Source organism: Eleutherodactylus coqui, chromosome 12, assembly GCF_035609145.1.
Source record: "Eleutherodactylus coqui strain aEleCoq1 chromosome 12, aEleCoq1.hap1, whole genome shotgun sequence".
Taxonomy (NCBI): Eukaryota; Metazoa; Chordata; class Amphibia; order Anura; family Eleutherodactylidae; genus Eleutherodactylus; species Eleutherodactylus coqui.
This window is the reverse complement of record NC_089848.1, coordinates 121,739,655-121,861,550: the sequence shown is the minus strand read 5'-3', so window position 1 is coordinate 121,861,550 and position 121,896 is coordinate 121,739,655. Positions and strand designations below refer to the sequence as shown.

At 47.7% G+C, this 121,896-nt stretch overlaps 2 protein-coding genes across 3 annotated transcripts; both read left to right on the top strand.

The window, feature by feature from the left end:
* Positions 1 to 467: 467 nt before the first annotated feature.
* Positions 468 to 68,735, top strand: HACD1 (3-hydroxyacyl-CoA dehydratase 1). The gene is made up of 7 exons (XM_066585778.1): positions 468 to 635; positions 32,652 to 32,769; positions 47,828 to 47,846; positions 49,730 to 49,818; positions 56,808 to 56,929; positions 63,294 to 63,472; positions 67,642 to 68,735. Exons 1-7 carry the CDS (start codon positions 520 to 522, stop codon positions 67,722 to 67,724), a joined length of 726 nt encoding a protein of 241 aa, XP_066441875.1. The 5' UTR covers positions 468 to 519; the 3' UTR covers positions 67,725 to 68,735.
* On the top strand, positions 32,793 to 39,028 carry LOC136587221 (armadillo repeat-containing X-linked protein 2-like). 2 transcript variants are annotated; one of them, XM_066585777.1, is made up of 3 exons: positions 32,793 to 34,076; positions 36,747 to 36,821; positions 37,800 to 39,028. In XM_066585777.1, the coding sequence occupies exons 1-3, from the start codon at positions 33,317 to 33,319 to the stop codon at positions 38,453 to 38,455; spliced, it is 1,491 nt and encodes a 496-aa protein (XP_066441874.1). In that variant the 5' UTR covers positions 32,793 to 33,316; the 3' UTR covers positions 38,456 to 39,028. The 2 variants fall into 2 exon arrangements, with proteins under 2 accessions (XP_066441874.1, XP_066441873.1); XM_066585776.1 differs by lacking the exon at positions 32,793 to 34,076 and having other exon boundaries at positions 34,535 to 36,821.
* Positions 68,736 to 121,896: the final 53,161 nt, after the last annotated feature.

Sequence of the window (121,896 nt, the reverse complement as noted above, 5' to 3'; positions counted from 1 at the left end):
TAGTACCATGGGGGTGGGGTGGGGGGGACTAATCCAGCAAAGAAGAAGCCCTCAGACAGCTGAATTGATGGAAAAAATGAAAAAGTTACGATTTTTTGAAAATTAAATGAAATGAAAAAACAAAACTTGTCCCGTCCTTAAGAAGTTAAGAAAAAAACTAAATAAAAAACTTTTTTTTTCTGTTCTCTGATTTTTTTCCTACGTTCCAAAGACCTACTGGCAGTTAGTTGGCTTCCTAAGAAATTACTCCAGAGTCTGCTAGGAATATTAGATCATGAGCCCCGTAGCGGACAGCGACTGGTGTGCCTGGTGACAGTCTTTGTACAGCGCTGCGCAATATGTTGCTGCTATATAATTTTAAAAGTGGTTTACTGCTAGGAAGAGAAACTTGGTGCCCCGCTCCTCCCTTGTGCTCTATTATTGGAGGGTCCGTGTGCCACTGAATATGAGATTTGTCAGCCCCAGCTGTCAGCCGTGCTCCAAACTGCAGCCTGACCTGCAGCCTGTGCTTGTGAAGCCATGGCATCAAGTGAGGACGAGGGATCTGTAGAAGAGAAGGAAAACTCCCGGAAAAAGCCCATCGGACCCGTGGCGACCGCATGGCTCACCTTTTACAACATTGCCATGACCGCCGGGTACGTACCACCCCCTATTAATGGTCACCTTATTCCTGCCGGTGTGGCATTAGTCACAAGCTATAGCTCATATGGACAATGAGTGGATTGCAACAATGTTGCGAAAATCAATTTGTTACAAGTTGTATAAAGTTTTCCAGTAACTCTTTGAACTTTGCTGACATAACTTCTGGGGTCTGCAGGGAAGGACAAGAGGTGTTCTGTGCATAGATATTTCTGGAACATATGGTACATGATTGCATGGATGATATATGGGACAAATGGAAGCATGTTTTTCAAAAAGTTTGTTTTCAATTCCTAAAACTTTATTTACAAAGTCACATTCTGAAAACTGAAGGAAAAGAAAGTAATGGTGAATGGACAGCAGTTTGTTTGCTGCTCACCCGAGTTGCATTTCCTAATACGGTTCATGCTAGCAGCTGCGTCAACCTACTGCCGGTCTCTGAGGTTAAGTATAGCCTGAGAAGTCAGTAGGCGGGGAAAGTGCTTCCCTCGGCACATTTTACTGTAATAGAAGCATGTATCCCTCAACTTAACATAGTTGTACGTTCACAGTGTATTAATGCTAAAATAAGAGGCGGCTTTATATTCTGCTCGCTGCGGTAACGTCTGGTGGGATGATCCCTTTTTGCTTTGTCACAAGGGTTAATAATCATATGCAGAATTTATCTACAGCCTAGAACTGGCATAGGGAGATATCAGTACCCGGTGTAAGAATCTGGTCTGTGCTGGCTTTCATGTCAAGCAGATTGGCAGTATATACTTATGTGCCAAAAGTCATGGGATAGGAAGTAATATCGTGTAGAATCTCGTCTAGCTCAGTTAAGTGCAGCGGCTTGACGTAGCATCACTTCCACGAGTGGACAGAAGACATCTGGAGGGACATTGAGCCGTCTGGTTGCCCCCTACAGCTTCATGAAATTTGTAGGTGCAAGATCTTGGGTGCGAATGGACCTCTCAACCACATCCCATAACTGCTTGGTTGGGATCATATCGGGTGAACCTGCAGCCGCACCATTCATAGGAACTCTCCAGAATGCTCCTCTAACCAATTCTGGACAATTTGGGCCTGATAACTTGGTGCATTATCCTGCTGGAATGTCCCATCATTGTGGGGGTACATGAAGGGCTGCGAATGGTTACCAAGCACTGAAATGTGTCTGGTGTTGGTCAATGACATGTTTAGGTGGACCAATGGAGCCAAGCCTTGCCATGAGAACACCCCGCACCAGTATGGAGCCACCACCAGCCTGCACAGTTGACAACTGGGGTCCATGACTTCATGGGGTCTGCACCATACAGGAACCCTACCATTAGCCCGAAACAATTGGTTTGGTGACTCCTCAGCTAATCCACATGTTGCCAGTCTTCTAGGGTCCAGTTAGCAACGTCATAAACCCACTTCTGTCTTCTCCTCCGGGTCCTCGGCTGTATCTGGCAGTCGAGAACCTGACCTGCTAGTAAATATACTGTATATTTACTATCGGCCAGGATTTAAGCCCAGGACCAAGTTGCGTATATTTATGGCACATGGCCCTTAACGGGTTAAAAAAACTATATAAATTTGGTATAGAATAAAAAAACAATTACTGCATTGTGAACATTGTAAAAAAACGTTCGCCACAAATTACTGCAGTTGCATTTTTTTCCCATTTTTCCCCACTTAGAAATTTGTAAGGTTTTCCAGCACATTTTATGGAGGTATCAATGAAAAATACAACTTGTCCTGCACAAAGCCCCCATGTAGTTGTGCAACCGGAGAAATACAAGTTATGATTCTTCTTAAAAAGTGAGAAAACAATAAAGGGCCGCAGTGGGGGAGGGGTTAAAAGTGGATGTGTAAATGTTCTGTATGGTTGGGGTCCTGACAGAACTCAAAGAACCCAAAATGAGCAGGAAATCTCATCCTTTATTATCCTGAGTTTAACATTGTCTGACGGTTGGATAAGTAGTTATAGCATACCTATTCTCTCATGAAAGGTGACTGCTGAGGTCTGGAGTCCGTGGCTACTGTAAACCTGGATGGCCATTGTCTTACGTCTGCTTTATGTGTTTTAGATCTTGTGGACAGAGATTTACTAATTAAAACCAGACAGTGAAACATTTTCCATTTTTCTAATCTGCATTTATTTTCTAATTGAAGATTTTTTTAGGCCATCTTGACTGCATTGCAATTTACAGCATTTAAAGATGCGCTTTATGGCAGCCGCATAAACACAATGAATGGGGGAGATACATAGACTTCTATGGGAGATTGTTGTGGGCATGCTCTGTGACCTGTGCAGGGAGGGGAAGGAGGTGAACTGTGATCTCACCTATTGTGAATAGTGGATCCTGTGCAGAGGTGTAACTTGAAGCTTCTGGGCTCCAATGCAAAATCTGCAACAGGGCCCCCAACTATAATTCTTTATACATAGTACTGGGCTCCCTATATGGGGAAGAGAGGCCTTATGGGCCCCCTAAGGCTCCTGGGCCCGGGTGCAACTGCATCCCTTGCATCCTCTATAGTTACCACTTTGATCCTGTGTTATCTATATATAGGTGTTACCTCTCAGTGTAATCCTGCCTGTGATGATAATGAGATGACAGCTGAGACGTTTTCTCTACAGAGCAGGAAGTTTCAGACTATTAGTCATAGTGTTTAGTGTGCAGGGAGGGAAGGAGGTGTGCTGTGACCATCACCTATTGTGAATCCTGTGTTATCTATATATAGCTGTCACCTCTCAGTGTAATCCTCTCTGTGATGATAATGAGATGACGGCTAAGAAGTTCTCTCTACAGAACATTAAGTATTAGACTATTAGTCTCAGTGTGAGAACTGCAAGATTTCAGGATTTTTTAAATACAGACTGTGACACTGAAAAATACAAAATACATTTATCCCCACTGGAAGCTGCACCAATATCTAGAATGGGTGTACATGTTCCCTGTTCCTCCTAGTTTGTATAGAGCAGCTCCAATGAAAGTCTATGGGACTGCTGCAGAGCTCGGGCCCTGTGATGGTGATGGCTAGGGGTCCCACCAATCATCTTTCATCTACCCTATGGTTTGATGATAAATTCGCCTTATGGGAACCCCCTTAATTAGAGCCATTTTTATAAGGGGTTATACTCTTTTGGTCTAAAGTTTACAACTTCAAGAAGGACCAACGCTCTTATATATAATAACTGCGTTCACTTTGTGTTTTTTGGTAGAAGAGGTCTGTGAATACCCAGGACAAAGGGTAGGAGCGCGGAATGCAGGAGCGCAGAGGAAAGGTATATTATATGCTGGCCATTAGGATGAATGGGCAAACAGTGAATACATTGACAACCGGGCCGAGCGAGAAAAACCTTCTGTTAGTGGCTCTTCATTATGGCTAACAGAGGGGATGGCTATCTATTACATCCATTTGCCAAAGGGCTCATGTCCACCACCTTGTTTTCACCACGTATCACGCATGTGTTGCACGTATGATATGCGGTGAATGGAGACAAAGAAAGTCACTGGTCTTTCATTGCTCCATGCACACCGGCGTGTGGACACTGCGTATCCGTACGCAAGAGAAATAAATTGCAGCATGCGTGGCAGCGGCGCATCAGCGGTGACGTTTCTATGAGACTCGCACAGAAATAGGACATGTTACCGCGCAGATTTTCAACAATCAAAATCGCAGCTGTCTGCATAGGATTTGTGCACGCATGCGATCCTATGGCAGCTTGCAACGGTGTAAATTCCACATGCTGTGAAATGTCCTTCTGTTGGCATTGGGCCTAAGGGCTCATGCCCGCAAGTGATGCTGAATACGCCCACGGATTTCCGCCCCAGTAGTTCCGCAATTTAAAACAAAAAAGTGCCAGCGAGTGATCAGGTTTTTGCACGGTCTCCATTCCTTGCTATCAATGGAGCCCTCCCGCGGCGTAAATCCATGATAAAATAGAACATGCCACAATTTTTTTCCCACTCGCAGAAGTCCGAATGTGTGCGTTGGTAGGCAGAAAGCTATTAGCTTCAATAGAACCTTGTCACTGCAGAATTCATGCGAGGATTTCTGCTGCGGGAAGCGCGGTGCCAATCCATCCGTGGGCGTTCACCCTTAGTGGTGGCTGAGGTTCAGTAGCAGAAATGGTAGAGCAGATTTGTCCCGGCGTCACAACATCACATTGTGAAGACTCAATGGAATTCACTCACCCGCATCCAATACCTAGAACTATGATTACACATATATCATGTACTGTATGTGCAGGCAAAGTGTGAAATACGTCATTGTATAGGATGGCTGGAGAATCTATAGAATCCCCAAAATGGGATGAAATGATGAATACTGCACGCATTTCCTAGGTATTCTATACAATGCCAATAGGCAAACCAGCAAAGCCTACAATGCTCCCTCCAGCAGTGGACTGAGTCTCCTCCTCCCCCCCAGGGAACCCATTTTTATCCCTTCACCTAAGGATATGGTTCCATCCTTCACACCATCCACCCCATCATCTTCTTCCAATGCAGCATCTGAAGAGCGGGCCCACAACCGAGGAGACAGCAGGGTAGGGAAAGGCCTTGTCACGGGGCTCTACCACCTCCCCCGTGGGGTAGCTCGGGATCCATCCAAGGTGCTGCTGGGGGAGATCCCACCTGTAGCCCAATTGTCACTCGTGACGCCACCGTCCCGTCCTCTGAGGCGGATCTCCCAGATGTAATAAAGTAGTCCACACACACAGTCGATTCTGTTTGTTTACTTCAACACTTTAACTTACATTCAGACAAAACAGTCTTTGTACAGAAGCCAATTATGGTGGTGCAGCAGGGAGGCTTCCCGGGGCATTCGTGTAATCCACAGTCCAAGTTATCTGTAAGATTGCTCTCCCGCAAACTCTCTCTCTCCTGTCATACACTCACGTTCCTCTCACTTAGTACGGTTTTCCGTTCCTCCGGATGCATGCGGTATCGGTGCTGTACACTCACGCGTTTCCATCATGTCCAGGCTTTCACTCTCTCTACACATGGAAGCCATTAGTAGTCTCTTTGTAGGGCCAGGCCCTGGCGGAAACAGCAGACCACCTCTCTGACTCTTCCATGTCTCCAGGCATTCACTGACTCTCACAGACTCTTCTTGACTCTCGCCGACTCCCATTGACTCTTGCATTGCATTCAGCAAACACATATATCCAACAACGTCACATGACATACAAAATGATACATTTTCAGACAGGACAGAACGTACCAGACTTTAACCCTCTCAGTCCTGCAGCCATGCAATACACATAAATCAAATGCACTCCTCAAACAAGACACTGACAAGACATTGGCACAAGACAAATATAGAACATTATGGAGGGGCCCTATTACTTCTGGGCCACTACACCAATATCCCACGCTCCAACCCCCATCATCTCGTTCTAATATCTCACAATTTAACTCTCATCTTCTTCCAATGTCCTCTCTGTCAGTCATCATGACATTGCTACTGTTGGGACGCAGGTCCTCTTCGGCTCCTCTCACTATCACCCGTCAACCGATACAGGGACCTGTGTCTTTGACGGCGCCGCTTCTGCTGCCGAGGCTCGTTAAGACAGGAGTTAGGACCCATGCAGCTCCTCACCTCCCCTGACTACCACCGCTTCCAAAATATGACTTACTCCAAAAGAGAGGGACAGAGGAGGGTTCATTTGCGGTGGCGATCTGCTTCCCCCAAATTAGATGAAATTACAGCGTTTTCTTCAGGCGATAAACTCATAATTTATGGGGAAAAAAATGTATTAAAAAATGGTCGCCTGTAGCGATGCAAGCCACTCTACAAATGTTCAATATGTCCTCCTTGGTTTTTAACAAGTCTCTCCATTCGCAAAATCCTGTTTTACACCGCTGAACGCAGTCATCTTTAGTCGCTACAACATGCCAATGACTGCAGTCCTTCAGATCTGACGCTGATGCAGGTCTGTCACGGTAAACCTGGTCTGCTACAGCGCCACCTATGGGTGACTTTTTTGCAAACTGATTTTTTCATAAATGGTGAGCGCATTGTCTGAAATGTCCGTTATCCGAATTTCGTCTCATTTGGAGCAGCGGAACGCCTTGAAGAAGCCTCTGAGTCGGGGAAGTTTAATTTCGCTAACCCTGTAGAACTAAAACACACGTACCGTACTTTGCCCAAAAACCTTGTGCTTCCTCTAGATTGCCTCAATGTCTGTAATGCAGTATATGTGAAGACATGGAGACCTCCCAACAGCCCATTTATCACAGGAATGTCCCATGCAAGAAGGGTCTTTCTGAGGGATGTGGCTTTGGGCTTTCTATGTTGGGAGGGATGATTGTAGCTCACGATGAATGGGATTTACGAAACAGCTGAACTCACAAAATGAACTTCTTCAGTGACTGTTCAGCTCCTGGAATACCATGAAGCACGAGCACCAGGCGGGCACCAGGCGGGCACCGGGTGGGCACTGGGCCCCACAATGACTCCAGCAAATGGGCAGCATGCTGGTGAGAACTCAGTGGTGTAGCTGAGCTGGGAGATCCAGAAATCTCTGAGCTGAATAGTGGGGTGCCGGCGGTCAGAATAGGCAAAAAGTTACTAAGTCAGCTGCCAGTCCATAAATAACCATATGGGCCATGGAGCTGTCCAGCAGGGTGGATGTCAGCAGGCTCAAATGTAGAGGACTTCAAGCTTAGACTGCTAATTCAGCACACCGAATCCACCATACAGAACACAGCTTCTAATGTCTAGGCGTTTTGGGCAGCAGCCTAAGGGTGACTACCCACTACCGGGGACTTATACGGGGGGTGCTGATAAGTCTTTGGCTTTGTGTTCTTTTTTTTGTTTCTATGGTAACGGATGTTACATCCCATGAAAGCCTTATGTGTCTAATATATGTGTTTGTAGCTTATGGCAGCAGTGATCTCGGCACGCGGGAAAACACAATGGCGGTGACTTAAGGCGATATTCACAGCCAATGAGAGCGGAGGAGTGATAAAGTCTGCGCAGGATATTCCTGGTGATATGTGGCAGACATCGGCAGATCAATGCCCTTCATATTCTACAGTTAGGAACGGACGGCCCACTTCAGCCCCAATGATGAGGAACGTCCTGGACGACCGAGAGAGGTTGTTGTTCCGGAGATTGTCACAACCTCATACTGGAGGATCGGCCGGCTGCAGGAATAGCCGCCATCATGGGGGTTTATGGTGAACGTGTTTGTGTCATCATCCATGAAGAAGCCATCTGCACAGTGGGTCCCCAAATGTGGGACAACAGATCAGAAGAGCATCGAGTGAAAACTTCCCGGTCCGTTTGCCAGCGTTTCCGGACTGATAAGACCTTCCTGGACCGACCGCTCACTATGGAGGAGACCTGGATTTATTTGTATGACCCTGAAACCAAGGAGCAGTCAGAGAGTGGGGGCCCAGTGGTTCTCAGCCACTAAGGGGATGGCGTCTGTGTACAGATATATACAGCCACCACTAGGGGGAGCTCACTACATACAGATATATACAGCCACCACTAGGGGGAGCTCACTACATACAGATATATACAGCCACCACTAGGGGGAGCTCACTACATACAGATATATACAGCCACCACTAGGGGGAGCAGTCAGAGAGTGGAGGCCCAGTGGTCCTCAGCCACTAAGGTGATGGCGTCTGTGTACAGATATATACAGCCACCACTAGGGGGAGCTCAATACATACAGATATATACAGCCACCACTAGGGGGAGCGGTCAGAGAGTGGAGTCCCAGTGGTCCTCAGCCACTAAGGTGATGGCGTCTGTGTTCTGGGATAAGGAGGGCCTGCTGCTAGTGGACGACCTTCACAATGGTTCCACCATCAATACAAGGGATTACATTGAACTTTTGGACCAATTGAAGGCAGCTCTGAAGGCCAAAAGGTGCAGCAAGCTGTCCAAAGGGATCTTGTTCCTGCAAGACAACGCCTCCTCTCACACTACACAAGCGACCGCGGTAAAGCTGGTAAAGCTAGGCTTCCAGCTGGTTGACCACCCACCTTAGTCACCAGATCTAGCTCCCTCCGACTATCATCTGTTTTCAAACCTAAAGAAACACCTCAAGGGGACCGAATTTCACCCCATTTCTGATGCCATGGCTGCTACAGATGACTGGTTTGAGGCGCAACCGAAATCCTTCTTTTTGCATGGCTTACAGAACTTGGAATCCCGATGTAAGAAGTGTGTTGGCATCAGAGGAGAGGATGGGGAATAAATGTAAAGTGTCATCCTCCTATCTCGTTTCTTTCTGGGTAAAGCCAAAGACTTATCAGCAGCCCCTCGTAAGGCCATGCGTGCTCCTCTGGGTAATATGCAAATAAGAAAGATGGAGCAATACCTCTGCAGCGCCACCTATTGGATGGCAGCATTCCTGCAAATCAATGCTCGACCCTTTTTACAGGTCTGTAAAACAATGATTGGTTTCCAATTCTTAATCATTGCTCTACAGACCTGTATAAGGGGTCAAGCATTATGGCTGCCATCCATAAGGTGGCGCTGCAGAGGTATTGTTCCAGCTTCCTTATTTGCATCTTTGGATATAACACTTAGGGTTCAAGCAGACAGATGAATCAGCTCTTGCTGCGAGAATTCTTGCAGCGGGATGCGACCCGTGCCCCTGCAGTGTCCCGTGGCTCACCTCCTGCGGTGTCTCCTTCTCTGCCGGTACATGCGCAGAGCCGAGCCGGCGTGTCAGCGGTGATGTTTCTCTGTGGGCCTCTGCGTGGTTTGCACAGAAATAGGACATAAATAGGACATACCTCGATTTATTTACTGCGCGAGTTTTCAGGCGTTAAAATCGCGTCCGTCTGCATAAACTAATGCAATCCAATGGCAGCGGGCACGGGCAGAAATCCCGCTGCAGAATCTCCGCCCGTGTGCATTCACCTTTATGGAGAAAATGATCCGTATTCTTCCTTTTAGGAGAAGTTGTACGGGGGAGTTCAATCCTCCTCGCATCATCCTGCCACACAAGACGTGTGATCAGTATCATTCTGATGGCACTTTGTGAGGCTGCGATGGAATTGTTTGGATTTAACCCCTTAGGGACGCGGCCTTTTTTCATTTGCGTTTATTCCTCTCCATTTTCCAAAAAATCTGAATTCTTCTATTTCCCATCGATGTTGATGCCTGAGGGCTGCTTTTTGCCGGCCGAGTTGTATTTTTGAACGGTACTTTGTGATGTACTGAAAGCTTACAAAACTTTTAAGTGGAGTAAAATAGAAAAAAAAAACTATTTTCTATAGTGCACACAGCAGCCGAATGAACGCGGTCACCTTACTCTACGGATATGAACGCGGTCACCTTACTCTACAGATATGAACGCGGTCACCTTACTCTACGGATATGAACGCGGTCACCTTACTCTACGGATATGAACGCGGTCACCTTACTCTACGGATATGAACGCGGTCACCTTACTCTATGGATATGAACGCGGTCACCTTACTCTACGGATATGAACGCGGTCACCTTACTCTACAGATATGAACGCGGTCACCTTACTCTACGGATATGAACGCGGTCACCTTACTCTACGGATATGAACGCGGTCACCTTACTCTACGGATATGAACGCGGTCACCTTACTCTACAGATATGAACGCGGTCACCTCACACTACGGATATGAACGCGGTCACCTCACACTACGGATATGAACGCGGTCACCTTACTCTACGGATATGAACGCGGTCACCTTACTCTACAGATATGAACGCGGTCACCTCACACTACGGATATGAACGCGGTCACCTCACACTACGGATATGAACGCGGTCACCTTATTCTATGGATATGAACGCGGTCACCTCACTCTACAGATATGAACGCGGTCACCTTACTCTACGGATATGAACGCGGTCACCTTACTCTACGGATATGAACGCGGTCACCTTACTCTACGGATATGAACGCGGTCACCTTACTCTACGGATATGAACGCGGTCACCTTACTCTACGGATATGAACGCGGTCACCTTATTCTACGGATATGAACGCGGTCACCTTACTCTACGGATATGAACGCGGTCACCTTACTCTACGGATATGAACGCGGTCACCTCACACTACGGATATGAACGCGGTCACCTTATTCTACGGATATGAACGCGGTCACCTCACACTACGGATATGAACGCGGTCACCTTACTCTACAGATATGAACGCGGTCACCTCACACTACGGATATGAACGCGGTCACCTCACACTACGGATATGAACGCGGTCACCTCACACTACGGATATGAACGCGGTCACCTTACTCTACGGATATGAACGCCGTCACCTCACACTACGGATATGAACGCGGTCACCTCACACTACGGATATGAACGCGGTCACCTCACACTACGGATATGAACGCGGTCACCTTATTCTACGGATATGAACGTGGTCACCTTACTCTACGGATATGAACGCGGTCACCTTATTCTACGGATATGAACGCGGTCACCTTATTCTACGGATATGAACGCGGTCACCTTACTCTACGGATATGAACGCGGTCACCTTATTCTACGGATATGAACGCGGTCACCTTATTCTATGGATATGAACGCGGTCACCTCACACTACGGATATGAACGCGGTCACCTTATTCTACGGATATGAACGCGGTCACCTTATTCTATGGATATGAACGCGGTCACCTTACTCTACGGATATGAACGCGGTCACCTTACTCTACGGATATGAACGCGGTCACCTTATTCTACGGATATGAACGCGGTCACCTTATTCTACGGATATGAACGCGGTCACCTTATTCTATGGATATGAACGCGGTCACCTCACACTACGGATATGAACGCGGTCACCTTACTCTACGGATATGAACGCGGTCACCTTACTCTACGGATATGAACGCGGTCACCTTATTCTTCGGATATGAACGCGGTCACCTTATTCTGCGGATATGAACGCGGTCACCTTACTCTACGGATATGAACGCGGTCACCTTACTCTACGGATATGAACGCGGTCACCTTATTCTACGGATATGAACGCGGTCACCTTATTCTACGGATATGAACGCGGTCACCTTACTCTACGGATATGAACGCGGTCACCTTATTCTACGGATATGAACGCGGTCACCTTATTCTATGGATATGAACGCGGTCACCTCACACTACGGATATGAACGCGGTCACCTTACTCTACGGATATGAACGCGGTCACCTTACTCTACGGATATGAACGCGGTCACCTTACTCTACGGATATGAACGCGGTCACCTTATTCTACGGATATGAACGCGGTCACCTTATTCTACGGATATGAACGCGGTCACCTTATTCTGCGGATATGAACGCGGTCACCTTACTCTACGGATATGAACGCGGTCACCTTACTCTACGGATATGAACGCGGTCACCTTACTCTACGGATATGAACGCGGTCACCTTATTCTACGGATATGAACGCGGTCACCTTATTCTGCGGATATGAACGCGGTCACCTTACTCTACGGATATGAACGCGGTCACCTTACTCTACGGATATGAACGCGGTCACCTTACTCTACGGATATGAACGCGGTCACCTTATTCTACGGATATGAACGCGGTCACCTCACACTACGGATATGAACGCGGTCACCTTACTCTACGGATATGAACGCCGTCACCTCACACTACGGATATGAACGCGGTCACCTTACTCTACGGATATGAACGCGGTCACCTTATTCTATGGATATGAACGCGGTCACCTTATTCTATGGATATGAACGCGGTCACCTTACTCTACGGATATGAACGCGGTCACCTTACTCTACGGATATGAACGCGGTCACCTTACTCTACGGATATGAACGCGGTCACCTTATTCTACGGATATGAACGCGGTCACCTTATTCTGCGGATATGAACGCGGTCACCTTACTCTACGGATATGAACGCGGTCACCTTACTCTACGGATATGAACGCCGTCACCTCACACTACGGATATGACCGCGGTCACCTCACACTACGGATATGAACGCGGTCACCTTACTCTACGGATATGAACGCGGTCACCTTACTCTACGGATATGAACGCGGTCACCTTACCCTACGGATATGAACGCGGTCACCTTACTCTACGGATATGAACGCGGTCACCTTATTCTACGGATATGAACGCGGTCACCTTATTCTGCGGATATGAACGCGGTCACCTTACTCTACGGATATGAACGCGGTCACCTTACTCTACGGATATGAACGCCGTCACCTCACACTACGGATATGAACGCGGTCACCTCACACTACGGAAATGAACGCGGTCACCTTACTCTACGGATATAACCGCGGTCACCTTACACTACGGATATGAACGCGGTCACCTTACTCTACAGATATGAACGCGGTCACCTTATTCTATGGATATGAACGCGGTCACCTCACACTACGGATATGAACGCGGTCACCTTATTCTATGGATATGAACGCGGTCACCTCACACTACGGATATGAACGCGGTCACCTTACTCTACGGATATAACCGCGGTCACCTTACTCTACAGATATGAACGCGGTCACCTTATTCTATGGATATGAACGCGGTCACCTCACACTACGGATATGAACGCGGTCACCTTACTCTACGGATAAGAACGCGGTCACCTTACACTACGGATATGAACGCGGTCACCTTATTCTATGGATATGAACGCGGTCACCTCACACTACGGATATGAACGCGGTCACCTTACACTACGGATATGAACGCGGTCACCTTATTCTATGGATATGAACGCGGTCACCTTACTCTACGGATATGAACGCGGTCACCTTATTCTATGGATATGAACGCGGTCACCTCACACTACGGATATGAACGCGGTCACCTTACTCTACGGATATAACCGCGGTCACCTTACACTACGGATATGAACGCGGTCACCTTACTCTACAGATATGAACGCGGTCACCTTATTCTATGGATATGAACGCGGTCACCTTACTCTACGGATATGAACGCGGTCACCTTATTCTACGGATATGAACGCGGGCACCTTATTCTATGGATATGAACGCGGTCACCTCACACTACGGATATGAACGCGGTCACCTTACTCTACGGATATGAACGCGGTCACCTTACTCTACGGATATGAACGCGGTCACCTTACTCTACGGATATGAACGCCGTCACCTTACTCTACGGATATGAACGCGGTCACCTCACACTACGGATATGAACGCGGTCACCTTACTCTACGGATATGAACGCGGTCACCTTACTCTACGGATATGAACGCGGTCACCTCACACTACGGATATGAACACGTCACCTCACACTACGGATATGAACGCGGTCACCTTACTCTACGGATATGAACGCGGTCACCTCACACTACGGATATGAACGCGGTCACCTCACACTACGGATATGAACGCGGTCACCTCACACTACGGATATGAACGCGGTCACCTCACACTACGGATATGAACGCGGTCACCTTACTCTACGGATATGAACGCGGTCACCTTATTCTACGGATATGAACGCGGTCACCTCACACTACGGATATGAACGCGGTCACCTCACACTACGGATATGAACGCGGTCACCTTACTCTACGGATATGAACGCGGTCACCTTACTCTACGGATATGAACGCGGTCACCTTACTCTACGGATATGAACGCGGTCACCTCACACTACGGATATGAACGCAGTCACCTTACTCTACGGATATGAACGCGGTCACCTTATTCTACGGATATGAACGCGGTCACCTCACACTACGGATATGAACGCGGTCACCTCACACTACGGATATGAACGCGGTCACCTTACTCTACGGATATGAACGCGGTCACCTCACACTACGGATATGAACGCGGTCACCTCACACTACGGATATGAACGCGGTCACCTTATTCTACGGATATGAACGCGGTCACCTTATTCTACGGATATGAACGCGGTCACCTCACACTACGGATATGAACGCGGTCACCTCACACTACGGATATGAACGCGGTCACCTTACTCTACGGATATGAACGCGGTCACCTTACTCTACGGATATGAACGCGGTCACCTTACTCTACGGATATGAACGCGGTCACCTCACACTACGGATATGAACGCAGTCACCTTACTCTACGGATATGAACGCGGTCACCTTATTCTACGGATATGAACGCGGTCACCTCACACTACGGATATGAACGCGGTCACCTCACACTACGGATATGAACGCGGTCACCTCACACTACGGATATGAACGCGGTCACCTCACACTACGGATATGAACGCGGTCACCTTACTCTACGGATATGAACGCGGTCACCTTATTCTACGGATATGAACGCGGTCACCTCACACTACGGATATGAACGCGGTCACCTCACTCTACGGATATGAACGCGGTCACCTTACTCTACGGATATGAACGCGGTCACCTTACTCTACGGATATGAACGCGGTCACCTTACTCTACGGATATGAACGCGGTCACCTCACACTACGGATATGAACGCAGTCACCTTACTCTACGGATATGAACGCGGTCACCTTATTCTACGGATATGAACGCGGTCACCTCACACTACGGATATGAACGCGGTCACCTCACACTACGGATATGAACGCGGTCACCTTACTCTACGGATATGAACGCGGTCACCTCACACTACGGATATGAACGCGGTCACCTCACACTACGGATATGAACGCGGTCACCTTATTCTACGGATATGAACGCGGTCACCTTATTCTACGGATATGAACGCGGTCACCTCACACTACGGATATGAACGCGGTCACCTCACACTACGGATATGAACGCGGTCACCTTACTCTACGGATATGAACGCGGTCACCTTACTCTACGGATATGAACGCGGTCACCTTACTCTACGGATATGAACGCGGTCACCTCACACTACGGATATGAACGCAGTCACCTTACTCTACGGATATGAACGCGGTCACCTTATTCTACGGATATGAACGCGGTCACCTCACACTACGGATATGAACGCGGTCACCTCACACTACGGATATGAACGCGGTCACCTTACTCTACGGATATGAACACGGTCACCTCACACTACGGATATGAACGCGGTCACCTCACACTACGGATATGAACGCGGTCACCTTATTCTACGGATATGAACGCGGTCACCTTATTCTACGGATATAAACGCGGTCACCTCACACTACGGATATGAACGCGGTCACCTCACACTACGGATATGAACGCGGTCACCTTATTCTATGGATATGAACGCGGTCACCTTATTCTACGGATATGAACGCGGTCACCTTATTCTACAGATATGAACGCGGTCACCTTATTCTATGGATATGAACTCGGTCACTTTACTCTACGGATATGAACGCGGTCACCTTACTCTACAGATATGAACGCGGTCACCTTACTCTACGGATATGAACGCGGTCACCTTACTCTACAGATATGAACGCGGTCACCTTATTCTACGGATATGAACGCGGTCACCTCACACTACGGATATGAACGCGGTCACCTTATTCTACGGATATGAACGCGGTCACCTCACACTACGGATATGAACGCGGTCACCTTATTCTACTGATATGAACGCGGTCACCTCACACTACGGATATGAACGCGGTCACCTTACTCTACGGATATGAACGCGGTCACCTCACACTACGGATATGAACGCGGTCACCTTATTCTACGGATATGAACGCGGTCACCTTATTCTACGGATATAAACGCGGTCACCTTATTCTACGGATATAAACGCGGTCACCTTATTCTACGGATCAGCACGATTGCGATGATACAAAATTTATGCAGTTTTTTTTTTTTACTTTTAAAAAGTAAAATATCTCTGGGAAACAAATCTATATATTTTCTGCCATTTTTGTTTTCGCATTGACGTAGTTGTGTGGGGGCCCATTTTTGGCGGGATGACCTTCTGGTTTCTATTGGTATCATTTTTGAATACATACAACTTTTTGATGTTTTTTTTTATTAAATTTTTTCTTGGAGACCGGCGACCAAAAGTGCAGTTATGATCTGGTATTTGTTTCTGATGACCATGTGGGATAAATAATGCATGGAAGCCGCCAGTGCGGAATCCGCACAAAAATGGAGCATGCTGCAATTCTTCCCCCACGAGCGAAAATTGTAGTTGGTTTTCACTGATGTGCAGGAAGCAGCGGATCTTCGCAGTAAGTAATGGCCAATGTTTGCCGCGATGCTGTTGCCAACCGCGTATTCTGCAGCAAATATCCGCCCGTGAGCAGGAGCCCTTAGTGTGCACTAACCTGTAGACAATATTAGAAAATATTGACCTCTGCTATATCAGGATGAGGTATGAAGTCAGGTGATTGACCCGGGCATTACGATGGCATCCAGAAAAGTGCAGTAGAAAAAGAAGGTTTTGGGCCCCTCCTGCCCCCAACTATGTATTAGCAATGTACTCACCCTGGCGTCACAGAATCTGCACCGTCATTGGGTCTCCTGGCCCGGTGACATCCCATAAACCAGTCATGTAGAAGCCCTATGTCAGGGCTTCCTATTGGCTGCAGCAGTAAACAGCCATGTGACCGCTGCAGCCAAAGTAAACAGACTGATCGGAGGACTGGAGTGACAGTCTGCTCCCGCAGTGTCAGCGGAGAGGTGAGTATTGGTGGCTTTTATTATAAAACTTACCCCCCACTGCCACCAATGCTTTTCATTATTTAAACCCCCCTATGAAGGCAGCCTGCTACCTGCAGCTAATGGCAATGTATGCTTAATACAGATCACAATAGTCACACCTTTCTTACTTTCTTGCGGCTTTTAGTTGAGACAGAATGGACTTTCGACGCTTTCCGGTTGGTATGTAAATCATTGTGGACCCATCCAATGAGCGGCTCTATGGCTGCAGTTGTCTGGGCTCTCTCCCCCTCCATGCTGGCAGGCATGCCTCCTACCCTGATGACTGATGTCTCTGAACATCCGTACTGCAGCGTACCTTCTGCATCAGCACATGCGCAATGGCTTCCAATCATCTCTCTACAGCATCAATGATTGCGTCGACCGCAATCAGGAAGTTGAGTCAGGATGACGTCATGGCCGAGCCTTCGGCAAATCTGCCCTGTCATTTTGTCTTCTTCCTGTTACTGCAGAAGTTCCCTGAGGTGTCGTCTGTTGGGAATTCCTCAGTGGGCTTGGGGTATAATGCGCCCTTTTTCACAATCTGCTACAACATCTTCTGCGGTGTGCGGACTGATTGGCCAACAAGGAGATGTTTTCCCTTGTCTGCCAATCAGCCGTAATGCATGTGTATTTGTTCTAGGCCCGCCTCTACATGAGCGCTGGTTATTGTCCTGCCGGATGTGTTTGGTGAGGCAGCGGACTCTTATCAGCTAAGTACCTGTGGTTATTTATTCTGTGTAGGGCTTACCCACATGGACATACAGCTCAGTCCAACCTGTACGTGGCCATCAGACCGCACCCAGAGCAGACCACGCTGTGACTACTTAAGCCTCCAAGTTCATATGTAGAAATCTAGAGTCTTTGTTTCTGTTGAGTTCCTTATTCCCTGTGTAATATTGCACCATATGGATCCATGACCGGTCTTAGGTACGAATGACCTGTGCTGTCACACAGGGCACTGCCCATTAGCTTGTAGGGAGGGCACCAGGTAGATGTAGGCTGGGGGTGATCTCCCTGCTTAGGCCCACCCCGCAAAATGATGCTTTTCCTCCATGTTGCAGCATCTTGTGGAGCTACATGAATCATTCTCCTGGTTGTTAAGGTTGTACATCTGGGACCTGTGGTTCTACAGGCTTCCTTGTGCACACCTTCACAGGTTGGGGTTTATTGAGCTGGCTGGGTGTGGTATTCTCCACCCACCAATCCACCTTTGTCTGCTGTAGATAAATACTAGCTAACTCTGGTGAGAGATTGCTGGTTATTTTAGTGCTTTACTGTTGTACCCTGTGTTAATCCCACTCAGAGCTGGTGTTTGCATGCTTGTCTGTAGTGTCCTTCTCTCCTCCCCTGAAGACGGTCTGGACACCTGCTGTCCCTCCCCTCCTTGCATTCTGGGGTGCGTGCATTGTGTAGTTTGTGGTAGGGTGGCCATACAGGTGCAGGAGGCCCACAGGTCCCTATCCCTCCAGACGTCTAATGTCCTATGTGTGTGTCAGATGGGTGATGCCTGACACTGTTCCCTATATCAGCACGGTGGCTGACTCTCTATTCCCCTGGTGTGAGGACACTTGGACTGGCTATAGTTTACCATCTGTATGCATGTGAGCTCTGGGTGGGGTTCCTGTTATATGTTGTATGCACAACCTGGTATGTTGGTGTGAACAGCGACATGTGTGGTATGTCTGTGCAAGTGGCCAGACATGAGGTGTGAACTGTCCTGCTCCGTGTTCAGTTGATGTGTAGTATGTCTCCAGGTGGCCAGGCATGTGCTTTATCTGCAGTCCTGTTCTGTGAACAGTGTCATGTCCTGAGTTTTGTGCACTTCTCCAGGTTCCTGATCAGGAATAGTTAGGTCCCAGATAAAGACAGTGGGGCCAACCTTATCAGGACGACTACCCTGCTTTTAGGCAGGGGTTCCCCATTTTCCCTGATTAGTAAGAGACAGGGGTTCTTCCATGTTTGCCTGGAGAGGTGCAAGCTGTGAGTACAAATGGTGAAAGTGTTTGGAGTTTTAATGGACACAATTAGAGATGAGCGAACGTACTCGGATAGGCACTACTCGTCCGAGTAATGTGCTTTATCCGAGTACCTCCCTGCTCGTCCTGAAAGATTCGGGACGCGCTGCGGAGCGGGGAGCTGCAGGGGAGAGCGGGGAGGAACGGAGGGGAGATCTTTCTCTCCTTCTCTCCCGCCCGCTCTGCCCCACTCCCTGCTGCGACTCACCTGTCAGCAGCGGAGCGCCCCGAATCTTTCAAGACGAGTACAGCGGTACTCGGATAAGGCACATTACTCGGACGAGTAGTGCCTATCCGAGTACGTTCGCTCATCTCTAGACACAATCCCGCGTCTGTTCTGAGGTGTAGTGCTTTAGTGCGCCGAACGGACATAACACTGGTTCTGTCAGACCATTCGCATTCCTACAACACAATCATAGTTATACTACTGTATTTATGTTATGATCTTGGTTCTGGTGCTATATTTATGTCATGAGCTTGGTTCTGGGTCTGCATTTATGTATTTAGATTGGTTTGTGCTGTATTTGTTATTAGCTTGGTTCTGGTGCTGTATCTATGTTATGAGCTTGGTGCTGGTACAGTATTCAATGAGCTGTTTTGATGTTGGTAAGCTGCTGTCTTACTGCTCTCTGTACAAGTAGAATACATGCAGACTGCCTATCAGTGCAATATATAGAGAGATTTTTCTTTTCTTATGATGGGGGAGGACAAAAAAGCAATCTGCGCAGGAAGCCATCTAACCTAAGGTCGGCACCATATGGAGATACTCTACAGCTCTGTAGCACCAGGTTGTCAGGAGCCCTTGCGTCGCCGTAAAGCATCTGAGCACATGACCCTCGTCGGTGTATATGCTAGGAGCGTATTCATAGCTTATAATGGATCAGAAGGATGGCAAAAGCGCGTTCTATTGGCAAACATTCAGGAAGTATATGCTGGCGTACGCTACATCTACGATCACCAATACTACAGCAAACGTGTGCCGTGCGGTAGAGCTTTCATTTAGTGTTCAACGTGTGCCAACAGTAGAATGCCGTATATGCCAAGTGTCTGCGCTATACTGTTTCATAGAGAACCTGACCCGAACATATGCTATCACCACCCACGTATCCTACCTGCGCAATATATTCAGCGCGGTCCTCAGGAATATTAGTCCCCGGCCATCCTTACAGCATAGTAAAGACATCGGGCGAAGTAAACAGCACAGATGGAGCGGCCAAAGGGTTATTTTCAGTTTGAGGTCCTGGAAGGTGAAGACGAGGCATTCGAGGCTGGGGCAGGGATTCCTCAGCTAGGCAGCGCACCATGGTGCAGTCATAATGACAGGCATCAGTGGAATCCATGGATGAAAGGCCAGACGGAGATCAGCACTTCAACAAAAACTGTCCAATTACTGGGATCTGTCATATACCAATGTCTTGCCTAAGTGCGGCAGCGATCAAAGGGGATATTTTTAATGTGAGGCGTATTTTGATTTCTGCTTGCTCTGTTCTAGGATAGAGAAGTCGGGTCGTTCTCATAACACTGATATTGACACAATGGTGGCCGTGCTCACGGAATGGTTTGGTTCTTAAAGGGGTTGTAGCAGAATTAACCTATCCTAAGTCTGACCGGAGAGGGTCTCACCGCTGAGTCCCCCTCCGATGCCTAGAACAGAGGACCCGTCCCCCTCTTCTCATCACTGCAGGGATGCTTCTCCCACCCACTGTAAGAGGTCACATTGAATGGTGCGATAGCCAAGCACGGACGGTCACCGCTCCATTCATTTCTATGGGGCAGACTGGAATGGCTGAATGCTTATACTCGGCAGTCCCATTAAGAATGAATGGAGCAGCACCATGCATGCACAGTCACCACTCCAATCACCCTCCTCCCCATTGTGGGGGGTGCAATAAACTTGCAGTGATGAGGATAGCGGGAATGGGATACCTGTTCTTGGGCTCGGTGCGGGATTAGTAATGAATGCACTTTCAAAAAGTTCAGTTCAATCTGAATTAGTTCAAACTGAACCAGAAGTTCACCGGAACCCTGAAAACTAGTGTATAGCACTGTCTAAGAGCCATAAAGCTGCATATAACACCCTTGGACAGCGCTATACGCCAGAGTTCAGGACTAGTGATGAACAAACCGAACCAGTGAAACTTGTTTCAAAACTTTACTAAAGTTCTTCTGGTTCAAGTAACACTAGTGGGGATCTCAGCGCCCCACAGTTAGACGTTTATCACCTATCATATGGATAAAGTCATAAAAGTTAATTCTGTAACCCTTTAAAGGGTCGCTATACTTTCATAATACTTTTCAATCAACAATAGGCAGCGCTCCAGGGATCGAAACAGAGGACACAATTCAGTGCAGTGGACTAGACTGTGGGACATGACTCGCCTGGCGTGATTAGGCTGCCCCTGGACAATGCGGTCCGCCCGGCTCAGTCGGCATTGTTTCTCTATATAATAAAATCAGAATAATACTTTATATAAGAGTGCTGCCAAGAAGGTGGAGTCATCAGTGTGATTTGACTGCTCACTTGGATTTAGGGATGTTCTCATCCGAGACCCCCCTGCGAAGTAAGTCCTCCATTTACACCTCTGCATGTTGGTTTATCTACTGGAGCACTGGGGTTTTTTGGAGTTTGACGATTGTCCACTTTCTTTCATTATACTTTTGATACTTCAGAAGTCTTGTTCCTTGAGACCCCCACCAATTACTAAAACGGAGGGGGTGAAGTTGTCTGGTTGTGATTAGCAAGCTGTGTATAGACTCATAGACTTTCTATTAAGCCTGTAGACCATTCCAAGGAGAGCAATTGGTGGAGATCTCAGAACCCCAACCCCACCTATCAAAACTTCTAACAGATCAAAAGTTTTTTAAAGTTTATCTACCCTTTAAAGGAGCACCTGTACTGTACGGGGCTGGAATAACGCATGGACACAGATCTTATTCTCCATTCTACCTAACCAATCTTCATGTTTTAAAATAGTCATTTAAATGTATTAACCCCTTGAGTGGCACGCCCGGAAAATTTCCGGGAGGAGCTCCACTGCTCATAGTGACATAGCCCGGAAGATTTCCGGGCTATGTATCACTATGGGAGCTGCAGAGCACAATGCCACAAGCTGTGACAGTGTGCTCTGCCTGCACAGACCCACAGAGAACAAAGCAAGGGCATTGAAAAACCAGCAGAAGATATTGCCGATATGTCGGCAATGTCCTGCACTGGTTTGTTTACAGGTTGCCATAGAGACCATCGGCTTGTCAGAAGCAAGCCGATGGTCTCTGTGGCAGGGAGAGCTGGTTGTTAGCTGTCAGAGGACAGCTAGGTACTAGCTCTTACAGCAGAGATCAGAGAAAACCTCCGATCTCTGCTGTGTTAACCCTTTACATGCTGCAGTCTATGTGACTGCAGCATGTAAAGGGCTGTCACTGCAGCATGTAAAGGGCTGTCACCATCGGACCCCCGGAATGTGATCAGGGGTCCTGATGGGTCCCTGTGGAAGTCCCCTAAAGGGACAAAAAAAAAAAAATTTAAAAAAAAATTAAAAAAAAAAAAGTAAAAAAAATTATTAAAAAAATAAAAAAAACACTTGTCTCCCTTTACTTTGTAAAAAAATCAAAAATACAATCACACATGTGGTATCCATGTGTCGTAATGACCCAGAGAAGGAAGTTAATACATTATTTAACCCCTTAATGACATGGCCCCTTTTTTTCTTTTTTCCCCATTTCTTTTTTTCCTCCCCCCTGTTTAAAAAATCACATCTTGTCCCGCAAAAAACAAGCCCTCATATGGCCGTGTCAATGGAAAAATGAAAAAGTTATGGCTCTTGAGACGCAACTGCAAAATTAGTTGAAATTCAATGATTAGACCATTTTAAAAAACCTGCCCTGGTGGGCACGACAGGGTGGTAGGAAACCTGCCACTCAAGGGGTTAATCGGCTGGTTTTAGGGGACGGTCCTTTGGGTGATGACCCAGTGGCCCCATTTTCATATGGGCACGTGGAGGAGAATCAAAAGTACACATTGATACTGCTGGTTATTCTTCAGTGGTGTATGGTGGTATTATTTGTGATTTGTGCTGCAGCATTATATAGGTGCTACATGGCAATACTGCATTGTCATATTATCTTGGCACCATAGGGCGATATTATGTAACTGAAATTAAGAGAAAAGCTGCTTACAAATTATTTTTTTGCTATTCTCAATCACTTAGGTGATAAAAGTCTGATCCGTTGGGGTATCACCACTGAGCCCGAGAATAGCTCATAAATACAGTAGAAGAACTAAGTGATTGTGTTGCGGGGTGCTGATCGACTAACAGTAGAGCCTCGGGACATTGGAGAGGAGGAGACAGAGCCAGGAGGAGGATGATTCATGTAGCTCCACAAGATGTTGCTGTACGGAGGAAGAAGATCATCTGTCCACTTAGACCTAAAGGGGGCAATCACCCCCATCTTACACCAGGCGGGTGTAAGCTGGGGGTGACCAGGCTGTTAAAGCATAAAGGAGATAATCACCTCATGCAATCCCCCCCGTTGTTCCCGTTCTGCTGTTGCTTGGTTCGCTGCTTATCTCTACTTTCTGATGCAAAGGTGACATCCCCAACAACAAGGACAAGTAGCTGCTGCAGCCAATCATAGGCTCACTTCAGTCCATGATAAACTGCAGTGACCACATGTCCCTGCGTCAGGATGTCCCTGCAGGAAGCCCGGCGCCTGTTGGAGGGGAGCGCTGGTGATTGGGTGAGCTGAGAATTACTTCTTCTATACTTTTACAAGATACTGAGCAGCTTTCACAGATAACCCCTTTATACTCAATAATAACTCAACATACAAATAATGGACTTTCCATCAGGCATTTGCAGTTTCCATACAGTATATTCAGGCTTATCATGTGTTAAGCCCATTGACTGCTAACTTGACTGTGCAACAGGTGTCGGCTATCAGGTTATCAGGCGACTTGCATTACAGTGTTGGTTTATCTGCCAAATCTAGTTTCGAAGTTGTCCGGGAGTCTACAGTGCTGCGATTTTGTGAATGCAGTGATACTTTATGGCAAATGAAAAAGAAATAGCCTGTGTTCCTGAAGTCCATGGACAGCCACGGTTCCTGTACAGCGGTCCGAGGCAGAGATTATACCATAAACTTCCTCTATCTGAAATCTGCACCTTTTAACTCAATGTCATCTCTTGGTCCATCATTCTTTGCTGATACTTGGTAAGGGATATTCTCAGTCTATTATGGCTCAGAAGGGAATCACCGTCCGAAGAGCTACTTTATATTCGTAACGCTTTCTTATGGCCGTCACCCATGGTAGACCATGCATCTCCTCACCTCTCCCACCAGTCATGGCCATCAGGATCCTCAATAATCCTTCGTTGCTCTGGCTGTAAGTTCTGCCTGTAGAGTGTATACATGCAATCAGCCAACGCTCCAAGAGGTCAGCACACAGACCTAGCTTTCCCAGCTCCATCCATTCCTGATGCTTCCTGCATTATATCAGATACCCTCCCCCATTTGAACATGTCTGAGCAATAGGTTCTGTTTGGTTCCGTGAAAGTGTTCTAGTTTCGGGTTTGACCCTTGGCTTTGCCTGTTTAACAGGTTCAGGGCTTTCCGTTACCTGCCTTCCTTAGGCATAAACTGGAGAGGTCCAAGGCCTTGGTGGCATACCTGCGGCTCTGAGGCGGCCAGCTCATGTCCATCCGAGTCCAAGGGTGATGAATAGCTGGAGGTGACTGAAGAACTTTGTGTGTTTGGCCTTGACTTTAGCTGCTAAACAATCTCGCCTGCTTCACAAAGCTGCAGCAACTGCAATGGGTTTTATTGAATCAAGCAACTCCGACACAACTGAAATAATTTTGCTTAGTCTGTTTAAACACAGCTGGCCTCCCCCTTTCACAGCACGGCTAGACTTGGCCTGGAAGGTTGAGAACTGAGAAACCGGTGGCTAAGGCTGCCGTCCTCTTACTACGTTCTGGTGGCTGAATTTATCCGAACCATCGGTCACTCTTTTTCAACAGCTCTCACAATGCACCTTCCAACTCTGCCTTTTCTGCACCCCGATGTGAGCGCTCTCTCCCACACCTCGTTACTTTAGTGTATTCCAGCTAACTGCGCCACAACAATGGTACCGCTTACCCTTCCGTTTCTGGTTTCAGAGCATTCCCACACTCCCATCTTAAAGTAATGGTAGCATAATATTCTAGTACAGTAAACGTACAGGAACATGAAAGTAGAAGGAGTACACCCTGTTACAACTGCGTCCCCAGCTTTCCTGGATTCTGCCTGTCCTGACCTTGGCCTGTTCTTTGACTACAGTTGGCTGGATTGCCTCCAGCTCTGACCTTCTACTTGTCTCACCGTATTGCCTAAACTCTGCCTGTCCTGACCTCGACCTATTATACTGAGCATCTCTGCCTGGTCCTCTTGTACCTCACTTTCATGCCTCTGACCTGTCCCTGTCAGCTGTTACGGCACTGAAACTCCTAGGAAAGCAACCTGAAGCTCCTGCAGTAAGGACCACATCCCTCAAAAAGGTATTAAAGCGTGAAAAAAAGTGAAAACTCTAATGTAGCCCTTAGGGGTAACACAAAGTCAAATTGTTCACAGTGGGTTCAAACTCACTGCACGGCACTCGCCTTTACCTCTATGGGCTTTACAGAACTAGAGCGGATCATCCAGCTCAGCTGTTCCCATAATCCTGGCCTTTGGTAGGCCCTGCATTCAGAAGGCTATTCCAATCTCCGCTACAATGGACTGAGATGGGAATACCCTGTTAATATCCACCATAAAGAATTGTGCTACTACTTCACAACTAGCTTCTTTCTTACTCCGGAGTCTGAGGTTTGTAGCTTTGGCGGTGCTCAGCAAAAGCAGCAGATCCGTAAACTTCCGGAACTTCAGAGAAATCCCTTGCGGCCCTGAGGATATATAATTGTGGTTACTGTAATCCATATAATCTATACCGGTGTTGAGGCGGACGAGTGCAGCAGATGACAGCCGTTTCGTATAGATTCACGTTTCTTCACACTTCACACTTGGTTCCTACATCATAATGTCAGTTTTATACAAAAACCTGGCGGTGTTGCCATGGTGATCTATATACAATGCCTCCGAACTATACACAACACTACAATAAAATAATACACGCCGTATGTAAAAATACACCCGCGCCCAATTCTGACTTCTGGATCCATCTGTCCAGGTGATGTTTACAAGTTTTGCGCTCTTTTGCCCGCCGGAGTCTCATCTTCCCCTTAGACACAATGGCGCCGATCGTCTGTTATAGCCCATCTGTGCAGAGGAATGACGAGTTGTGCATTCAGACATGTTAGTTGGAGCTCCAGCGTTGTATTCGGATGCTCCTGATTGTGCAGCCCCTGTTCAGAATCATTCCTGACATCCTCCTCCGACCCCTTTCATCGATGGGTTGTGTCCATCCACAGGACCCCCATTTCCTGTATATTTTTCCTCGCTCACACCATTCTCACACAGTTACACGAGAAAACCTCACGTGGTTGTAGTGACATCCCGGCCCGGCTAGTCCAGCACCGATGACCGGCCTTGTTGGGAGTCACTCAGATCGCTGGATTTTATCCATCTAATGTGGATTCCCAGAGAAAACGTGTCACGTGGTTTTATGCTGCACCCCGGGGTCACGGAGAATTACCATACAGGGAAGCACCAACCGTGAGAGGGGCAGGGGCCCTAAAAACGAGGGGCCATTCAGTGTTTTGAAAGAGACTAGCATTGTCAATCCGCTTCTCCCGACTCCTCAGTGACCGGTCTACTTAGTACTTTATCGCCTCAGTCTATATTACCAAATACTGCATATTATCACTCTCCAGAAAAGCTGCGTGTAAGGGCTCATTTACACGTATGTATGTGATTTTGGTCTGTGATTCACAGACAGATGTCACCGATGTGTGATGCAAGTGTTTTTGTTGCGTATGTGCGTGTTTCTTTTATGTTCGTGTTTCATCTGTTTTTGTCATGCGCAAAAAAAATAAACCCAAAAAACACAAGAAGACCCAACTGATGTCACTTCTTTCATTGTCTCCAGGCAACTGCCTAGTAAATGCAGAGAACACGCATGTGACATCAGTGCTCCCTGCATATCTTATGCTCCTGTAGACTGTCATGGGTTATCGCGGTCTGTGAATACGGAACAAAACAGGACATGTTGTGCTTTTAGGTTTCACACAACAGCGGTCCACATAAGGCTGGGGTCACACAGGGCTGATTGCCGACGGAAATCCTGCGGTTTGGCCACAGCGAAAAACCGAGAGATTTCCGCCGGAGAAGCCCGCGGCGGCTTTGAAGCGGCCCGGCCGCTCGCTCTTCTGCTGTGGCCAGCGCTCCCATAGAGGAGAGCGCAGCCGCAGCGGAAAGAAAAAAAGAATGGACATGCTGCGGTCGGCAAAGCCGCACCGCAGCCGCGGTTTCTGCCGGATTAACCGCAGCGGATTGGCCGTCCCGTGTGGATGAGATTTCTGAGAAATCTCGTCCACTTGGCTGGCTAATCCCGGGATTAGCGGCCGCAGGCGGATTTGCCACAGCGAAATTCCGCACGGAATGTCCTCGGCAAATCTGCCCTGTGTGAACCCAGCCTAAAGAGAAAGACGCACGTCTGAATTAACTAATTTACTTGAATGGATCCGCATGTTGTCTGGATTCGGTCAGTAAACAGATATGGACAGAAAATACGTGTGATTGGGCCCTATTAGTGCAAAGGGTAAGGCTGAGCGGTGATTCTTGGTGACCCTCGTTGCAGTAGACCGCTGTAGTTCTGCAAAGCACTTTTAAGGGGTTGTGCCAAGATTACAAGTTATCCCCATTATCCTCATCCACATCCAACTATCTTGACAACCGAATTTCTATGTCCCACATTGTCTGTTACTGCGGCGCCGCTTAACCCCCTGCAGTGACGTCACTGTGAATGGAGCACTGGCTGAACATGCGCGGTCAGCACTCCATTCATTTCGATGGGGTTGACATAAATCCTGGAGCGGGTGCCGCTCGGCTATCTCTGCAGTCCCATTTAAAGTGAGTGGAGTGCTAGGGTGCTTGCATGACCAGTGCTTCATTCTGACTCCTCCTCACTGCGAAGCTGCAGTAACCCCACGGTGAGGAGGATGGGGGACACAGGACCCCCCACTCTCCTGATCGGCAGGAGTCTCATCGGGGAGACCCCTACAAGTCAGGTATTACCCTATCCTGGATACCCTGTGGATAAGGGATAACTTGCAAGCCTGGTACAACCCCTTTAATATTTTGCTTTGGGAAGCAAGGATCTTCTGTCCATTCTACATTTTGCCCAGTGTGAGGGTCACAAGGTCTCCAGCTTCTGTAGGGCCACACTGACGTTGGGTTACAGTACTATGAACTGCAGGTGACCAACAGTTAGGGTGGTTTTACACCTGCTCTGCGGGTTCTGCTTTCCTGCTCTGTTCAGGGAGCAGGTATAGAGGAATTCCCACGGTCGAACGGCTCTGGAAGGAACGAACAGCATTGGATGGACCCCATTGACTATAATGGGGTCCGTCTGCTTTCCGTCCAGCTGCCCGGCTTTTGTACAGGAGATAAAGCGAGGCATGGAGCGCTATTTCTTCTGGCATTTTGAGCCGAATTTGCGACAGAACCTCCGGCTGGAGGATCTGATGCAGACGTGAAACCGGCCTTAGGGCTCCTGCACACGGCAGATACGGACTATGCATTTGGAATCCCGCAGCAGAATCCGGCCCCTGGAAGTAGTGGTGTCCACGCTTACCTGCTTAATTTAGTTTTCCCTCTGTACTGCGGATGGTCCTCAGCCGTCTTGCCTGCACAGCACATATCTTTTTTTGAACTTCTGTTTTTCCTGAGATTTTTCCACAATGTCCTTGCAGAAGGGCCGCGGATCAAAAAGCTTCCATTGATCTCAACAGAAGCTGTCCACGCGGAATTCATGGAAAAAATGGAGCATGCTGTGATTTTTCCTCTGCTTGCAAGAAACGCAATTGGTTTCCGCAAGTGTGCAGGAAGAATCATTTTCCCATAGCATACTCTGGGCGGCATTTGCTGCGGATCCGTGGTGCAGACGCTCGCCACGGATTCCGCAGCAAATATTCGTCTGTGGGCAGGAGGCCTTAGGCTGGGTTCAAATCCCGCAGAAATCTTGCGGAATGTCCACAGCAGGAACGCATGGAAATTCAACAGCAGAAAGGCAGCTTCAAAACCCGCGCTATTCGGCTGCGTCCATCTCTCCCCACAGAGAGGAGAGAGCCGGCAGCTGAAACGTCGATACAAGTTACATGTCGCAGCTTTGAATTCCATGCGGCATGTCAGTTTCAGCGCGGTGTGTCCGCAGCGTGTGGATGGGATTTTTGCCAATCTCGTCCACTTTGCTGCTTAGTCCCAGGCTTAAGATTGCTGGTGAAATTTATGTGCAGTTCCGCCCCGTGTGACAGCGGCCCCCAGTTCCGCCCCGTGTGACAGCGGCCTCCAGTTCTGCCTCGTATTACAGCGGCCTCCAGTTCCGCCCCGTGTGACAGCGGCCTCCAGTTCCGCCCCGTGTGACAGCGGCCTCCAGTTCCGCCCCGTGTGACAGCGGCCTCCAGTTCCGCCCCGTGTGACAGCGGCCCCCAGTTCCGCCCCGTGTGACAGCGGCCTCCAGTTCCGCCCCGTGTGACAGCGGCCCCCAGTTCCGCCCCGTGTGACAGCGGCCCCCAGTTCCGCCCCGTGTGACAGCGGCCCCCAGTTCCGCCCCGTGTGACAGCGGCCTCCAGTTCCGCCCCCTGTGACAGCGGCCTCCAGTTCCGCCCCGTGTGACAGCGGCCTCCAGTTCCGCCCCGTGTGACAGCGGCCTCCAGTTCCGCCCCGTGTGACAGGGGCCCCCAGTTCCGCCCCGTGTGACAGCGGCCCCCAGTTCTGCCTCGTATTACAGCGGCCTCCAGTTCCGCCCCGTGTGACAGCGGCCCCCAGTTCCGCCCCGTCTGACAGCGGCCTCCAGTTCCGCCCCGTGTGACAGCGGCCCCCAGTTCCGCCCCGTGTGACAGCGGCCTCCAGTTCCGCCCCGTGTGACAGCGGCCTCCAGTTCCGCCCCGTGTGACAGGGGCCCCCAGTTCCGCCCCGTGTGACAGCGGCCTCCAGTTCCGCCCCGTGTGACAGTGGCCCCCAGTTCCGCCCCGTGTGACAGCGGCCCCCAGTTCTGCCTTGTATTACAGCGGCCTCCAGTTCCGCCCCGTGTGACAGCGGCCCCCAGTTCCGCCCCGTGTGACAGCGGCCTCCAGTTCCGCCCCGTGTGACAGTGGCCCCCAGTTCCGCCCCGTGTGACAGCGGCCCCCAGTTCTGCCTCGTATTACAGCGGCCTCCAGTTCCGCCCCGTGTGACAGCGGCCCCCAGTTCCGCCCCGTGTGACAGCGGCCTCCAGTTCCGCCCCGTGTGACAGGGGCCCCCAGTTCCGCCCCGTGTGACAGCGGCCCCCAGTTCCGCCCCGTGTGACAGTGGCCCCCAGTTCCGCCCCGTGTGACAGCAGCCTCCAGTTCCGCCCCGTGTGACAGCAGCCTCCAGTTCCGCCCCGTGTGACAGCGGCCCCCAGTTCCGCCCCGTGTGACAGCGGCCCCCAGTTCCGCCCCGTGTGACAGCGGCCCCCAGTTCTGCCTCGTATTACAGCGGCCTCCAGTTCCGCCCCGTGTGACAGCGGCCCCCAGTTCCGCCCCGTGTGACAGCAGCCCCCAGTTCCGCCCCGTGTGACAGCAGCCTCCAGTTCCGCCCCGTGTGACAGCGGCCCCCAGTTCCGCCCCGTGTGACAGCGGCCTCCAGTTCCGCCCCGTGTGACAGCGGCCCCCAGTTCCGCCCCGTGTGACAGCGGCCTCCAGTTCCGCCCCGTGTGACAGGGGCCCCCAGTTCCGCCCCGTGTGACAGTGGCCCCCAGTTCCGCCCCGTGTGACAGCGGCCCCCAGTTCCGCCCCGTGTGACAGCGGCCCCCAGTTCCGCCCCGTGTGACAGCGGCCCCCAATTCTGCCTCGTATTACAGCGGCCTCCAGTTCCGCCCCGTGTGACAGCGGCCTCCAGTTCTGCCTCGTATTACAGCGGCCTCCAGTTCCGCCCCGTGTGACAGCGGCCTCCAGTTCCGCCCCGTGTGACAGCGGCCTCCAGTTCCGCCCCGTGTGACAGCGGCCTCCAGTTCCGCCCCGTGTGACAGCGGCCCCCAGTTCCGCCCCGTGTGACAGCGGCCTCCAGTTCCGCCCCGTGTGACAGCGGCCCCCAGTTCCGCCCCGTGTGACAGCGGCCTCCAGTTCCGCCCCGTGTGACAGGGGCCCCCAGTTCCGCCCCGTGTGACAGCGGCCTCCAGTTCCGCCCCGTGTGACAGTGGCCCCCAGTTCCGCCCCGTGTGACAGCGGCCCCCAGTTCTGCCTCGTATTACAGCGGCCTCCAGTTCCGCCCCGTGTGACAGCGGCCCCCAGTTCCGCCCCGTGTGACAGCGGCCTCCAGTTCCGCCCCGTGTGACAGGGGCCCCCAGTTCCGCCCCGTGTGACAGCGGCCCCCAGTTCCGCCCCGTGTGACAGTGGCCCCCAGTTCCGCCCCGTGTGACAGCAGCCTCCAGTTCCGCCCCGTGTGACAGCAGCCTCCAGTTCCGCCCCGTGTGACAGCGGCCCCCAGTTCCGCCCCGTGTGACAGCGGCCCCCAGTTCCGCCCCGTGTGACAGCGGCCCCCAGTTCTGCCTCGTATTACAGCGGCCTCCAGTTCCGCCCCGTGTGACAGCGGCCCCCAGTTCCGCCCCGTGTGACAGCAGCCCCCAGTTCCGCCCCGTGTGACAGCAGCCTCCAGTTCCGCCCCGTGTGACAGCGGCCCCCAGTTCCGCCCCGTGTGACAGCGGCCTCCAGTTCCGCCCCGTGTGACAGCGGCCCCCAGTTCCGCCCCGTGTGACAGCGGCCTCCAGTTCCGCCCCGTGTGACAGGGGCCCCCAGTTCCGCCCCGTGTGACAGTGGCCCCCAGTTCCGCCCCGTGTGACAGCGGCCCCCAGTTCCGCCCCGTGTGACAGCGGCCCCCAGTTCCGCCCCGTGTGACAGCGGCCCCCAGTTCCGCCCCGTGTGACAGCGGCCTCCAGTTCCGCCCCGTGTGACAGCGGCCTCCAGTTCCGCCCCGTGTGACAGGGGCCCCCAGTTCCGCCCCGTGTGACAGCGGCCCCCAGTTCCGCCCCGTGTGACAGCGGCCCCCAGTTCCGCCCCGTGTGACAGCGGCCCCCAGTTCCGCCCCGTGTGACAGCGGCCTCCTGTGTGGTTCTGGCCTGATGAATGGATACATTGTTTAACAACTTGTTATGCTGACAGCACTTATGTATAAACACTGAGCGTATACAATCATCATATATGTATCATTTTGTAACTGTGCGTCTGGTGTTTGCAGGTGGTTGGTCCTGGCGATTGCTATGTGCCGCTTCTACATGGTAACAGGAACACACAAGGGCCTCTACAAGACTATTCAGAAGACTCTGAAATTCTTCCAGACATTTGCTTTACTTGAGGTGAGTCGCTCGCTCTCCGTGTAATGTGCGCACGCTCAAGGTCTGCCGGAGCCGGAAGCCCGCAGGGCGGTAGGAGGAAGGCAGCATGATAGGGTTAACGGGGAGGAGGGGGGTTAATTAGAGTAGAGGATGCCGGGAGGGGGCGGAGCTTAGGAAGAGGGGGTTAAATAGAGGGGTAGCGCAGGGAAAGGCCATTACAGCGTCCAGAAGAAGAGGAAGAAAGAAGCTGAAGTTAGAAGACCCCAGCGGACCGAAGACCCCAGCGGACCGAAGACCCCAGCGGACCGAAGACCCCAGCGGACCGAAGACCCCAGCGGACCGAAGACCCCAGCGGACCGAAGACCCCAGCGGACCGAAGAGCCCAGCAGTCCCAAAGAGCCCAGCAGACCTGAGGTGCCGGCGGAGCTGAAGAGCGCGGCAGACGGCAGCGAGGCAGGGAGACTGAAGACCGGAGACCCGAGGTGCCGAAAAAGAAGCAGCGGAGGCAGTCCCAAAGAAGAAGAAAAGAAAAAGAAGAGCCCGAAGACCAGCCACTTACCGGGAGAAGATGGAGGCGATCCTCGAGAAGATCCGGGCGGAGGCAGAAGAAAGGGGGCTGGACTGGCTTGTCCAGCTCTCCGGTGAAGCCCTGGGAGCAGCGGCGGTATCCACGGCAGCGGCGGCAGAAGCAGGAGCAGCGGGAGCTCGAGCGGAGGCGGCGGGAGGTGCAGAGGCGGCTGCAGAGGTCCGGAGTCGGAGGACAGGTGCGGGGCCGGCGGCGGCAGCACCAGCGGGGCTGGCAAAAGAGCGGCCGCGGAGGGCGCGTGCACCAGAGAGACTGAGCCCCGAGCACGCTCCCTCACGCAGGCAGAGGCTGCGGAGTGCCTCTCCGGCCCCCCCCCGTAGTAGGCTCCCCCCGGCAACACCAACAGGCAGGGGGAGCAGGGCGGGGAGGACTCCCGCCAAAAGACGAGGTGCGGCGGGCAGCGCGAGGCCCCGTGCTGAGAGGGGGGCGGGGCCAAGCGCTGCACAGAAAGCAAAGAGCCTGGAAGGGGTCGGGGGCTGCTCACCCGGAGGTGCATCGGAGGGGGAGCAGCCCTGCAACAGTTCAAGTGACGGGCGGCCCGCGGTTTCTCGAGGCCCGGCGGCGGAGTCATCCGGAAGGCGTGCGACGGCGACAGAGGTGGCCTATGTTTCTTCGGCACCAAGAAGATCGGAGGCGGTTGCGGTCCCAGCAGAGCGGTCACAGCCCGGCGTTAGCAGAGTCCAGGAGGAACAGCGGCAAGACTGGTCGGCGGCTGGTGGGTCCACAGCCCCTACGCAGCCAGGTGAGTCATGCTCTATGTCTGGTGTGTCCAGCAATGTTAGCCGCGTGGCGCATGCGGGGTCTAGTAGTGGGGTATTTGCGGGGGGTAGCGCTGCATTAACTAACGCGCTAGGGGTAGGCGGCGAAGCAGGTGCATTGCTGGGGGTGGTATTAGAATTGCTGAGGAGGCAGGGGGTAGGTTACGCTCCGTCGCCTGTCACAGCATGGAACTCACCATGCAGTGCGTCGTCCAGCATTAGGGACGGACCGGGAGGACCGTTTGCTGGTGGGACTGGGGTAGGACAGGCGGTTGGGGTGTTACAATCTGCCCCGCTGGTAGGACAGATGTCCACGAGCGGGTTACAGACGGGGGCACAATCCACTGGGGAAATCTCTCAAGTGGGGGGTGCAGCAGGTACGTTGGAGTCAGGGGGATCGGCCGGGGTGGCAGTAGCGGTCCAGACAGAAAAGGACGGGGAGGGGGTGCGGCTAGACGATAAGGCAAAAGGCGAGGTCTACGTCTGCTTTGAGGGCCCGTTGGGGGCCCACCTAAAAAAAGAGGTGAGGGAAAAGATTTGGAGGGACGAATATGTCGAGATATTCTCCCTCCTACCCTTGGAAAAATTTAATTTAGACAAGGGAAAGCGGACTGAGTTTAAAAAAGAGGAGGAGGAGAAGCGTAGGTGGCGCCTTATACCCCAGACGTTCGCGAACTGGCTGCAGGCGTTTGCCATTCTAGCGAGCGTAATCGGAGAAAAAGCGCCGGACAATTGCTCCGGCCTTTTCTGTTACATGGACTCCATTGGTGAGGCCTATCGAGTGTATGGGGGACAGACCTGGCTGCGCTATGATGAGCAGTTCAGGCAGCGTAAGGCAGTGCGCCCATCGATCAGATGGGATCACAAAGATATAGGTCTATGGTTGAGAGTAATGGCCCCCGCGCGGTTCGGTCAGCCCTTTCAGGGCAGTGCCGGGTCCTTCGGCTCGGCCTCTAGTTCAGCCGGGGGGCAGGGTGGTTCAGCAGGGGGGAGTAGGACCGGGTACTGCTGGCAGTACAACGAGGGTCAGTGCAAGTTCGGAGCAACATGCAAGTTCCGTCATGCCTGCTCTCACTGCGGCGCGGGGTCTCACGGGGCTGGCAGATGTTTCAAGAAAGGAAAGGGAAAAGGTCCAGGGGGTTTTGCGAAAAGGGATGACCCCAGTGATTCTGGAAGAGATGGTACCGTACCTAAGTAGGTACCCGGATAGAGAGAAGGCGGAGTTATTGTTTAAGGGTTTTAGGGATGGTTTTCACATCCCGCCTCCGGTTCATGGGGTCCCCTTTTCGTTAAAAAATTTACGTTCGGCGTTAGAATATCCGGAAGTGGTGACGGAGAAGCTAATGAAAGAGGTTAGGTTAGGGCGCATGGCGGGGCCGTTTGAAGAGCCACCCGTGCAAGACTTTGTGGTGTCACCTTTGGGAGTGGTACCGAAGAAGGAGCCGAATAAATTTCGGCTTATTCACCACTTATCGTACCCAAGGGGGGCGTCTGTAAACGACGGAATAGACCCCGAGCTATGCTCGGTGGTGTATACATCGTTTGATGCGGCGCTTCATTGGGTTCGGAACTATGGAAGGGGGGCATTGATGGCAAAGGCTGACATAGAGTCAGCCTTTCGCTTGCTGCCAGTAACACAAGAAAGTGTGAGGTTGTTGGGGTGTTTTTGGGCAGGGAGTTATTTTGCGGATCGTTGTTTGCCCATGGGATGCTCAATCTCATGTGCATACTTCGAAGCGTTTAGTTCGTTTTTAGAGTGGGTGGTGAAGGACACGGCGGCAGTGCAGTCGGTCATTCATTACCTGGATGATTTTCTGTGCGTAGGGCCCGGGGGTTCGCCAGTTTGTGCGAACTTACTGGGAACCTTGCAATGGGTGGCCAAACGGTTCGGGGTGCCTCTGGCACCGGAAAAGACGGAGGGGCCCACAACTTGTTTAAGTTTTTTGGGCATCACCATTGACTCTGAGGCAATGGAGTGCCGATTACCAGAAGAAAAATTAAGAAACTTGCAGGAGGAATTAGGTGCGGCGCGGGTGGCGAAGAAAATCACGCTCAAAGGGCTGCAGTCACTGCTGGGCAAGCTGAATTTTGCCTGCAGGATCATGCCCATGGGCCGGGTTTTCAGTAGACGGTTGGCGGCGGCAACAGCAGGGATTCGGGCCCCTCATCACTTTATCCGTTTGGGAGTTAGTCACAAGGCGGACCTGGCAGTTTGGTCCGCCTTTTTAGAGAAGTACAATGGCAGGTCGGTAATTATGGGGGAGGTCAGTAGCAACGTGGACTGGGAGCTCTATACAGATGCAGCAGGGAGCGCAGGCTTTGGGGCCTATTTTCAAGGTAGATGGTGTGCGGGGGAATGGCCGGAGCAGTGGAAGCAAGAAGGCTTAGTTCGGAACTTAGTACTATTGGAATTATTTCCAATAGTAGTGGCTATCACACTGTGGGGTAACCACTTCCGTGATAGAAAAGTAAGATTCCACTGCGACAACATGGGGGTGGTGCAGGTGATTAACAACCTCTCTGCGTCATCCCCCCCGGTGGTTAACCTGCTGCGTCAGTTGGTGCTAGAGGCCTTGTCATTAAACATGTGGGTAGTAGCGGTACACGTTCCAGGTGTCGAGAACTCAATTGCGGATGCTCTCTCTCGCTTTCAGTGGGAGCGGTTCCGGACACTGGCGCCGGGTGCGGAGAAGGAGGGGAGGAAGTGCCCGTCTCGAATCTGGAACGTGGTAAGCGAGCAGTGGGGGGCCTGATAGAACGGTCACTGGCTCGGCGGACTAGGGCAGCATATTGCGCAGCGTGGAGCGAGTGGGAAGAATGGTTGAGGCAGCGTGGGGGGGAGCGTTCAGAGGAGGATAGAGTGGGCTTGCTGTTGAGTTGGTTGGGAGAGAGTGCAGATTTGGGTCGGTCAGTGGCAAAAGTGAACCAGTTTATAGCGGGGGTGGCTTTTGGGTTTAAAATACGGGGGGTGGAGGACGCGACAAAAAATTTTTTGGTAAAACAGGCGCTGAAGGGTCTGAGGAGAGGGAAAGGGAGACAGGACACTAGGCGACCGGTATCATTTGATGTTTTGGAGAAATTAGGGGAGGCGGTTGAGGTTGTTTGCGGAAAAGAGTTCGAGCGGCGGTTGTTTAGGGCGGCTTTTTCATTTGCATTTTTCGGGGCCCTACGGGTAAGCGAATTGGTGTCACCTAGCAAGACCGTGGGGGGCGGCCTGCAGGCGGAGGATGTGCGGTTGGTAGACGGGAGGTTGGACTTGCTTATCCGTCGGTCCAAGACGGATCAGCAAGGACGGGGGCAGGTGATCCGGTTGGGTGAGGTGCCGGGGGCCAGTATGTGCCCTCTGAGTGCCTGGGAGCAGTATAGCAAAGGGTTAAATTTTCGCACGGGCCCATTTTTGCGGCACGAGACCGGGGAATTTTTGTCGCGTTTTCAGTTTATAGCGGTGTTCAAGAAGGCCTTAGAGGTGGCGGGTTTTAATAATACACAGTTCGGGTCTCACTCATTTCGGGTGGGGGCGGCGACGGAAGCGTCAGTAAGAGGTATGGGGGAGGAGGCAGTGAAGAGGATAGGTCGGTGGGAGTCAGGGCGTTTTAAATCATACGTGCGACCCCACCTGCTTTAAATTCAAGGCGGGGTCGTCTGGAGGGTGGGGGGGGTCATAATGGCGGTTTGCTAATATAGTATTGTTGCTGTTTATTTTACAGATGGTCGTCCAGCATTAGTTTGGATCTTGGGAGACTCCTATGTTTTTTGGGGAGCAGAGAGAGCGGGGGTACGGCCGAATGGGAGGCAGCTACGGTTTCAGAAGAGTGAGGCGATAGTGAGATGGATGGGGATTAGAGGGATGACTTGGGGCAGCGTATTGGAGGAAGTTGAAAGGCGGGTTAGGTGGGATAGGGCGCCGGAGGTTTTGGTCATACACGTGGGAGGAAACGATTTGGGAAAAAGGAGGTTTAGGGACCTATCAAGGGACATAAGGTATGACTGTCTTAGACTGCAAGCGTCATACCCGGGGACGGTCGTAGTGTGGTCCGAAATCGTGCCTAGGAAAGTTTGGAGGGGGGCGCAGTCGGAGAAGGGCCTGAACAGAGCAAGAGTGAAGCTCAACAGGGAAGTGTCGCGGTTCCTGGGCAGCAAAGGGGGGGTAGCAGCGCGACATATAGACCTGGAGAAAGGGGTCGGCAATTACTGGAGGTCAGACGGCGTCCACTTAAATGACATCGGCATTGACCTATGGACGGAAGGATTGCAGGAGGGAATTGAGCGGGCGCTATTGGTGTGGGGGGCGGCGCAGGCTCAAGGTGGTCGAGCCTCACTTGCTGTGGCAGGGGAGGGGGAGGGGCCCTTGGAGCCCGTGTAGAAGGTTAGTGGGGGAAGGCAGGGGCTACATAGCCCCTTCCCCCCTTTTTTGTATTTGGTCAATCGTGGCCTGTCGCCTCCTGGGTTACAGGGCGGAGCCCTGATAGTCGGTGGGAGAGGCTAGCCAGGGGTGGCTAGCCGGCCTCGGGGTCGGGAAGAAACGGCGGCCGGAGGTTAATGGGGAGTTTGCTTGGGCTCCCGAGTCTGCCACCGGCGGCGGGAGGAAGAAGGTTTTGGAAATAGCGTCGCCTGAGCCAGCCAAGTTGCGGCTGGTGACCGGGACAGCTATTTCCTCTGTTGGTTTGAGGCGACAGGATATTTTTAGAAGTAGGAGGGGCTCCAAGGTCCTCTTCGCAGGTTTTCCATTAGGGAATGTTTATAATGGTTAGGAGGTTATAATGGTGTATGATATATTTGAAAGGAAATGCGTTTAAAAATTTTATGTTAATGTTGTTTGTTTTAATAAATTGGCTGCTGTGGCCAAATTTTATCCAACAGATGGTGTCGGTGGTCTGTTCGGGTAATGGTAGGTGGGGAGGGGGATTTAAAGGGGTAAGGTCATAGCAGCATACGACTCCGTTATACCCGGGTCATGTAGATCACCGCATCTTCTCCTTTATACCAGACCCATAAAATGTAGCAGATGTAGACAACAATGTTGTAATGAAGCATTTGGGGAGATTCCTTGAAACTGGGAAGAGAGGAGGATCGCCGTGTACAATGTATAAAGGCATCTGAGAGCTGGAATCTGATTGGTTGCTACGGACAAATTCCGGGGGTCACCGGCCTGGCTCTGGGTCAGATTCTGAGAGCGGAGTTTAGCACACCTCATTATTGATGAGGGGCGCTACATGCGAAAATAAAGCAGACTCTGTTACAAAAATGGCGGTGCTATCCAGTGCCGCGATCAAACGGATGTCTGCGAGGCCCCATTGATTTCAATGGGAGTGTTATACCGCGTGGGAGAGGCCTTAGTGTCGGCCATCATCAAACTCCTACAAAGTGTCCATCTGACGTCTCGCAGCGATGGCGCCCACGCTACTGCATGTCAGAGATGTTAAAGCTTTTGTGGTGTCACATCTTGGACTCCAAAAACATGGCTCATCTCCTTAAGGGCGCCTTTACAATGACGATTAAATCATGCGGAATTTGTGCAATGCAAGACGCACAAATCTCGCACAAATATGAAACCCATTCTTTTGAGTGGGCTCACTCCCGTTTGCAGTTTTCCTGCATCGCACCGTGTTGCGATGCGATGCAGAAAACAAATCACAGCATGTTCTTTCTTTTGGCGATATCGCCCATTGTTTTCAATAGGGCTGGTGGTAGCAGCGCCGGCCCCATTGAAACCAGTGGGAGAACATGCCGACCCCCTGCTGCACTGTGACAGCTGAGGCAGGGGATTCCTGCAGTGATCTTCTCCCATTGATTTCAGTACGGCTGGCGCTGCTGCCACCACCCCCATTGAGAACAATAGGAGAACACAGTGATCTCCTGCCACAGCTGTAACAGCCACGCCAGGGGATTCCTTCAGCCCCGCTGTGATGTGAAGTTGCTCCCCTGTGAAAACACCTCACATCCAGGGCTTCAGAAGCATTGCGAGGGCGATATTGGGGGCCATGAATCCCATCCTGGTATCGCTCTCGCCAGTGTGCAGGGGGCCTCCATGAAACACTTTTTGCTAATTGGCTCTTCTAGAGGTCATTTACACAGAGACTCACTTCCTCTTTCTCTTTTATTAGCAATCAATGTGGAAATTTTCAAAAAGTTCACTTACAAGGCCCACTTATGTGTTTCCCTCTCTGCCCCTCATCTGATTGCCTGTCACACTTATCAGGCATCTTGATGCTTAGATTTTTCCTTGCTCACTTTCTCTATTCTCTGCTAACATTCCCATGATGCATCAACACAGCATCACATGACCAGCTAGAGCCAGTACCATCTCTCCCTGCTAGGGGGACATTGCCATTGCCTTCTGTATTGTATATTCAACTCAAATAAACTACAGACCATAATTATAGAGCTAGGAGGATGAGCTGTGATTATAACCGTGTGTCGGGAGCTGTGTGATCATCATCAGTTGCCGTGTCCCCATACCACTGACTATCGCTGCTGCTCTATCACACAGGAGTGATAGTCATTCTGTGAATGGAGACGGAGCGGGCTGGAGATCTCTTCTGGCTGCCTGTTAGTTTACGTGGGCCGATGATTGGTTGGTTTTTAGGTGAGCGATCTGTTGGCCACATATACACGGGACGACTATTGTCCGTATTCGCTGTTTCTAGCGGTTATTTGGATGATAATCGCCCTGTGTAAAGGTACCTTCATATATACTGGGGGGCTAGTTACATAACGTATGAAAACAAATTTCACTGGAGTGGCCCTATAACTTTTCTTGCTACTACTGTGTTTCCCTGAAAATAAGAACCACACCAATAATAAGCCCTACCTTGATTTTCAGGGCAGGGCTTGAAATGTAAGCCCTACCCCAAAAATAAGCCCTAGCTACCCCACATGAAAAAAACGATAATCGCCTAGCAAGCGCTGTCTGAGTCCCTCCCACTGGCCTGTTGCGCTCCAGCAGGCTTTCCTGCAGTCCTTAATGCCGATGGAGCATCTCTTGCTGGTGATGGAGCTTGTATACCCAACCTCCAGGTAGCGATTGCTCAGATTGGTTCAGGAGCACCGCCTCAGCCAATCAGAGCCTGCACTCGATAAACCAATCACAGCCATTCATTGAATGACATCATTGAAAGGCTGTGATTAGTTCATCGAGTGCCTGCTTTGATTGGCTGAGGCGGTGCTTCTGAACCAATCAGAGCAATCGCCGGCTGGAGGTGGGGTGTTCAAGCCCTGTCACCAGCAAGAGATGCTCCATCAGCATTGAGGACTGCATGGAAGCCTGTCGGAGCGTAGCAGCCCAGCGGGAGGGTCCCGGATGGCACCTGCTAGTTGAGTATAAGACACCCCCAAAAATAAGACCCTATTCGTTTTTAGGGGCAAATATTAATATATTAATATGACAGGGTCTTATTTTCGGGGATAAACAGTATACATTCGCTTTTTGGACATCCTGCTTCAAAACTATTGGCGGTGATATGGAGTTGGGCTACTTTTGCAGCTATAGCAACCTCTGCTTTTCCGGGAAGACTTTCCACAGGATTTCGGATGAGGGGATAGCTACATCTCACCGGAGCGACCCTTTAATACGTCTCTTATATGATTGACATAAAATCTGCCATTACTTATCGCTGTGGGCCACGGGGTCTGCCATCTCCGACAATGCCCTACTACACTGGTGGCTACACATGATGGCGTCACAACGTGTCAGGCTTACACATTGTCATAAATAAAAGGGACCAACGATGAGCGACTGTCCAACAAGTACAGGAAACCCAATAATGGAGCCCATTGTTCTCTACGGCCGCGAATATACCGCAGCCCCTGCACAATGACGCTCCGTACGGGCTGCGGGTACCCGGGGCATCGCTAGGCAACAGTGCAGGAAATGTAAACAAACACCAGAAATTGTACTGCGCATGACGGCGGCCTGTGTGAGCACGCGGTGATACGCAGTATATTACGCGGCCGGACGCAGGGTCATGGCTGGGCTCACAGCTGGAATCCGCCCGGCTTCAGGCACTCTCACACGAATACGTTTTTTCCAGCGTTTAACGCTGCGTCTTCAGCTCAGCGCTAAACACTGTCAAGCGCTGCCATTAATTTTAATGGGGCTTCTCAGACATGCGCTAAAACGCTGCGTTTTTTCAGTGCTGTCTGTTTTATTTTCATGCGTTTCTGCATTTTAAAACGCAATGCTTTGCCCGTTGAAATGAATGGCGTGCGTTCTCAGCGCCGGTGGAAACACGATGGAATGCGGTTACCGCGTTTTTGACTGCGTTTTTTCAGTTCTGCCATTATCAGATTACTTGGCGGCGTTTATAACCGTGCCAAAAACGCAGGTCAACGCAGCTGAAAACACAGTAAACGCAGCGTTTTACAAGCGCCTGTGTGAGACCCGCCTCCGTCAGAAAACCCTTCCCCAGTCTGTGAATCCAGGATTTGTCAGTCACTTCACAGACGGATTCCGCGATGTCCGCTGACAGCGTTTAAATGAATCCGTTGGCCGGTGTTCATGAACAGCGCGCACACAATGCTCCATTGAGTCCAATGCCTGTTTGGCGGTTACATCTTGACTTATGTCTTGGTGCGGGGGGGGCGGCGGGGGAGGGAGTGAGAGATCTCTCTCTCTCCCCCTGCTAACCCCCGCCGCCTGCCGCCCCTCGAGCACGCTCGGAGAAGAAGGCAGTTACTCGAGATGAGCGAGGCTCGTTCGAGTGACTGACCTTACCGAGCGTGCTCGCTCATCTCTAGTCAAGACGTCACAGGTATAGAGTCTACTTCGGTGCGGTGGGTCAAGAGACATAGATTTACGGAACTGTCTTAAGCAAAAGCTGCCTTTGCTACCCATAGCAGCCAATCACAGCGCAGCTTTCATTTTTCAGAATGCTGAGGTAAAATCAAAGCAGCTTTGTGATTGGTTGCTATTTCTTATTCTGCTGAGGTAACATGAAAGCTGTGCTGTGATTGGTTGTTATTTACTATACTGCTGAGGTAACATGAAAGCTGGGCTGTGATTGGTTGTTATATATCATACTGAGGTAACATGAAAGCTGCGCTGTGATTGGTTGTTATATATTATACTGAGGTAACATGAAAGCTGCGCTGTGATTGGTGGTTACATATTATACTGCTGAGGTAACATGAAAGCTGTGCTGTGATTGGTTGTTATATATTATACTGAGGTAACATGAAAGCTGTGCTGTGATTGGTTGTTATATATTATACTGCTGAGGTAACATGAAAGCTGCGCTGTGATTGGTTGCTATTTCTTATTCTGCTGAGGTAACATGAAAGCTGTGTTGTGATTGGTTGTTATATATTATACTGAGGTAACATGAAAGCTGTGCTGTGATTGGTTGTTATATTATACTGCTGAGGTAGCATGAAAGCAGCGCTGTGATTGGTTGTTATATGTTATACCGCTGAGGTAACATGAAAGCTGCGCTGTGATTGGGTGTTATATATTATACTGAGGTAACATGAAAGCTGCGCTGTGATTGGGTGTTATATATTATACTGAGGTAACATGAAAGCTGCGCTGTGATTGGTTGTTATATATTATACTGAGGTAACATGAAAGCTGTGCTGTGATTGGTTGTTATATATTATACCGCTGAGGTAACATGAGAGCTGTGCTGTGATTGGTTGTTATATATTATACTGCTAAGGTAACATTAAAGCTGCGCTGTGATTGGTTGTTATATATTATACTGAGGTAACATGAAAGCTGCACTGTGATTGGTTGTTATATATTATACTGCTGAGGTAACATGAAAGCTGCGCTGTGATTGGTGGCTACTTCTTATACTGCTGAGGTAACATGAAAGCTGCGCTGTGATTGGTTGTTATATATTATACTGAGGTAACATGAAAGCTGCGCTGTGATTGGTTGTTATATATTTTACTGAGGTAACATGAAAGCTGTGCTGTGATTGGTTGTTATATATTATACTGAGGTAACATGAAAGCTGTGCTGTGATTGGTTGTTATATATTATACTGAGGCAACATGAAAGCTGCGCTGTGATTGGTTGTTATATATTTTACTGAGGTAACATGAAAGCTGTGCTGTGATTGGTTGTTATATATTATACTGAGGTAACATGAAAGCTGTGCTGTGATTGGTTGTTATATATTATACCGCTGAGGTAACATGAAAGCTGTGGTGTGATTGGTTGTTATATATTATACTGCTGAGGTAACATGAAAGCTGTGCTGTGATTGGTTGTTATATATTATACCACTGAGGTAACATGAAAGCTGCGCTGTGATTGGTTGTTATATATTATACCGCTGAGGTAACATGAAAGCTGTGCTGTGATTGGTTGTTATATATTATACAGCTGAGGTAACATGAAAGCTGCGCTGTGATTGGTTGTTATATATTATACTGAGGTAACATGAAAGCTGCGCTGTGATTGGTTGTTATATATTTTACTGAGGTAACATGAAAGCTGTGCTGTGATTGGTTGTTATATATTATACTGAGGTAACATGAAAGCTGTGCTGTGATTGGTTGTTATATATTATACTGAGGCAACATGAAAGCTGCGCTGTGATTGGTTGTTATATATTTTACTGAGGTAACATGAAAGCTGTGCTGTGATTGGTTGTTATATATTATACTGAGGTAACATGAAAGCTGTGCTGTGATTGGTTGTTATATATTATACTGAGGTAACATGAAAGCTGTGGTGTGATTGGTTGTTATATATTATACTGCTGAGGTAACATGAAAGCTGTGCTGTGATTGGTTGTTATATATTATACCACTGAGGTAACATGAAAGCTGCGCTGTGATTGGTTGTTATATATTATACCGCTGAGGTAACATGAAAGCTGTGCTGTGATTGGTTGTTATATATTATACAGCTGAGGTAACATGAAAGCTGCGCTGTGATTGGTTGTTATATATTATACTGAGGTAACATGAAAGCTGTGCTGTGATTGGTTGTTATATATTATACCACTGAGGTAACATGAAAGCTGCGCTGTGATTGGTTGTTATATATTATACCGCTGAGGTAACATGAAAGCTGTGCTGTGATTGGTTGTTATATATTATACCGCTGAGGTAACATGAAAGCTGTGCTGTGATTGGTTGTTATATATTATACAGCTGAGGTAACATGAAAGCTGCTCTGTGATTGGTTGTTATATATTATACTGAGGTAACATGAAAGCTGCGCTGTGATTGGTTGTTATATATTATACTGCTGAGGTAACATGAAAGCTGCGCTGTGATTGGTTGTTATATATTATACCGCTGAGGTAACATGAAAGCTGTGCTGTGATTGGTTGTTATATATTATACTGAGGTAACATGAAAGCTGTGCTGTGATTGGTTGTTATATATTATACTGAGGTAGCATGAAAGCTGCGCTGTGATTGGTTGTTATATATTATACTGAGGTAACATGAAAGCTGCGCTGTGATTGGTTGTTATATATTATACTGAGGTAACATGAAAGCTGTGCTGTGATTGGTTGTTATATATTATACTGCTGAGGTAACATGAAAGCTGTGCTGTGATTGGTTGTTATATATTATATTGCTGAGGTAACATGAAAGCTGCGCTGTGATTGGTTATTATATATTATACTGAGGTAACATGAAAGCTGCGCTGTGATTGGTTGTTATATATTATACTGAGGTAACATGAAAGCTGTGCTGTGATTGGTTGTTATATATTATACTGAGGTTACATGAAAGCTGCACTGTGATTGGTTATTATATATTATACTGAGGTAACATGAAAGCTGCGCTGTGATTGGTTGTTATATATTATACTGCTGAGGTAACATGAAAGCTGCGCTGTGATTGGTTGTTATATATTATACCGCTGAGGTAACATGAAAGCTGTGCTGTGATTGGTTGTTATATATTATACTGAGGTAACATGAAAGCTGTGCTGTGATTGGTTGTTATATATTATACTGAGGTAACATGAAAGCTGTGCTGTGATTGGTTGTTATATATTATACTGAGGTAACATGAAAGCTGCGCTGTGATTGGTTATTATATATTATACTGCTGAGGTAACATGAAAGCTGCGCTGTGATTGGTTATTATATATTATACTGAGGTAACATGAAAGCTGCGCTGTGATTGGTTGTTATATATTATACTGAGGTAACATGAAAGCTGCGCTGTGATTGGCTGTTATATATTATACTGAGGTAACATGAAAGCTGCGCTGTGATTGGTTGTTATATATTATACAGCTGAGGTAACATAAGAAGCTGCGCTGTGATTGGTTATTATATATTATACTGAGGTAACATGAAAGCTGGGCTGTGATTGGTTGTTATATATTATACTGAGGTAACATGAAAGCTGCGCTGTGATTGGTTGTTATATATTATACTGCTGAGGTATCATGAAAGCTGCGCTGTGATTGGTTATTATATATTATACTGCTGAGGTAACATGAAAGCTGCGCTGTGATTGGTTATTATATATTATACTGACTGAACATGAAAGCTATGCTGTGATTGGTTGTTACTTATTATACTGCTGAGGTAACATGAAAGCTGCGCTGTGATTGGTTGCTTTTTCTTATTCTGCTGAGGTAAAATGAAAGCTGCGCTGTGATTGGTTGTTATATATTATACTGCTGAGGTAACATGAAAGCTGCGCTGTGATTGGTTGTTATATATTATACCGCTGAGGTAACATGAAAGCTGCGCTGTGATTGGTTGTTATATATTATACTGAGGTAACATGAAAGCTGCGCTGTGATTGGTTGTTATATATTATACTGAGGTTACATGAAAGCTGCGCTGTGATTGGTTGTCATATATTATACTGCTGAGGTAACATGAAAGCTGTGCTGTGATTGGTTGTTATATATTATACTGCTGAGGTAACATGAAAGCTGCGCTGTGATTGGTTGTTATATATTATACTGCTGAGGTAACATGAAAGCTGCGCTGTGATTGGTTGTTATATATTATACTGCTGAGGTAACATGAAAGCTGCGCTGTGATTGGTTGTTATATATTATACTGAGGTAACATGAAAGCTGCGCTGTGATTGGTAGTTATATATTATACTGCTGAGGTAACATGAAAGCTGCGCTGTGATTGGTTGATATATAATATACTGCTGAGGTAACATGAAAGCTGAGCTGTGATTGGTTGTTATATATTATACTGAGGTAACATGAAAGCTGCACTGTGATTTGTTGATATATAATATACTGCTGAGGTAACATGAAAGCTGCGCTGTGATTGGTTGTTATATATTATACTGCTGAGGTAACATGAAAGCTGCGCTGTGATTGGTTATTATATATTATACTGAGGTAACATGAAAGCTGCGCTGTGATTGGTTGTTATATATTATACTGAGGTAACATGAAAGCTGTGCTGTGATTGGTTGTTATATATTATACTGAGGTAACATGAAAGCTGCACTGTGATTGGTTGCTTTTTCTTATTCTGCTGAGGTAAAATGAAAGCAGCGCTGTGATTGGTTGCTATGGGCAGCAAGGACTGTTTTCATAAATCTGCCCCATAACCCCTTGCCCCCAGGTCAATATTCACAGGGAACCAGACAGAAATGACAGAGTCATGGAGGGTGGTTTGTGTTTCCTGGTGAGAGACCCCCCATGTAGTATATTTAGTGCAGCCTTCAGCGGGGGGATGTTGGCCCTGCAGGCCGGGGGTCCGGGTGTGGAGGCATTTCTCTGTATGTGATTGTATTGTATGTGACGCCCCGATCTAACCTGTTACATTGTTCTCTTTCAGTTGGTTCACTGCGCACTCGGTGAGTTCCTACCTTTATCAGCTTAGCATGAAAATAACACTAGACGATATATGATTATTGGGGTGCGTTCACACGTCCGCCGGGGGTCCGCGGGGGGTCCGCAGGGGGTCCGCGGGGGGTCCGCCGGGGTCGGTTATAATTCCATCTCTGTCTTCCATTTTTGGATCAGAGGAACAGAATGAAAACGGACGGAAACGTTTCCCTTTTTTAGGGCCCTGATGGAAATGTGTTTAAAAAAAATCAGAGGTAGAATGTATCAAGAAGGACATATTAAACGCCGCCTTAATATGATCTCCGTGTTGCACGGCTCTCCATGTATCGGGGGGATCTCGGACCCTCCGTGCACAGAAACCTGCGCCAAACCCAACCTGGTATAATTTACTCCAGTTCCTGGCATAACCCTGCGGGTTCAGGGCCGCTCCCTGACAGCGCTGCCCACTTTGTACAAATAGGACAAGAGTGGTGCAAAAAGTAAAAACAAAATCCCCATTTGTGGAAAAATGTGCAATTTTTTTGATCACCAGCAGCTGCTGTAAAAGCCGTCATGAATGTCCCCCAGAATGCTCTCAGTTGGTTTCCGTCCCGCTGCCATTCCGTTTTTTACGGGGCGGACGCTCTGCGGATTTTCTGCAGCTGATCTGCATGTGGAAAGTCACACAGAATATTGCAGTAGCAGCAAACTGCAAAGGGATCAGATTTTGCGATGAGTTTACATCCCTTTGTGGACGCACCCTTAAAGGGGTTTTCTGCCCTCCTTTTCACTGATGACTTATCTGGAGGATAGGTCATCGGTAGTTGATAGACGAGGGTCTGCCGCTTGGGACCCCTGTCCATCAGCTGCTGTCCTATGCAGCGGATGGGATGTTCTCATAAGCAGACAGGGAAGGAAAGTGCAGGCACCGGCTTCACTCCCATTGTAATCAATGGGACCACCGCACTGCTATGTCACCTCCCGCTCCTCTCCTCATCAGGAATGGATGTGACGTCCTGACCAGCAGGGTTGCAGGAAGTGCCGTATCACCACGGTGTTCCCAAATATTACAATGGGAGTGAAGCCGGCGCGTGCACTTCCCATGGTGACAGCTAAGGCCAGCCCTGATCAGCTGATGGATGGTGGGAATCTCCCGGTCGAATGGGTCCATCTTATGATGGAACTGAACAGCGCCAAACAGACCCCATTGACCATAATGGGTCCTTTCGGTTTCTGTTCACTTGCCCAGAATTGTACCAGAAGAGAAGTGCTGCATGGAGCGCTATTTCTTCCGGTACTTTGTTCCAACGCCGATGTGTAGGCAGCCATAGGCCGGTTCCACATCTGCATCGGAGGTTCTGTCGGAGATCCGGCTGGAAATACCAGAAGAAAACGCTCTGCATGCAGCACTCTTACTTCTGTCCAAAAACTGGGCAACTCTGCGGAAAACGGACAGACGCCATTATAGTCAATGAGGTCCGTCCGGCGCTGTTCGGTACCGCCCAGAGATGGAACTGTTCGGCCACGGGGATTCCCCCTCCCTGCTACCTGAACGGAACAGGAAAGCGGAATCCCCAATGCAAGTGTGAAACCCCCTTAATCATTAATATCTACCCCCAAATGGTTTGGTAGAAAGTAACACGAGCCTCCGAAGAGCTGCAGGCACCCAGGATAGGAATGAAGGGCTTTGGGATGCAGCAACGTAAAACAATCCTTGTCTATGAGAAGTGCTATTCTTATACAAAGGCAGGAAAATATCTGAAAACCGGCTCCCATCCGGCATGCATGTACCCGTCCCGGCCGTAGACTATAGGCAGCAGCTAGTTATACCGCAGGCCAACGGCGCGAAATATAAAATACAAAAGATTTTTTAATTGCAATCTCCTAATTTCTCCCTTCTTCCCCTTCTAAGGAATAGTGCGCACTTCGGTGCTAGTAACTGGGGTCCAAGTCAGTTCCAGAATCTTCATGGTCTGGTTCATTGCCAACAGCATTAAACAGGTGGGTGCGAGACTGCATGCTTATCTATCACCTGAACACTCCATGATTCTAACATGTATGATGGGGACCGCACATGAAGGGCAGAGATTAGAGACTTCATACATTTCCTGGCATGTAATGTAGAAGCGAGGGTCTCGGGTCTTGGGCTCTCATTTCCACGGCATTAGACCTGTTTGGCCTTTTGTGAAAACAGTATCTATATAAATACCTCCCAACAGGCGTACCGAACAGTGTAGCAGGCATAGCCGCTGCTATTGGATCCAACAGATCAGGGAGCCCATTCTCACTAAGACATAAGGTGCACCTACTGATGATTATGAAGGGGTATGAAATATGGAATGAGGCCTCATAAGTTTTACTCTGAAGTCCCAGGTTACTCCGGCTGTGTACATTGCCCCATCACTACGTATTGCATCATGCCTGTGCTGTGTGATATCACTGCATTACACTACTTCTCTTTATGTGTTACTTCTATTTTGTGTCATTGAAAGAGCTGACATGGGGAATAACCATACCCAGACAGTGCAATCCCCCCGAATCAGCTGTCTGTGTATGGTTATTCTAGCTGTGGCTTACAGTTCCCAGTTACTGTATTGTTATAAGGCCTGTTTAAAATGTCTGACATTGTTTTGCAGGAATTCTGCCTTCCAATAGGTGGCACTAGAGGGGTATTGTTCTAAGTTTTCCATTTGCATATTTCCCAGAAGAGCATGGATAGCTTTATAGGTCTTCTCACACACCTTAAGGAGAAACAATACTCTTCCTTATCCCTGCACTGTGACATCACTGAGTTTAGTACCACTGTACTGTGACATCACTGTGTTGTTTATCCCTGCACTGTGACATCACTGAGTTTAGTACCACTGTACTGTGACATCACTGTGTTGTTTATCCCTGCACTGTGACATCACTGTGTTTATTGTGTCTGTATTATTCAGTATGCCTGTGCTGTGACATCACTCTGTTTATTATTCCACTACTGTGACATCACTGCATGTGTTATGTTTGTACTATAACATTACTGTTTGCATTAGTCATGTACAGCAACACTACTTATGTATTAATCACAAGCCTTCCATGTCCGGAACGTCTGTGCTACTGAAAGTGGTTATGGTGGAGTTGGGCCCCATTCCAAGTTTTACCATTGGGCTCAATGGTTACTTGTCACCATGCCCGGAAATTGGGATTTGAGTGATGGGAGGTTTGGAAATATGAGTGATGAACGCTGAGCGCTCAGGTTATACCTGCAATCTTCCATCTGTATTACTGACTTCTACCCAAAATAGGACCCCCGCTGGCTCCCCCCTACAGCTACCTGGCTGTGACATTACATGTTACCTTGTATGATTCACGGTTCCTAAATAAACACGGCCATAATCAATGCTTGGGTTCAGGTTACTTTTTGACTTTTTTGAAGCTTGTGGTTCTTGGAGCGGCTCCTGGTGGGCCGGCAGGTATGTGCAGACGAGGCTGCTGGACGCTTCATTCTCGGAGCTCCTGGGCTCGCTTCCATCTGTCTCTGTGGTTACTGCAGAAAGCTTCTAGCATGCTGAAAGCAAATCTACTGTAAGTGATACGCTCTGCGCTCACCATTCATTATATGAGGCTGCAACAGACTGAATATCAGCGAGATACAAAACGGATTGAACGCCTGTCATTGGCCGGACCGCAGATTGTAATTGTGTTTAATTACAATGAATATGTCCGCTGTCCTCATAAGTCCTTATCAGTAAATGCTGCTATAAACAGGTGGGTGGGGGGGCATTATTTCTTCGAACTCTGTTATTAGGTCCCCCTGTTATTCCTCCTGGAAATGTGTTCATCTACTAAGGATGTGGCCTTTTCTTTATTTTAAGATTCCCCCTCCCCATTTTCATAAACTCCTAAGTGTTTTATGTCCTCCTGGACGTCGCTGCCCGGGGGCTGGTTTTTCCGCAGGACAAGTTGTATTTTTATGTGGTCTATATACTCCACCATAAAATGTATTGCAAATCTTTTTAATAATTCTAATTGGAGTGAAATGCAAAAACCCGCGGCAAAAATGAGGTCCACTTCCTGGCTTGGATGAGTATGATTACAGCGATACAACATTTATACCACTAATTAAAAAATAAAAAATCTATAAAATACATATTTTTCTTGCCATCTTCTGACCGCCATAACTTTTTTGTCTTTTTGTTGCTGGGGTTGGGAGGGCTTGTATTTTGCGGAACGACATGTGGTATCCCTGGGTACTATTTTGAAGTGCATGCAACTTTTTGATCGCTTTTTATTACTTTTTTTTTTCTTGAAGGCGGGGACTAAAAATGCCCAATCCTGGCGCTGTGTACTTTATCTTCTGCTGACGTTGACTTTGTGGGATAAGTAATGCGTGATTTTTATAGATCGGACTTTTATGGGGTGGTGCTACCAAATATGTTTTAGTGACTTTTTTTTTTGTTTTGACTTTTTTATTATGAATATGGGAAGAGGTTTTTCTTTTAACTTTTAGTATCCTCTATTTTTTATAATACTTATTTTCCATTTATTTAAATTTTTTTTTTGGTCGGTTATACTATATACTGCAATAGTTCAGGAGGTGCAGGAGAGAATGGGATCAAAACTGAGAAGTTTTATCTTGCTGGCTCCAACTCCACCGAAATGTGACTCCCCCAATCCAACCCCACAGCCCTGATTGTGACAATTAAGGACTTTAGGAGAGAGAGAACAGTTCCCTCTGTCAGTCCTATTGGCACCCCATAATGAGACCATGGGGTGTCAATGAGTTGCCATCACAACCAGGGGGGACTAACAGATTCTCCCTCAGTCTAGGTCTGACATAGCTGTAAGTCTATTAAGTTAGCCTGGCTCCCAGGGATGCCATCTATGAACATTGAGAAGATTACTATATACTGCAATACTCTAGTATTGCGGTGTATAGTACAAGCGATCAAGCTATCACAGGTCCCAATGGGGACTACAGGAATGTAGAAAAAGTTTTAATAAGATTTTAGAAAGGTAAAAATAAATATTACAGACTCAAAAACACTCATTTTCACATTTTTCCCAATACAAGAATCTAGTCAATGAAAAAAACAAAATTTGGCATCCATGTTCAAAAAAGTCCGAATTATTAAAATCACACTTTATTTCTCACTGCCAACACCGTAAAAAAAATGAGTGCAGAATTGCGGAGTTTTCAATATTCTGGCTCCCTGAAAACTTGAATAAAAAGTGATCAAAAAGTCTCATATTTACCCCAAAAATGGTACCAATAAAAACTACAGCTGCTCCTGCAAAAATGAGCCCTGAGATATTCCCATCGGGAAAAATCAATGATGCGGCTCTGAACACGGCGACAGGAAGCATTTGTGTTTAGGGGCTTATTCATATGGTTGGGTTTTCACGCCCGACCGATATATGCTGCCCCTCTCTGTAAGGGGAGGAGGCGGGACGGGACAGGGGTTAGTGCACTGATATACGCCCTGAATAAGTCCTAATAAAAAAGATACTTTTAAAAGATGGTGATACATAAAAAATGTATATAAATTTGGTATCGCTGTAATCATGCTCCCCCACACACACAAAGAGGAAGGTGTAGAAGGAGGTTACCGTATTATTTATACTGCGCAGTGGAAAACGAAAAAAATGCAAAAAAAACAAATAGTGACATTGTTAATGGCTGTCCGGGTTTACTGTGACCAACAAGTGCGACCGCCGGACCCAGTGATGTTTTTCGTTCCACAACTTTCTAATATCCTTTATATTGAAAAACCAAAGATACCCAGAAAAACCCAGAGATCCAGTCTACAGAATAGTGATATCTATGCTAAGCCTGCAGATGGCGCTCTGGGCTGCAATGTTACAATGTCACCATTAGAGGGCAGCATTACCTCACAGATGCTAAAGTAGAACTTTGTGATCTCAACATGAATGATGCTTATGGCTCATCATCACACAGCCTTATATACGCAGCGTACTATGCAGTGAATGGAAACCATTGTTTTCAGTGGACTCGCTACCAGCTGTGCATTTTTCACGCGACTTTTGTTCGCATGAAAAAAAAATACAGAAAGACTAATTTTGGTGTTTATGACGCCCCACAAAAGCCCATGAAAGTCAATGAGTTTATGTTCATAAGCAGAAAACCTGCATATTTAGGCCGGAAAACAAAACGTGGAGATGGGCAAAAATACTCAGAGCAGGAATTACAGACCGAAACGAGCCGCGCGGCCGTCGGAATGACAAGCTGGCGTCCAGAGGCGTAACTTGAAGCTCCCGGGCCCCAATGCCAAACCTGCAACGGGGTCCCAAACTGTACTGCTTTATTCATAGTACTGGGCTCCCTATATGGAGAAGAGAAGCCTAATGGGCCCCCTAAGGCTCCTGGGCGCGGGTGCAACCGCATGCCCTGCATGCCCCTGCTGGCGACTCATTTTCACAGGTTGATGCCTAATAAACGGGATCGATGCTGATGATGTGCCATCCTCTCGCTGCGGCGTCCTCCCCGTAGATTTCTCCAAAGAATTATGAAAATGGTGGATACAAACGCATGGACAAAATAAGAAACGCCGCATTCGTAAAAAAACATCATTGGGCTGGAAACGCGCGGGCGGTCTTTGTGGCGGGTTCCGGCGTAGTTTTCGTCTGAGCCAAGCACAGGAGTGGATACAGAAGAGATGAGATGTGTCGGTCCTGCGGTCAGGGAGCGTTCGCACGGAGGCGATGTGTGCCGACTTACAGCGGCGAAAACATCCACAGCAAATCTGCATCAACACTGGCACTGCGAGCGAAGGCAGCCGCGGGGGCAAAGACGCGCCGCCACCGAGTGTAGCTGCATGAACGGGGTTTTTTTTCCTCAATGTATTCAGACTCTGCGCCGTACTGCGTGCGTGTGACTAAAACAGCGGGACGAACGGTCCTGCCCTTTCTTGCACACTATATAGGGCAAGGCCGCTCTTTTCTCGCCAGTACTGTTAATGGGCAAGAATCCCGCTAATGAAGACAAAACCATTGAAATCAGTGGTTTTGTTTCGTCCCGTTATGCGGTTGTGATTATCACGCCCCTGTGAAGCCCTTAATCCGCCTTCAAACTGACATATTCGCGCACAGCACAATACGCAGTGAATGGAAGCGATTCATTTCAATGGGTCACTTCACATGCGTGTATTTTGCGTGCGCCATACCCGAAGAGATGCGTGAAACACTGCGTAATTCCGCTGGGAGGAAGAACACATCTGCAACTAAGTAGCCATTTCAGCCGCTGCGTTTGTTTGCCGCACGCAAATCAACGTGTCTATTAGGCGGTAAAAGTACAGTGAAATACGCCGATACGCAAAAGGCCTCATTCATTGCGCAAAAATGTTGCACTGAAGCTTACGCCCGCAGGACGACGGACTTATACTTTTTATCCATACTGGGTAGTCTAAACAGTCTGCAGCACAAACTGCAGGCGTGACTCCATCTAACGGTGCGTTCACAGCGGACGTGCTGCGGATTAGCTGCAGCAGAAGGATCCGCCATAAAACCCACATTTGTGGCAGATCCGGGGGGCTTCATCCCTTCCATCGACGGAGTGACGTCTGCTGTAGATGTCCCATACGGCCCCCACACAGCGGATTACTCTGCAAGCCTCTTCAGGTCTGGCTGCAGCTCGCCACAGCAGGCGCAATGATGTCACCCCTAACTGCGCCCGCCGTGCCGCCAATGGCCGGGGGCACAGGGGGGATGCTGCAGTCGGAGATGATGCTTCGCTGCTCTATAGTTCATTTCCATCCTGAGGACACAGTTACATCAGGACCTACAAGGACTTGCTGGGACCGTGAGACATGTGACTGCCCCACCGGGAAGACACAGTTATATGCAGCATCACAGGAGGTGGATGACATGTGGATGACATGTTGTTGCTGTAGCCGCTGTATACAATCCATGACTATCCTATGTCTAGACAGTCCGTGCAAAGGGGGAGATGGAACAATGCCTCTACAGTGCCACCTATTGGAAGGCAGCATTCCTGCAAGTCAATGTCAGAATTTTTATCAAGCCTTGTAAGAATGACTGGGAATACAAGCCAAGGCCAGGAGGAGAAGATAACCGCGTAGGGACTGACTGTTTCAGGGTTTTCCCCTCATCATCATGCAGTAGGTTGCTGGTTTGGCTGGGTGAGAGGTCTATAGACGTGGGTCTGGAGGGGGAGAGTTTCTCTTTAGGGAGATCACCTATAAGGAGACTTATAAGACCATGCATGCTCCTATGGGAAATTTATGCAAATGTAAGATGGAACAATGCCTCTACAGCGCCATCTATTGGATGGCAGCATTCCTGCAAGACAATGTCAGACTTTTTATTAAGCCTTGTAACAATAACCGGGAATATAAGCCAAAGCCGAAGTCTTCTCCAGAAGGAAAATGTAACTTATCTTTCCTTTCTGGAGAAGACTCTGCGTTTGGCTTATATTTCCTTGCAGGAATGCTGTCTTCTACCAGGTGGCGCTGTAGAGGCATTGTTCCATCTTTCATTTGCATAAATTTCCCAGGGGAGTCTGCATGGCCTTATGAGTCTCCTTGAGCCTACTAGGTGCTCTCCATAAGAGACTGCATGTTGCTGTCACTTGGTCATTAGAGGGTTGTCTAGCTTCTAACTACTGACGATCTCTCTTCACGATAGGTATTAATAGTTGATTGCCGGGGTCTGAGTGTATGGAGCCGGAAGCTGACAGCTCCTTACAGTGGCCCAGGTTGGTATTGCAGGCACAGCTCCTATTCTTGCCTGCAAGACCAACCCCGGCGGCTGTGAACGTACATGCAGCTGTCCTGCCCCCACCTCTGTACACTCAGACACGGGCAGGGCAAGCAGCGGATTGGCTGGGATTCTGGGCAGCGAATCACGGCGATCAACTATTGATGATCTATCGTGAGGATCCGTCATCGGCCGGTAGAGGCTGGACAACCCCTGTTAATGTCTGCGGTTTTATGTGATGTCTGTCTTCTTGTTCGGATTGTCTCTTCTAGATCCAGAACGAGGAGAGCGTCCTTCTCTTCCTGGTGGTGTGGACGGTGACCGAGATCACGCGATATTCCTACTACACCTTTAATCTCCTCAATCACTTGCCGTACTTCATTAAATGGGCCAGGTGGGTAGCGGCGCGGCGTGTGATGCCGGCTCGCGGACAGATTGCCGGTTTTGGATATTCTGATCGCAGAGATTTCATGTCATCTTGTTAGAGGAGGACAGATTGTAGGAATCACACAGTCCCATCCTGACATATTTGTCACTGGAGTCTCTGCTGCACCAGATTGCACCTCCCTGTGTTTGTAAATCAATTAGGCCTCCTTCCCATCAGCGATTCTACTTTGCATTTTGCATTTTTTCCTTCACATTTTTTTTTCAAAAAAGGATTTAAAAGCTTAACAGAATATAGAAATATAAGAATATTAATCCATGATGAGCCGAGATCTGCCTGGTACCGTAACTTACCACTGATGGGGCAGCATTAGGATAAGGATGGAGTTATTCTATCGCAGTCCCGGACTTAGGTCCCACTGTCATAAGAAAAAAGTGGCAGGGATAGGCAGTCTGAAGAAAGCAGGAAGAGAAAAGTAAACCCACAACAGAACAGCTCAGTAAATAAATACAGTACCAGAACCGAGCTCATAACATAACTACACCAGAATTAAGTTCAATACATAATTACAGCACCAGAACCAAATTCATAACATAAATACAACATCAGAACCAAGCTTAGTGCATAGATACAATACTAGAACCAAACTCATACCATAAAAACAACAATACCAAGCTCATAATATAATACAGTACCAGAAGCAAGCTCATACAATAAATACAGCACCAGAACCAAGATCATAACCTATATACAGCACCATAACTAAGCTCATAAGATAAATACAGCCCCAGAACCAAACTCGGTGCATAGATACCCTGTTTCCTTGAAAATAAGACCTAACCCTGAAAATAAGACCTAACATTATATTTTGGGATTTTTGAGGATGCAGAATGATTTTTTAAGATTTTTGAGGATGCTTGAACTATAAACCCTGCTCTAAAATTAAGCCCAACTTACAGTTAATAAAAAAGTCAATGTGAATAGTGTCCAGGCAGCCATACATGTAAAAAAGTTAAATCTTTTGGAGCAAAAATTAATATAAGACCCTGTCTTATTTTTGGAGGAACAGGGTACAATACTAGAACCAAACTCATAACATAAAAACAGCAATACCAAGCTCATAATATAATACAGCACCAGAAGCAAGCTTATAACATAAATACAGCACCAGAACTAAGCCCATAATATAACTACATTAGCAGAACTAAGTGATTATTGCGCGGGTGTTGATGGGCTGACAGTGGTGACAGTTGAAACATCAGAGGGGGTTGACAAGCAAGGAGGAAGATGATTCACGTAGCTCCGCAAAATGCTGCAGCACAGATGAGGAAGATCAGCTGTCTGGACCTAAGGGGAGTAATCGCTCCCAGTCTACATCCGCCTGAAGGCTGGGTCACACTCAGACCGGCCATGTTCTATTATATCAGTTTGGCTGAAGAGCTGGTAGATTAGGAAATATTCTGTATTATTGGGCATGTTCCAAAAATCCAGAGCGGTAGAATCACAGGGACTTTATTTTTCCTTCTATCCCCTTAAAGGATACGTCCCCCCAAATAAAGTTCTCCACTATCCACCGAGAACAACTAGCTTATCAGGGAGGGTCTGACCTCTCGGACCCCCACCAATCCTAAAAATGTGGGTCCCGAAGGTCCTTACATGAATGGAGGGGTGGTCAAACATGCATACCGCTGCTCCATTCATTTCAAAGGCACGGCCATAGATAGCCAAGCAGTTGAATTCGGCTATCTCCGGCAGTCCCAATGAAATGAGTGGAGTGGCAGTGCGCATGCCGTAACATTGCTCCATGCGAGACCCTTGGGATCGGTGAGGGTCCCAACTGTCAGACTCCCACCAATCACTGATTGTATAGATGGGAGCTAATTTCATTTAGTGGGACAATCCCTTTTATTAAAGGGCATGTCTGATCACAGAAACTTGAATCTTAGAGCCGCAAGAGGGATTCATAACCCCCCGAGGTGGGCAGCTCATTTTCCTTGCAGCAGGAATTGCCGTCCATGTAATTTATGGATGGATCGAGTCCACAAGAACAGGAGCCACTCTGGCTCATAGAGGGGGGTCCCAAGTAGGGACCTCCCGTCCATGATGATATTTGCCCTCATAGGACTCAACTCCAGTATTGCATTCCAAGTGTAATGTATGCAGCTTTGGAAACTATTTGGACAATGTAGGACTTTGAGCGGAGAGGTAAAGATGCAGCGTGACCCAATCACATGCTTCTAGGGGAGAATACCCCAATGCCGTATCTGGTGGGACATAACATGCTATTTTCTCATGAACTGGAAATAATAAAATTGGAGGCATGCAGGGCTGCGGCGGGGGGGGATTGTATCATGGGCCTGTTCAAGCAGTCCCTAATGCAGCTCGTCCCTGAAAGAGAACACTGGGAGGTGGACAGGGAATTCCATTTGCAACAAAGTGAAGGGGCTCTACCATGATTACAAGGTATTCCCCATCTGCAGGACAGAAGATAACTTGCTGATCGCGGGGGTTTAACCGCTGAAATCCCGGCTGATCTCAAGAATGGGGGTCCCTTGTCCCCCGTCCTCCTCCCTGCTGCGTTTTTTATATATATATATATTACTACTATACATTGGACTTTTACGGTAATACCAATCCTGTTTATAAATTTTATTTATTTTTTTGTTAAAGGAAAAGTTTTTTTTTAAACTTTTAATAATTTTTTATGGTAGAAAAAAAATGTATTCAACTTGTTTTGGTTTTTTTTTGTCCCCCATGACTTGAATTTATGATCGTTTGATTGCTTAAACAGTATCCTGTAACACTTCAGTATTGCAGTACTGTATATTGTATTTCTGCAGGCATTCTATTAAGACGTGCCAGAGGCAGGACTTAATGGGCAGAAAAACAAGGCCCCAGGTTGCCATGACAGCTGAAGGGAACTTCTGGATCTCATTGCAGAGGAGCCATTTGGAATTCAAAGGGAGCCCCTTCCTTTTGTGGGATGATTTAAATGCTGCTGTCAGACTTGACAGCGGCAACTAAATAGTTAACGGCCATGATCGGAGTCTTCTCCGATTGTAGCCAGGTGTTGGCTGTCAAAGACATCCTATAGGGATTGGGCTTGGCTTCCAAGCCTGTTCCATACTAACCTTTGTATAAACTTTGAGGCATGCGGAGGTACATTGTAGGGCTCCTGCACCTCTATGGAAACCCTATTATGGTACAGTACAAAGCAAAGCCGTAATCCCGCCGCGCACACGAGCCTGTAGTCCAGCACAATATGGAGATACATGTAGATGAGCTGAAGCCATTGTCTCCAATTGGCAATATCGCCACCGGTATTTTAAGTCATCAGTACCGGAATTAATGCCCACGTGATGGTTTTACACCCCCTCGGCCTCACATTCTACTTTAAGGCCCCAACAAGACTGCTTCCCCTTAGGGAAAATATTCAGAACCCTCTATAAGTGCAAACAATGGCGCGGGTTCTGATTCAGGAACGCGTTTTCCATCCTTTTTAGTAACACAATGAAAGCAGAGAAATGCTGACCTATATTCTAAATCTGTTCTGTCGTTGGCTGGTAAGCGCCGTCCACCGGGGGGCCACGGAAATGTGGGCATAATGGCTCTGCAGGAAAAATGAGATGTTTTCACCTCGTTCTGCTACAAATGGAGTTGACAAGATTATAGAGTTTATGTGAGAATCGCAGTCAGCTGCTTTTACCGAAGCTCCCGGCTCTGTGGATTCTTGTTCCCTCGTGGCTGAGTCCTCTTTAACCCCTCAATGACCAGGCCTGTTTGAGCCTTTAAAGCCAGCTAGTTTTTTTTTCTTCTTTTCCGTTTTTGTCGCGGTTTTGCCTTAGATTTTAGCAGTCATAACTTTATTGTTTCATTGATGCGACTGTATAAGAGGACATTCGCGCAGCGGCGTCCGATAATTATTTTTCTATGCAGATTCTGCCTCTGAGACCGCGGCAGAAATCCATGGTGCGTATATTGCCATGAATCCGCATTAAAAAGAAACATGTTCCCTCCTTTTTTTCTTCCCCCACAACGTGGATTTAATATCTGCAGTGGAAAATCCGCGTTGTGAACGCAATGGCGCAGATTCCCATTCAAAGTGAAGGATGTGGATTTTGGCAAGAAATCTACGCCAAAATCGGGGCCAGAATCCGTCATGTAAATATAACCGGGAGCCTTATTTTATGTGTAAGAAGTTGTATTTCCTTTCTACGCCATTTGTACGTACAGTATATATCATCTACTGTCTAACTTATATAGTTTTCGCCAATGAAAGTATGTAAAAAAGCAATTTATTGTAGGGTGCGTTCCACAACTTCGCCGCAGATTCGACAACAAATCCGCATCCCTTTACTGGCCCCAGAAGTAATAGTGACCTACACAGTGACCCCAGTAGTGATAGTGACCCCCTATATCAGCCCAGGTAGTAATAGTGTCCCCTATATTTGCCCCAGTAGTAATAGTGTCCTGTATATTGGCCATAGTAGTAATAGTTTCACCTATATTGGTCCCAGTAGTAATAGTGACCCCCTATATCTGCCCCAGTAGTAACAGTGTCCCCTATATTGGCCTCAGTAGTAATAGTTTCCCCTATATTGGCCCCAGTAGTAATAGTGACCCACACAGTGACCCCAGTAGTGATAGTGACCCCCTATATCAGCCCAGGTAGTAATAGTGTCCCCTATATTTGCCCCAGTAGTAATAGTGTCCTGTATATTGGCCACAGTAGTAATAGTGTCCTGTATATTGGCCATAGTAGTAATAGTTTCACCTATATTGGTCCCAGTAGTAATAGTGACCCCCTATATCTGCCCCAGTAGTAACAGTGTCCCCTATATTGGCCTCAGTAGTAATAGTTTCCCCTATATTGGCCCCAGTAGTAATAGTGACCCACACAGTGACCCCAGTAGTGATAGTGACCCCCTATATCAGCCCAGGTAGTAATAGTGTCCCCTATATTTGCCCCAGTAGTAATAGTGTCCTGTATATTGGCCATAGTAGTAATAGTTTCACCTATATTGGTCCCAGTAGTAATAGTGACCCCCTATATCTGCCCCAGTAGTAACAGTGTCCCCTATATCGGCCTCAGTAATAATAGTGTCCCCTATATTGGCCCCAGTAGTAATAGTGTCGTCTATATTGGCCATAGTAGTAATAGTTTCCCCTATATTGGCCCCAGTAGTAATAGTGATCCCCACAGTGACCCCAGTAGTAATTTTGAAACCCATATATCTGCCCCAGTAGTAACAGTGTCCCGTATATCGGCCTCAGTAATAATAGTGTCCCCTATATTGGCCCCAGTAGTAATAGTGTCGTCTATATTGGCCATAGTAGTAATAGTGTCCCCTATATTGGCCCCAGTAATAATAGTGACCCCCACAATAGCTCCAGTAGTAATAACGCTCCCTCCTATATCAGCCCCAGAAGTAATAGTGACCCCCATATTGGCACTAGTAGTAATAGTAACCTCCAAAGTAGCTCCAGTATTTATAGCCCCCCCCCCCAGAGACCAATAGACTTACCTCCTCCTTGTCCTCAAAGTGCCGCTGCTCCTCTGCTTGTCGATGCACACCCGGACTCGTTCTCCCCTCTCCTCCTGCAGAACCACAGAGGAGAGGTCAGGGGAGGAGGTTCCTGGATGCACACACTGCCGTCAGTATGTGCACCCGTAGCAGCATCATTGAGTGATTACCAGGCAGGGAGCCGCAGCACCCCGGCTGGTGATCCCTTTCATGGTGAACCGATGGGACAGATATGCTGAAAGCAGGACAAAAGATTGTCCCACTAAGGGGCCCCAGGGACAGCGGGACACAGGTTACGAAAGTGGGACTGCCCCGCCTAAAATGGAACGCCTGGTCACTTTACCCAGGGGTCTTGTACCAACTGCTTGAGATTCCTCTGTGAAACGTATATCCTCGGTAAAGTGTTACACGCACTGGAAAATGTAGAAATGTGCCATATTCATCATTGGGTTGCGCTAATTTTGTCCCTCGAACACAGACAACGCTAGCGGTATGACCGGCACAATGTCCTCAGGTTCATGCTAAAGTAGTGCATACAAGTCATCAAACCCGGGTCTCTCTTCTTCATTTTGCTCTCTTCACAATGAGCAGGTAAATAAAACACAACAGCCCCCCAACCCCGATATGTCGGCGCCCCGCTGTGACTATAATAGAACCATTAGTATCAGAGTACATAGACCGCTGCACAAATATAATGTGAGACCAAATCAATGAGCAGATGTGATGGAAGGCTACTGTAGGATTCCTGCGCATTACTCTGCATGCGTCCTGCGCGCCGGCACAGATCTTCACCATTCTGAAGGCTGTATTACGTCTGATGCTATTCTCTGCTTTCTTCCCCTCCGCAGGTATAATTTATTTATTGTATTGTATCCTCTCGGCGTAGCTGGTGAACTCTTAACAATTTATGCTGCTTTACCGTATGTGCGGAAGACCGGGATGTACTCGCTGAGGCTTCCAAACAAATACAACGTGTCATTCGACTACTACTACTTTCTCATCGCTGTCATGTGTTTTTATGTACCACGTAAGTCATTCCAAAATACGCCCGTCAGGTACCGACCTGGCTGCAGGAAAATGTACCGAACTTGACAGAACTTGTTGAATTGCTGTTAAGGAGCAGCTGCCGCCCCTCCTGACTCGTCTGCTTCAATAATTGTGTAGCACATGAAATAATAATCTTGGAGCCTCCTTTTTTAGAACTCTGTGTTGTGTTATTCCTCCTGGAAATGAATACATTGGATGTTACCAGTTGTAGGTGTGTCCCTGTACCCTCTGGCATCGTCCAATCCGTGCAGACAGTAGTAGGCCCTATTATGCCCATCGATTGCAGCCAGTGGCACCTCTTCACAGCTGCCTCCTTCCTTGGCTACAGGCACCGCCATCTTCCCGTTCCACAGTGTGGCAGAAATTGGACTATTCTTCCGTCCGCTTCTTGTTCACTCAGTTCCCCTAACGACGAGCACACACACAGTTTTCCCGTTCCCAAGTTCCTAGTGTTTCAGTGAAGGTTTTCAGAATCTGCTTCTTTCCCAGTTTGATTACCCAGGTTTCCCGAACTCTGCCTGTCATGACCTCGGCCCGTCATATTGATGAGGTTTTGTTTGATTGCTGCTTCTTTTTAAAAGAAGCAAAAAAGAAGAAGAAGAAAAAAGGACAAGACTTTTAGTGGGTTCGGCTGTGATGAGCCACCCAAGATTCGGGTTCGTGCCAAGCTGAATTTTTGGCAAAGTTCGACCTAAACCAGGGTCTGCCTGTTTTCATTCACAGCGCACCGCACAGTGGGTCTACGTCTGCTGTGTAACACGTTGTAGGGGGGCATCCTTCAGGATGGTAACACCCTGTTATTGTATTCATAAATATTCAGGAATAACAATTGAGGAAGGCCCAACTAAGGCGTCCACGGGCGTTGCGTTTTAACGCAAGCGGATTTCCGCTGCGGGAGAACACTAAAAGTCACCGCAATTTTCCGCGATGAACCTATCATTATGATAGATTAATCACGGAAAATCGTGGCATCCCGCGAATTTTAAACGCAAGCGGAAAATTGCTGTGGATTTCCGCTCGTGTACATCGGGCTGCGCTTTCCATAGTTATCCTACGGAAAGCGTTCCATGGATTATCGCCGCGGGTAACACAATGAAGAATTGCCCGTGGACAGGAGGCCTTAGAGTTCTAAGGAAAACATTGAATTGTTATTTCATGGGCTATAAAGTATTTGCTAAAACAAGAATAAATGTTCAATACTTTGTAAATGTTTTAGGCAGGAGTGGAAAAAAGGCTACAAGTAAGGATGCTTCCAAAAACAGAAGTGTAAATAGTTCTTAGTCAATGAACTAAATGCAAAGTAACAAAACAGAAATGTAAATCCCATCAGTATTCAGTGTGACGCCCTTTGCCTTCGCAGCAGCATCAGTTCTCCTCGGTACACCTGCACACAGTTTTTGAAGGCACTCAGCAGGGAAGTTATTCCAGACATCTTGGAGAACTAAGCACAAATCTTGGATGTCAGCTCGCTCCAATCCTTCTGTCTTTTCATGTAATCCCAGACAGACTGGATGATGATGAGATCAGGGCTATGTTGGGCCAAATCAGCACTTCCAGGACTCCTTGTTCTTCCTTACACTTAATGACATTGGCTGGATGTTGGGGGTTGTTGTCCTGCTGCAGAATTAATTTGAAGCCAATTAGTGACAAGAATCCTTCCTATACTTCATTTTTCCACAACTGTCTACAAACCTTTACACGGTACTATATGAGCTTTTCCAGGGCCCAACCTTTTCCACTAACAAAACCATATTATGCCTAATTAAATGATTAACATTTGTGAATATATTATATATATTTAAAGGCTCACATGAATAGAACAATAGCGGGTTTTTCAAGAAAAGATAAAAGATTTAAATCATCAAGAGGAATAAATAATAATAATAATCTTTATTTGTATTGCGCCAACCTATTCCGCAGGCATGGATAAATGCAAACAATACAACAATTACAATGTGAGGTACAATCAGTTTGAAACTATTGGGGTGGAGGTGATACAGGAGGTGCAAGGGAGGGGAGGAGTGAGGCACAGGGGAACACAGGCAGTAGGGGATTTCATGTGGAAATCAGTTATTAGAAGGCAAGCGGGGTGGGGTGATAAGGAGGTGCAGGGGTAGAGGTCATATGTGACAGGCAGGGCGGAAGGTGTGGGGAGCCATAGGGAGGGGCAGGGGTAGAGGTCGTATGTGATAGGCAGGGTGGAAGGTGTGGGGAGCCATAGGGAGGTGCAGGGGTAGAGGTCATATGTGACAGGCAGGGCGGAAGGTGTGGGGAGCCATAGGGAGGTGCAGGGGTAGAGGTCATATGTGACAGGCAGGGCGGAAGGTGTGGGGAGCCATAGGGAGGGGCGGGGGTAGAGGTCATATGTGACAGGCAGGGCGGAAGGTGTGGGGAGCCATAGGGAGGGGCGGGGGTAGAGGTCGTATGTGATAGGCAGGGTGGAAGGTGTGGGGAGCCATAGGGAGGTGCAGGGGTAGAGGTCATATGTGACAGGCAGGGCGGAAGGTGTGGGGAGCCATAGGGAGGGGCGGGGGTAGAGGTCGTATGTGATAGGCAGGGTGGAAGGTGTGGGGAGCCATAGGGAGGGGCGGGGGTAGAGGTCGTATGTGACAGGCAAGGCGGAAGGTGTGGGGAGCCATAGGGAGGGGTGGGGGTAGAGGTCGTATGTGATGGGCAGGGTGGAAGGTATGGGGAGCCATAGGGAGGGGCGGGGGTAGAGGTCGTATGTGAAAGGCAGGGCGGAAGGTGTGGGGAGCCATAGGGAGGGGTGGGGGTAGAGGTCATATGTGATAGACAGGGTGGAAGGTGTGGGGAGCCTTAGGGAGGGGTGGGGGTAGAGGTCGTATGTGATAGGCAGGGTGGAAGGTGTGGGGAGCCATAGGGAGGGGCGGGGGTAGAGGTCGTATGTGATAGGCAGGGTGGAAGGTGTGGGGAGTCACAGGGAGGGGCAGGGGTAGAGGTCCTATGTGATAGGCAGGGTGGAAGGTGTGAGGAGCCATAGGGAGGGGTGGGGGTAGAGGTCCTATGTGATAGGCAGGGTGGAAGGTGTGAGGAGCCATAGGGAGGGGCGGGGATAGAGGTCGTATGTGACAGGCAGGGCGGAAGGTGTGGGGAGCCATAGGGAGGGGTGGGGGTAGAGGTCGTATGTGATGGGCAGGGTGGAAGGTATGGGGAGCCATAGGGAGGGGCGGGGATAGAGGTCGTATGTGATAGGCAGGGAGGAAGGTGTGGGGAGCCATAGGGAGGGGCGGGGGGCTAGGTCAGGGGATTTGGTATGCCTCCCTGAAGAGGTACATTTTTAATAAATGCAGATTCATTCCAATTAATCTGAAGGCCTAATAGTGAACCACTACTTTAAAATAGCAGAAACCCCCAAAGCGATGGACTAATGTGACCCCAAAAAAACTACATAATATCAACACATTATGATATTTTCTTCTTCTTCAGAGCCACAATCTGACCCTGTCACCAGCCAAGCCAAAAACCTACTGCACATGGATGAGGGACAGTCATCCAGAACCAGTCTGTCTGTACACGGTTATCTTTTCCTTCTGGAGAAGATTCTGGCTTTGGCTTATATTCCCAGTCTTTGTTACAAGGTCTGACATTGGCTTGCAGGAATGCTACCTTCCAATAGGTGGTGCTGTAGAACCATTGTTCCATATTTCTATTTGCATATTTCCCAGAGGAGCCTGCATGGCCCTATAAGTCTTAATGCACCTTCTAGATGCTCTCCCTAAGGAGAAACGATACCTTTCCTGACCAAACAATAAAGCTGAAACAGGACAGCCGTGTCTCAGTCTACAATAGATATCAAATCCTGGCCAAAGCGTGGTAATACAAAGGTGTAACCCAACCAATATAAACCTTATCAAATCCCATCCTGATCATAGTGTCACATAGAAAAGTCCAGCCTTCTGCAACAAAAGCCAAAGCGTTTTCTTTCCCATATTGGATGGCCCACGCCGGCTCTCCTAATAGTCTCTGAAGTGGCAGGTATAGGCATAAACCCACAGTGATCTAAAAACTAACGACCTCCTGACCATCCGGCTGATTCTCCCTCAGGATCCTATATAATAGTATGACTATATTTATTGGTATTACATCTCAAAATGTTTTTTTGCCTAAATCCGTATTTTTCCCTTTTAGTGTTTCCCCAGCTATACTTCCACATGCTTCGTCAAAGAAGAAAAGTTCTGTACGGAGAAGTCTTTGTTGAAAAGGACGATTAACCCCAAGAGCACAATCTGCAGGACTCTCATCTTACAACCAGACTTTGAGTCAACGAGCAGCAAAGGGCCTGTTGGTTTAATATCCTGGATAACCTCATATGACCTCTGTCTTCCGATCTCACATTCTGTCTTGTACCCTTCTTTTTTTATAGGTTCCAATCAGGATGACACTGACTCATGCTTCACCGAGTACACAAGGTGCATTGTGAGCTTTTTATAGAAAGAAAGAGTGAAGCAACACAGATTGAAGCGTTTCTTTATTTTTGTACTGTATATCTATATTGACCACATCTCAGCAAATCTGAAAGCTGAAATTTCACCTATCCCTCCATATAACCAGGGACCGGCTGTAAATGTTACCTCTGCACACCCTACAGCTACCGGATGCCCCTATATCCATTATTATAAATGGATTACTATATGAAAAACATAATGGCCTGGTGTTAATATGAAGCTGGAGGTCAAGATGGCTTCAGTCTCAATCATCACTAATTGAAGGAGTTAACCGTAGAGCAGAACTTTCTTCAAACGAGCTCAGAATGGTGGAGTAACAAGAGAAGCCATACTCGCCCCAGCCACTTCCGTTCTGCCGATGCTGCTCTCCACTTCTGGTTTCAGCAAGCCAGTGGTGATGTTACCCATGCCAGGAGCGTGTGCCATATGCAGCCAATCGCCGGCTCCCTTCAGCCAGTAATTAGCTGCAGTGGTTAGTAGTCCTATTGTGTGGATGTCATCATTCTGCAGCCGGAGGTTAAGACCAGTGGAGCCGGAAGAAGCAAGTATGGCTTTTTGTATGTTATTCCCCCTGTCTGAGCCCGGATAGCTCCTTTAAGAAAGTAGGTGCCATCGAGATCTCACACAACTGGGCCAAGGTATCAGTGGTGTATTCTGTACAATGTGTTCTTTTTATGATCTTGTCAAAAGTTGGGATATGTCAGAAATGCGTTGCAAAAATGCAACAGTTTTTGACAAAATCTGAATAAACTTACCGATGCAACTGTGCCAAATTAATACATGAGCCTCGGTGTATATGCCAAAGACATCTTTATTTTACAAAATGACTAATCACAGTGAAGTGAGGGGCTCATATTGAAATACCCCTCCAGGGTCGGTGGACTGCAGGTGGAATGGACATGGGGGATGCCATCACATACCTCAAGTACATTGGCAATGCAATGATGGCCCGAAATTGTTGGCTTCTTCTCCTCGGCTGGCAAAGCTCACTGGTCCCATCAGTTGACCACATTTGCAATGCGGGCACACACAACATTTCATTGTCAACAGCAACGCTGGTGGAAAGCTGAGGAGAAGGCCACCAACTGTGCCGAGAGTAATCCTCACCCTGGGGGGGGGGGGGGTTGCATTCTTCTCCAACTCTTTCTAGGTGCTAGACACCAGAAACACCTCCCCTGCTTACGCTCCTCTAGCCTTAGAGAACCAGTTTCACAAGTGCTTAAAGGGACAGCACTTAAAACAGAACATACACTCCAACAATTGAAGTCAGCATGTTATAATGGGGGTTACGGCACCCCAACACATAAGCGAAGATTAAAATAGGGTTCCTTACTGGTCCGGGTTAACAGTACCACACCCCTAACTACCGAGGATATGACCACTTGGTTCTTGTTTGCTTCCATTGCTTTTCCAAGATCTTTGGGTTTATTCCCCACACCATTGTTTGTACAGCCTAAGGAGAGGAGGTCTTTACAAATGTTCTTACCACCCGCCAGCCATCCTGGTTTGGGCTCCTTCTGTCCAGGTTGACCACATTAGTTGCATGGTCTGTCTCTATGGTTCAGACACGTTTGGCATTCGTATTTATTATTTAACCCCTTGAGTGGCGGGTTTCCTACCACCCTGTCGTGCCCACCAGGGCAGGTTTTTTAAAATGGTCTAATCATTGAATTTCAACTAATTTTGCAGTTGCGTCTCAAGAGCCATAACTTTTTCATTTTTCCATTGACACGGCCATGTGAGGGCTTGTTTTTTGCGGGACAAGTTGTGATTTTTTAAACAGGGGGGAGGAAAAAAAAATGGGGAAAAAAGAAAAAAAGGGGCCATGTCATTAAGGGGTTAAATAGTGTACTAACTTCCTTCTCTGGGTCATTACGACGCACATGGATACCACATGTGTGATTGTATTTTTGATTTTTTACAAAGTAAAGGGAGACAAGTGTTTTTATAATTTTTTTTATAATTTTTAAACTTTTTTTTAAATTTATTTATTTATTTATTTTTGTCCTTTTAGGGGACTTCCACAGGGATCCATCAAGACCCCTGATCACATTACGGGGGTCCGATGGTTACAGCCCTTTACATGCTGCAGTGACAGCCCTTAACATGCTGCAGTCACATAGACTGCAGCATGTAAAGGGTTAACACAGAAGAGATCGGAGGTTTTCTCTGATCTCTGCTGTAAGAGCAGGTACCTAGCTGTCCTCTGACAGCTAACAACCAGCTCTCCCTGCCACAGAGACCATCGGCTTGCTTCTGACAAGCCGATGGTCTCTATGGCAACCTGTAAACAAAGCAGGAGATTGCCGACATATCGGCAATATCTTCTGCTGGTTTTTCAAAGCCCTTGCACTGCTCTGTGTGGGTCTGTGCAGGCAGAGCACACTGTCACAGCTTGTGGCATTGTGCTCTGCAGCTCCCATAGTGATACATAGCCCGGAAATCTTCCGGGGTATATCACTATGGGCAGTGGAGCTCGTCCCGGAAATTTTCCGGGCGTGCCACTCAAGGGGTTAAAGGGGTTGTGCCAAGATATACAACTCCTTTTAGAGTGTGAGGCTTTGGAGCAATCAGTTAGTTCCGCTCTCGGCACTCCTGGCAAACAGCTGATTTGCTAGGGGAAGCTGCGGCTAGCCTGACTATTCCCCTATAGTACTTTTTCTAAATGTAGCATTATTGAATGGCCATCCTATAATAACAGGAAGCAAAAGGCCTTCCAGGAAGGGAGCCACTCTTACAGAGACCCTGCTGTATGCCGTTCATATACCCTAATGAGGCATGTAAACAGGCAATGCCATCTTGGGGGAAATGGAAAAAAAGCTATTTCACCGTTGTTTTTTGGGATGTGTTTGATGGTGTTCACCAAGTGGTATAAATATGTTACTTTTATTTACGGCTCATCACGATTCTGAAACAGGAATAAAAGTTAACATTTTATACTGTAAAAACGTTTGGATGCCACAGTCAGCAATGACAGCAGCATCTGCGGGGTCATAGGGTGTAAAGGGCTGATTAGATAAGCCAGTCCTCATCATTTCACTCCTTTTCTTCCATATGTGCGTAAATATGCTCTTTGATTGGTTTTGGGGGATAATATGAATAAAAATTCATGCCACCTCTCCCCTGGGACAGGGAGATATATAGGAGAATCATAAATCTTCTCTGTTGCCTACTCCTGCACCTCTCCCCATCCCTCTCTCCTCTGCGCTCACTGACTAAAAAGTGACAGCTGTAACTTCACTATTCCCAACCCTACTTCAAATGGATGTAACTCTGGTTCTCTAAATGCTACTGACATACTTTTGGAGTCATTATGAAGCAAAAGTGTACTCGAAGGAGGCCCAACGTGGATTGGTACTTGAATCTCCTGTAGACAACTGTAGATGACATCCTGGATGTATAGTCTGCCCATATTGGAGGATAAAAAGGCCACTTCCACTACACTTTCACATAGGCCGTACTATCAGAACTTACGTTTCCTTGCTTTAGTCATAGCAGCGGTCCCATAGCACTTTTAGAGATGTGGTAAGTGGATTTCTGCTTCTTACATGTTACTCTTCAATTAGGTTTTACTATCTCTCTCTGACAGGGGTCACAACACAATCTTGAAATCCATGTACTGCGCCTGTGCGCTATACCATCGTGTAGCACATCTGCTGCTTCCTATTCAAGTACGCTATTGTTATATCAATATAGAACAACCAGTAATGAGATATAGCGCTGGGTCTGGCTTTTTGACAACTTGCTGAATTTACAATATAATGAGTGTTCAAATATTATTTTTTATTAAATGAGATTTCTTGGTGGGAAGGGGGATACATGAAAAGATATTTTACCCCAACATAAACAATTTTTCTCCTGTAAATTAATTTGTATTACGTGACAGGTGATAATTGCCAAAAGTACCAATATTCACAATACTCCCCCATGAACTGGACCACAAAAAAGTGGATTTAGGCCTATGCCACAGGGGCATATTTGTGCAGCATTCTGCATGCACAATATACAGTGAATAGAACCCAGCACATGTGAAAAAAGTCTTGGGTATACTAATAGATCATAGACTGAACATGAGTTAACAATGTGATGGAGCAGCCAAAAAGGCAAACACAATTCTGGGATGTATTAGGAGAAGCATAGAGTCTAGATCACGTGAGGTCATTATCCCCCTCTACTCTTCCTTAGTCAGACCTCATCTGGAATACCGTGTCCAGTTCTGGGCACCCCACTTTAAAAAAGACATTGACAAACTGGAGCAAGTTCAGAGAAGAGTTACCAAGATGGTGAGCGGTCTGCAAATCATGTCCTATGAGGTACGGGTAAAGGATCTGGGAATGTTGAGCTTGCAGAAGAGAAGGCTGAGAGGAGACTTAATAGCGTCTACAAATATCTGAAGGGCTGTCACAGTGCAGAGGGATCAGCCCTATTCCCATCTGCGCAAGGAAAGACTAGAAGCAATGGGATGAAACTGAAAGGGAGGAGACACAGATTAGATATTAGACAGTGAGGGGATCAATGAGTGGAACAGGTTACCACGGGAGGTGGGGAGTTCTTCAATAGAAGTGCTCAAACAAAGGCTGGACAAGTATCTGTCTGGGATAATTTAGTGATCCTGCACTGAGCAGGGGGTCGGACCCGATGACCCTGGAGGTCCCTTCCAATTGTATGATACTATTTCAATGGGTTAGTTCACATGCACATATTTTGCGTGTGTATTTCGGTCGCACAAAAACCTACACAGCATGCTCTATTTAACTGTGTATGTGTGCAGGAAAATAGCACTTAATTAACTAATTGTGTCACAGAAGGGGAAACAAAAAATTAAAAACAATCACAGAAAATGTCCGTTACTTACTGGGTGTGGAGTACATATAGATGTGTCCTCCTCTCACCATGCAGGTATCTGACTACCAAATGGAGGAGCCAATAACACCTGTGAGGGCACCGATAGGACACCCACTCACACTGCCTCCTGATAATGAGGGGGGTGGATGATTGGTGTACAATCCCACACATAGTGGATACAGGGTGCCAGACCATTCTGATATATGTAGTTCACCATGCGGACCAGCAACCTATTAATGACGCCATGATAATTCGGGGTTGCCCTGCATTTCCATCAGTGAACCACATTGGTACTGCCACCCTGGGCTCCCCCTGGAGTCTTAATGCCACACTGCATGTGAATGATAGATAATAAATGCAAGGCATTGGTTGGATGTTGGCCCACTAACCACTTCACGGTTCCTTGCGTTGTAGTGGGTCCCTGCAGTAATATAAATGCCTCACCTGCATGCATCTATATGCACTCCTCACCCAGTAAGTAACGGCCATTTTCTGTTAATGAACTAATTAGACTAATTGCCCATTGCAATCAATGGGAGCATGGTTGCGTGTTTTTTGCATATAAAAATGCATATGATTGGTGCGCGCAAAAAGTACAGTAAAACACGCAGAGGCATGCGCAAAAACACAATGCCCATTGTACGAACAGGAGTGACAAACGCACATGTAAATTCGCATACACCTGTATTACACTAGCATTCTGCTAATTTGAAGAGAGGGAGCTTTGAATGACTCCCCATGAGAGACTCACGACTTGGTAAGGAGGTAATAAACTTCAAGATACAATTTCATCATTTACAATTAATGACCACAAAAAATTTGCAGGAAGATTATGTCATTCATCATTAATCCTAATAATTATGTCTATGGCTAGCTTAAAGGGGTTGTGCACTTTTTACAATCCTTTCTGTTTGAGGGCGAAGTCAGAGCATTTTTTTGCACGCGCCCTGTCGCACTGCTCAGTGAAAAGGGGACTCCCCATGGGGATGAAGGAATCAACTGCCACAGCTGTGGCAAAGGACCGCAATGCCATCCCATTGCAGCAGTGCCAGCCCCATTGAAAGCGATGGGATGCAGGCAACCTCCAGAGTGATTTTTGGGGAAGGGCTTAAAAGAAAAGAGACCATGTAGTCAGAGAAAAGTCATTTTCTCTGACCACACGGTTCAAGCAGCTGAGAGGGTTGTGATCTGTGACTACTGTAAAGTTATGCCTGTATAGCTACGGCTGTAACTTCTGTAGGGCCAAGACTATGACTAAGTATTCTTTCTCAAAGATGGCATATGCCAACTCTGTAGGCAGGAGCTTCCAGCTGAGGTAAAGCACAGGGTGTTCTCCCTTTTCATTTACCTGGCTGAGGATGGCGCTAAGGCCATAAGCGCTGGCAGCAGTCTGCACCACAAACCTCTGGGTGAAGTCTGGGGCCTACAGGATCGGAGTGCTGGAGTATTTAGGGCTGCAAATGACTGCTCACATTCTGGGGTCCAGCTCACCACCTGAGGCAGATTTTTCCTTGTCAGGCCGGTGAGGCCAGGGCACTGTAGTTTGGTACAAACGTACGGTAGTACCCAGCGGTACCCAAGAAGGACATAACCTGCTTCTTAGTTTTGAGACTAGACCAGGCCCAGATGGCATCTACCTTCCCAGGATCTGGCTTCAGTGTTTCACTGCCTACACAGAGCCCTAGGTACTGTACCTTTTGTGTGCAGATCTGGCATTTCCCAGGCTTGATGGTGAGACCTGCTGCCTAGATCCACCTAGGCACCTGTGACTGGTGCTCCAAGTGTTCCTCCCAAGTGTAAATGGCAATGTCGTCTAAGTATGCAACGGCATACTCCACATGCCCCTCAAGAAGCTGATTCACCAAGCGCTGGAAAGTAGCCAGAGCATTCTTTATGCCAAAGGGCATTATCTTGAACTCGTAGAGTTCAAATGGCATGATGAAAGCTGACCTCTCTTGTGCTTCCCAGGTCATGGGTATTTGCCAATACCCACGGCTCAAACCCATTATGGTGAGGTACCAGGCACTTGCCAGTCTGTCCAACAGCTCATCAATGCGAAGCATCGGATAAGCGCCGGACACTGTGATCGCATTCAACCTCCTATAGTCCACACAGAAACAGGTCATCCTTTTAAAACTGCTAACATTCCCTCAGCATTTGCACTAACAAATTGCACCTCTCTAAGCTGAGATGGAAGGACCCCTGTCCCTCTCTAATCAGGGAAAGTGGGGAGCCCCTGCCTAAAAGCGGGCGGCTTGTCCCAATATGGTTGGCCCCACTATCTTCATCTGGGACCTAGCTATCCCTGATTAGAAACCTGGAGAAGTGCACAAAACCCACAGAACATGACACTGTTCACACACACTGAACACAGAACAGGACAGCACGTGAAGCACATGTCTGGCCACCAGCACAGACATAACACATGTCACAGTTTACACCTAAATACCAAGTTATGCATACAACATATAACAGGAACCCCACCCAGAGCTCACATGCAGACAGATGGTAACCATAGCTATTCCAAGTGTACTCACACCAGGGAAATAGAGTGTCAGCCACCGTGCTGACATAGGGAACAGTGTCAGGCATCACCCATCTGACACACACATAGGACATCAGATGGCTGGAGGCCGCACCTGCCAGGGATAGGGAGAAACCTGCGGGCCACCTGAACCTGCGATTGTGACCTTGTAGTTCACAGGATTGGGACACTGGAGCACGATGCAGTCAACGATGAACACACTGGAGGTGGGTACTTCTCCTTCTCAGGCTTCTCTTACCAGAATCAGGGGGCCTGTCCCCGCCTCCCATACATGAGCTCAAAGGGTGAGAAACCCAATGAGGCCTGAGGCACCTCTCTGTAGGTGAATACCAGTTGAGGGAGGTAATGCTCCCAGTTGCGTCCGTGTCACTCAGCATTTGCTTCAAGGAGCTATTGAACTGTTCACATGGACCATTAGTGTGGGGGTGATACAGGCTGGCTACCAGATGTTGCACCTGCATTCTCGTACAGTGGCATCACATGAGGCTGGACATGAACTGGGGCCACTGATCTGTAAGCATCTCCCTGGGAATTCCTACAAGCGGAAAAATGGCTATTAAGGTGTCAGCTACCTTCTCGGCCCATATGGAGGACAGGGCCATGGCCTCAGGGTATCATGTGGCATAGTCAACCACCACCAGGATGAAGCATTTCCCAGAGCTGCTGGGAAGGACCAGGAGCCCGATCAGATCCACAGCTACCCTCTGGAAAGGCTCGTCGATAACTGGCAAAAGGGACTAAGGGAGCCTTGGGGATAGGCCCCCAACTTCTTCACCCTTCGACACGTATTTGGCTACATCAGTACTAGAGATGAGCGAGTATACTCGCTAAAGGCAATTGCTCGAGCGAGCATTGTCTTTAGCGAGTATCTCCCCCGCTCGAGACTGCAGGTTCGGGTGCCGGCGCGGGGGAGCAGTGAGTAGCGGCTGTCAGCAGGGGCGAGCAGGGGGGGAGAGAGGGAGAGAGAGACCTCCCCTCCGTTCCGCCCCGCTCTCCCCCGCAGCTCCGTGCCCGCTGCCGGCACCCGAACCTGCAGTCTCGAGCGGGGGAGATACTCGCTAAAGGCAATGCTCGCTCGAGCAATTGCCTTTAGCGAGTATACTCACTCATCTTTAATCAGTACCCATCTTGGGCCAGTAGTAAAGGTGGGCTAGCAGGGCTTTGGTCTTACCGACCCCTAGGTATCAAGCCAACAGTATTTCATGAGCGATCCGTAGCAACTCTGCCCTGAACTGGTAGGGCACGATCAGTTGCTTCTACTCAGCCACTCCTGCTGGGGGTTGCACGGGGGGATCTCCATGTACAATCTCCCTTGGTCCCAGAAGACCCTCTCCATGTCCAACTTGGAGGGGGTTTTTCTCAGCAAGGTCCCTCAATGCCCCCAGGGTAGCATCATCATGCACAGCAGCCTGTAACTCCTGGCTTGGTACAGCCTGAAAAGACGTTACAGTTGATATCCCAGCAGGCTCCTCTGGGACCAACTTAGGGCCATCCTCTGTCCCGCTGGATGGGGAGGCTGAGTGTCCGGAAGGCAGTGTGGTACCTGCATTATGCGCACTCTGGCTATGGGTGGCAGCAAATATGCCAGCTGGGCCTTGGGGGGGGGGGGGGAGTTCACACCCCCTGTCCTTCCTGACTGGCACACTTCTGTACCCGAGTGTATTTCGGTCTGGCTACTACCCGTCGCATCGCTCCTGGAGGTGGGGTATACAGGCCTCACAGGGACGGTATCCACAATGGCATCACATGCTTCCCTAGGGTTGGCACTCACTGTTACAGGTATCAGTTGATCCTCAACAACACCGCATGTGGGTGTGACATCACTGAGGCCCGCCATATTACAGGTTTTTGTGTTAGGAAGAGGATCTGGATTGAAGTCCTCAGGTTGTGGCCAACTCAGCAGGAACAGTGTAGTCAGAGGAAGCCTGGGTCATATACGGAGCAGCAGATACAGCAAGGCAGAAGGCAGGTAGGAACAGGAACTTGACTAAAGGCTAAAGGCTCAATAATCACGCAAGGGAAGCATGCCAGGATGAGGTTTAAATAGCCAGATTAATTAATGAAAACTAGGTAGAGTCTCTTCAGGAACAGAAGCTGGAGCAAGGAACCAAGAACACAGTTCAGCAGGGAAGCTGTCCACAGAAGGAATAGCTCACCGGGAAGTCCTTGCCATTACTTCCCCAAGGTCCATCCCCAACTTCCTTCATTCCCCTCCCCGCATCCCAATCGAGATACACCCAGGCCATCGGGTGGGTGTCCACAATTTGCATCACAGTCATAGTCCTTCCAGGAATGATGTCCATGGGGGACACCAGTTCAGGGCGGATGATGGCCACCTCAGTGCCTGTGTTCAGCAAATCCACAGTCAAGTTCTCACCCATGGTGACCGATTGCAGGGGTTTGTTGCTTCTTCCAGAACACCCATCCGCCAACAGCACAGCTGGCGCCATCGTGGGCGGTTGATGCTGACATGGCCCATTTTACCGCATCTGTGGTATCAGCAGGAGGCCTGGAGGGGAGAGAGGAAGCAGAACATGGGCGGAGGGTTTGTCAGAGTTACTGTTCTGCTTACCCCTCTCCAGCTGGTTCTGTTGGATTTCCACATGTCTGGCTTCCGATTGGCAACTTAGTTGGTGGTGATCAGGGCTACTTGCGCCAAATCCTTGGGCTCCCAGTCCTAGATGAACTGTTGCACCTTTTCCGGGCAGACCTCCAGAAATTGTTCCCTCTTTATCAGGTTGTTTTGGCCGTCATAGGCCCTGATGGACAGCCCCTGGGTCCACTGCTGGAAGACAGTATTCAGGCAATCTGCCAGGTCAATGTAGCCATCCAGGGATCTGAGTCGCAGGGTTCTGAACTTTTAGCATTACACCTCTGAAGTGGGGCTGTACTTGCAGAGTAAGGCTGCCTTGATGGCCTCATAGTCACCATCCTGCTCCTTGGGGAGAGCTACGTATGCTTCCATGGCTTTGCCTGAAAGTCCTGGAGTTAAGCACTCAGCCCATTGTTCAGAGGGTAGACGGTGCCAGCAACACATCTTTTCAAATCCCCTAAAGGTGGCTTCACACTCGTGAGGGAATCGCACAATTTCCCAGTGCTGAGAGGCTGCGAGAAATCGCTAAGTTATAATGCCAATGGCTTCAAACGGCTCCATGCACGTGTGCGATGTTTTAACTTTTGTGATGCAGCGTTAAAATAAAATCACAGTATGTCCATTCTTTTTGCGATCTTGCCCATTCATTTCAATGAGGCCGGCAGCAGCAGTGCCAGCCCCATTGAAATGATTTGGAGATGCTCGCGGTCCTCTGCCACTGCTTTGACAGCAGTGGCAGGGGACTGTTTGTTGCAAGTTTTTTGGGGGGCTTGAAACATAAGCCCCCCCCCCCTTCCCAAAAATAATACATGACTGTTGAAAAATATATATACTAATACATCTCCTGGGAATCGTAATTTCCGGCGCGTCTTCTTGCAGGTACCAGCCCTCTTCTTCTTGTTCTCTGTCCGGGGATTTAAAAAGCTCCGACAACTGAAAGCGCTACCTCTAATTGGCTGAGCGCTGTGGCCAATCAGAGGCAGCGCAGAGCTCTCATTCATGGAATGAGCGGCCCCATTAAAAAAAATGAATGGGAGAAGACTACTATCTCCTGCCATGGCTGTGACAGCCACAGCAAGAGATTCCATCAGCCCTGCAGGGATGGGAGGCTGTTTCCCTGCAGAAACACCTTGCATCCAGGGCTTCCAAAAGGTTTGCAAGAGCGATATCAGGGCATCAATCACATCCCGATATCGCTCTCACCAGTGTGCAGGAGCCCTAAGGAAAGTGTCCAGGTCCTTGTCCTTTGCTAGGACAGGGAAGTGTTCCTGCTGGGGCTGCTTGGTCCTCGTGCTGCTGGCCTCACTTGTCGGTGGTGTTGGATTTGGCACCTGGTACTCCACAATCTGCAGCTGGTGTTCAAGCTCTGTGTGATGTTCTGCAGCCTCTCGCTCTGCCTGGCATTCTGCAGCTTCGGCCGTTTGCTCGGTGCAGCATTCTGCAGCTCTGTTCATCTCGGTGGGAAGCTGTAGGCATAGAGTACGGTCCTCTGTGGCCAACTGCTGGAGGGCTCTCTGCATAGGCAAGGCCCAGTCAGAGTCCACCTAAGGGCCTGCGCTGTCTAGATCTCCTATGAAGTCATCCATCTCTGGCTTGGGGTCCTCGATGGGCTGGTGCTGGACATCGTCTTCCTCCAGCAACACGGGCATCTGCCCCTTTAGCTTAGCAGCCATCGGGCTCCTAGTTGCCTCATTACTAGTGAGCACTGCACAAAACCTTCATGCTCAAGAGACACTCACTGTGCAAAACTATCACCCTTTCAATGCAACCAAAATTCTGCTCTCCTTCTTATGATAATGACATATTACAGGTTGAACAAAAATTTGGAAATAGGAAACTACCACATCGTGGCCTTACATGGAGAATAAAAGTCTAAAAGTTCAAAGGTCCTGATTAGAGATGAGTGAGCACGCCCGGATACAGCAGTTACTCGAGCGAGCATTGCTCTTCTCAAGCAACTGCTTACTGGTCCCAGCGAGCTCGGAGGGGCGGGGTTGAGTGGTGGGCGGCAGGGGGGGAGAGTGAGAGAGATCTCTCCCTCCCCCCTCCCCCCCCCCCCCCGCTACTCTCCGCCGCCCCCCCGAGCACGCTCAGACCGAAGGGACAAAAGGGTTCAATAATGACTTATGAAAAACCCTATGAACCCTCCATGTAGCTGGCAAATCAAGTTCATAAGCAAGCGGATTTACTATATGCGGGATGACAAAGGGACCCACGTAACGCGGCGCCAGTTTCAAAGACAGAAGCTTCAATTTGAGATTTCTAGAAGACAAATATACCTTCTGTCCCACCCTGTAAGGTTCAGATACTGACAGACTCCTCCCACTACGCAACTGCATACGAGCCCCCGTTGCTTCCAGGTTCTTCTATACTTCTTTCCATACCCCCTGCAGCGCATCTGTGGTGACATCAGCTCGGAGGGGCGGGGTTGAGTGGCGGGCGGCAGGGGGGGAGAGTGAGAGAGATCTCTCTCCCCCCCCCCCCCCCCCCGAGCACACTTAGACCGAAGGGACAAAAGGTTTCAATAGTGACTTATGAAAAACCCTATGAACCCTCCATGTAGCTGGCAAATCAAGTTCATAAGCAAGCGGATTTTCTATATGCGTGATGACAAAGGGACCCACGTAACGCGACACCAGTTTCAAAGACAGAAGCTTCAATTTGAGATTTCTAGAAGACAAATATACCTTCTGTCCCATCCTGTAAGGTTCAGATACTGACAGACTCCTCCCACTACGTATCTGCATACGAGCCCCTGTTGCTTCCAGGTTCTTCTGTACTTCTTTCCATACCCCCTGCAGCGCATCTGTGGCGACATCAGCTGCAGGACAGGCAGACGGTGCAGAAAGCGCTGTAAGGAAGCGAGGATGCTGACCATATACGCGCAGGAATGGTGATACCCCAGTGGAAGAACACGTACGGTTGTGTAGCGCAAACTCTGCCAATGGCAGGAACTCTGCCCACTGATGAGCCTTTTCGCTAGCAAACAACCGTAAATATTGCACTAAATCCTGGTTCTTCCGCTCATTCTGACCATTAGTCTATGGGTGGAATGCTGGCGAGAAGGAAAGCGACGTTCCCAGATTTCTACAGAAGGCTCGCCAGAATTGTGCAAAAAACTGAACCCCGCGATCAGAAATGATGTTCTCGGGAACCCCATGTAGGCGAATGATTTCTTTTACAAAAATCTTGGAAAATTCTATTGCAGAAGGTAGCTTCTTTAACCCTACAAATGTGCCATTTTTGAGAAATGGTCTACAGTAAATAGGATAGTGGTGAACTTCTAAGACTCAGGTAAAATCTACTGATAAATGCGACCAGGGACGAAAAGATACCGGTAACGGTCTCAGAGGCCCTTCCGGACGCCGACGACTTTTACAGCGTGCACAGACAGAGCATTCCTTAACAAAGTCGCGGATCTTCCGAGACATGCCGGGCCACCAGTAGTGTCTAGTACAAAGATCCAGAGTCCCCTGAGCCCCCAGATGGCCTGCGAGAACAGATGAGTGAGATTTTTCAATGACTCTGAGATGCAAGGTCTCTGGCACAAACCATCTGCCCTCCGGCACCCCCGAGGGAGCGTCCTACTGACAATTTTGTAGATTAGGAACGAGATCAGATTCTACAGCTGCCACCACCACCCCAGGGGCCAAGATATTCTCGGGAGGCACTGTCTCACTTTCCGGCGAACCGAAACTCTGTGAGAGGCCGTCCACCTTCACGTTCTTCTCCCCTAAAATATATGTAACGATGAAGTTAAACCTGGCGAAAAACAACGCCCATCTGGCTTGACGAGCTGTGAGTGTCTTAGCATTGGCAAGATATACCAAGTTTTTATGATCAGTATACAAGGTAATGGGATGCACACCCCATCAAGATGGTGGCGCCACTCTTCCAGAGACCACTTAATCGGCAATAACTCACGATTACCCATGTCGTAATTACGTTCTGCCGAACTGAACTTCCGCGAGAAGAACGCACATGGGCTATACCCAGATCTCCCACTGACTTCCTGAGACAATACAGCCCCCACCCCCACCTCAGACGCATCAACCTCAATAAAGAACGGTCGCGCCGGGTCAGGCTGTACAAGCATCGGGGCAGCAGTAAACGCCCTTTTGAGATGACTGAAAGCCTCTAGGGCCTCTGGTGACCATCTTACCAAGTTGGCTCCCTTCTTGGTAAGATCAGTCAGGGGTTGAGCAATAACAGAATAATTCTTAATGAATTTACGGTAAAAATTTGCGAAACCTAAAAACCGCTGGAGAGCTTTCAGGTTATCTGGTCTGCCCCATTGGGGGATTGCTGCCACTTTATCAGACTCCATTTGAATCTCCGTGGGTAAAATCACATAACCAAGAAAAGACACTTGTTTAGTACCAAAAATGCATTTCTCCAACTTGACAAAAAGTTGGTACTCACGTAAACGGGTCAGAACCAACCTCAGGTACTGCACATGTGAGTCCCAGTCTGGGGAGTACACCAGAATGTCATCAAGATATGTGACCAGAAAAACCCCCAGGAAGTCGTGGAAGACCGCGTTCATAAACCCCTGGAACACAGCGGGGGCGTTACAGAGTCTGAAGGGCATGACTAGACATTCAAAATGTCCAAACGAGGTGTTGAACGCCGTCTTCCACTCATCTCCCTTGCGGATGCAAATTAAATTGTAAGCCCCCCTTAAGTCCAATTTGGAAAACCAGTGGGCCCCTACCACCTGATTTAATAAGTCAGGAATCAGGGGCAAGGAGCACTGGTTCTTCACTGTAATTTTATTCAAAGCCGGATAATCCACACACGGCCTCAATGTCCCATCCTTCTTCTCTACAAAGAAGAGACCTGCCCTGGCAGGGGACCTGGACGGCCGGATATGTTGTTTGGCCAGAGACTCTGAGATATAGGACTTAAGGGCTTCGTGCTCACGCCCCGACAAATTGAAAATGGCTCCCTTAGGGATGGGACTGTTGGGGATCAAATCAATACCGCAGTCCCACTCCCTATGGAGAGGCAAAGTGTCAGACAGTTTCTGGGAAAATACGTCACGAAAATCGGACAAATACTCAGGAATAAGTATGGTATCTGCTGAACACATCAATACAGTGGCTAAGTGACTATGACAGGACAACTCCCAATGTGTCAATTCCCGAGTGGACCAATCAAATCGGGGATTGTGCAGTGCTAACCAGGGCATACCAAGCACTACATCAACGGACATCCTTTCCATTACCAAGAACGACAGATTCTCAGAATGGAGAACACCCGCAGTCAACTGTAACATGGGAGTCCTCAACTGTACAACCCCTGCAGACAGAGGGGTAGAATCAATACTAGTGAAGCGAATAGGAATCTTTAACGCCGAGAATTCAGTCATCAGAAGCCTGACAAAACTTAAATTAATCAAATTGGCGGCAGCACCCGGCTCAATAAAAGCTTGACCGGACTGAGTGAAATTCCGGAAGCCAATCTGACAAGGCACCAACAACTTAGGGAGTACCTGTGATCCTAGGCGATCCTCACAAAAATCACCTAGGTTCTGAAGTTTTCTGCTGGTTCAGACTGATGTTGTAGACGCTTCTGAGGACAGGTCGCTACACGATGTCCGGCTTTCCCACAATAGAGGCAGAGACGTTGAGTCATCCGGAACCGTCGTCGTTCCTCGGGACTTAGCTGGTTCACTTCCATAGGCTCGGCACCAGAAGTTGGCATAGGAGAAGGGGGAGCGGGTCTGCTGGATTCCCTAGCTTTACAGACCTCCTTTCTAGATCTCAGCCTCCTGTTAGCTTTGACCGCCAATTCCACCGTATCATTGAGTGTCACGGGAGCGGGATGAGAAATGAGTAGATCCTTGACAGCGTCAGACAGACCCATCAAAAACACATCTTTAAGGGCGTTATCGTTCCAAGAGGTTTCACCTGCATACTGTCTAAATTTAGAGCAATAGTCCTCTACCCACTGCTGCCCCTGACGTAGAGACATGAGATGAGAGACCGTTAATCCCGCACGGTCCAGCTCATCAAAAATACCTCCAAGTTCCCGAAAAAATAAATCAACTGACTGCAGGCAAGCCGAACTCTCGGGTAAAGAGTAGACCCATGTCTGGGGGGACCCCAAAGTAAGGACACACTCAATCCAACTTTCCGGGATTCTGAGCCGGATGAGCGGGGCCCCATCCGAAAATACAATCTACATGCCTGCTGAAAAGCAAAATATTTGCTCCTCTCCCCTGAAAACACCTCAGGAAGAGGACACTTGGGCTCAGAAATAAAAGGGGCGGCAGATACATGCACTAACTACCGCTGCTCCTGGGCCACCATACGACCGGACTGGTCATGGATTATGACCACCAAATCCTGCAACTGACCTGCGAGGGTACTCATGGCCTCCATTGGAGAGCAAAAAACCAGCTGAACAATTTTTAAGGGCCAGTTATTACGTTACGGTATACCACTCCTTATACGCCAGCCCGGGTGCCATGGATCTCACCCACAACCCCTGTCCCTGTCTGCTTGCCTCCACTCCTGGCTAACCCCATAGGGCAACTGGGCGGCGGTCCCTACTCTCACTAGGGGTCGAGAAGAGACACTGGCGTACCTGATGGAAGGGTAGAATACCGACAGTAAAGGCATATGAAAAGCAACCAACACAAGCAAACTAATCTGAACCGAGGCAGATTGAAAGATCTGGCAGATGGTAGCAACTATAGCAGACAATCTGATAGAGGCAGGAGACCAACAGAGGCAGACTAGCTAGCACACTGAGGGAAACCAATAACTGGCAGTGATTTTAAGTCCCTGCCAGATCTTTAAACAAGAGCCCCCGCCCAGGGGCAGAGAGAGGGAGAAGGCCCACTCCCAACAGATCTTAATGAAAGGGAGCTCGTGCCTGGCAGCTGCAATCACAGGTGCACGCACGCATGGCACTGCACGCCACCAGCACAACGCTGGCCAGGCACCCGCGCCCCCGGCAACTGGAAAACAAGCCGGGGGGACGCGCCCCGACCGCGGGACCCCGCACACCGCTGCCCCAGGAGGAACAGTAACCGCCGCATGGTAACAGCTGAATTTTTTTCAATGGGACCTTCTAATGTTAAAATCGCATCGCACAAAAATCGCAGGTTTGTGCTTTTGCGATCTTTGTGGAATGCGATTTTAACATTAGAAAGTCCCATTGAAAAAAAAATGCAGCAATATCGCAAAAAAAATCATTTAAAAAAACGCTAGTGGGTAAAAGCCCTAACTGTGGTATTTCGATTGGCTGCAGCTGGACACATGGGGCATACCAACGTGGGACCACGCATGTGATATAAAAGGTTGCGTACACAATGTCTAAGATAGAGAAGAGCAGCAGAGAGTTTGCAGTGAGGACACATTTGTGCCAGTTGGGTTACTGTGCCAGAGGGCCTGGTACAAGTCACATCCTGGTTTCTGGCATGTACCTCCCAGAAGGACCGTGCAGCTTAGCTATTGGATTGAATGACCATAATTGTGTGTTACTTTGGAATAAAAGAACTATTTGGAGCATCCAGAATGAGTTCTGATGTATCCTGCGTATCTTGCCCAAGGCTAACATCCACATGGTGCCAGCCCTGTGATCAATCCTATTATGACCGTTATGGATTTGAGTCCTGCACTCATGATGCAGCATCCAAGGCCTCAGTTAATGTCTTGGAACAGGGTCCCACCATACTCTCCATAAGGCCCTTAGGTTCAAATTTGTGGCATCCGCCCCATCTATGTGTTACAGAGCTCCAGATCTCTATAGGGCCCCTCAGTCCTAGACCTGTCTGCGGCCCCTCTTACACCTCAGGGGCCCTTTTCAACTTTAATAGAGCTGAACTGTAATATCAGACACAATCCATGGACAGATGTGGATCTCTTGGTAGAGAAAAGTAGCCATGTTTTGTACAATCATGTACAACATCTTTAATAACTTCCTTGGATGTTACTTATGTACTTGAACCATCTATAAGAAGTCTCCCTTTTATCTTCTTTTTATCTCCGACGTCTCAGTGAGAGTCTTCCATTTATGTAATGAGGCTTCCCAGGTCTTCTATTTTCCATTACACACAGCCTAGACAAGAAATGGTTCAATTAAAAACCTTGATTCACTTTTCAAGGCTACGTGTTCGCACAGCTCGTTGTGTCTGCTTTACTTCAAGGTGGCTTTCTAGATATCCAAAAATAACAAGCACCATGGCCTGTCAATAAAGTAATGTATTGCCTGGATGTAGTGCATCATTTTGTATCCACTGCCAAGTTAAATTTACCGTTAAATTAATGAAATATCCCACATCTTTGGCAGACGATTTCCTAGATCAGACTGCATAAAACCATGTGAATACTCTATGCTAAAGGGGTATAAACACACATCCCTAAGCCTTATTGGGTCATATGAATGGATGGCGCTGTACGAGAAAAACATTAAAGGCGGTTCTAATGTAGACAATGGATTTTGAAATGGAGCTTTCTGAAGGTCCAGCTTCTGAAGAACCCAGCGATCAGCTGTTGTCACCAAAAAGTAGTATTACATGCTGGTGCAGCGGGCGAGGAGATGATGGGGGAAAAGATGTCACTTGTCACGGCGGCTCTACCATCTCCTCCCCCATAAGGGAAGAATGAGACCCGTCCCGGCCACCGCTAGGGGGAGACGTCAAGGGTAGAACAATTCAAAGAGTGATGGTGAACTCACAGTTCGATGTCACGTAACGCCACCGTTCCTTCCTCTGCGGTGAAGCTGGATGATGAAATGAGAATCCACACACACAGAGTATAGTTGAAAACAAAGCCGGGATGGTCGGCAATGTTGCTTTACTGGAAAACACCAACCTTAAACAGTCCAACAGTAGATAGGCCCGGCATAGAACTGGTGCAGGCAGAGTTGGTAATGAGACCGGGAGGAAGAACACAGGATGAATATCGGGCCCACAGTCCAAGTTATCTGTGCAGCTCCGCTCCTGGAGAAATAATACACTCTCCTCCTCTCCGGACTCTCAACCTGTCCACACTCACGCTTTCCAGCCGCCGCTCCATGCTGCTTGGCGATCTCCTCTCCTTGGCTTAGTGGGAAGGACTCCTGGCGGTAGTAGTCCCAAGGCAACTCTCAGGACATCGCTCGGCCTCTTCCATCCTCCAACTCCTCTTTCAGACTCACTCTGGCTGAATGAAAGAACCTCTCTTGCTGACACCTTGCAAACACATATAAGAAGCATGGTCAGGTGACCACCAACTCACAACATAAAAAGATACATTTTCAGACAGACATCTCGCATACCAGACAGTTAACTCTTACAGTGCTACAGCTATGCAATACACATCATTTATGCAGCACAGAAGACACTGACAATACAGACAAATGCATGCTCACTTTTCTAGAGGGGCCTCATTACTCTGGGCTACTAAGCTGGTGCTTCATGTATAAACAGCAAAATTCGGCAGACCGGGCACGACTTTTACATAGTGGTCCACTTTCCTAGCTCATAGAAGAGAGACCTTACCATGCTGCTTGAGAAAGTAGGTGCGTGTCTCTATTAGTTCATCTTCAAAATGCATTGCTCCTTTTTGGACCAGATATACACTCTTTGCTAAAAAACACACCAGCCCCTAGAAGGAGTTGTCATATTGCAGCAAAACTCGGGATGCGGTTCTATCTCAGGCAGATCTGTAAATGATGATAGTTGTGGTGATTAGATGAGCGGTCTTGTCACCGGAGGACCTAAAAGTGGTTCCTCCCTTGGTTTATAAAAGGCTCTCAGAGGCCCCTTGTATGTAGTGACCTCTTCTTCCGTTTGTATAGAGCTTGTTGACCACTAGACACCTCTATGATGCAATCCTAGAGTTTAAGGGCATATTATTGGAATACGAGAAGCTGGATGGTTGCATCAATGAGTTTCCCGCAATTTGGGTCATTCTGACCAGACTGTTAGGTGGTGTTGGGACAGGTGAATGGGGGCACACAAGGTGACCAGGCTCAGGACGCCCCCTACAGACCAACAGTAGAGAGTAGCTTCTGACCAGACTCTTAGCAGGTATCGGGACCAGTGGATGTGTGGGAGCACACAAGGTGATCGGGCTTAGGATGCCCCCTACAGACGACCAGTAGAGAGAAACATCTGACCAGACTGTTAGGAGCTGTTAGGACCAGTGGATGTGTGAGGGCACACAAAGTGACCGGGCTCAGGACGCCCACTACAGACCACCAGTAGAGAGGAGCGTTTGACTAGACTGTTAGGAGGTGTTGGGACTAGTGGATGGGGGCACACAAGGCGACCGGGCTCAGGACCCCCTGCAGACCACCAATAAAGAGGAGCATCTGACCAGAATGTTAGGAGGTGTTAGGACCAGTGGATGTGTGAGGGCACACAAAGTGACCGGGCTCAGGACGCCCACTACAGACCACCAGTAGAGAGGAGCGTTTGACTAGACTGTTAGGAGGTGTTGGGACCAGTGGATGTATGAGGGCACACAAAGTGACCGGGCTCAGGACGCCCCCTACAGACCACCAGGTGAGAGGAGCGTCTGACCAGACTGTTAGGAGGTGTTGGGACCAGTGGATGTGTGAGGGCACACAAGGTGACTGGGCTCAGGACACCCACTACAGACCACCAGTAGAGAGGAGTGCCTTACCAGACTGTTAGGAGGTGTTGGGACCAGTGGATGGGGGCACACAAGGTGACCAGGCTCAGGACCCCCCTGCAGACCACCAATAGAGAGGAGCATCTGACCAGACTGTTAGGAGATGTTGGGACCAGTGGATGGGGGCACACAAGGTTCCAGGCTTAGGACGCCCCCTGCAGGCCACTAGTAGAGAGGAGCATCTGATCAGACTGTTAGGAGGTGTTGGGACCAGTGGATGTATGAGGGCACACAAGGTGACCGGGCTCAGGACCTTTTAATGGCTAACTAAAGACATGATGTTATAGCAAGCTTTTTAACCAATGCAGGGTTCTTCCTCAGGCTTAATGGACATTATAAACATCATTCCATGCGCCGTATAAAATTGGTCACTGATGTGCTATATTCCTGGAGCGATTTTTTTATGAGCCTAAAAATTACTCATCTGAATGAATAGGGAAGGGACTTGTTATTTGTATAGCGCCAACTTATTCTGCAGCGCTTTCAGGTAATTTATCTATTACCCCACAGCAAGCTGGGTGCTCATTTTATTGACCTCAAAAGGATGGAAGGCTGAGTCAACCTTGAGCCGGCTACCTGAACCACACGGGAATTAAGTCCACAATGTTCAGGTCGTGAGCGAGAGCTTAGGACTGCATTCTGCTGCCTTAACACTTTGCACCACATGGGGCCCATATATGTGCATTTGTAGGGACCAATCCCCCTATCGCAGGGATAATTTCTACTCTACAGACTAACGCTGTATCTTTTAGGTAAGTCTATCTGTACTTTCATATATACAGAGGGCAATTCAAATAGAAGATGCTGGGTCAGCGCCCCTCATCTGAGAATAGGACAGGGCTTTATGCCACTAGTCTGTTTAAAATATTTAAATACAACAGCCATATTAGTATTACTAGATTGACCCGATGTTCACTACGCAAACATCAAATATTTCAAAGGTGCTGGTTGTGAACTTCTAAATCTGCTCGGTGAGTATTTAGAGGGTCACTTTGTATTTGGAGCAGATATCGAATATAAAAAAGCCTACAGATCTGTCTCTGTCTTCAACAGACAAGGATTCATGACTGCTCACCCTGAAACACCAGACAGAGACTGACAGGAGCTGGGTTTATATGTGAGTGCAGACCCAGGAGATTGGCCAGCAGGAAGTACCACACCCAGCAAGCTCAATCAATTAACCCTGTGAGGGCTGTGCTGCTAGGAAGCTTGGAACTACAGATCCCAGCAGCACACGTAACAATATACCCAAAGTTACAGGAAAGGGGGCAAAGTGTGGAGCAAGAGAAAGCCTGTAGGCTTATTTATATTAGATATCATTGACCTCAGTTGTATTGGATCAAACTAGAGTCCAATCACCCCAAAACAAATCAAAATGAAAAATAGAGAGAAAGTAGTGCAGCCACGAGCCCTGATGGTGGACTCTGCCATGCTGAAGAAAGACGATTCAGCAGCAGACTCCGCGCGTGCCTGTGTGCACGAGGCCTTAGTGTGCTTCTCTGGAGTAGAAATGATCCCTGCAATTAGGTGATTGGTCCCTATGACATAACTTCTAATAATAAGAACAAACAATTTATTATTAAAGGTTATGTTTTAAATATAAGGGATTTCTATTTCAGGGAATAATGTATGTAGAGATGTCCACCTCTTCATATATTGGTGCGAGCACCGAGTCATGACCGACTCCTGGGGTGAGGTGACATTCTCTTGGCAGACTGTTTTTGTGGGGTGGTTTGCCATTGCCTTCCCCAGTCATCTTTTTACCCCCTGGGTACTCATTTTATTGACCTCGAAAGGATGAATCAACCTTGAGGAGGCTACCTGAACCAAGCAAGGATTGAACCTGAAAACCTTCAGGTCGTGAGAGCTTAGGACTGCATTTCTCCTGCCCTAACATTCTGCGCCACATGGAGCTCCATATTCATATGACAGGCGTATGAAATGCTGGTCTTAATAAGTCTTCCCCTTAGGCCTTATTCACAGGACCGTATATACTTCAGATCCCTCTGCCACGGTGAATTCTCTTCACCTGCAGGTGACCGGCGGTTCACAGGTCCGCGGCCTAGAAGCAATCTATTGGCCGATTCAATTAGCTAAAAACAGGCTACAGTGCACGGAGGTCCCCCACGACTTGGTTTTTTTTAACGACATCATGGGGTTTTCAAATGCGGCAGGGCTGGGCTACTTAGTGAAGGAGAAGCAGACAGATAGTCCATTGTCCGTACATAGAGCAGTGAGGCCATGGTGGCACGCCGCAGTAGTGCAGCAGCCCAATCCCAGCAGAAAGTCAATTGGCCCCTGAAAACTGTGGCTCATTGGAGCCGCTGTGTCTTCACACAGTAATTAATGGAATCTGCAGGAAAGCAGAGGTGCAGCAGCTCCGCCGGTGACAAGGGTGATGCTCTGGGAGTCGCAGTATTCGGGTCTTACCGCGCCTCACTGGTTTTAAGCGCCTGAACATTTTAAAATAATAAGTAAGAATTAAAAATAATTACTTGAAATAAGCCCTTCCGGCTGAGCCGCCGCCGTGTCATCAGGTGCTGTAACTCACTGTTAGGCTGTCGCGGTACGGGCAGGCGACGCAGGAAGCGGGCGCAATGTGGGCACCGGGCTTACAAAATATAGATCTGTATTGTAACAAATGAAGTTGGAGAATAAAATAGCGATAGAAGATTTTGTCACTTACACGAAGTTAGTCAGTTACCACGGAAACATCAGACAACCGAACCAGCCCTAACTAACAGTACGAACAGCTGTCACATTAAAGGGACGATACAACAACCTCTCATTAATCACGAAGCTCTGTAACACGCTGTAACAATAACACAGTAAGACCCAGTAATAAATGTCGGGGTGCCGCACACAATCCGAATGTTACCTAAGTATGACCCAATGACTGGTCTGCCGCTGGCGGACATGGACGTCTGCAGTAACAGTCTGAAGGTCCCTGGCCCGCCTCTGGTCACACCTCTGTATTTGCAGTGTTTGAGCACATGTATTGCGATCGGCAGGCCTGCGCATGTTCTGAAGTCTGGACATGCGCACACAAGCTGCTTTTAATCGAGAACCGCCCTCAACTTCCAGATCTCCCGGAGTCCTCAGCACCTCAGACAGAGAGAGAAGTCTGAAAGGGATGATCCCTGTGAAGTGTTGCAGGATCGTCTCTCTAACCTCAGCTGTGATCCCTTTAACTGCGGCCCTTGTCAGTCTGTAGTATTGCTTTCTCTGGTCTATGTCTCTCGGCAAAGACTGGTGAACCAGCTGTTGTACAGGCAGCATCAATACGCTGCGCTGTTCACCTGTGTCTGTCCCTCTGTTCCGTTCCACTGCCTTTCCTCTTCTTGCTATGTTGCAGCTTCTCTCTGCCACATTATGCAAGCCTCAGACTCCAGAAGATCCTCATCCTCTCTTATTGCAGGACCTTCCCCCAAACCATGTGACCAGGCCAGCCAATAACAGTTTTTCTTTTAAAAAGAAGAGGTGAGCAGCAATGTAAAAATGCTACCACTAGAGGTCCCTAGTGACCCACATTATGCACAGATCTATAAAATGGTAACAGTAGGAACAGCAAATTCAATATGCTTTCAACAATGAAGGGTCAGCATTGAGGTGATGGTTTAATAGGACCTCAAAGTTGCAGTTAGGATACTGCAGCAGTGCTTAGAGAAGATCCTCCCCTCTCCCCCCCATCATCTGTGTTCCTGCACCATACTGCATGCAGCGTAGATGGTGGGGGAGGAGTGAGAGCTGGAGTGGCATTCTGACCGGAGCTTCAGTGAGTTATAGGGCTTGATGATGGGGTTGCTGCCCGGCCAGAGGTTCAGTGGTAGGAAAGGCACTAAGAGGGGGCACTATTACTGCTGGTGCTACTGACTACTGAGGGAATTATTACAATTGGGGTCAATGTGAGGGGTTGTCACAACTTGGGCCACTAAAATAACAAAGGTAAAACCACTGTTGTGATAAGCCACGCCCCCTGGTCACACCCATTTTACCTTGGCTGGTATTGTTACAGGTAGTACAGACTGTAAGCTGTGCTTCTAGCACTTTGTGAGGTGTCCTGAGTGTACCTATTCTGATCCCAGTCTGCCTTGGTTCCTAGTCCGTGTTAATTCTAGTCTCTGTATTGAGTGATTCTTGTTTCTTCCTTCCTCCCACTTCTCCTTTGTATTTTCCTAGCTCGTCTCCTTCATGTCTATTCAAGTGTCAGAACCGGCAACTCTCGGGGCCTCTGTGCCCGCACTGCCAGTCCTACCACCCGGGTTGCAGAAGTGCAGCGCAGGGGAGCCCCGGTTCTAGTGATTTCCCCTGGCCGCTGTAACTCTGGTCGCCACCGGGTTGCTAGGGACGCAGCGGTTGCCGCCCCACGCGTCCCCATCTCCATGACTTCCAGGAGTGCATCCTTGGTATCCGTCTGTTCAGCCAGGCTGGGGGCGGTGTTCCCAGCGTCTCCTTGATGGGTCCTGCTGCTGTCAGGCTCCCCTCCCCAATCAGCTGCCGGGGCGGGAGTTCTGACAGCATTTTAATGTGTGTGTTTTCCTTCCAGCTTTGCCAGTGTTAGTTTGGTCTTCCAGCTGCACCCACATATTGTTTCGACTCCTGTTGTGACCCCGGCTTCCTGACTTCTGCTTTTGGACTTGCCTGACCCCTTCTGTACCGTGTACCCTCCTATTGCCGACCCGGATAGTCTGACCATTCTACTGTTTGTTTGTCTCCAGTGTCTGTTTGTCTTTCCTGTGTCCTGCTTCCCTAGTGAGTGTAGGGACCGCTGCCCAGTTGTCGCCCTGGGGGTTAGCCCAGGGGGGCAAGTAGGCAGGTACAGGGGTTGCGGGTTTTCTCAGGGACTTCCATTATCCCGGACACTGTCCTGACATCAATGATATTTCCCTACTCCCTCATTCAATCTGGGATCATTCTAGGGAAGGCCCAAGTTCCTGTTTTGGGGTCGCCCCTGTCAGGGCGGGTGTTCCTCTTGTCAGGCAGATTCTACCCTCCTAGATCAGGGATAGATCCTTTTACTTCCCTCACCCTGTTTACCTTATGTGTGTCCAGTCCCCTTGTCTTCGGTCATCAGTCTGTCTTACTTGCCCCCTATATCTGGTCTTGTTTTCCTGTGTGTACATCACTCTGCCTGTCATAGCATATCTTACTGACAGGTCTGAGTTTACATGGTGCACAGATTCTCAATTAACCCCTTCTTGGATCCATATTAAATATTAATACTTCTTTAGAGTCAATAATGACAATTTAATGAGTCGGCTGCCAAATCAGTGAAATCGTGATGTTGGACAAATTGTGAGATAGTGATTAGATGTAAAATCCGTCACATCTGCCACTAATGCTGCTTTATAGAAGAAAGGAGCAGGAAGTAAATCCCGCGCTCATTACCCATTATTAGAAAGAGTCTCTGTTCACTAAATATCCATGCTGCGGCATCAGAACAAGCCAGCGGGAAAATGTAATCCTTTAATGCACCCTAATTGCACGAACGGTGTCAGGCTAATGCATAATAATATTCCGTTCTCTTCCACTGTCTTGGAGACTATTCATCCAGATCGCGAGATGTGTGATGTTTTCAGCTGGGTGGCATAATATCCATTGTGTCCCACCAGCTATATATTACTTATACATAGTACCTTTAATACAAGTAATTACATCTCGCTATTTCCAGACAGAAATAGAAATGACATTCTCATAATTATATGGAGGTGCGGCGCACTAGCTTATGGCAACCAGTGGCACCTTCTTATATGGCAACCAGTGGCATCTTCTTGTATGGCAACCAGTGGCACCTTCTTATATGGCAACCAGTGGCACCTTCTTGTATGGCAACCAGTGGCACCTTCTTGTATGGCAACCAGTGGCACCTTCTTGTATGGCAACCAGTGGCACCTTCTTATATGGCAACCAGTGGCACCTTCTTATGTGGCAACCAGTGGCACCTTCTTGTATGGCAACCAGTGGCACCTTCTTGTATGGCAACCAGTGGCACCTTCTTATATGGCAACCAGTGGCACCTTCTTATGTGGCAACCAGTGGCACCTTCTTGTATGGCAACCAGTGGCACCTTCTTGTATGGCAACCAGTGGCACCTTCTTATATGGCAACCAATGGCACCTTCTTATATGGCAACCAATGGCACCTTCCTATATGGCAACCAGTGGCACCTTCTTATATGGCAACCAGTGGCACCTTCTTATATGGCGACCAGTGGCACCTTCTTATATGGCAACCAGTGGCACCTTCTTATATGGCAACCAGTGGCACCTTCTTTTCTCTTCCATGTGTATGGACTGTCCTGTCAGATGCCTGTGGCTCCTACATGGAGTGCAGGTCACCAGACAAGTTCTTAAAGGGCCAGCACACATCCTGCTTTCCTGTCTCTGACCTATCCTGATGCTTTCCGTGTTATTTAAGGCACCCTTCCCTACTGGATGGTGTCTGAGCAAAAGGTTCCATTAGGTTCTGTGAAGGTTTTCCTGTTTCTAGTTTGACTCCTGATTTTGACCATTGCCTTGCTCTCCCCAGCTTTCCTTAATTCTGCCTGTCCTGACCTTGGCCTGTTCTTGGACTACGATTTGCCTGATTGCCGTCTGACTTGACCCTCTGCTTGCCTTTCCAGATTGCATGAGCTCTGCTTGTCCTAACCTTGGGCTATTATATAGTACTACCTGAGTACTACCCTGCTTGTCCCTCCAGAACCTTGCTTCAGTGCCTCTTAACCGCTTGTGTCAGCTGCCACTGCACTAAGACTTCCTCTGGGGTAACGGTTTGGGGGCCGCTGCAGTGAAAACCAAATCCCTCAAAAAGGCCTTAAAAGGTGAAAAACAGGAGATCTCCGGGTTCAGCCTTCAAAGATAGCCCAACGTCAAATCAGTCACAAACACAGAGTGTCTAGACCTGCTGCATCCCGAGGATGTGTAAAGAGAAGTGGAGCCACTTGAGTAGATTATGGAATCCAGTTGGTGTGATGAAGAAGATGATGTGAACCAATTTCTAAGGTGCTGCCGACCAAGAGAACGCCTTAATTTGTGCAATTGGGTGTGATCATATGGTAAAAACCAAACGTACTGGGCTGAATGGCGCGACCATTGGTAAAGGACTATAGAGGTCGGGGAGGTAAACCTGAGCCCTTTATTAGACATAAAACCAACACATGACACGTTTCTTGGACGCAGCTCCTTCCTCAGAAGGCTGCATAAAATGCTAATCACAATGTGGAGAAAGAGAAAAAGTGGAGAACAGGAAGCGAGAAAAGGAATCCAAAAAGAGAAGGAAGCAACAAACCAATAATAAATAAATGAACAAGTAAAAGCCACATAAATGTGGTGGACACATAATAATATAGTACAAAATGTGAAGGCTGAACTGAGATACATCCAATAATTGTAATCAGATATCAGGTCATTATTTATAAAAGGAATGAAAAACTTTTTTTATTCCTTTTTAGATTAAACAACAAAGTGGGCGGTTTTGTGCCAAAAAACTCTTTTAGATGCGCTTCATTACATTAAGGATGTGTTTAGATACGCATTTCCACCCCTCAAAAGGGCGTGGTTTCACACGAAGGGCGTGGCTTCACAGTTAAGAGGGCAGGGTCCAAATATGACATCAGCACCAAAAAAGTGCCAACATTTTTGATGCAAGGCCTGCGTAAACTAATAGGTGGTGTATAGGTTAAAGAGAAGTATGTAAGAATGCACCAGATGTCTCATCCAACTAACAGCTCCTAGATGGTCTAATGCTAAACACAAGTGAATAAAGATGCCCCGGATTTATGCAGCAGAGTCGCTCTGATAAATTTCATGCATTTTAAGACTGTTCTTTCAACGTTTGCGCTGCCTGGGGGCTCATCAGTCACACGGGGGGCGTTTTAACATCTGATTATTCACGCAGTAAAAACATCGCACTGTAGAGAACCAATGCTTCCCATGGCAGCGGTCACATGTGCGAATTTTACATGTGCAAAAACGCCTGCGGTGAAAAATATAGGGCACCGTTTGTTAAAATGCAGGTAACTGCGGCATTTTTTTTTTTGCCCAGTCCCCCTAATTAAACATACATTACTAATTACCCCTGTAAATGACTTTCCTAGCTGGTTCGTACTTACCGTTCCAGCGTTTCAGTAACTTATAAAAGTTTCCCCAAGATGGCCGCCGGCTTTTTCCCCGTCGCTCGCTGCAGCCCGACGTGCGCGCTCCCGAGACGCTGCCAGCTGTGTCTCCATGGCAACCGGACGCCCCGCAGCCGCCGACCAGACGCCCCGCAGCCGCCGACCAGTCACCCACCGCCAGGCAGCAGGTAACCGGCGCTAGCCCCCGGCTCCCCAGCGCTACGCTCCCGGCTCCCCAGCGCTAGACCCTCAGCCCAGGTGAAGGCCCCGGAGCCCAGCGCTAGGTTCCGGAGCCCAGAGGATGGTACAGAATGGCCGCTCCAGCGCGCTCCCGAGCAGTGACAGCTCGTCTGCGCATGCGCAGAAGAGCTGTAGCGGGGAGCACACTGAAGCGGCTCGTGCTGAAAGGAGAAGACCGGACTGCGCAAGCGCGTCTAAAAAAGCAAGCTGCCAGCGAATTTAGACGGAACCATGGAGACGAGGACGCTAGCAACGGAGCAGGTAAGTGAATAACTTCTGTATGGCTCATATTTAATGCACTATGTATATTACAAAGTGCATTAATATGGCCATACGGAAGTGTATAACCCCACTTGGTTTCGCGAGACAACCCCTTTAATTCCTTCCATTCTTTTTTCATTTTTCCAGCCCTATGCATTTTGTTGGACTTGAAGGTAGAGTCATAAGAAAATTCAGCAGACCAATTTGATGTTTAAACACAAAAAGTTCAAAGGTATGTAGTCACAGTTGCTATCTAGTCATGTGTACCAGAAGCATGGTTTATGGTCTGGCTACAATTGTGTCTCAGGATGTTGCTTTTATATTAAGGGCTTCGATGGCGGAAATATACTCGCTGCAATGGAGCATATTTGTCCATAAACAAGGTGTGGAGATGGCAATAATCATGCATTTACGTTCTTGTCAGCGCACAGTACTTTAATGTTTGTGCTCGCAATGCCAGTTCTCCGTACGCATGATACTCCCTTTCTGTGGAATAGAATGGCTAGTTAAAGCCCAATAAGGGCCGGCTGTCTTTTTTTCCCTGCGTTTTACGCAGTGTAACAACCTTCCCCTGTTTTTTTTACCAAAAGTGTATTTATCAAAGAGTATGTGAAGCCGCGCTCCCTGGACGTTGTTAGAGTCGGCGTCACGCAGTTATACTGCGCATGGGTCAGTACTGTCAATCATTGTAGAGAGACCGATCTGGTGTCGGCGTCACACGGACTACCAACCGCCGCACACCAGCGGGGACACAAAAGTCTCATGGAGACAACCACATCAAAGCTGCTCAGTGATACCTGGTCTGATCTGATACCTGGTGGGTTAACTGTCGGTTTAAGTATAAATGGCTGCCCCGGACATTGGGGTAACAATTGTGCTTTTATGCTGCCGTAGTAACGTCTATCATTCAGTCACTGAACTCAAAAAGATGTAAAACAATGACTGGACTGTTCTTCTAATGTATTTTATTTCACATATAAGGACTGTAAGCCCCCCCCCCCCCCACCGGCCGCAGAGACCGCGGGGACTGATGCGATTCAAAATACTAGAATATCGCATCAAGATTGCATAAGTGTCCAAGAGGGGCGAACATAAAACTATGCAGGACCTCCTGGCTGAAAACATGTATTTTGACCAACAGTGTCCAACGTGCATAAATGTAAAGAAATGCAAAATAGAGGAACATTGTGATGTAAATGTTTTATTAGATGCAGAAAAAAACAAATTGAGCAAATCAATGTGTCGCGTCTCGCCGATCGAGGACGTCATCCCTTGTTGAATTTTGCGCAGATTTCTCAGCCAGGAGTTTCCCACGACCGTCTACAAGAATAAACAAATAAACACAACAGTCATAACTATAGAAAGACCTACAATATACATAAATCCATATATAAAGAAGACGGATACAACAGTTAGGTAAGAAGGCGTTATAGAGAATGATTTATAGTTAACCCAGCAGGTACCAGATCACACCAGGTATCACGGAGCAGCTTTGATGTGGCTGAAGCATCGCTGCTGATCATTGTGTGGAGTTCTATAAAGAAAGCATCCTGGATACCAGGATTTTACTGAAGACTCCCATGGGCTGCTCTCTCCTTTGACATGTTACACTATGGGCTTGATTCGTTACATTTTACGGCACAAACACACTAATCTGTTTGAGCCCTAAAAGATACGTCCAGGTCTGAACTAGTGATTTCCAATGGGAACAGTTCATGCAATACCAACCTGGGCAGCTACAAAGTGTACAGAGCAGCTTCATAAATACTGCCAGTGGATCAAGCCAACAGCAGATCGCCCGAGGTCCCAAAGGGCAGCCTCTTGCTGATAAACTATTGATGACATATCCCAAGGTTATATCATCAGTAATTCAGATGTGGACAACCCTTTAATGTCTCCTTTCCCCGCTAATAACAATGAGATGACTCTGGTTATTCAGACCCCATCTATATAGCAAAGCTGATGTTAGGTCCGCTGTTCAGACTTGCTGTTCTCCCCCTGTTTCTGGCAGACTCAGGCATTGTCCTGCTTTCCATGTAACCTGAGCTTCTACATACTTTCTTCCAGTATGTCAATGGTTACCTGACCAAGGTATTCTAGCTCAGCTGTACAGCATGTCCAATCGTTGCCCTGTTTAGCTGAGCTGGGAATCCTCCCTTCTTTGCCTCAGTATTGTTGTGAGTTTCTCTCTGACATTCAGCTTAGGTCCTGCATTTACCCTGTTGTCCAGAGTTCGTCTGTTTGTTGTGCTACTGCCTCTGATCTCTACCTGTCAGGGAGTCCTTCACCTGTTCCGCTGTTTTGTTCTTATTTGCTTGTCTGCAGCCCCTCTGTTTCTGCTCTTTTCCCATCCTCGGTCTGTCTTTTGGTTTTTACAGTGTTTTGTCCTGTGTCCTGTCAGAGTTAGCTAGGCCCTAGAGCAGTAATGGGCAACCTTTTGAGCTCGGTGTGCCAAAATTCGCCAAAAACACCGAGCATAACTCGGGTGGTGTTTCACTTCGAAAAAAAATCCATAAATTCACAATATTTATAGTTTAAATAACAAAAAAGTATAATTGTAATGTATAACTGTATTTAGTAAACCTAAAACACCCATAGCATAGGCCCTCGCCTCTCCCAGCCTCCCCCTCACTTATCTTAGTAATGATGAGCCCCCAGCACTGACAGCACCCCCCAGCAGCGACAGCGCACCGCACAGCGCCACCCCCCCAGCAGGGACAGTGGCCCCCCCAGCAGCAACAGCGGACCCCTAGCAGCGACAGTGTCCACCACAGCAGTGACAGTGCCCCCCGAGACGCACGTACTCACCCCATCCACGTCCTGGAAGCTCTGCTCCTCCGCTGGCCTCCGCGCCACTAGCAGAGATGATGTCCGGCGCACACTGACGTCAGTGTGCTGCTGGACTCCTCCTCCGCGGACGCTCTCGCGGAACCAAGTCGTAAGAGATGTCGGGGGATGGGGGAGGAGGATCCCAGCTGCACACTGACATCACAGTGTGTGCGGGGATCAGCGCTGCTACCGGTAGTAGCACTGGTTAGTAAATAGCAGCAGGGAAGCCGCGGCCCCTGCTAGTATTCATCAACGGGGTAAACGTCCGACAGCAGCCGCGTGTCAGCGACTATGGCTACGTGTGTCAGTGCTGACACGCGTGTCATAGGTTCGCCATCACGGCCCTAGAGAAAGACTGCAAGGTCATTCTTATGAGGATGCCAGCCCTGCTTCTAGGCAGGGCTGTCCCTTACCTCCTGTCCTAGCTGAGGGTTAGGTATCTCGTTTGTAGGCCTTCTCTCTGAACAGCATCACAATCACCTGGTATCTTCACCTCCAATCATCAAGAGTCAGCAGTCAATGTTGCTGGATTGGCCAACACTTAGCTTTACCCAGTGGTTCCATATCCGTAGCTTTAACAGCTGACAAGTGAGTTACAAAAGGAAGGAAACTTCAACCTATTTTTTTGCTCCAGTAACCCGTGTGAAACCAGGAATATTTCAAGATTTTTTTATTATTAATATATAATATTATATAAATAATAAGTAATTTTATGCTAAGATTTTCCTATTAAAGGGAACCTGTCAGCTCAAACAGGCACCCCAAACTGCAGGCAGCGTGTTATGGAACAGGGAAAATGAGCAGAGTAATAGAAACTTTTATGGGAAAAGATTCAGTATAAGGGAGGATTCACACGAGCCTGTTTATGTGCGTACAATTGTGCGCATAAAAACATGTGCCTATTAGAACCATTGGTTCCCTATGGCTTGATCTCATGTCCATGTTTTACAGGCATGCAAACACACCTACCTGCAAAACATAGGATATGCATGGACCGTAGGTCCATGCTGCGCATCAATATTCCCCACGGGGAGGAAGGAATCCCCTGCCACAGCTGTGATAGCTGCGGCAGAGGATCGCAATGTTCTCCCATTGCCTTCAATGGGACCAGCACTTCTGCAGCCCCACTGAAAGCAATGGGCTGCTGGCAAGCCCAGCAGGAATTTTCAGGAAAGGGCTTTAAACATAAGCCCTTTCCTGAAAATTATACATAGAATGTGGTAAAAATTTAAAAAAAAGCCTTTAATGGATGGCTGAGAGCTACCTGTGATTGGCTGAGCGCTCAGCCAATCAGATACAGCCCTTTCAGCAGGCGGGGATTTTAAATCCCCACCTGCTGAAAGAGCTTCAGAGCAGTGCAGGGAGAAGACAGGCTGGACGCGCCTGAGTCCAGAAGTACCGGTCCAATGGAAAGCAATGGGAGAACATCGCGATCCTCTGCCACAGCTGTGGCAGGGGATTCTTTACTTCCCGCGGGGAGTCCCCTTGACACTGATCACTGTGACAGTGCTGTTACAGTGTTCAGTGACAAGGAGACTCCCCACTGGGGAATATTTACAAGGTAGCAGCAGAGAGGTGAGTATATATATATTTTTTTTCTTTACACAAACAGGGATGATTTTCAGAGAAGGGCTTATATTTAAAGCCCTTTTCTGAAAATCACTGGAGGGGTTGCTGGCATCCCATTGCTTTCAATAGGGCCGTCGGCAGCAGCCATGGCTCCATTGAAGGCAATGGCCACGGACCTGCATTCATGTGTGTTTGTGCACGTACATGGGTGCGCGGATTGGTGCGGACCTATGCACAGCACATGTTCGTGTGAATGCACCCTTACTTGTATTTTATTTATTTATATTTCTGCTCATCCTGAGCCTAGAAGTCCAGTAGGCGGTCCTATCAATGATTGACGGCTACCCTGTATGTACAGTCATGCACAGAGAGCTTTCATTTGCTGATAGGACCGCCCACTTGACTCCAAAGCTCAGAAAGAGCTGGAAAATGAATGAATTAAATGCATTTAGGATGACTTCCCACAAAGTGCAAAAACATATGCAATAGCACGGCGTCTTTGCGTCGTGAACATCGCGCTATTACGTGTGTGTGTATGCATTTTACTGTACATTTTGCGTTGTTCAGGACCAATTACATCATCGCAGTCTATTGCACAATTACCCTGCTATCAGCTGCGCAATAGACTCCTATGGGGCCTTTGGTGCAGAAACGTGCACTAAAATTGATCACGCAGTGGGTTTTTTTCTACGCGCGAGAAAATGAGAATGAACCCATGAACAGCAATGGACTCTATTCTCTGCGTATCGCAAGCACAGATTTTGCGCACGCAGATACGCTCTTGTGAAACCGCCCGAATACTGAATCTTCCCCATAACTCTCTATATCGATCTGCTCCATAACCTGCTGCCCACAGACTGGCCTGTATGTTCATCATGGCAGCTTCCCTTTAAGATATGTTGCTAATTTTTAATTGATCCATAACTAAAATAAAAAAAAATGTTCCTCTCATCAAATCATCGCGGATTTTTCCAATTTCCTCTTATTTTGACACATTTGTCGGTTGGATGCTGGCGAAGCAAAATTTTCTGTTGTAAAATATCTAAATCTACATTTACTTTTTGGACGGATTCCATATTAATAAAATTCCCAAATTGGCGCAGCCTCTTCTTATTACTTTCCCAATAATTACATTTTTTTTTGTTTGATTTTTAATAATTATTAATATAAATTGAAATGAGCAGTTAGGGGGGACACGCTCCACCGCCATACTGAGGGGCCCGCTGCCTGAAACCACACAGCTCTGCAGCACATTGGCGCAGTTTTCAATGACTTGTTAATATCCGTGCTATGAGGTAAAGTTATATGTCACTGTTTTTCACACCTCGCCATCACATGGGCACTTATCTGGAGGGTTCCGGAAGATACGCCAGACTCTATCTACCATATAGAAGTATGAACTATCGGCCTACGCTTGAATCTTACGGGCAGTGGCCAGCCAGGACAATCATTTCTTGCATTACAAATGATTAAATGGGGCATTTTTACTTAGACTGACATATGTACCGCTAGCCTAAGTAAACTATGCACTGGCATCCCTGCCCCGAATGTAATAAGAGGTTTGCTCCTCTAATAGACTAGAATAGAATGGTAGAGTTGGAAGGGACCTCCAGGGTCATCGGGTCGGACCCCCTGCTCAGTGCAGGATCACTAAATCATCCCAGACAGATGTCTGTCCAGCCTCTGAACACTTACATTGAAGGAGAACTCCCCACCTCCTGTGGCAACATGTTCCACTCATTGTTCCCCCTCACTATCTAATATCTAATCTGTGTCTCCTCCCTTTCAGTTTCATCCCATTGCTTCTAGTCTTTCCTTGTGCAGATGGGAATAGGGCTGATCCCTCTGCACTGTGACAGCCCTTCAGATATCTGTAGACGGCTATTAAGTCTCCTCTCAGCCTTCTCTTCTTGCAAGCTAAACATTCCCAGATCCTTTACCCGTTCCTCATAGGACATGATTTGCAGACTGCTCACCATCTTGGTAACTCTTCTCTGAACTTGCTCCAGTTTGTCGATGTCTTTTTTAAAGTGGGGTGCCCAGAACTGGACACAGTATTCCAGATGAGGTCTGACTAAGGAAGAGTAGAGGGGGATAATGACCTCACGTGATCTAGACTCTATGCTTCTCTTAATACATCCCAGAATTGTGTTTGCCTTTTTGGCTGCTGCATCACATTATTGACTCATGTTCAGTCTATGATCTATTTGTATACCCCTGTCTTTTCACATGTGCTGCTGCTTAGCCCAATTCCTCCCATCTTTTATGTCCTTTCTTCATTTTTCTTGCCCAGATGTAGGACTTTGCATTTCTCCTTGTTAAATACCATTCTGTTAGTCACTGCCCACTGTGCTAGCTTTTCTAGATCTTTTTGAATCCTCTCCCTCTCTTCCCTAGTGTTAGCTAATCCTCCCAGCTTTGTGTCGTCGGCAAATTTGATCAGTTTCCCATCAATTCCCTCCTCCAGGTCATTTATAACAATGTTGACCAACACTGGGCCTAGGACAGAGGCTTGTTGTTCCCCACTTGATACATTCTTCCCCTTGGATGTGCAGCCATTTATGACCACTCTATGAGTACCATCACTCAGCCAGTTGTGAATCCACCTAACAGTGTCCTTGTCAATCCCAGATTTGGTCATTTTTTCAATAAGTATGGTATGAGATACTTTGCCAAATGCTTTACTAAAGTTAAGATATACTATATCCACCGCATTTCCCTGATCAACCCAGTCGGTAATTCTGTCATAGGAGGAAATTAGATTCGTCTGGCATGACTGGTTTGTTACAAACCCATGCTGGCTCTGGCTAATTACTCAATTTTCATCCAAGTACTTGCATACATGGTGCTTAATAATTTGTTCAAAGATCTTTTTCAGAATAGAGGTCAGGCTCACAGGCCTGTAGTTTCCTGGATCCACCTTCTTCCCTTTTTTGAAGATAGAACAACATTTGCCATTTTCCAATCTTCTGAGACTTCTCCTGTTCCCCAGGAATTTTCAAAGATTATGGCGGCACCTCAGTGTGCCAGTCTGAAATTCATATCAGCTCAGAGCTGGCATAGGTTTCTGCTATATTATAGGTATATAGTAAATGTGATTGGCTGTACATGACCACACCTCCTAAAGCTAGGTCCATCAACTTTTTGAAAAAGTGGCGGGTTCCAGCGTAAACAACACCATCTGAGAAGACATCATCTGTGATCACTGGGGGCAACTGCACTAGAACTGATGTGTAACTATTGACTAGGGGGTATACTAGTGTGATGGACATGCTGATTATTTTGGTATAAAATGTCTATCGATTTGTATAACGTAAATGTATTTTGCTGTTGTAATGACTTTTAGCTCAGGAGTTAAAAGGACACACACAATCTAATCATGGTATTTGCTAGACAATGGATGTCTGATCTAATGTTAGCTAAATACATAGGAAGTACATAGGGATTGCACAAGAGACCTCTAAGAGTTAAGGGCTATAGTGTTATGTGTATATCCTGTGTTCAATACTGAGTGTTTACCTAGGCCCCCTTCCACTCCCATCCTGAAGCTATTTAAACAATGATTCATCACTACACGGAGCTGACTTCAGCTAGGACAAAAGTCCATACTACCTCAGCACTTGGAAGGGGGTGGGCAGAGAGGTGGGGGATTCTATATGATCCGACAAATGAGAATCTTATATGTTACTGACGTAATCTGTTGCACGCCCATTGAAGGGCGGTTGTCATGTGTTATAATAAAAGGCTTGAGCCTCTACACATGGTAGAGACTCTCCCAGTTTTAGACCAGCACTTGTGTCTGATCTGGTTCGATGATGTGTGCACACGATACAATTCGGAAGCGACAAAATACCCCAAAGCCTGCTGGAGAAATCATAATCCAGATCAGTGGAGTCCCTGGGTGAGCGAGTGGATCTGTGAGGTCACAGCCTGGAACGTACAGAGATCGGCAGATGGCACGCAGAACTCAGGGGCCCGAAAATCTACAGAACACGGTAAGATTGCTTTATGTAAATCTACCGATGTGAGCTGGGTTCTGACTGCTTTTCTGCCTGTTCCTGATCCAGACTGGACCTTCACTGAAAGACAGGTAATAACTCTAGTTCTGTCCACTCGGAAAAATCACCATGTTACCTGTCTAGGGGTATTTTGTATGCTGTTGTGTCTGAGACGGTTAAACACTGTGTATACAAGACCAAGAGATAAATTCTGTGAGGGTTAATGTGTCAGGAGGGCGGACTCGGCTGTTTAAGTCTGAGGGAACACGCCAGTGACACGTGCTCCTAGGTAAAACTAGTGTGAGGTTAGGAAGATTTATGATACGTATACTTACCTTTATGATTGAGCGTGTTATGTTCTCATATGTGAAAAGGTATATACGTGTGAAGTATAGCCGTGCTTTGTGACGGCTGATGTCTCCAGAATATTATTGAGGTTTTGGTCATTTAAAATAATCGTCAGTCTCTGTGTATAGCTAAATGTCCTGTCTAGATCGTGTACAAGGAGTGCTCTTGGGGATTACTAGTATACGGTGGGCTGTTATAAAGGTAGATGAGATATATACCTTGAGCCGTTGTGGATATTCTCCAGTAATCCCGTCTGTCTGGTATTATAGAAAGAATGTGCAGTGTTTATTGTTGGGGGGAGGGCTGCTGATAAGAGTGAACTGAAAGCTTTTTCCAATTAACCCTTTCTGTTTACTTTGTCGTTCCCTGTGTTTTGCAGAATTAATGTGCATTGTAATCTGAGTGGGAAGGAGAGGTTATATTGGAAGGATTTGAAGAAAGCGGATTTTAGAAGAGGAACACTACTGTGTGCAGAAACTTCGAATAGGCTAGAATAAGCAGGTAGCATAGAGTTGAGCAAAGTGAGCAAGGACAAAGGTCATAGAGCTTGTGATTTGGTTGCTGATGGGAAAGGACCAGGAAAAGTTGCAGAAAGAAATGTCAGGTCATGGACAGATACGATAGGCTGTAGAAAGTTTTCAGAAGATGAGCAGGAAGCCTAGCAGAAAGAAAGGTGTTTTTAGATTGCTAGGAGGAGGTATAACGTAGTTAAGAGATTGAAGAGGGGAAAGCATGTAGGGGGGTATGTGTATTGCTAATGAACAATGTAATGCCTTTGTGTTGACTACAGCCCCTCCCTGTAATGGCGGCCGTGCTTGCAATGTTTACAATCCAACATAGTGTGAGTCTGCAGTAAATGTAGTGAGGCCTGCCCCCACCCTGAAGTTACTTCCCCCCATGTGCTCACTTTCAGGGTGTGTGATGTTACTTCCGGTCCCTCCCCATCCGGGACAGGACCTGGCCCCGCCCCTTCCTCCTCCAGCGGCCATCTTGCCTCACCTGGAAGTGCTGCTGCCCCTGGCCCTGCCCGTTCCTCCGGCAGCCATTTTGCCTCACCTGGGAGATCTGTAGCCCCGCCCCTTTCTGCCTCTGGCGGCCATTTTGCTGCATTTGGGAGGCCTATATTCCCCAATGCCACTGTATCCAGTGCTAACATCATGATTGTCTGAAGTAAGGTTTTGTTTGACCAGACTTTGTTACGCTCCAAGATGTGGCCACTTTGGATGTGTGATAAGTTCAGGGAAACAAACCTTTGTGGAGATGCAGCTTGGGACATAGTAGATGACTAAGCTGGTTTATAGTGCATGGAAGATTGGAGTTGATGCATGGGGGGCAGAGACCAGGAATACATGACAGGGGACGCTCTCTCATGTTCCCAGGAGCTCTGTTTTCCACTGCCCGCTTCTCCAATGGATACTCAGACAGATGATGTTATGGAAGGCTCCTACAGATGGAATAATTTCCCTATAGTCACCCAGCAAACTTTTTCATGCAATTTGGTGAAGTAATTTTACTTTTTATGTGAAGAAAGAGGGATTGAATTGCCCAGAGTAGGATGTTAAGTCATCCGTATTCTTTAGTTTTTCTTTAAGTCTTTTGTATATTCTAGTGTCAGTCTACACTGAAGCTATAATTATATTCCGACAGGAGAGTAAAAGCTAAACGCTGGCCATACCCTGAAATACTATTACACTGGGTGACGTAAAATTTGAATTGTGTGGCGCCCCCTTGTGTTAAAAAATGCTAACTGCGACCTGAAAGGAAAAACATTTTTTTTGTAAGGAGATTTTCGCTCAGACTTCGCTGCATACAATGTCACCTTGACCTACAAAGTGCTTGTTTTTCTGCCTCTTGGTTTACTAGTTTGAACGCAATGACTCTTTTTCCATTGAGTATTCCGGTTCAAAAGGGGGGAGGCATAGGTGATCTGGGCCATAGATGATCTAGGTGTTGTAGATCAGCGATTGGGTTTGAAAAAAATATATAAATAAATGGAATAAGATAACAAGATTCTGAGCCATGTGAAATAGAACATCAACATGATTATTTAGTACTAATACAGTAAGAAACTGCAGATATGCAAACAGTTACCAGAACCTCTGTTGATAATGCATATGTTGAGCTTTTTGCAGATGGTATCAGGGTGAGGATTGACGACTCCACATCGGATATGCAGTGGTCACACAACAAGATGTCCTAGAAGCAGAAGTTCTGCCTCCGCATGTCTCAGTACAAGAAGCGGAATTGAAGGCCATCCCTAAGGCGTGTAGAGTGGCGAGAGGTAAGACGGCAACCCTTTACACTGACTCCTGGTATGCATTTGGCACAGCTCATGATTACGGCCCAATATGGAAGGCCAGACAGTTTTTACCTTAGCAGGACAACCAATTGAGAATGGTGCAGCGGTACAGAGTCGCATAGAGGCCCTGCTTCTACCTGACAAAGTTGAGAGTTCGCACCGAGTCCTACACTGGAGAGGCGAGAGACGACACCCTCGCTGACAGCGCAGCAAAGGCAGCGGCCCTCAAGCCGTGGAAGAAAGAAGAAAAGATACTGACGGCATGAGTCAGTGGTAAAAACTTTGGACATTGACAAAAATTTGGACTTTGATATGCTAAAGACTTTTACAGTTACAAGCCAGCAAGGAAGAAAAGAATAAATGGACTAATATGGGAGCAGCAGAAACAGGACAGCGTGTGGTGAACGGTCAACAGCACTTGCCCACCACAGTTCCTGTATCCCATGATGGCCCAGCTGATGGACGCAAAGACCCACCTAGTAAAGCAGCAATGACGACGACGCTTGAAAGAGGTTGGGCGACTTCTGGGTTCTCTGTAGCTGCTGCATCATTTGTCCGGTTTAGCATGATCTATGCCATAGGTGAGTCAGGGCAGAAGTAAATTTGCCACATCACACTTGCCTGGACCACTCTACCCATTTCAGGGATTGCAAATTGACTACGTTCAGCTCCCACTTGTTGGGAAGTATGACTACGTGCTTGTTGTTGTTGATGTCTTTGCAGGTTGGAGGCCGACCCTGTTACCAAGGTAAACAAGTAGGTAACCGCAAAGAAGCTCATGAACGAGGTAAACTGTGAATATGGGGTACCAGAAGTGATTCAGAGTCAGACAGAGGCATAAACTTCGCAGGTGAATGTAACATGTCATGTCTGCTCTGGTGTATCCCAGGCCTTTTACATACTGTACCACCTTTAGAGTAGTGGCAAGGTGGAGAGACGTAGTGGCACGCTAAAAGTAAGATACTTAAAAATGACGCCACTTTGGAAAGACTGTCATCCAATAGCCTTATACAGTGTTAGATATGAACCCAGGGGGGGATTATACATTATCTCCCTACGAGATTGTTTGGGCTAGCCCCAAGGCTAGGTTGTTACTATCCTCAGTAGTTACAATTACAATCTGATGTGTTGACTGAGTATGTGATTTCCGTTGTTAAAGAACTAACCAAAGCCTATGCACAGGTGTTCTCTTCCAGACTCAGAGGCAGACACTGGGACACATATCTTGCAGCCTGGGGATTGGGTGTGCATCAAGAAGTTCCCCAGGAAGCACCCTCCTGAGCCCCGATTTGATGGCCCCTACCAGGTGCTTCTGACTACTGCCACAGCTGTGAAACTAGCCGAAAGACTTACATGGATCCATGCTTCATACTGTAAGAAAGCTTCAGATCCGGGAGACCAGTCTTAGTTGTGCCAAAGACATTACTCTGGTTAGGGCTAGTGAGAGAGGAGGGTGGCAACTGGAATCCTTAGTCGGAAGAATATGGGGGTATGGTTACCTTCTAGTATAACTCGTCCAATGCTCAAGTAGCCGCATATTCCTTCGACTATTGTACTGTGGTCCCGTGTCTAGGCACAAGATCCCACCGCAGGCCAGATTTAGCTCAGTCCAGCTGGTTATATGACTCATATACCCGGGGAATACAATATGTTCGCGCCACTGATAACGTCTGGGGAGAAGACTGCCGTTATTGGGGATTAGTGGGATGGAACGCAGGAACAGACTAGTCCTATAAACCGCGAAGTGCCTTAAATAAGAAAGATAAGAGCGGGAAATCCCTAATTAGTCGTATAACCCTCCTTGAGAATAATAAGGACAGCAGTTATTGGAAGGCTGAACTCAGTATGTTGCTTGGTTTTAATGCGGTTTTTACATTAACCATGGGAGATCCAAGCCCGGGGGACGGGGGAGACTTATAGTCTGGGGACATACCGGTACGGGAGGACAGATCCCTTAGGGAAGTTTAAAACAAGGGATATGGTAGATGCAGCCGAATGGAAGCCTTCACTTAGTCCCGTGCCCATAATTAACCCCCTCCGCCGTTAGATAAAGACCTTGACGAACATGATGATCATAGCCAACCCTACCTTTTGAGGACACCTTGACAGTGGCGACTGGCTACTCTGACCAGAATCTCTGGTTGGAGTTGATGAGGTACAATGCTAACAGGAGCAACAAGTCTAACTGTTGCGTGTGCGGTAGTGCCCGACCACACTCGGGGGTGGTCCCCCTAAATCTCCCTGTAGATGCTGAAGAGTGGTTTATTAGTCTCTTCACGAACATTTCCGCTAATTACACTGTCCGTGAGAAATGGAAGAAGGAATACTCTATAACTACTTAAGTGTTTTGCACCGGAGAGAGTATTACTGACTACCCTGGAAACTACACCTGCCAGGCAATTAGGCAGGGTGGAGGGAGATTTTTGGGGAACTCAGCAATATTTCCCTTGTTTAAAAAAGATGAAGAGCCAGTTCCGATAATGCCAACCACATACGCTACCAAAGAAAAGGAGAAATGTACTAGTACTGTGCCTGCCCCGATCTCCTAAGATGGATTGTCAGTGGAATTCCCATTTGCCAAGGGATAGTGCAGAAGACCTTAGGTTCCGGCGAGGGCACACCCTGTGGGGTGTTAACTTGTACAGATAGAGGGTATGGATGCCCGGAAATGAGCCCAGGGAATCCATGGCCTCCCTCTGAGGTGAGGTAGGGATCCCCCCCTCCTAGGAGTAGGGACTTACGGGCAGTGGGAAAACCCTGACGCAAGGGTGAGGCGACCTGGACGTGTTCACCATTAGGACTATCTCCAGGAGGGACATTGGTGTGGGTGAAGATTAGGGAGTACCACGCCGTGCGTACCTGTGCACGCTACTAGTATTGTAACATTATGCTAGAGCGAGAAGAGAGACCCCTGGTGGTAGTTTTGATCTACACGTATACATTGACATCATAGGATAGCCAAGGGGGGTACCTGACAAGTTTTAAAAATTAGAGACCAAGTTAAAACTAGATTCGAGTCCATTTTCCTGATCATTATGGTAAATAAATGTTGACTGGATTAATTATGTTTATTATAATTAGCAGTGGTTTATAAATTATACTAGAGACGCCTTATAGGGACTAGTCGACCAATAGGACCTACCTCGACTATGACTTTTCAAAATAGAATGACCTTAGATATGACTATAGCTAAAAAGGGGAGTGTCTGTAAGATGATAGGAGAGACTTGTTGTACCTACATCCTAGACGACACGTGACCCGCGGGTAAAAACGCAGTTGCCATTAAGAAGCTGACCGCACTGACTAAAAAGAGCTAACTTTTGGGACCAGCACTCGCCATGGATGAGCGGGTGGTAAAGGATCCTGGCACAGACGGGCGTCGCTGTTGTATGTGAACTGATGGTTACCTTTTCTGTTCTAGTCTGCTGTGTTATCCCCTGTGTCAGAGAGACCTGTGAAACTGATGCTGGAAAAGCCGCTCCCACCATGAGTTTGCTGGATGCATCCCCAGAAGGAGTGGACAAGTCCTACACCCCCTTGAAGACCCTAAAACGAACCTTCAACGCGCTCCAGTTATAGGCTCATGCGCAGAAAACTGTGAAAATTAGATAGAGAATTAGAGGATAGACATTTTAAGGGGGGATTGTGATAGACATGATGATTATTTTGGTATAAAATGTCTATCGATTTGTATAACGTAAATGTATTTTGCTGTTGTAATGACTTTTAGCTCAGGAGTTAAAAGGACACACACAATCTAATCATGGTATTTGCTAGACAATGGATGTCTGATCTAATGTTAGCTAAATACATAGGAAGTACATAGGGATTGCACAAGAGACCTCTAAGAGTTAAGGGCTATAGTGTTATGTGTATATCCTGTGTTCAATACTGAGTGTTTACCTAGGCCCCCTTCCACTCCCATCCTGAAGCTATTTAAACAATGATTCATCACTACACGGAGCTGACTTCAGCTAGGACAAAAGTCCATACTACCTCAGCACTTGGAAGGGGGTGGGCAGAGAGGTGGGGGATTCTATATGATCCGACAAATGAGAATCTTATATGTTACTGATGTAATCTGTTGCACGCCCATTGAAGGGCGGTTGTCATGTGTTATAATAAAAGGCTTGAGCCTCTACACATGGTAGAGACTCTCCCAGTTTTAGACCAGCACTTGTGTCTGATCTGGTTCGATGATGTGTGCACACGATACAATTCGGAAGCGACAAAATACCCCAAAGCCTGCTGGAGAAATCATAATCCAGATCACTAGTACTGTGAGTGGGTCACTGAGGGGCACTTTAATTGTAAAGGGTACAAAGGGTGTGGCTTAGTGTAAAAGGGCTGTGTTCTCAAAGAAATTCACTATTTGCACGCAAAGGTTTTCGCTCTTTCTTTTGTTCCAAAATTGGAAAAGAATAGAGAAAGCACAGCAAAATAATTGTGGCGAAAAAAATTAATCTGTCTTAGCACATAGTTTCTATTAAGTTTTACTTTTCAAATATGTAGAAACATTGTTGCAATAGGGGTGGGTGGGGGCATCATAATTAAGCTCCTCCATACTGTAGACAGTAACAGTACCCCTCATTGGCCCCACACAGTAAAAAAGCCATTAAAATATATCAAAATTTAAAAAACACTTCTACTCCTGTTGCTGCTCCCAGCCTCTGCAGTCCATGCCTGCACTCTGCACTCGCTGAGTTCCAGGTAGAGCAATCATATGATGGATGTGCTTGTCACATTATCGCAGTGAGTGAATAGTGTGGGCACGGACCTCAAAGGCTGGGAGTGGGAGGAGCAACAGAAGTGTTTTTTATTTCACCTTACAGCATTTTTCCGCCCCAGTACCGGTGGGTTCAAGGACCAATCTGCCCCTGGCAGCACCAAATATTGTTGTTGGCAGCACATCTCCCCATGTAAATTAGGGATGAGGTGCTACAATGATAAATATGTCTAGGGGTTGGGGGGTGTACTGCTTATATATTTGTTCCTTTTTAAAGGGCCACTCTGCTGACTTATTAATTCATTCATTTTGTAGCTGTTGCCCCAGTATATATAAGTGAGATAGAGTTAGCTTGGTTAGTTGTTCCTTTCTATCTATGATCCCTGGCCTCCTTCTCGTTAGGCGGTCATGTGATCTCAGTTGTGACCAGCACAGAACTACTTGGGGTTATGTGTTCATTTTCTAGTCAGCTTCACAGTTTGTGTAATGATATGACAGGTGTGGCATGATTGAGCTGGCTGGGTGTGGTGTTCACCATCCAGGCAATCATCACCGGTCTGTTGCATATAAATATCAGCCCTCTGACTGGTGTTCCTCATTCCCCCTTGTGTTTGCATTTATGCTTGTTGCTCTGTGTGTCTGAGCTACTTAGTGTGAACAGACCTGCTCTGTTTTGTATGCATTCCATGCTGTGTTGGTGTGAACTGTGTCCTGTGCTGCTTGGATCGTTTACCATTTCTGGGCGAGTTAGGTCCTTTAGTACCAGAATGGGGCCGTCCCTATTGGGACAATCACCCTGCTTGCAGGCAGGTTTCCTGTGGTTAGTTGTCTTGTTGGAGTAGGGATCCGCAAGACAATGAGGACCCTTGAAAAGGGCTTGCGGTCTTAAAGGGGTTGTCCCGCGAAAGCAAGTGGGGTTCAGCACTTCTGTATGGCCATATTAATGCACTTTGTAATATACATCGTGCATTAAATATGAGCCAAACAGAAGTTATTCACTTACCTGCTCCATTGCTAGCATCCTCGTCTCCATGGTGCCGTCTAATTTCAGCGTCTAATCTCCCGATTAGACGCGCTTGCGCAGTCTGGTCTTCTCCCTTCTGAATGGGGCCGCTCGTGCCGGAGAGCTGCTCCTCGTAGCTCCGCCCCGTCACGTGTGCCGATTCCAGCCAATCAGGAGGCTGGAATTGGCAATGGAACGCACAGAGCCCACGGTGCACCATGGGAGAAGACCTGCGGTCCACCGTAGGTGAAGATCCCGGCGGCCATCTTCGCAAGGTAAGAAGTCACCGGAGGGCAGGAATTCGGGTAAGTACTATCCGGGGGGGCTATTGAGAAAAAAAAAAAACCCGTTTCGGCGCGGGACAACCCCTTTAAGTGACTTGGCCAATCCATGAACTAACACATCATATATTCTATAGTTATCCCAGCTGGCTATGTGTGCAGGTATGTATAATGCGTGTTTTGGTCCCCAGTCCGTTGGTTATGTCCGTTGTCTCCGTGTTCCACTGAAGTTTATCAGTTCTTGAGTGTGAACAGACCTGCTCTGTTTTGTATGCATTCCATGCTGTGTTGGTGTGAACTGTGTCCTGTGCTGCTTGGATCGTTTACCATTTCTGGGCGAGTTAGGTCCTTTAGTACCAGAATGGGGCCGTCCCTATTGGGACAATCACCCTGCTTGCAGGCAGGTTTCCTGTGGTTAGTTGTCTTGTTGGAGTAGGGATCCGCAAGACAATGAGGACCCTTGAAAAGGGCTTGCGGTCTTAAAGGGGTTGTCCCGCGAAAGCAAGTGGGGTTCAGCACTTCTGTATGGCCATATTAATGCACTTTGTAATATACATCGTGCATTAAATATGAGCCAAACAGAAGTTATTCACTTACCTGCTCCATTGCTAGCGTCCTCGTCTCCATGGTGCCGTCTAATTTCAGCGTCTAATCTCCCGATTAGACGCGCTTGCGCAGTCTGGTCTTCTCCCTTCTGAATGGGGCCGCTCGTGCCGGAGAGCTGCTCCTCGTAGCTCCGCCCCGTCACGTGTGCCGATTCCAGCCAATCAGGAGGCTGGAATTGGCAATGGAACGCACAGAGCCCATGGTGCACCATGGGAGAAGACCTGCGGTCCACCGTGGGTGAAGATCCGGCGGCCATCTTCGCAAGGTAAGAAGTCACCAGAGCGCAAGGATTCGGGTAAGTACTATCCGGGGGGGGGGCTATTGAGAAAAAAAAAAAAACCCGTTTCGGCGCGGGACAACCCCTTTAAGTGACTTGGCCAATCCATGAACTAACACATCATATATTCTATAGTTATCCCAGCTGGCTATGTGTGCAGCTATGTATAATGCGTGTTTTGGTCCCCAGTCCGTTGGTTATGTCCGTTGTCTCCGTGTTCCACTGAAGTTTATCAGTTCTTGAGTGTGAATGACATAACATGCAGCTTATTTAGGTGAATCCAAAAGGCAGTGATATTTCCACTGCCCTCCCCCCAACAGACAAAAATGGTATAACCTCAGCTAATGATGTACTGATGCATCATAGGACTGATTGAAGTGAAAGTAAAAGATCTGAGCAACAAGATGGGGTCTGATAAGTATCAGATGGGGGCTGCACTTCAGGCAAGTAACTGGAACACAGACTAGACCTCCATGGTGTAGCAATCAGGTGACGGAGACAGGGATGCAAAAATGTTTTTCACGGGAGTGACCTTTTAAAAATGAAAATGAAACGGAATAGAATCAAATGTAAACATTAACATTTTTTTAAAGTCATTGAAATCTAAAAGGGGAAAAAAAGGAAACGTTTAATTCCTTTTTATTTCTATTTCTCTGCCTCAAAAACCGAACAGAAGCAGCTCGATGTTCTGACGCAGGGAGCAGAAGACAAAAGCCGGGGCAGATTACATGTTATATCTGATGCTAAACAGACCTAAATCAGGACCGTCCGTTGGCTTCAAGTGGATATAAAGTATTAGTCAGTGAATTATAGCCGCAAGGCAGACGATTTACCTGTGAGTGGATGGATGGAGGTCCTGGCCGCCTCTCTTACTCCATGATGTTCCTTCTGTCTCATTTCCGTTAGTTAGTTGTTCCTTTTAGATTACAGGATGTTTAATAAACATCCATCACCGTCCTTTGTGGACGGCGGTCAGCTGGCGATAACAGCAGGCTTTGGCGAGAGATATGACTGGTCGGCCCGTGATCACTTCATGTCCAGAGGATGACCGGTTATCTCGGAATGATGAAGCACCTTGCCATGCGCATGTCCGCTACCCCTTGGCATAAAGCCATTTGCATTCGGCTATAAAACCCACGCCTGGTGATAAAAGAGTAGAGGGACTCTTGAAAACGCATCCCGTGTGTTGATTCTCCGAGAGAGAGAGAGAGAGAGAGAGAGAGAGAGAGAGAGAGAGAGAGAGAGCGAGAGCGCATGTCGGGTGTCATTGTATCAGGGCTGAAAACCATTTAAATGTCACAGATAATTCTGACATTAGCATTTTAACCCTTTCCAAATCAATTTGTATCCTGGTTTTCCTAGGGGGGCTTAGTCTTTTTCTGCCGTTATACAACGGCGCTATCTGCTGGCTAAAGCCAGTACTGCGTGAGGTGACACATTGGATAGGCTCCGACAGCAGAGAGGCTGACAATATACAATAAGAGAACCCCGACGGATGTCTTCCAACATCGGAGCTGTACAGCCTTAAATCATAATGTCTTTAGACATCAGACAGTGGATTGGAAAGGGTTAATGCCCCAATCGGAATCGAAATGTCCAGAACAGACCCTCCGGATTAGATAACAGGGCGTTCTCTGGTTGTCATGTTAGCCTGAGGCTTTCTGAAGGCTCCCAGGGCTGCCATGAATGTTTGCCTATTAAGATGTGCCTATGGCTTGTGGCACATCATAATAGAATGCCTGTCAAAATACAGTATAATGTATACTGTACAGGCGATAAAACCGTCACAAGTCCTCTGAAGGCTGAAAATAGGCAAAAATAAGCAAAATAAAGATTTTTAATTATTACAAAAAATAAAAAAATATTAGAAGTAAATAAAACAACGTTTCCATTCGTCGTGTCAAAAAATGAAATAGAAATAAAAATGAAGAATTAATTAACATTATATTATGAATTCTGCACAATAATTGCCATAAAACGTGCGATGCCTGAATTGCTGTTTTTTAGTCATCCTGTCACCAAGATAAAAATGGAATAAAAGCAATCCACAAGCGATGGGTTACGGGGGGTTAAAAACAGACAATATGTTTTTTTATGTTTGCAGTAGTTCTACATAGAAAACTGTATAAAGTGGGGATTACAATAATCGTACTAAGTCTCACAATACAGGGAACGTCATTTTTTTCTGTGTCATGGACGCCATAAATTCAAAACCTTCTAAAAATGGTGCAATTTTATTTTTTTCTCATTTCAACCAACTTAGAAATGTTTAATAGTTTCCCAATCCATTACGCGGTATATGAATACAATGAAAACATAACTCATACCCCAAAAGATGAGCCCTCATGTGGCTGCGGCACCCGAAATAGAAAGAAGTTATGATTTATTTTTTTTGCAAATTGGAAGCAAAAAAATTAAAAACAAAGCAAAACAAAACAAAAAGAGCAGCAGCAGGAAGGGGTTAACCCTTTTCAATCCACTGTCTGACATCTGAAGACATTCTCATTGAAGGCTGTACAGCTCTGATGTCGGAAGACGTCCGGTAGGGTATTCTTACTGTAGATTACTGGCCGCTCTGTTGTTGGGGGGCCTCTCAAGCATGTCCCATACCGCAGTACTGGCTCTAGCCAGCAGATGGCACCATTGTATAATGGCAGAAAGAGAAAGCCTCCTAGGAAACCCTGAATCCAAAATTGGATTGCAAAGGGTTAAAGCAGTTTTTCATGACTTTTAAAAAATTGTCTTAGAGCTGAGAACAGGACAGTTTGCTTTATACAATGTTATTGACGTAAGGAACACTGTGAACATATTTGATAGAAAAAAATCCCACTAAAATAAGTAAAATAAGGTTTTATTTAACCACTGCAGGGCTGGTCATAGACTATAAATGTCCAGGCAGTCCTTATCTATCTCTGCAGGGACATTTTTAAAGTGTCCTCTCCCAGAATCCCCCTAAAGCCCCCCTGCTGTGCAGAAGCTCAGTGATCTGAGGGTCTAATGACAGCTCAGATCATAGAGCTTTGCCTGGAAACCAATCATGATCTCCAGGCATGTGACGCCTGTGACATCATCTCGGAGGTCAAGCAGCTCAGCCCCTGAAAAGCGAGGTTAGAAAATGATTCCGACATGATGTGGGCATACATAAATGTATTATCTATATTGTGTGCTGTGATTATTTGGATTACAAGCAGAAAATGTCACATTTTGAATAATACAATTTTTCCAAATTTCCTCAAAATTTTGGATTCTCTTCTAAATTAATGCAAAACAAAATTTACCGTGGATATAAATGTGTCACAAAAAACAATCTTAGAATCACTTGAATAAGTAATAGCATTCCAAGGTTATCAACACATGAAGTGAAAGCTGTCACATTGGAAACATTGGGCTTGGTCACAAAACTGGCTTGGGGGGTAAGTGGTTAATTGCTAGAAAAAAAAAAAAAAAGTAAATAAAATAGTTGATTTAACCCCTTGAGTGGCGGGTTTCCTACCACCCTGTCGTGCCCACCAGGGCAGGTTTTTTAAAATGGTCTAATCATTGAATTTCAACTAGTTTTGCAGTTGCGTCTCAAGAGCCATAACTTTTTCATTTTTCCATTGACATGGCCATATGAGGGCTTGTTTTTTGCGGGACAAGTTGTGATTTTTTAAACAGGGGGGAGGAAAAAAAGAAATGGGGAAAAAAGAAAAAAAGGGGCCATGCCATTAAGGGGTTAAATAATGCATTAACTTCGTTCTCTGGGTCATTACGACGCACATGGATACCACATGTGTGATTGTATTTTTGATTTTTTACAAAGTAAAGGGAGACAAGTGTTTTTTTTATTTTTTTAATAATTTTTTTCATTTTTTTTTTTTAAATTTTTTAAAAAATTTTTATTTTTTTTTGTCCCTTTAGGGGACTTCCACAGGGACCCATCAGGACCCCTGATCACATTCCAGTGGTCCGATGGTGACAGCCCTTTACATGCTGCAGTGACAGCCCTTTACATGCTGCAGTCACATAGACTGCAGCATGTAAAGGGCTAACACAGCAGAGATCGGAGGTTTTCTCTGATCTCTGCTGTAAGAGCTAGTACCTAGCTGTCCTCTGACAGCTAACAACCAGCTCTCCCTGCCACAGAGACCATCGGCTTGCTTCTGACAAGCCGATGGTCTCTATGGCAACCTGTAAACAAAGCAGGACATTGCCGACATGTCGGCAATATCTTCTGCTGGTTTTTCAAAGCCCTTGCACTGCTCTCTGTGGGTCTGTGCAGGCAGAGCACACTGTCACAGCTTGTGGCATTGTGCTCTGCAGCTCCCATAGTGATACATAGCCCGGAAATCTTCCGGGCTATGTTGCTATGAGCAGTGGAGCTCGTCACGGAACTTTTCCGGGCGTGCCACTCAAGGGGTTAAAACCTTTTTTCCCAATCACAACACTAAAAAGTAACAAAAAGAAAAAAAAAAGAAAAAAATTGTTATTGCCGCATCCTTAAAAGTGCGATTTATTAATATATCCCATTCGAACACCGTCCGAAAAGAACGATATAGAATGCCAGAATCGCACTTTCTTGGTCACTCAGCCTGCCAGAAAAAAGTGATCAAAAATTTGGATGTCCCCCTAAATGGTATAAAAAAAACTACAGGCCACCTTGCACAAAAACGAGCCCTTATACAACCGCATGGACAGAGAAACCAAAAAGTCATGGGGATCAAAAGATGGCGGCAGAAATTCCTTTAATTCCTTTATAGTAGTACAACATAAAAAACCTCCATAAATGCGATATCACCGGAATCGTACCGACCCCCAGAATACAGCCTAACAAGGGGCCGCACCATGTGGAGATTAGATGCTCCCGTAACGCTATCTCCCCCGTATTTACCATCCCAGGCACATGCGGAGGGCTGACAGCTCCCCTTTACGTTTGATCCAGGTCTGCAGTCTGATGACGTCACCCAACCCCCTGTAAATGTCCATGTTTGCAGGGAGTTAATGCGATTCTGTACTTTCCGTTCACTGTAAATAACTTTCGCTCTCTGCCAACACATGGCAGGTATTGGAGCGCAGGCTTCCATTTGTGTTTGCTTTACAGACTTTAGCAAGTGCATGTGGGCTTGTAAGACGCTGGCACATTCCCACACGTTTTATAACACCCATATGTTATAACAAACTGCTTTATGAATTGCTAACGTTAAATAAAGCCTTTCGGATGAGACGCGAAGAAGACGGCTGAAACTGGAGAAGAACTGAAGAACTGCATAAAGACAGAGCTACTGTATATCCTTGTATAACCCATATACAGCCTGTAGCTAGAGTGGGAGCAGCAATGGTATTTAGAGAACAGCCCTGGTGCCCAAAGGTGCCCCTCTGCAAACATAAGAAGACCCCAGTGTCATAAATGGTAAGTTGGGGCCCTGTTGGAGATGTGTCACTGGGGCCTAGAAGCTTCTAAGGGTTGTCTAGTTGTAAACTTGGATAGGTCACCAAAAGTAGAAATCTTAGTGGGGTCTCAAAAACTCAGGAGCACAAGCCCCAAGTCATATGTTGCCCCCCCTCCCTAAAAACATCCATACATATATAGTTATCATATGGCATTGCTGTCGGTATACCAAAAGCACAGTATACAGTAGGTAAATACTATCTACAAACTAGACAAACACCAATGTTCCCACTATACAAGGTCCAAGGCACCATGACCACTACTACTCCATAGTGACTGACTAATATTAACGTAATGCCACTATATAAAGGCCAATAATACAACCATCCAATAGCCATATAGCGGTAGATACTGGTTCTGCACACCATATAAGCGATTACAGTACTGTTATATCCAGTGATCACAGGTGATGTCCATTTTGACTGGAGTAGTTCATTTATATTGTCTATCCAGCGCAGAGCACCATGATGACTTCTTCCAGCCACGACTTGCTTCTACAAAGTTTGTAACACAGATATCTTTGGCTCTGCACTTTTTCCAGCACTCAAAAACCTTTACCAACCTTCACAAATGCTTTATCCTGCTGCTTTCCACAATTCTCTGCCAGTCACTGACCTATCTGTTCTTATTTCTGCACCTGTTATATAATATGGTGCCCCCAAATACTATTATTGAGTGCCCCCTTAAAAAGTAAGAATACCCCCATTAATGCCCCCTTATACAATAATAATGCCACCATATATAGCATATGTAGTAATAATGACCCCCTTGTGTAGCAATAATGCCCCCATAAATGCCCCATTATATAGTACTAATGCCTCCACTGAGGGCCGCAGAGAAATAAAAATTAACATTACAGGCACCTGTCCACAATCAGAGCGGCGTCTCCTTTCCCTCCTGCAGACATACACGGTCACTGTGCCGAAGCAGAAGACGTGAGGAGGTCACTACAGCGCACCACCTGCGCCAGGCTGGCTGCAGTTCATGCCCACAGGAGGGAAAGGAGATGCTGCGCTGATTGTGGACAGATGAATGTAATGCTCTCTGACGGCCTGTGCTACCATAGTTCTCAAATGTATCGTCGTCCTGTGGACAGTTGAGAGCATCACTTGCCCAGGGATTTGCGACACTGGGCTAGAGGTCTAGGGCATGTGCTCCAGATCTCCAGTGCCAGCAACACACCTGGATAGGGTCTGGCATCTAAGATCCCTGTTAATCAACTGTTCGCTTGTGCACTGAGCTGATTTCTGCAGCAAGCAGACAGCTCCATTCCCACTGCAGTGGCCAGGCTTGGTATTATAGGCAAAGTTCCTATTGTAGTGAATGAGGACTGCCTGTAATACCAA

Coding starts and splice junctions, on each gene's coding strand:
- HACD1 (XM_066585778.1), top strand. CDS start 520: ATGGCATCAAGTGAGGACGAGGGATCTGTAGAAGAGAAGGAAAACTCC. Junction 56,930..63,293: donor TACTTCATTAAATGGGCCAG/GTGGGTAGCGGC, acceptor TCCCCTCCGCAG/GTATAATTTATTTATTGTAT. Junction 63,473..67,641: donor CATGTGTTTTTATGTACCAC/GTAAGTCATTCC, acceptor TTTCCCTTTTAG/TGTTTCCCCAGCTATACTTC.
- LOC136587221 (XM_066585776.1), top strand. CDS start 35,154: ATGCCTGCTCTCACTGCGGCGCGGGGTCTCACGGGGCTGGCAGATGTT.